At 44.8% G+C, this 144,179-nt stretch overlaps 1 protein-coding gene across 5 annotated transcripts; it reads left to right on the forward strand.

The window, feature by feature from the left end:
• The first annotated feature begins 5,997 nt into the window (after positions 1-5,997).
• Positions 5,998-61,306, forward strand: GAPVD1 (GTPase activating protein and VPS9 domains 1). 5 transcript variants are annotated; one of them, XM_066580753.1, is made up of 27 exons: positions 5,998-6,106; positions 19,930-20,141; positions 22,882-23,725; positions 26,173-26,259; positions 28,100-28,234; positions 28,801-28,987; positions 30,339-30,419; positions 34,992-35,143; positions 36,413-36,542; positions 38,328-38,453; positions 38,532-38,705; positions 42,438-42,578; positions 43,755-43,889; positions 43,978-44,097; positions 44,837-44,920; positions 45,108-45,469; positions 48,955-49,042; positions 49,131-49,208; positions 49,291-49,413; positions 51,123-51,252; positions 51,416-51,525; positions 52,846-53,005; positions 54,306-54,493; positions 56,293-56,506; positions 58,442-58,514; positions 58,867-59,064; positions 59,901-61,306. In XM_066580753.1, the coding sequence occupies exons 2-27, from the start codon at positions 19,957-19,959 to the stop codon at positions 60,039-60,041; spliced, it is 4,446 nt and encodes a 1,481-aa protein (XP_066436850.1). In that variant the 5' UTR covers positions 5,998-6,106; positions 19,930-19,956; the 3' UTR covers positions 60,042-61,306. The 5 variants fall into 5 exon arrangements, 4 of the variants coding, with proteins under 4 accessions (XP_066436850.1, XP_066436851.1, XP_066436853.1 ...); XM_066580754.1 differs by having other exon boundaries at positions 43,758-43,889; XR_010786947.1 differs by lacking the exon at positions 59,901-61,306 and having other exon boundaries at positions 56,293-56,540; positions 58,867-58,909.
• Positions 61,307-144,179: the final 82,873 nt, after the last annotated feature.

Consider the following 144,179-nt stretch of genomic DNA (forward strand, 5'->3'; position numbering starts at 1 on the left):
TGCCCACCCGTATCACATCTTGTATCCAAGCTAGAGGTGGTAAAACAGGGTACTACAGCCTCCATGCCCACCTGTATCATATCTTGTATCCAAGCTAGAGGCGGTACAACAGGGTACTAGAGCCTCCAAGCCCACCCGTTTTACATCTTGTATCCAAGCTAGAGGCGGTACAACAGAGTACTAGAGCCTCCATGCCTGCCCGTATCACAACTTGTATCCAAACTGGAGGCGCTACAAAAGGGTACTAGAGCCTCCAAGCCTGTCCGTATCACATCTTGTATCCAAGCTAGAGGCAGTACAACAGGGTACTAGAGCCTCCATGCCCACATGTATCACATCTTGTATCCAAGCCAGAGACGGTACAACAGGGTACTAGAGCCTCCCTTCAAGGGGTAATTTTTTAGCAATAAATTATCCTTTTGCTCTGATATTGTAATCACATATCAACGTTACAATCACACATGTATAAAGAATCATTTGATTCAGACAACTCCTTCTAGGTTCTTGATTTTTCTTGACAATAAGTGTATTTTCATTAAGGGCTTATGCGCACGGACGGATTTCCGCGGCGTTTTATGTGTCGGAAATATGCAGCGTTGTCCCGCAGCTATGAGGTTCTATTGAACCTAATAGCTCAAATGTTCACGCTGCGGAATTCCACATCGTGAAATAAACTACGCCATGTTCTAAATGCCGCGGTAATACACGCGGCCAACTTCTATTGTAGACAATGGAAGCTGGCCGTCACGCTATACTTCCACTGTAGCACAGCAGAAGTATTGCGTGAATACGCGTCCCCGCCCACCTTGTCATCTGACACTGCTGGCACGTCATGTGTTTACTGCGCATGCGCGCTGGCCCTCTATGCAGGACACGTACAGCGGGTCCAGAGTGGTAAGTATGGGGGTTGTGGGGGGCACCGTGGCAGATTCCGCTGCGATATTCTGCTGGCGGAGTCTGTCACGGCCGTGGGCATAAGGCCTTACACTGGGACCCTATGGGTGATTCATATCACTGTATGGTATCTGTTTAATATATACATCCTGGCGTATACGTTCAAGGGAGGCCATAAACATGATGTAAACAGGGTCTAAAAGGCCAGGTTCAGTGTTATGTTAATAAACCTTAGTACATATTCACCAACTCATTAGAATTAAAGTACCATTGAAAATATACATATATACACTCCCATTTTTACACATACACACATATTTCTACAGATTCCTAGACACACCAACCTTCTATGATAAATCTCTAGATCACTCATGCAGTCAGTCTTCTAAAGGCCTTTTTACGCAGAACAATTATCATTCAGATTTTCGCTGGATTGGGCGAATCTCCAATTGTTCAGTGTAAACGCTGCAAGCGATTGAATGAGGAACGCTAATTAGTTTGCTTATTGTTTGTAATTACGTTTGTGTAGGCAAAAAGATGAAACAACAATCTGCCTGTGTAAACAGGCAGTCATTCATGTGAGAAACTGCCTTTTAACTGTGAATGAAAGGGATCGCCCGGAAGCGATCTCCGGCTCGCTCCGCTTCCATTAGGTAAGCGATCATCGCTCCTGTGGGACAGCACTGGAGTGATAGTTGCTAGGATGCAGCCGGGCACTTAAAGGGATATTCCAGATATGTAAAGTTGCTGTCACATGAATGATGGTCAGAAGTTATTAAAGTTTGCAACGTGTGCAGCTTTTAGTTTGGATTTTGTGTCTGTATTCTCTAAAAACTATTACCTTCTCCTGACACTTCAGAAGTGTTTATTCCCAGGTTGCCCGTGGGTACCACCTGTAGGCATTCTACATTTTGAAGACGAGTCATCAATAGTATTTGTATGGAAAACACCTTTAACAGTACCGTGTTTCCCTGAAAATAAGACCTACACTGATTTTTAGGGGAATGAGGTGGCTTGAAATATACGCCCTACCCTGAAAATAACCCCTAGCTACACTACATTGAATGGCTGGGATTGGTTTATCAAGCACCGCAGTGATTGGCTGAGCCGCGATGCTCAAGAACCAATCAGAGCAATTGTTTGCTGGAGGCGGTGTTTACAAACCCCCTTACCAGCAAGCGATCTTCTGTTAGCGCTGAGAACTGCAAGGAAGCCTGTCGGAAACTGCAGAGACCAGCGAGAGGGACCTGAACGGTGCCTGTTGGTAAGTATAAGACATCCCCTGAAAATAAGACCCTGTGCTTCTTGTGGGGCAAAAATTAATATAAGACAGGGTCTTATTTTCTGGGAAACACGGTAATAACAATGTGAATCTTTAGCTGGAATAGCATAAATGGCATATAGTCATATTAATTATAACAAGGATAATATAATACTAAGGCCAAGTTCAAACAAAGGGATTGGATTCTGCATGCAGATTTCCACAGCAGAAGACCTGCGATACATTGCAGAAAGCAACTGCGAATGAAGATCACAGATATATTCGCTTTTCTGCGCGGCTGTACGCAATGCACAGCATATCGTCCACGTGGAAGAAAGATCTCTCACTCCCCTCCTGACGGCATTTCGGCTTTATTATCTATTTTCCTTTGAAGTTGTGAGCGTTTCCGCTGCTCAAATGGAATGTTAATTGCATATGGGTGACGGAACATTCGCATCCATTGACTTCAATGGGCGCCGTCCGCGCAGAATCTGCACAAAAATAGAGCATGCTGCGATCTGTATTCTGCATATCTGAGCGCAGCTGTGAAAGTTCATGCCTTTCAATGGCCACGTATTACCGTGGGTACTGATCGCGGAATACGCAAATCAAATCCGCTGTGTGAGCTCGGCCTAACAATTATAATATTAGTATGATGTTAGCAGTAATTAGACTGATATGATAATATTAATAATAATTAGACAGCTATTAATATACGTAGTCCAGAGTTCTAGAATGTGCAATTACAGTTCTCCTGTGCAATTACGCAGTGTTTCAGGCATCTCCTAGTGTAGTCCATGCATTTGCGCATCCCCATTGACTTCTATAGGAACTATTAATTTGCAAATGCACAGGAAGATTGAATATGCTGTGTCTTTTTCGTACGACCAAAATAGAAAAATATGTGCATGTGAAAAAAAACCGATTAAAATCAATGGGTTCTATGTAGAGATGAGCGAGCATACTCCCTAAGGGCAATTACTCGAGCGAGCATTGTCCTTAGCGAGTATCTCCCCACTCAGAAGAAAAGGTTCGGGTGCCGGCAGGGGTGAGCGGTGAGTTGCGGGAGTGAGCAGGGGGGAGCAAGGGAGAAATCTCCCCTCCGTTCCCCCCCACTCTCCGCCCCCTGAATCTTTTCTTCCGAGCGGGCAGGTACTCGCTAGGGACAATGCTCGCTCGAGTAATTGCCCTTAGCGAGTATGCTCGTTCATCTGTAGTTCTATGCTCTGTCAATGGCCTACACTGATAAACCCATGTGATGCCAGCCTTAGGCTAGATTCACATGGGCGTATTTGCCTAGTGCAAATGATGCCTTGCGGGCGCAAAAAGTAAAGTAAAATGTGCCAATGCATGCGCAAAAAAGCACTTAGGCGCATACAAATATACATGTGCTTGTGTGAAGGGGGCTTGCAAATGATGTTACTATAGCAGCACAGTTTTCTAGATAGTAATACCAGCTGGACTGGTGGTGTTCCCACTTGGTGGCAAGCCCAATTTCACGAAAATTTTTTATGAAGCAACAAGATTGTCCTTGTTGCACATAGTAACCAATCACAGCATGGCTTTTACTTAAAGGGGTGGTCTCGCGAAAGCAAGTGGGGTTAAGCACTTCTGTATGGCCATATTAATGCACTTTGTAATGTACATCGTGCATTAAATATGAGCCATACAGTAGTTATTCACTTACCTGCTCCGTTGCTAGCGTCCTCGTCTCCATGGTTCCGTCTAAATTCGCTGGCAGCTTGCTTTTTTAGACGCGCTTGCGCAGTCCGTTCTTCTCCTTTCAGCACGAGCCGCTTCAATCTGCTCCCCACTACAGCTCTTCTGCGCATGCGCAGACGAGCTGTCACTGCTCGGGAGCGCGCTGGAGCGGCCATTCTGTACCATCCTCTGTTAGAGGAAGGTGCAGAGCCGCCCAGCTGTCCCGAGAAGCCGCCCAGCTGTCCCGCCGTCCTGGTAAGTGATGGGCCGGGGGGGCTGCCGCTGCAACGGGGGCGGGCTGCGCCGGGGAGGGGGGCTGCCGCTGCGATGGGGGGGCTGCCGCTGCGATGGGGGGGCTGCCGCTGTGCCGGGGGAGGGGGGGGCTGCGCCGGTTACCTGCTGCCTGGCGGTGGGTCGGCCGTGTTCACTCCAGGGGTCCGGTCGGCGGCTGCGGGGCGTCTGGTTGTCAGGGAGACACAGCTGGTAGCGTCTCAGGAGCGCGCACGTCGGGCTACAGCAAGCGACGGGAAAAGAGCCGGCGGCCATCTTGGGAAAATTTTTATAAGTTGCTGAAACGCTGGAACGGTAAGTACAAACCAGCTAGAAAAGTCATTTACAGGGGGGCTTAGTAATGTATGCTTAATTAGGGGGACTGGGCAAAAAAAAAAATCCACTCCTGCCTCGAGACATCTCCTTTAGGGTGCGGGCAGACGAGCGCATAAACGGCGCGTTTTTGCGACCAAACGTATATACGTGACCATCTGAGGCAATGGTTTCGAATGTATTCGTTCACATGGGCGATTTTACGACGCGTAAAAACGGCAATTCGAAAAAAAACGGAACATATGCGACCGAAATACGCGCCAACGCATATTCGATCGCCGAAAAGACCGTTTGCAAAGTAGGAACAAACGAAAATACGCTTTCTAGCTCTGGTCGTGATCGGTGAAAAACGATCGCTCGGGCGATTATACGTTGCGCTCGTGCGAACGTAAATACGCCTACGCTCGTCTGCCCGCACCCTTAACCTCAGCAGCTTGAGAAATTAAAGCTGCGTTGTAATTGGTTGCTATGAGCAACAAGGATAGTCTTACTATTGGAGTCCAAAATGTTTAATTTGGAAAGCGATGTGTTTAGTGGTGAAGCCGCCCTCCACCGTAACGTAATGTCAGAATCTGGGAGGTGAACCCCCCTGTCTAGGTGGAGCGTATGTGTGACTCCCCTCTGAGGTGAATGTGTTTTGCGCTATACCCTGCAGGAAAGTGTCCGGCCCCTTCTCTCCCATGAGGAAACAATCCTGGGGATTTCGTACCTGGACGCTACAGATATGGCTTCTGTCGCAGCCGGAATAGGAAATCCCAGATTCCATTTTCCAACAGGACGCCCCCCCCCCCCACCTCCTTCCAGTGACTTCAATGGAAACCACCGCCTTAAAACACAGCATTCTGCGATTTTTCCTCTGCAAGCGGAAAATCGCTATTGCTTTCCGTTCGTGTGCAGTAAAAAACGGTTTCCATAGCATGCTATGGGCGGATTCCGCAATGCAAATCCGCCCTTGTGCGGGCGACCTTAGTCTACCTGCCCCCCTTACCACCCACCATTTATGAGCTGCGGCATCACAGAAGCCATTGCATCAGTCAGTCAGGATACGCTACAACAGGGGTCCCCCAACTCCAGTCCTCAGGGGCCCCAACAGGTCATGTGTTCAGGATATCCTAAGAGCACCTCTGGCAATGTCTGAGACACCTGTACAATGTGGAGGAAATCCTGAAAACATGCCGTGAGGAGTGGAGCTGGGAAACACTGCTCTAAAAAGTCAATAGAGTGCTTGAACCGGTTGTGCGTATATATATATATATATATATATAATGCATATGACATTCCCACACTGAGAATAACACCACCCTCTTCACAGCCTACAAGCCAGCACGTGACATTACTGCGCATGCGCTTACCACTGCCCAAGCGCCGATGAAACAATTACTTCCGGGTTACTACGCGTCCAATACGTTTCGATTTCCTGTTACTTGCACGCATGCGTAATCGCATAAACAAGCATCAGTAGTGCGCATGCTCGTCGGGATTACTACGTAGTTCCTGCACATGTCCACTGCTGCTCCTTCTCGCGCACGCGTCATGCGGGCTTTGCCTTTGCTTCCCGCGCATGCGCGGAGTTCTGTATCTGGGAGGTTGCGGCTGACAAGGAGTCCGGCAGCACCGGAGGGCGGAGATCGGGCCAGAGAGATCCGTGTGAGCAGGGCTGGTTGTGGGCGGCAGGGGGGCTTCTAAAGATGTGGTCGTAGTACATAACTAACTGCATGGGTGCTTTTCTGTGTGTTTGGAGGGGGCGGAGTGGTTTTGTTGCAGTGTCATTTGTGGTAGTAGTGAGGGGTCAGTGTGCGGAGGGATGTGACATGGGTGTTGTCAGGGCAGGGCACAGGAAGGGTTGTCATAGGACTGTGCCCATGCTCCATGGAAGTGCCTGGTTACACTATATATAATGTATTCGGTGACTTTGCCCTTTCTTTCACGCCCCCTCATCAGCCAAGAGGACAAATCCTTAAACTCCTGGTTCCTGCAGTACCTCCCTGTAGCCTGCAGAGGATGGGGGCGCCATATAGTGCGTGTCTCTGCTCCACCTGCACAGGTACACGGAGATCAAGTATTGTCAGCGGTCGCTGGCGACAACGCTTGTTCCTCATTGGCTGCCAGACCGTCCTCGGTGCTTAATGGCGTTATGCTTCGGGGATCTGAACGCTGCGGTTTCCTTAAGGTGGCGGTTGAGGCTCTCAGGTGAACGAAAGGTCATTAGAGGGTTTCTTTATAGCATGGATGTAATGCATAGCATCCAATGGAGACCGAATGCGCAACAAAATTGGGCGCGTTTTGTCCACTTAGACGCACGAAAATACAACCATTATTTTTAATAGGTGTATTTACGTGGGCAACCTCCCCTTTTTTTTTTCCTGCGAGCCCGAAAAATCGTGACATGTTCTATGTTTACGTGCGGTTTCCCGCGCATCGCACAAACGCATTGTCCATGTGCTATGCGATGCGAATCGCGCCTGAGAATGTCGGGTACGACTCCATATAAGTGCAGAACCATATCCGACCTGTCAATGACTGGAGTATCAGAACGATCTTCCCGTCGTATGTGAACGATGGCGCGATATTTCCGCGTACGTATGGGTCAGCGGTAAATCGTTTAATACCGGATTCTTTGTGCTTTTCCCAACTCTTAGATCCATTTAGGACGTGCGGGCGTCACTGAGATTCTATAAGAACTAATGCAACCGTCATAGATGGTCATTATTACGAGGTCCCCTATTAGTAGGCCTCATAGAGGGGGCACCGCGCCAATGTGGGGAGCCGCTCTGCTGCTTGATCATCCATTTGTATGGGCGCTAGGTCACACTATTTCTGCAGTGGTTGCCCACTTTCCTGCTGTGATACCATCCGGTGGGTTTTGGCGTTAGATCGGGGGGGGGGGGGGGGGTCAGCACGTTACAAGGTGGCTCTCTTCAGTGACAAAAAGGGGTTTTCCAGGCAAAAACTTTTGATAACTTTTCCTGAAGATGGGTCATCAATGGTTAATCGTTGGGGACCCACCGCATGAGATCCTCGCCGATTAGCTGAACGCTTGGCCCGCTGTCAGTGCAGCGAGGATGGAGACCAGTGCCGTACCTGACTTTACTCCCCCCAGCGATCTGGTGCCTTTCTTCTGGCATCACTGCACAGATGCTGGGAGCTTTGATGCCGGGAGAACGGTACCTCCGATTGGCTGCAGTGGTCAAGTGTTATTTGGTCCTAAGGAAGACCATGAGGGGGAGGGGGTTGGGGGACAGAGGATGGGTAAGCACAGTTGTTTTTTTTCCTGTTAATGCATTTGCAGCGATACTTAGAGGGGATGTCCAGTCATTGACTTCTGCTGGTGGGGTGCAGTATTAAAGTCCTGGCATCATGGCGCCCAGGGTGTAAGCGTTGAAGCCGCCAGGAGAACAAGTGGTGACGCTGCGTCCTCTGGCTGCAGCTGGTCACCTGACTTCTGCCGTCAGAGTCCAGGTGCATTGTGGGGTGCAGCGCTGGATCGGGGACATACCATGTGTTTTATTGCTTTTAAGTGATGTGGCCCTAAATTTTAAGTCCTTTTCTCTAGACGACCCCTTTATGTCTTTGAGACGTCTTATTGCTGGCTGCTGGTCCTATCAGTGCTTCTTAGAGGGGTTCAACTGACTACCAAAGCCTGCAGAAGTTTTGGTGTCATAACTTGTTCTGTGTTTGTTTGTTTTTTTTTTTTTCTCCGTTGTGGTTTTGTATCTTTTTTGCTTTGCTGCCAAACACTTTGCAACAGAATCGTTACATTGTTGCGAATCGGCTCTGATTGTTACACTTGCTGTAAACTCCAGCAGAAGCATCTGATAACTATTCTGAGAGCTGCGTTGTCTAGGAACTTTTCAGATAAGAGGAGACGGAGCGATCCTGACCCAGAAATACAAGTCTTCACAATTCCAGCTCATCTTTTATTTACTCCGCTCATGTAAAGCGCCTATACTTGTATCCAGCACTCGCCGCTTGTGTTCGCTTCACTGGAAATGCGCCTTTTTAGAAGAGCTGTATGTTCTATGGTAGTTTGGTCTTCGGACTATGATCAAGAATGAGTTGCACTGAGTATGACTTGATGACCGTGGAGTTGTGGGAACGATGTGAGCGCTTGTTCTGCACCCCCTTTCCAGGACGTGGTTGGTTCATCATGATGTGATCACTACATGGGGAATGTGCCGATGATTTTTTTTTTATGCTTGCTGAAAGTCACTCATAGGCTGATGAACTTCTTGCTTGTTCACCTGATGATCGTTGGAACTCCCATACAGCCCGATTGTCAGGCAGTGTAAGTCCTGGACTTTATGTTAAGCTGTCAGCTTCTAGAATTCCAATTATCTTCTATAGATTGTTGCAATCTTCTGTCTGCAGTAAAGGGACTGACAAAAGCAACGCAAAGCCGCAAGAGGTTAATTGTGAGAACAGTAGAGAAGAACCTGTAAGAACCTTCCAGCCGAGACAGAATAACAGGAAGTAGAGGTGCCTTTCCAGGAAGAGAAAGTCCTTCGACATTGATGATTATTATATGAGGGGATGTACAGGAAGGAGATTTCTTCTCGCTAGTCACGAACCATAGTGCAGATCTCCTCCTTCCTTGCGGAGAGCGAGTGCGGACCGAGCCCGACTGGTGCTGGTACTCTGGAAGCCCCCCCCCCCCCCCCACCGAGGTCCGCGAAGACATATTCACTTATACTGTATGTATGTGCAAGAGATGGAAGTTTGGTAGTGAATGTATTAATTGGCTGATAACCCAACAGTATTCAGGTGGGTATATAATTCACCTGTATATGCTGTCAGTGTGTGCAACTGTCTGCATATGGCTCATTATAGTAGATGGGGCTGTACAGAGTTGCTTAATTTTATTTTTTTACGTAATAAAGGTTTTTATACTCTCCTCTCCTGGGCGGCGCATGAAAATCTGACTTAGGATGCCATGTGTGTGTGTTCTCCCATAGAAGTCTATGAGAGAGCACACATATAGAAATCTGAAAAGAGACGAATTTTCATGCTGCGTGCGGACTTCCCCCTTGGAAAGCCTTACCTATTGTCCACAATGGGGCAGGAAAACAAATTGCACGACATGCGAGGCGCACGCGAGTGTGATACAAAGTTTCCCATTGAAAACAATGAGAAATGCAGCCATGCCAGAGGATTTGCCCCCTTACTGAAGTGATGGGAGGCGTATTGGACACAAACTCCTCGTATCAACAGGGACCTCGCACGTTCCCAACAACCGAGGTTCATGGCCCGGTATTGTGCTCACCTGTGTAAAACTAGCCTAACAGTACCTTTAACTTAAGGCTCTTTTACACGCAATGGTTGTTGCTCAAGAAATCGTTTAAACCAGATTAAAAAAGGGCGCGCTGGCCTATGGGTGGCATTACACGCAACAACTGCCAGCTGAATAATCACTCAATCAACAATAGTTGTTCCCTGTAAACCCAGACGCCAATTGGGTGACAAGTGAGAACTCATTCACTAGTTACTTCGCCTAAAAATAGTTGCTGGTGGATTTAATTATCGCCTGGGGTAAATAGGTAGTCGTTTGGCTTTCAACATCTAGCCAATAAACTTTGCAGGGAGGTGTGCGCTTCAATGACCGTGAAATTAAATAATAATCGCTACGTGACAAAGCTCACAAACAATTGTTTGTAGGCGCACTGCTCACTGTAGCAAATATTATGAGCGACTATTTGCACTATCGTTGTCTTGTGTGATTGCTCACAGAATGGCGCAGGAGCGTACCCGGGATCTCCTTTTGCCGTTTGCTTCTATTCATAGTAAACAGGCAGTCGTTCGTAAATGATTGACTGCCTGTTTACAAGGGCTGATTGGGGTTTAGATTTTTACGCCTGCCTAAACTGAACGATAATCTAGCGAATTATCATTCCTCGTTCAATCGCTGACTGCGTTTACACTGAACCATTATCGTTCAGTTTTGTGTGATCTAGGGATAAACTAAGCAATAATAGTTAAAGGGCCCTTAATTACTGAATGCTGGCCTATTGTGACGGTGTTTCTACTGGTCAGGGACATGAAAGACTAGTAACGACGCTAACGGCACTGCAGAAGGTGATGGTCCTGTTGATTGGAGCTCATACGAAAAATGAGCTCTTATGCTCTGCGCACATCTCCTTTCAGAGCCTCTGCCACATCGTCCCAGCACGCTGCGCTATATTGGCTGCTACAATGTCGGGCAGCATAATGGAAGCCCAACGAATCCAATTATAGTCAATTCAGTTTACTTGGCAATGCTTGTTTTCATCATGGCACAGATCTGTCCCCTGTTTGCGTGATACCCAGTGTATATATAGATTTTATTTTTTTTATTTTATTTTTTGTTACTCTAGCACAAATAATCATGTTGTGTTTTAAATCTGCATCGCTACTTTCTGAGGCCGCTTTCACACAATCCGGAAAATTGCGTTAGATTTGTGCACTGGGCCGAATTTCACAGCCCCATATTGGCTGGACCGTGTGAAACTAGCCTAAGACCCATAACTTTTTTTTTTTTTTTTTTTTTTTCCCAAGGCAGCAGAGCTCTGTGAGAGGTTGTTTTTATTTGTACCAGTTTGAGCTTCATGTGACTTTTGGATTGCTTTTTTTTTTGGGGGGGGGGGTGCAAACACAAGAAAAAAAAATAGCAGGTCCTGCATTACTTTGTCAAAGTATCTTTATGGCGTTCACCATTTGAGTTGAATTAAAAGAAAATCTAAATATTACTTATGTACTGCATCCTGCTAAGCCTATGATATCAACCTGTTAGACTCCGCCGATGGCAGGGTCTAATAGGTTGTGTTATATGGAGTGACAAAAGGAGCCCGCTTCCTCCACCATCTGCTTTAATGCTGCAGTCGCTATTGATTGTGGCATGTAAGGGGTTAGACTGCCAGGATCTGATGTTTCTCCATTCCTGACAGTTACATCAGGAGCCTGTCCGTCGGTAGTCAACCAAGCCACCGCCTTAAAAAGATGTACGAGCAGGTTTAAAGCCCATTAGTGACCGCCGTAAAAGGCACATTAGCCGTCACTAAGAGGTACAATTCACGTACTTGTCTATTTTTGATGGAAGGCTCTAGGAAGTGCGCATCCATAGAAGATGCATTAAGTACAGTAGCACAGGCACTACGCATGCTGCTCTGCGGTATCCCTTACTGTATTCTGCTCCAAGTGTAACAACGTCCAGCACATCTGTGGGCAGAGGAATGTAAACAACAACATAAACAGTGACCTGAAATAGCATTGAGAACCTATGAAAGAACAGTGCTTGGCAGAGGCCTGGAGTAGACGGGGAGGGGAAAGTCAACCACTCAACTCCATCCTCGCCAGGTGTGGAATATTACAGATGAAAGCTGTGTATATTGGCCACTAAGGTGTGAGACGGCATGTGTGCCAATTAGCATAGTATACCATACTAGACATCTGCTGCTGACCCATAGGTTAAAAAAAAAAAACCCACAAAAACCTTCTTGCACCAGCATTACGCCTGCAACTGGTTGGTGAATCTGCCCTTTCGTACGTTCAGACATAAATTGCTAATATACTTGCAGTGTGTGCTGTACTTCAGGAGGGTAACCTAGTAACAGGAGAATGTCTTCCATCTGCCAAGACAGAACACTGCGCGTTTCATAGTGACACAAGTGACTGGGACTCTTGGTTCACATCTCTTCCCTTCTTATGCTTAATGTATTGTATCTTCATTTTGATACGTTTCAACTTCTTTCTCTAACCGCTACTTTTCTGGAATAGGTTTTATACAGTCTGCAACATGTATAATGCATATATATTTTTTTCCTTCAGGTGTTTCTTCCAAGCGTTAAAGGGGTTTTCCGCTTTTATATAGTTTTGCCCCTTCCACAAAATGAGGTAAAATCTACCCGCCGTGGTTTGGCATTCCTTCGTCTGACGTCAGGAGGCCTGGTGACATCCAGTAAATTAGTTTTGCGTTTCTAGCATTTAAGCCCTGAGGCAGACTTGCGGGACGTCGCGGTTTCCCTGCTGACCTCCTATTGGGTGCAGCAGACACTTGGGTAAACAACCCACATGATCGCTGCAGCCAAAGTAAACAGAGACCAGAGCAGCAGCCAAAATTGTTGGGTGGGGGGGGCACAGCGGGAGGTGAGTAGTAGTAATACTGTTGTTCTTATTCTTTGTTGTGATCATTCTATTTGCCTCTTCCCTCCAGAGCCGCCAAGGTCTTTAAACTCAGAAAACCCCTTTTTAAGAAGTAAATGACAAAATTAAGTGTGTGGGTTTTTTTTTTTTGTTAATGTATGGCAAGGTCAGTAAGATTTAAAGGGGGTTTTCCAGCCCTAAACTACTGACCTATCAACAGTTGAATCAGCGGGGTTCGCCATTCGGGAGCTTATTGTAACAGCAGCGCTCTATTAACCCCTTGAGCGGCACGCCCGGAAAATTTCCGAGACGAGCTCCACTGCTCATAGCAACATAGCCCGGAAGATTTCCGGGCTATGTATCACTATGGGAGCTGCAGAGCACAATGCCACAAGCTATGACATTGTGCTCTGCCTGCACAGATCCACAGAGAACAAAGCAAGGCCTTTGAAAAACGAGCAGAAGATATTGCCGATATGCCGGCAATCTCCTGCTTTGTTTACAGGTTGCTATAGAGACCATCGGCTTGTCAGAAGCAAGCCGATGGTCTCTGTGGCAGGGAGAGCTGGTTGTTAGCTGTCAGAGGACAGCTAGGTACTAGCTCTTACAGCAGAGATCAGAGAAAACCTCCGATCTCTGCTGTGTTAACCCTTTACATGCTGCAGTCTGTCACTGCAGCATGTAAAGGGCTGTCACTGCAGCATGTAAAGGGCTGTCACCATCGGACCCCCGGAATGTGATCAGGGGGTCCTGAGGGGTCCCTGTGGAAGTCCCCTAAAGGGACAAAAAAAATTTAAAAAAAGGAAAAAAATTATTTAAAAAATAATAAACACTTGTCTCCCTTTACTTTGTAAAAAAATCAAAAATACAATCACACATGTGGTATCCGTGTGCGTCGTAATGACCCAGAGAAGGAAGTTAATACATTATTTAACCCCTTAATGACATGGCCCCTTTTTTCCCCATTTCTTTTTTTCCTCCTCCCTGTTTAATAAATAACAACTTGTCTCGCAAAAAACAAGCCCTCATATGGCCATGTCAATGGAAAAAGGAAAAAGTTATGGCTCTTGAGACGCAACTGCAAAATTAGTTGAAATTAGACCATTTTAAAAAACCTGCCCTGGTGGGCACGACAGGGTGGTAGGAAACCCGCCACTCAAGGGGTTAAGTGTTGCAGTCACTTCAGCCCATACCAGGCAGAGTTCCGTACATTGTATAGTGGCTGTACCTGGTATTCCAGCTCAGTCCTAGTCACTTTAATGAAATCAAGCTACTCTCAGGCCATGTGGCTGATAAACATGGAAGAGGATGCAACACTCACCCAAGTGGCCTCTTCAGTCAGGGATAATGAGCTACTGACCTCTCGTTAATCAACCATAAATAACCTATCCTGAAGATGGGTCATCCATAGTTTAGTTCCGCAAAACCCCTTAAATGATTTTATAGGCCTGCAAATCAGAAATTACATGGACAGGAGGAAGCAACCTAAAAAGTTAGGCTGGAGTTGGAAACATCTAAGCGTATTGGTGACCTTGCTTTATTGTAGGGTGTACGTTACTGCAAATCTAAAATTCAACTACCAAACCTTCAACAGGTGCCTGCTCTCCCCCACCTTCCATTACTAGCTGTTCTGGACAGTTTGGAAAAGTTTATTCTTAAGACAAATGGCAGCAAGTCTTGCCAAGCTGGCACTAGAGCTGATGGACTTGGCTCCCAACTGTCCCATTTTTCGACTGGTTCACAGATAGTGGAGTTTATACATAATGTCATAAAAGTGGGTTTGTTTTGTGGGTGTCCCCAGCGTGAATCAGGGTGGGGCTTAAGAGTCCATAAATGGAGATACGAATGTTGATGGAACATAATTTGATTGTTCTCAGCACGAGAAACCAAGTAAACTTGTAGATATACCTTTTAACCCTTTCCAATCCACTGTCTGACGTCTGAAGACATTCTGATTGAAGGCTGTACAGCTCTGATGTCGGAAGACGTCCGGCAGGGTATTCTTACTGTACATTACTGGCCGCTCTGTAGTCGGGGGAGGCCTCTCCAACATGTCACATACTGCAGTACTGGCTCTAGCCAGCAGATGGTGCCATTGTATAATGGCAGAAAGAGAAAAACCGCTAGGAAACCCTGAATCCAAAAATTGGATTGCAAAGAGTTAAAGGGGTTGTCCCGCGGCAGCAAGTGGGTCTATACACTTCTGTATGGCCATATTAATGCACTTTGTAATGTACATTGTGCATTAATTATGAGCCATACAGAAGTTATAAGAAGTTTTTCACTTACCTGCTCCGTTGCTGGCGTCCTCGTTCCCATGGAGCCAACTAATTTTCGCCGTCTAATGGCCAAATTAGCCGCGCTTGCGCAGTCCGGGTCTTCTTCTGTTCTCAATGGGGCTCCGTGTAGCTCCGCCCCGTCACGTGCCGATTCCAGCCAATCAGGAGGCTGGAATCGGCAATGGACTGCACAGAAGCCCTGCGGTCCACGGAGGGAGAAGATGCCGGCGGCCATCTTCAGCAGGTAAGTAAGAAGTCACCGGAGCACGGGGATTCAGGTAAGCGCTGTGCGGATTTTTCTTTAGGTCCCTGCATCGGGGTTGTCTCGCGCCGAACAGGGGGGGGGGGGGGGGGGGGGTTTGAAGAAAAAGAAAACCCCCTTTAATGACTAACAAAAATACACGATGATGTTATAACGAGCTTCCGAACCAACGCAGGGTTCTTCTTCACGCATAATGAAATAGATCCGAAGAGGCATGCATATATATTCATATACAGATGGCAAGGCACAGACATGATGTGATTAACTTGCACTTAAAAGCAATATCATCACAGGATGAGTAGATAAATACATGGAATGATGGGACATGGTCCCTAAACTACTGACGCTTTCTTCAGGGTGTTTGACATGCATTTGCTCCTTCCTTGAATGAGATGGCAGTGTTCCAGACTTTAAAAGAAAAAAAGCCATGATTTCTATACTGAAGTAGCAAAATCCTTTCTCTTTAGTCCATAAATTCTGAAAAGCTAAAATTGTAGTTAAAAAAAAAAGTCACTGTGCATTGTACTGCATTGCACACTGTTTTGGTTGCCTATTGGATCTCTGGGTGGTAGACAACTGTTTTTGTCTTTTGGGTCATCTCTGGTTGTTCTCCAAGCTCTACTCCTAGTGATATCTTGCCTTTTCATATATTGCACTGATGACACGCTTAATTAGATGACTTGATATAGATAAATTCAGTGCAAAGGAATTGTCTCCCCTACTGTGGCCACTTTATTAGTTGCCATCACGATTTTGGACTTGTGTGATCCTGATTTCTAAGTGAAGACAATATAAAAACTATTGCAAAGGCCTCATTCAGACGGCCGTGATGTGGAGGCATTTTAGCATCTGTATTGCTACTGGAAGACTGAGACCCTCGTGGTTTAAAGGAGGCAAACGTGGATCACTATTGGGTTCCAATCATAGAACTACTTGAGAATGAGGGCATCTTAAAGAGACTTCAATAGCGTTTAGGTCTAACTCCATGGAAAGACTACAGGCCTCCCCAGTTGCCCGATGTGCTGGAATGGGACTTTCTCCACAGAGTTCTTGCTCCATGCCATAATGCCGAGACGGCACATTTGACAGCCATGACTCGGTGACGAGACCATATTTGAGCTTCTTCTGAGTAGAAGGAGCTTTTTATAGGGCATCTGAATCTAAAGGGGAAACTGTTCCTGTAAGCTAATATGTACTTACTGGCTCCGATTCATCAGAACTGCTGGTTTCTGTGGAAATGCTGAAAATAGTTTCAGTTTTTGTAAGGTGACCAGGTTTAGGAACATAAAACGGGTCTTTGTGCAGAGTAATGTTTGCAAATGTAATGGAAAACTCTTATTATGCCCATGAATGGTGGGAGAACAGCTACGGTCTAGGGCACCCGCTTCTGATGCCCGTGCGGCACACATCTGCCTCTTTTCAGAGCCCTGTCGGCACTCGTTAAGGTGGTTTTAAATGGGTAGATGATTGCTAGTATGAAGTGTTTGCCAGGACTGTAAAGTCGATAAGCCAAACCTCCAACGCCACGGTTTTCCCAGACCTGACGCCCAACTGTCATATATGACTCATGTTTAAGTGATATATTTACTGTATTAAAATGGTAACATTCATCGCGATTATGGTAAAATCAAGCTATTTAGACAGAACATAAAATATATTTATTGGAATACAGCTCTCTATTGTTTCTACATCCTAGTTGGTCATTAACGTTCTTGATAAACGGGGACTTAGATGAATAGAACATATTTGTAGGACATTTCAAAAATGTCCTAAATTCCTATGAAAGGAGACTTGCCCCTAAATGCCCCTCGGTCTCTGTTCATGCTGGAATCCCTGGTCTGATTTATGCAGGATCCATGTTGCATTTTTGCATTTTGACCCATTTTGCAATAAGGTTCCGGCTATTTTTAAAGTGACCGGTCAGAATAGCCTAGACTCCTATGTGTCTCGGGCAGTGGCTGTATGACAGAACTAAAGCCAGGACCCTGGTGTGAACGGAGCTGTTGGAGGTTCACCTGTAATGAACCTACATGGATATTTTAGGGAATGACATAAATAGCAAATTCCTAATTTTATTATCATTGGACCAGCATCAGATGTCACAGCCGTCCAGCTGGGAGGGATTCAACTTCTATTTCTGCCGTCCCCTAGTATATTCTTGTAGGTTCACCAAAGGTAAGGGTTGCCCTCCATATCGCCACTGAACACTGTGACGGAGCTTTACAGAAGCCGGTGCCATGGAAAAACTGAAGATTAGTTAAAAACGATCTGATCTTGAGATGATACTAGCCACAAGTGGAGAATAACGGACATTGGGGGAACACCACCTGCTTTTTGGGTAACCTCCGGCATGAGGTATCTGGAGGCTTTATTGTCCTACTCTTGTGGATGGAACATAATAATTTAGTGCTTTTTATAGATTTTAATCCCTTTTTTTTTTTTTTTTTCCCCCCTCCTTTACTGGAATCTGCAGAAGAGGAACTCGAGTACAGAACTTATTTTGCTCGGCACAATGTGGTCTTTGTCAGAGGTTTGCAGGGTTTATGCTAAAACACTTCTTCTCTTGGTACAATCTTGTGGGAAGGGATCTACGTTATGGGACGGCGTAAGGAAACTTCTCTACTAAAGTCAACTTTTTTTTTTTTTTTCCCCCCCCGGCACTTTAACATTAATAACCTGCAATGCTGTTCTATAAGCTTACCAGGAAGGAGACCTATAGGTAACATCATTCTCTGTTCTGAATCCATGCTTTAGTCTTTGGGTCTTAACAGACGGCTTCCTCCTGCAAAAATTCAGGGGGTGGATGTTGTGGCAGTGTAAAAAGCCACATTGAATACAAAGCTTTTATGATGTATTCTACATAAGCTAGTGCCAAAAAGGTGTAATATAAGAAAGCCTAGTGTGAAAGAGGCCTTGGGGGCAACTTGTCATCCACCGCAGTCTTGGTTGGAGTCCAACAATGTAGGTATCTTCAGGGTTTCTCCTGATGGCTTCTTCCATATCTTGGCGCTTTCGCTGCCTGCTCGGAATAGGGTTGTAAATGGCCTGGTATAAATACCTGCTCAGACAAATCCCGATATAGCAGAGGGGAATATTAATTTGTACGGAGGACAGAGTAGATCTTCCCACGGCTCCGTGCAGGTGGTGAGATTCACCTTCCAGGGAAGCGGAAAACACCTAGATGTCTGGATTGGGAAACCTCGGGTGAGTATGAACTTGTTGGGCGCGGATTTCACCTTTTTTAAATGCTTCAGGAACATATTCCTTTTAGCATAAATGACACGTCACAAAATACAATATATATATTTGGAGGAAGTCTCAATTGACGGTAAATCGTTTCATACTGTACTCTCCAAGCTTCATTGGCACTACAATTGGCTCGTCAAATGGACTCCTTGGTTGACATCACTGGCCCTCTGATTCTGATTACTGAACACACCGGGTCCCTCCTAGTGGCTCATTCAATTTATTCTTGGGCAGGACAATAAGAGTAGCCCTCTTGACTATGCCTATGTGCTACTTGCAAGGTCTTCTTTCGCTAACTGAGTTCCATCAGAAAGGATGACTCTGAGGGTTCTCTATAATTGACAGCTGTCACACTTTTATGATACTTTGAGGAAGTCCTCAAACTCCATGCAGCCTTAACAGCTTTTGAAAGGTTGTGTTTGTTCCCCTTTGCTCCCAGCCACTCTTTATTATACTGGGCTCCTTCAGCTCTACCCTCCTCTTGCACAGCTTGGAATTGGGAATTGGGCACAACGTTTCACCCTTCCGACTGGTTGGTATGTTTTGCCTTCACATATAAATCGTCGATGGATACCAAGTCGTTTCCTGTTGGTACAGAGCGCCCTTGACATTGCATAAATGGTATCCGGCTGTACCGGAGAGTTACCTAGAGAAGTGGAAGGGGGGAAACTATGTCCTAAATATAGGGAGGTCGTCGCCTGATTGGGAGGTTTTTGACTTGGGTCCTCAGATTAACTGAGGAGATGACAGCCATTGCCCTCCCAGTTGTTGTGGGGCCAATGGCTATAAATAAATAATAAATAAAATAAATCTTGGTATTTGTATAGCGCCAACTTATTACGCAGCGCTTTCAGGTAATTATTACTTAATTACCCCCCACCAAGCTGGGTTCTCATTTTACCGACCTCGGAAGGATGGAAGGCTGAGTCAACCTTGAGCCGGCTACCTGACGCATGTGGGGATCGAACTTGCAACCTCCAGGTCGTAGGCGAGAGCTTACACTCTGCGCCACACGAGGGATCATTAGCACAATATCTTATTCAGGAGGCAAAAAAGTTCTATCACTGGAAACTGATCCTCCCACTTTGCAGGAGCGGTTCGCCAAGGTGTCCCTTCTATATAGAAGGGAAGAATTGTTGACACTGCTGAGTGCATGTCATGCTACCTCTATTGGGGGTGTATATCTATATATCTATATAGCGATCTCTTGAGTAATAATCTGCCTGGGTTATTCCTCACTGACAAATGCTACCTGCTGCTTTGCACTTTTTTGTGTGGTGTTCTCCCCTCCCTTCAACCCCTACCCCCAAACCCAAATTCTCTGTTTCCACCTGGGATTTTGGTTGTATCCCTGGAGTTTGTCTTTCACAGCTTATTGTAATTGTTGTATTTGTAATATCTTTTGAAAATAAAGTTTTGGGATATTAAAAAAAATGCAAATGTTGCAAAAATCCAATTGTTTTGGGAATGTGGATAGTTGCGTTGTTCTGTATAGTTGTTAAATTGCTTAATAAGCTCTACGGGATTCTTACTGATCATGCTGATTGATATGTTCTGTATGTTTTTTACAGGTCAAGCGGTTCTCATCGTGTCCCAAAATGGTGAAGCCGGACATCCACACCCTCGCCCGCCACCTCAAGCAGGAACGCCTTTATGTTAATTCAGAGAAACAACTCATTCAGAGACTGAATGCAGATGTCCTGAAAACTGCAGAAAAGCTGTACCGCACGTCTTGGATATCTAAGCAGCAGAGAATAAACTTGGACAGACTTATTCTCACTAGGTAGAGTATCTCAGGTAGTGGGGACTATTTTAGGTTTTTTTTTTCAGTGTTTTCTGGAACTTGATGGCACATCTTGTTTTAAACCCATTTATGAAACTAAAGCGTCAAAGAGAATTCACTGCACCTTGCTGATCAAACGGGGCATGACTTGTTGGGGAATGGCATAATTGGTGAAAAAGTGGAAGCTTAAAGGGAGCCTGTCGCCTCCAAGCAGCACCATAAACTAAGTCCTTGTGCTATGCCGGAAGGTGACGTGGAGCTGGGGATATATTTTATTAACTGGCCTGCTCTCCCGTTCTCAAGCTGTTCCCCGCTAAAGTCCATGTGGTGTGAAAATCCGACTCTTTTCAGATTGCCGTGTGTTTGCTCTCCCATAGACTTCTAGTACAGGCTCTCAAAGTTGAGACCATTTGGACGCAAGCTAAGCCAACTAATAGGTGGTATAAAGTTAGGCAAAAAACGGGTAAAGATGTGCTAATTGTATCATCCAGCATGAGCTACTGTGATACATTTAGTGCCTTTTTAGACTGTCTAAAGGTGGGTTTAGACAGAAGGACGATCGCTCAAAATCATTTTGCATAAACTTCTAATTGGTACTAATGCTTATTAGTACCAATTAGTAGCGTGTGAGCCTATTAGTACTAATTAGTAGCTTGTGAACCTTCATGAGCTGAATGTATTCAGAGGACCACCCGCTGTTCTCTGAATAAATTCCTTTTGTTCTGCCAGCAGGGCTGACAGCTCAGAACAGGTGATACAATGCAATCAGCTGTTATCAGCGCTGCATGGCAGAACACAGCATGCGGTCCGTCTTATCAGCTGTTCTGCTGAAGATGGTCGTTCGGGAGAAAACTGAAGGATGGGCGCATTTACCAGCAATGATTATTGCTCGTAAGAAGGCTTTTGAGCAAATTATGAGCAATAATCATTGTCTAAATGGGCGTTAGTTTGCATCGTGTATCTATTATGATTAGTAAATCTGCCAAATTGCATTTTTTAAATGCAGGGCAATAAACGTATTGAGCGTCATGGGAGCAAAATGCCGTAGTCAGAGCATGCTTTGTTTTGGGAAAAGCAGATGCTCCTCAGAATGTCACTCATACAATGCAACTTTCTTTGCGTGTTTCTATATTACAGTATATAAAAGTTAGATCTAGCGAAGGCAAAACTCGACAAAAACGTTGTCAAACCAGCCTGATGGTGGGGACGATGCTACATCACAGTTCTGATTTTAAAATGGTTCTGAGACCCCCGTACTGTAGGGTTTTGGAGCACAAAATGTAAATTGAGTTAAAGCAGTCCTTTGGGCCAGAGGGTGAAGCGATGGCTGTAGATTATCTTCTCGGCCGTCCCTGCGTTCTGTCAGTTATAGGTGTTGTTTTTGGGCAGCCAACGTTGCTGCCTCCATTTTCGATCACCACTATGGACTGGTCTGTGATTGGCCATCGCTGATCATGTGAGCATTGCGGGCCAATCATAGAGCAGTTATAGTGCATTGGTAGTCCTAACATTAGCAAGGCTCTTTGTGATAGTCCAAAGACGGCAATGCCCACCTTATCTGCCTGAACGGTGAGGCAGCCCAGAAGATCTACAGGTAATATACATGCTCTGGTCTCGGGACAGAATTTTCTCATTAAACCGACGGCTTGTATAATACTTTGTGGGCATCTGCTTTCTTGAGATGGGGGATATCTAGGACTTTTACTGTTGAGGACAGATCATCAATTGTTGATAGTCTAGAATTCCCATTGATCAGCTGACCTGCTGTCAGTTCGGACAGCGCTGAACGCTAATGCTGCTGTCCGTATTGCAGTGGCCTGGTTTGATACGGCAGGCAAAACTCCCATTGAATTAAATAGGTCATCAATAGTAAATTCTGGACAACCACATTCATGAATTGGACATGCCTCTGTTTCTTGGGTCACTATCCTACTGTAGTAATTTGTGCCTAATTAACTTTCCATGTGCCAGTTTTTAGCTGCAAATTAATGGTCTAACCAAGAGTTGACCTAAGTAATATCAAAGTATATAACTTCATGCATGGTGGCCCATATCCATCACAGAACATGCACCACTATGATAAATTTGGTGCATCTTGTTATTGCCTGGTCCAAGTGTTAATTCAGACGGAATCGGGATACTCGGGCCGCTGTATTTGGATGCGTTGTGAATTCTGAGCTCCTATTCCATGTAGCGATCACTATATTAGGGTGAATTCACACGAACGTATATCGGCTCGGTTTTTACGCCGAGCCAATATACGTTGTCCTCGTGTGCAGGGGGAGGAGGATGGAAGAGCCAGGAGCAGGAACTGAGCTCCCGCCCCCCTCTCTGCCTCCTCTCCGCCCCTCTGCACTATTTGCAATGAAAGGAGGTGAGGCGGGGGCGGGGCTACGTTCTGAGAATTAGCCCCACCCCTGTCCCACTTCTCCCCGTTGCAAATAGTGCAGAGGGGCGGAGAGGAGGCAGAGAGGGGGCGGGAGCTCAGTTCTTGCTCCAGGCTCTACCATCTCCCCCCCCCCCCCCCCCCCCCCCCCCCCCCCCCCCCCCCCCCCCCCCCCCCCCCCCCTCCCTGCACACGAGGACAACGTATATCGGCTCGGCGTGAAAACTGAGCTGATATACGTTCGTATGAATGCACCCTTACTCTTCATGATCTACACCTCAACCTTCTCTTCTCATCTATCAGTCCGTTCGTTTCCGGCCTTAACTATTTCACCTCTGATTTTATTTTTCCTAGTGCTGAAGCATCACCCGCAGAATGTTGTCAGCATGCCAAGGTGCTGGAGGACACCCAGTTTGTAGACGGCTACAAACAACTAGGATTCCAGGAGACCGCGTACGGCGAATTTCTAAATCGACTTCGGGAAAACCCAAGGCTAATTGCATCTTGTCTTGTAGCTGGGGAGAAGCTCAACCAGGAGAACGCGCAGAGCGTCATACACACGGTCTTCACATCGCTCTATGGTAACTGTATCATGCAGGAGGATGAAAGCTATTTGCTCCAAGTATTGCGCTATTTGATTGAGTTTGAGTTAAAGGAAAGTGACAACCCTCGCCGGCTGCTCCGGAAAGGGACTTGTGCCTTCAGCATCATCTTCAAACTTTTTTCAGAGGGACTCTTCTCGGCCAAGCTCTTCCTAACGGCGACCTTACATGAACCCATTATGCAGCTACTAGTTGAGGATGAAGATCATCTGGAGATAGATCCAAGCAAGGTGACCGAGCGCTTCTCTCCAGCGCAGCAGGAGAAGTTATTTGGGGAGAAGGGTAGTGAGCGGTTTAGACAGAAAGTCCAGGAAATGGTCGAGTCCAATGAAACCAAGCTAGTTACACTGGTCAACAAATTTATTGGTTATTTAAAGCAAAATACCTACTGCTTTCCACACAGCCTTAGGTGGATTGTATCTCAGATGTACAAGACTCTATCATGCGTGGAAGGCCTGGATGTCGGTGAAGTAAGGTCTATGTGCACCGACCTCCTACTGACGTGTTTCATCTGCCCAGCCATAGTCAATCCCGAGCAATATGGGATTATATCGGACGCTCCAATCAATGAAGTGGCTCGATTCAACTTAATGCAGGTACGTAGATTATGTTGCATCTTTTCAGCTTATTCTGTTCTATTTCGTGGGCTGCATTCACAAGAACATATATCGGCTCGGTTTTCACGCCGAGCCGATATACGTCGTCCTCATGTGCAGGGAGGGGCCGGATGGAAGAGCCAGGAGCAGGAACTCAACTCCCGCCCCCTCTCTGCCTTTTCTCTGCCCCTCTGCACTATTTGCAATGAAAGGAGGTGAGGCGGGGGCGGGGCTAAGTTCCGCAAATTACCCCCAGCCCCGTCCCGCCTCTCCCCATTGCAAATAGCGGGGCGGGAGCTCTGTTCCTGATCCTGGCTCTTCCATCTGGCCCAGCGTAAATAGCTGCTTATTTACGTTCATGTGAAGGCAGCCTTAAGTGGAGAAAATCGGATTCTACCTCATTGCTTTTTTTTTTTTTTTGTTTGTTTGCCTTCCTCTGGATCAACATTGGGGGGGGGGGGGGGTAATGGGCTGAACTGGATGAACAGATGTCTTGTTTTCAGCCTTCCATACTATGTTACTATGTTTAAAAGGGTTTTCCAGGCATATTTACTATCGATGACCTATCATCAGGATAGGTCCTCAATAGTTGATCGGCCAGGGTCTGCCGCTCAGGTCCCCGACTGATTAGCTGAGTGGGCGTATGCTGTCAGCGCCACACTAACAGAGGTTGGAGTGGAAGCCTCTGCGCCGACCTCCCATTCAGTGGCAGGTGCCTGTAAGTGCAGGCATGGCTCTCAATGAAATCAATGGGAGCCGTGCCTGCAGTTATAAGCGTCAGCCACTACACAGAGGTCGGAGCGGAAATCTCCATGCCGGCCATTACATAAGAGGTCGGTGCGGAGGCTTCCGCTCTGACCTCTGTTATTGTGGCGCTGACAGTATGCACCCGCACAGCTGATCAGTCCCTGGCTGATCGACTATTGGTGACCTAGCCTGTTGATGGCTCATCAATCATATTTATGCCTGGAAAACCCCTTCAAATATATGCTGTGAAATCTGCTTGTGGCGCTTACAGTTTTTGGCGCTGATATATAGCAGCACGTTTCTCTCCTTGCAAATTTTAATAAATATCTGTGCTGCAAGTCCTCAGTTTTCTCAACAGTTGTGCCTGATTTACATGAGGACCAAAATAGCCCATTAAAGGTGAAAACCTCCCATCACTTCTGTGAAGTAGCGATCCCCAAGAGCACCAAAGGATCAGCAAATGTGTCACATTGTTTTCAATGCGAAACCTCATATTGCTCCCGCGTGCACGGTGCGCAATCTGTTTTACTGTCTCATTGAGAACCATGGGCGATACGTTCCAACGAACACGAAGATAAGATATGACATGATTTACACACTGTGGTTGACTCCATTCATGTAAATGGGGTTCATATTCGCGGGAGTTTTGTGCATCTTGCAAAGTGTATGAAACCGGCCTTAAGGATTCTTTGCAAGGCCCAATGCTCAAGCAAGAATGTTCGCTTGCCCAGTCATCGGGCCTTGTGAAATTACTGCTGACAAACGAGCATCCTTCATGCAGCACACGACGGGAGATCCACTGATTGGGACAAAACGTTATGGCGGATGCACGATCACACATACAATTCTTTATATCGCGTACATTCTGAATTGGCCTGTATGAAGCCCGGAAAAACAAGCGCCAATTTCTTTGATCGGCACTTGTTTTATGGCTAAAATTGAACCATCTAACAGGACCCGTAGGGCGTGCTGCCTAGATTCTGCTGCAGACTTGAATCCTCATTCATTTAGACCAGATTCACACGGCGGATGCACGCGGCTGCATCGGGCGGCGGATGCACGCGGCTGCATCGGGCGGCGGATGCACGCGGCTGCATCGGGCGGCGGATGCACGCGGCTGCATCGGGCGGCGGATGCACGCGGCTGCATCGGGCGGCGGATGCACGCGGCTGCATCGGGCGGCGGATGCACGCGGCTGCATCGGGCGGCGCATGGCTGTCTAGTGTCCACGGACATGTTGCATGTCCTATTCTCATCCATGAAACTAAGCGAGAATGGGACATGCAGCGATTTAGCTTTTCACACGGATGCGTAGATCGGATCACTGCGCCAAAATTGATCACAGAATTTTGGATCTAAAAAGTCAGTGGTAAAAAAGAGCATTTTTGCTTTGTGGGGGGGAATAAAGTGGTTAAACATGGAGACACATAGAAATGATCTGTCTTTATGCAGCAACGAGGCGTGACTGCGGCCGATCGTATCTACAGATACCTTCCACGCTTCCTCCGTTGTGATCCAGCGTGACGATCCCTGCTAATAAATCTAATCCGCAGTTACTCCTTCTCTTTGATATTGTGTCAAAGAAGGCATTATACCGAAGGCTCAATGCGATTCCTGTTGGCAGCATCCCATGCAGTCGGCGAGTACAGCTGATCTGCGTGTAACAAACCAGTCATTCAGGTCCTTCTCTCTTCTTCCAGGTCGGCCGCCTCCTGCAGCAGTTGGCTCTGACGGGATTTGAGGAAGCGGATTCGCGCAGCAGGAACAATCTCAGTAAATTTGACAAAGTAAGTAATGTAGTAGATCGGCAATGACTGAAGACCTGAATCCTCAGCAGGTAGTTCCTTCTGTAGGAGAACACTTGTATCTGCATTGTGTAAAATGGGAGATCCAAGGGTAAAGCAACCGCGCCAAAAACGTCATAGAGGAACAAGGCACTGAAAAATGGCTGGTAAATGTAAACCGAAGAAAAGCGTCGCCCAAAGTTTCCGTCTGCAGGATTTCTCTACACAACCCTGAAACCGTCTTGAAGAAAAACCAAGAAATCGCTGGTATTAAATTAGTTGTTCACGGTTAAAAAAAAGTGACTCTGTTTTGTCTAAAACAGCACATATCTGTCAACGGGTTGTGTTGTAGTGCAGTTCAGCCTCATTCACTTCAGTGCATATGAGCTGCAATACCAGGCACAACCTATTGACAAGAGTGGCACTGTTTCTGGAAGAAATCAAACATGTATTTCTAAACATTGACAACCCACTTTTAATTTCTTTCTGATCCCTTTCATTTTTGCACTGGCTGAGAGGATGTGGCTTTGCAGGGTAGGTTTAATAAACCAAGCTGGGCCTCTAGTTTCTGCTGCAGATTTACATATGAAGCTGTTGCAGAGGCGCCCCATTCGGTGGAGCTAATTCACATGTGGCCGTGTCACTTTTTCCTTCTGTGACGTGGCTTTGAAATCCATTTGCAAGAAGAAAAAAAAAGGTCTCTGCCTTATAAACTGTCATTGGTCACTTTTTCAATTGCATGGGATGTAGATTTCACATTGATATGGTGCAAGATCTGCACGTATTCCATGTCAATAAAGCCTAAGAAGTTTTCTTTTGCAGCCATGAAAGTCGGGAATGTATCTGCAGACACCGTATTCCAGATGAGGTCTGACCAAGGAAGAGCAGAGGGGGATAATTACCTTGTGTGATCTAGACACCATGCTTCTCTTAATACATCCCAGAGAACTGTTTGCCTTATTTGTTGCTGCATCACACTATTGACTCATGTTCAGGCTATGATCTATTAGTATATCTAAGTCTTTTTAATATCTGCTGTTGCAAATACAAATTGATTTACTAACAGGGAACATCTATTATTTGTAATCTGTTTTGTCCTAGAAGTACCATAAACTATTAAAGTGCTCCTAGGACAGGGAATATGGAGGGGGTCCAGGGGTGTACTTTTTAAATGTGTTTGTCGCCATTCCTTTGCTGTCAGTCCTGAAGTCGGCGATCTGTCTGTAAGTCTGACTTTCTTCTTCAATCAAGTGCATATACTCCCATAGAGAACAGTAGGTCTATGTGTATTGGCTGGAGAAAACACTCACTTGGGCCGAGCACAGACTTCTAAAGGTGATGGCAAGGCAACGGGGAGCAGGTTAAATATAAGCAGCACACCTGAACTCCACGTTCCCTGTTCTAAGAGCACCATAACTTAGTTTATGCTGCTTATCAGACATGACGGGTCCCCTTTTTAAATGCTCTATCTTCTGCTAGTATCTATATTGGGCTACATTCACATGGGCGAGTGCAATATTGGGCCGAGAATCTGGGCCCGATTATCGCGCTTGCCAACATGCGTTTTTCACACCAATGCTAAGTGTTTTTCATTAGACCCCCTTGCATCGCTTCTGTGAAATTGCGATCCTCAGGCGCGTGTTTCACGTATGTCAGATGATCACAAGTGTTTCCTATTGAATGGGAAACATCACATCGTACTTACATGTAGTGCCATGCAATTTCTTTTAAGGTCCGACTGAAAACAACGGGTTCATATTCATGTGTCTCGTGACGCACAAAACTAGTGTGAGCTTCTCGCCCGTGTGACTGTAGCCTCAGTGTTATTTCTCTCTCTCCCTAGGCCTGTGTTGCTGCTTTCTTGGATGTCGTTATCGGAGGCAGAGCGGTGGAGACGCCCCCGTTATCGTCTGTAAATCTCCTGGAAGGGTTAAGTCGCACGGTGGTGTATATGACGTACAGCCAGCTTGTTACTTTGGTGAGTACCTGTTTTGTCTTCACTAATTTCTCACTTATTGCCAAGGAAAAATGACTTAAGGCGCTATCATTCAATAACAAAGCTAGTGTCATGCTAACCGGCCACCAGCTATTAACCCTTTGCAATCCAATTTTAGATTCAAAGTTTCCTAGGGGGCTTTGTCTTTCTGCCATTTATACAATGGCGCCATCTGCTGGCTAGAGCCAGTACTGCGGTATGGGACATGCTGGAGAGGCCCCGAAACAAAAGAGCGGCCAGTAATCTACAGTAAGAATACCCTGCTGGACATCTTTCGACATCTGACCTGTGTACAGCCTTCAATCAGAATGTCTTTGGACGTCAGACAGTGGATTGGAAAGGGTTAATTATTTATTTTCTTCTTGCAGCCTCTTGGTCAAATTTTCAATAACTATGGATGAAATGTTTAACCAACTACAGGCGTCCAAAGCCTACCATAGTGATTATTGGTCCCCGGGTGGGCGTCACGATTTTGGTGTGCTGTATGTGGCAGTCTGTAATCCGTGTCGGTGACTCCAGTTAAGTCTAGTCTTGCTTCTCCCTTACAGCTCGGGTTCTCGCGTAGTGTCATATCTGGTGATCAGCTGCGAGAGGAGGATAGAATGGCCCTGGAAAACCTTCTAGCTACAGTGCCGCAAACCAAGCCAGGCAGGAACCATGACAGTACTCCTTACAGCACCCCCCAGCTGTCCCCTGCCACTACACCAGCCTGTAGGAAGAACAGGCTCCCTATAGGTAAGTGTGACGTCTCAGGATTGATGACTTGTTTTTTTCCATGTGTTTTACCGGTCTGCTTTAATTAAAGCCGTACTCCCATTTTGTAAAGTGATGGTATATGACTAGGATATGCTAGCCCTTTATGATCGCTGGCCATCTGACCGCTTGGACCGTCACTGATCCTGAAAATGAAGGGGCATTTAACACTAGTGTACTGGGTGTCCCCTCCACTGGTTTTCCTATACAGTATGGCGGTCAGCAGCATCACTGTACAAGAAAAACATTGAATGGGACACAGATCTGTTTGCCAGAGGTCAGACCCCCACCAATCATAAAGTGACGGTATTCCTATATATCTTTTGCTAGGATATGCTATCCCTTTATGATCGCTGGGGTCCTATCTCTGGGAATCTACGCTTACCCTGTACATCTGGCTGTGTAGATAGGGAAAAATAGTGACGATGAAACACCTATCCTTCGACTGCCCTCTCCCTTCCCCGATAGAGTGAAAACAAAGCTGGAGAGAATACGAGGTTTCCAATTGAGTGTAGAAGTAGAAAAACTAATATAAAAACAAAGTACTAAACAAAAACTCGCACTTTGGACACTACTCCCAGGAAATGCCAAAATTTCCATAAATGTAATGGTTCTCCAGTGCCACCAGCGTCAAGCCATGATGGAAATGGGAAAATCTTGTCCAGGAGAAACCAATTGCTAAATATATTTCAGTGATAGAAGAAACACCACCCAGGGCTGCTTGGTGGACCCATTTATCAGAAATGTCCATATCGGGAGATGCATCCAAAAGTATTTATTGAAGCACATAGCGGTATACAGTGCATACGGTAAGTACTTGATGAAGACCCCAGAGAGGGTTGAAACACGTCGTACTGTGTACCACTCTATGCTTCAATAAACACATTTAGATGCATCTCCTGGCATGGGAGGTTCTGGTATATGGGTCCACTAAGACTCCATACTGCATGATCCAGTGTAAGTCTGGCCAGACGTAGAGGTGATTGTGTTTCCTCTTGGATTTGATGTCCTTGGTACTTGGGTGACGCTTCCACGACTCAGAATTGTCACAAATTGTCCCCCTCCCTTACTTGTAACCCCTTCCCACCTCCACAAGAGTTATTGAGTAGTGTTGTCGTTGTCTCATAAGACTCTGTTCACGTCCTTGTCCAGGCTCCGGTTTATAAACTAAGCCATATTGCTCTGCTGGACCCCTTCGACTTATAATGGGGTCTTCTGATTTGACAGGGAGAGTAGGGCTGCATGCAGGTGTTTTTTTTTTTTTAAGTTGGATGTTAAATTCATGATCTAATTACATTCTTTCTTTTGCAAACTTAACTGATTCACCCCCTAGGACAGCAGCTCGCGGCCATGACAGTCTGGGACACGTCTGCTTCCAATATCTCCGCTCACATAAACCTGGTGACTCCCTTTGGTGTGTAATGAGGATATCCTTCTGTAATGAAGAGCGCTTCAGCCATTTTGTCATGTGACTAAGCTTGGTGGAAAAGCATTAGTGTTAAATCTCACTCGTTTGCCCGCAACGCACGTCCATTCCACCTTCCATTCTCACTAGCAGCTCGCTTCCGTCTCATAATGCATCGAAGCAGAAAGCCGTTTTATTTTAACCCATTTCTCCTAAGTTCGGTCAGGATCCAATCTACTAATTGGTGAAATATTTATGGCTGCGTGAAAGCGGCGGAATACAATACGAATGGGGTTATACAAAACCGCATTGTCTGTAGATTTCGGCCTTTGTCATGTTGTACGTGCTTTTTATCCAGTTTTATGGCCAAATTCACAGCATAAATCTATCAAATGCAGACTTAGCCCAAGGGGTCACACAGACGAGGGGATTTCATTTTGACATTGACTCCAACAGTTAAGGGGTTTTCCCAGGGGAGAATACTATTGATGATGTATCCTCTGGATATGTCGGTCATAAATAGTTGACTGTCTGGGGTCCGACGCTCGGGATTCCGACCAATCGGCTGATTGTGCGCCTGCTGACATTACACAGGGGTCGGATTGGAAGCCTTTTCCTATAATATGATCTGGTCCGTTTTTGGTATAGAACGCACAGTTTTCCTTCTAGCTCTAAGGGAGAGGTAACCTGCTGGTGACAATTGGACTTCTGGAGATGCAGCCTGAATATTTTGACCCCATGCGTGAAATCTCCCTCTTGAGGAGAAGCATGGCATATGCCCACTGTTCTGCCTAGAGGGGTAAAGATTTCTCCTTGGGGTGAGCACCTAGTAGGTGTGAAGAGACTTAAAGGAGATGTCCCGCGCCGAAACGGGTTTTTTTTTTTTTAACCCCCCCCCCCCGTTCGGCGCGAGACAACCCCGATGCAGGGGTTAAAAAAACCACCCGCACAGCGCTTACCTGAATCCCGGCGGTCCGGTGACTTCAATACTTACCGCTGAAGATGGCCGCCGGGATCTTCTACCTTCGTGGACCGCAGCTCTTCTGTGCGGTCCACTGCCGATTCCAGCCTCCTGATTGGCTGGAATCGGCACGTGACGGGGCGGAGCTACACGGAGCCCCTCTCCGGCACGAGCGGCTCCATAGAAGAAAGCTGAAGACCCGGACTGCGCAAGCGCGGCTAATTTGGCCATCGGAGGCCAAAAATTAGTCGGCACCATGGAGACGAGGACGCCAGCAACGGAGCAGGTAAGTATAAAACTTCTTATAACTTCTGTATGGCTCATAATTAATGCACAATGTACATTACAAAGTGCATTATTATGGCCATACAGAAGTGTATAGACCCACTTGCTGCCTCGGGACATCTCCTTTAAGCCCTTTTTTACATTATTCTGCAATTCGCTCTATAGATTGAACGGTTTGCACGATAATTGTGCCGTGTGAAAGACGGATTGGCAATAAATCGCTGATCGAATCTTTCATGCAGACCATAAAATCATCATTGGTCTGCCGCTGCATCGTTCAATTTAAAGAGGCATCTATGACTGCCTGCCTGCTTACTGTGAATGGAAGTTGACTGGCTGGAACATTCGCCGGACTGCTCTGCCTCCATTCACTGAGCGTCGCTTTCCCCCTGTGTAAAAGCTTGAGAGCAATCATCACCGGGACGGCTGATGGACGCATTAGCATCTAATGGTCATCCCAGGCCATGTATGGTCCTCTATGCAAATAGAAAGCTAGAACATGGTCTCTACAGTGTTAAGGCTGATATAGGCACAATGATTCTCGCTCAAACATCGCTCAAAGCCGTCTTTAGAGCGATAATCGTTGTGTCTAACTGCACTGACATCGTGCAATTTTCGTTAAGGAATCGCTGATCATTCTCTTTCAGCGTGCTGAAACAACGATGAGCCTAATCAGGAGTTCACAGCGGGATACAGCTGATACTATTGTTTCAGCTGTATCCCGCTCCGTGAACACAGGCGGGGTATGAAGAACAGAGCTGTCCAGCTGTGTTCTGCATACCCCGCTTGGAGCGCTCAGCTGTATACCAGCTGAGCGCTCCGAGCAGAGAACAGCTGGATGCAGAAGACAAGCGGCCTCACTTGTCTTCTGTATACCCCGCTCGGAGCGCAAAGTGATCGCTCAACGTTTGAGTGATCACCATACGCTGTAAAGGCACACAATGATTATCGCTCAAAGGTCTCTCAAAAGACATCTTTTGAGCAATAACCGTTGTGTCTAAACCAGGATTAAGGCCTGTTTAAAGATCAGACATTGATTTGCAGGAATGCTGCCTTCCAACAGGTGGCGCTGTGGAGGCATTGTTCCATCTTTCCATTTGCTTACATTGCCTAAAGCAAATGCATTATAAGTCTCCTCACACCTACTAAGTGCTCCCCCTAAGAAAACACTTAACCCCTTCTGACCCACATCATAAGCCTCTCACCCAGCCACTCTGATGAGGGGCAAAAACTTTGAAACAGTCTCTTATCTTTTACTTCTGGAGAAGACTTTTGGATTTGGCTCATATTTCCTGTAATTGTTACAAGGCCGGTTAAAAGATCTAACATTGACTTGCAGGAATGCTGCCGTCTAATCGATGGTGCTGTAGAGGCATCGTTCCATCTTCCCATTTGCACTGTTCTGCCTGGCATGCTCCTTGGCACTATTGAATTGACCTGACTTGGCAGCCATTCATTCCTCTTGTGAAGTTATGGCTGCCAAGCTTGGTTTACATCTGGCTTCTCTCTTCTAAAGCTCATCACCCCGCAGCAGGCGCCTGAGTTATCCATCACGTGCATGTGTCCATGATGTGCCATTTATGTATACAGGACTGCAGCACTGCCAGTACTTGGACACCTCTACTGTATATCTGTGTGCCCGCTTCAGTACGTCTGCATCAGTCTCTGTGTTTTATTGCATTGCTGTGTAGATGGATTCTTCTTTTTTTCATGTATTTTGTAGATCTCGCTGACACTTAGATGACAATCCTTTCTGTTGCACCAGACTAATCGGAAGTATGGAGACGGACAAACGTTAATATGATCACACTATTACTGCTATTGTTGGCCGGCTTCACTGCTCCCCGTTCACATAGGAGGGATGTGTAGTCGACCAACGGACATTTTTATGCTTGCTAAAAAGACATGATCGGCCCACGAATGAGCATTTGCTCGTTCGTCTGCTGGTTGGTGGCCCTTTTTACACAGCCCAACAATCAGACAACTTTTGCGCAAACATTCTTACCTTTTTTATGCCTTTTTTGGGGCTTATTTATTTTTTTTTACAGGCCAGCAATGTTGTAATGAGCACCGATCAATAAAACGTTTTGATGGGCACTCGTTCACTGCCAAACGTACATGGCAGAGGATCCCCTGTGTGCGGATCGATGATCGTGTGTCTCCATAGGGCTTTCACAGGTCGGCTGCACATCTCACGGTTAACACACGGACAAATGCAGCCGACTAGCAAGCATTTTTATGCTTGCTAAAAAGTCTTGATCAGCTGATTGTAGAAGGGTTTGCTTGTTCGTTGGCTGATCGTTTGCATATTAACGGTCCAGTTAGTGGGTAATCGAACATTCATGCCCATGTAAAAGGGCCTTTTGGTTATACCTCTTTTTGAATGACTGCCAATCATTCCTGCTAAAGGCCCATTTACATATACAGATATCTTTCAAAAGATTGAAAGATCAGCGATTGTTTTGAATAAAGTACTAATGGGCACTAATTGCTGTTAGTACTTTATTAGCTTTATTTGCATGCAAATGAGCTTCTGGGCGCTGTTACGGAACTCAGCAGGAGGTCTGAGCTCTGTAATTAGCTCCATTGTTAAGCCACAGGCTCCCCGTGGAGAATTCAGCACCATGGACAGCAGACACAGCATGCCGTTCTGCTGCATGACTGTTTTCAAGCAGAATTGTGGTTTTCAAGCAGAATCGTTCCGCCGGACAGTGAAAGCAGGGCACATCTAGACACAACTATTATAGCTCAACAGACTTGTCTAAGTGGGCCTTAATCCTGGTCAGTTGGTTTTCTCAGACCCCTCGGTGGCAAACCTGCATAGCAATTTGCTATTTAGGGGTCTGATAAGACTTTTGGTGAAGACCCCTCACTTGCAATCTGTTCCATCAACTTTCAGTTACTCTTTTGATGGTCCGACTAACGTGTACTGCGCTGTTCTATCTCGTAGCAAAGATATAAAGGAAAATCTGACCCATTGTTGTACTTTGATGAAAGTGAATGGTCCTGATGAAGCTTAACAGATCCATTTCATTCTTCATGGTTCCTGTAAATATGGAAACCTAGACGCCGGGGTGTAGAACTTCACACAGTCTGAGAGGGAAAAATGAAAATGCATCAGTTCAGTTTTCGTTGTTCTTTAACCACTTCCCAATCGACCATGAATGGTTCCTCTAAGTTCTTTACGGCTTCATCTTGAGCCTTACTTGGTCATTTTTCTCAATTTGTACTGAAAAAAGAAGAAATGGCTTTTCTATGCGTTTTACTTCTCACCATTCTTACCTTTTCTGCTACGGATGAGGAATTAATGCCAACTTATTTATTTTCGCCATTAGTTACCCGCAGCAGGAGCAAAACGAGCCTATTGGAGGCAGAACACGAGGGGTCACCCCAAGATACCGTGCCCCAAGATCAGCCTGAGGAGGTGCTTGTAATTTCACTAGGGACGGGACCACAGCTTACGCCTGGCATGATGTCAGAGAATGAGGTATCCGCACCTGTTTATATCATTGCACTAAGTTTAGCTCATGAGTGAAGTAAGTTTTGGATATGGGGAAGTGTTTATAATGTAGATTGTAATCGATGTTAACATGGAGTAGGCTGCCGAGCTTGCGCGACGCTGCGGCTTCTTCAGCCTAACGAGTCAGGGGGTCCTGGTCCTCCCTCTGGCCCTTTTTATTAAAAAAGAAAAAAAAAGGCTATATAATCCCTTTAAGGGGAACTGGTCACTGGGTTCATGCTGCTGTAACCACGGGCAGCAAGAACCCGGGGCAGATCTGCACGTTGCCCTCATGTAAGATTTTTTTATTTAGTTTTTGTTCTGAAATGCTGTGGAGTTTCCGAATCAACACAAGTTTGCCTCAGGAACAGAGCGCTTGAGTCAAAGAAGTGGGCAGAACTCCCACCCCCCTCATGTTGATTATCGACTCCTCTTCCTGCTTGTGTATAGGGAGAGGGCTGTAAGTCAAGACGCTGCGGGTGGGGAGAGCCTGGATCGGCGCGCCTCTAACTTGAGCGCACCATTCCCGAGTCAAACGGACAAACTTTAAAAGTGCATATTTTGAAACCCTGTAGCATTTTCAAATGGCACTTACATGGGGGCTGAGATCAAGGAAAAAACACCCAGCGCTTCCGAGGATGGACCATAGGATTCTTTTATCATATATGGTGTAAACTTCTTTTATTGGATATGCAACGCGTTTCGGCCCATTCTCTTAGAACCTTTATCAAGCATAATATAAGGGAACGGGCCGAAACGCATTGCATATCCAATAAAAGAAGTTTACAGCATATATGATAGAAGAATCCTATGGTCCATCCTCGGAAGCGCTGGGTGTTTTTTCCTTGATTTATCTCAGCTATTTTCTATTGGGTCCCCTGTTTTTTTGGGGGACACAAGCACACAAAGCAGCTCTCCTGATTCAAGGATTGGGGGAAAGGATCGTGGAGGAACATCTACCCATTACAATTCTGCCGGGGCATGGAGGTACTAGTGGGGTGTCCTCACACGTCACCCCACTAAGTACCGGGTAAGTCCCGCCAACTTTACTTATTTTACATAAGTTACTTTGTGGAGCGCTAATCTGACCCTTTGCTTTATTCACTTACATGGGGGTGAAGTGCATCTCTGTCCCGGGTTCTTGCTTCCTGTGGTTTGGGCAGCAGAACCCAGTGACAGTTTCCCTTTAAACACTGTGGCAAATTGCTCTGTGTTTTTATCATAGCTCATGTCCGGTTTGGTTTTATGTGTTTTTAGGTTCTGAATATGCAGCTGGTGGATGGAGGACAAGCTGATGTCCCTGTGGATGACACAAAGCTTCACGGGAAGCCTGACAAGACCTTGCGCTTTTCTCTATGTAGCGATAACTTAGAAGGCATTTCAGAAGGTGAGGACTAAGTTAATCAATGCTTTTTTTTTTTTTTTTTTTCTTCCCATGTGCGATTTTTCTCTGTTCTGCTAAATAGGATTTTCCAGGTATTTATAGCCTATCCTTAGGACAAGCCATGAATGTGTTATTGTGGCGTTCAACTCTCTAGACCATCGGGAATGGCAGAATGAATTGGCTGCGGCACAGCACCCAACACAGTGGTGTCTGCACTGCTCAGTCAACTGATGGGTGGCACACAATGCCAGGTGCTGCTGCTGCTCACTGGGGTCTTGAGGTTGGACCCCCTCAGAAATACATTAATGGTGTGTCCTAAGATTTGTCCAGCAAATGAAATCTATAATTTGTTATGGGTGAAGCCACAAATGGAAATTCTAAAGTATCCAGGAGCACATCAGTTAGATGGCATCCAAAGATGAACTGCTGAGAGTGCCTCAGGCTGCAGCAGACGTGGAAGGAAGGGCAAATTGAAAGACTGTGGCAAGAAAAGCCCCAGTATGGGATGTACCATTGGGAGAAAGTTGAAATTGCTGATGACATCAGGAAATCCTACCAGTGGCTGGAGAAGGCTGGACAGTGCCTGTTCTTGTGCTGCTATGATCAGCGCTAAGTACCAGATCCATGGGATCTACTACACAAGACCGGATCCAAGGGGCAGATTGTGCAGCGAGGCCTCAAACAGTCCAACACTTATTGACAAAGTTGTGGAGAATAACAGGGCTAAGATCCTGTGGGACTTCCACATACGGACGGACAAATGGGTACTGGCCAACCAACTGGTCTTTGTGGTAATTGATGAGGACCAGAAGACAGCGGTGGTGGTAATTATAGCTGTACCAAGTGACAGCAACGTCAGGAAGGATTAAGAGAAGTAGAAGTACCAGGGCCTGAGAGTGGCCAGTACCAGTGGTGGTAGGATACCTTGGGGCTGTGGCTCCTAAACTGGTAGAATGGCTCCAACAAGTCCTAGGAACAACATACGAGCATACTGTTCACATTTCACGAACGAGCTAATTTTTCCACTTTAACCTTTTTCCCAACATGCACCGTAATGTATGGCACACGTGGGGTGTCGTTGTATAGCCTGGGCTTAGGAACCAAGTCCTTTCCATACACTGCTTGTGTCGTCAAAGACAGCAGACACCCACCTACAACAGTCGCTACCAGAGACTATTCTGATCACCGCTGTTAACCATTTAAATGTTACTGTAAATCTTGACAGCAGCATTTAACTATTCCATGTCCTGCATGGCCCCATCCGAGGCCTTTTGAAGACCCCGAAGGTTGCCATCAATATTTGCCTATTAAGATGTGCCTATGGCTCCTCTTAATAGAGTGCCGGTTAGAATACAGTATAATACAATATGCTGCAATACTAGAGCACTGCATAAGTGATGAAACGATCACAAGTTTAAGTCCCTTATGGGGGCTAAAAATGTAAAAATAAGAAAAAAAGTCAATATTGCAAACAGTAAAAAAAATCAAAAAAACCTTTTCCCAGTCGTTGCATCGAAAAATAGATTAAAAACTGGTATCCCTGCGTCCTTAGAAGTCCAGTTTATTAAAATATCACATGACTAATGCTGTATGGGGAACGACATCAGAAAAAATACACTCTGCCAGAATTTCACATTTATTATTTTTTTTTTCCCCTGGTCACCCAGTTTCCAAGAAAGTGGGTGGATGTGAGCAAAAATGGCACATCCATACGGATGTGTTTCTGTATTTGTAGGTTGTGATTTGAGAACGATGTTAACGCTTACTATGCTGTGGCTTCTACCCCAGGTCCCTCAAACCGTTCCAACTCCGTCTCATCCCTGGATCTGGAAGGCGAGTCTGTGTCAGAGCTGGGTGCCGGGCCGTCGGGCAGCAACGGGGTGGAGGCGCTGCAGCTGCTGGAGCATGAACAAGGTCAGAGTTTGCCTCTTGCTGATACAATTGGGATTGGTTTGAACATAGGGCTGAGCGTTCTTTTCTTCCCCCATGCAGCTACCACACAGGACAATCTTGATGACAAGTTGCGCAAGTTTGAAATCCGGGATATGATGGGACTGACCGAAGACAGAGATATCTCTGAGACCGTTAGTGAGACGTGGAGCACAGACGTTCTCGGCAGCGATTTTGACCCCAATATTGATGAAGACCGTCTGCAAGAGATTGCTGGTAAGTGAGAAAGGGAGGTATGTGTAGTTATCAAGGCTTAACCCCCTAGGCGGGCTTCACACAGAGGCGATAAAATAGTGCAATTTTTCGCCCGATGCGAGAGCGCATGCAAACGCAGAATTAGGAAACTCATGCTTTTCAATAGTTTCCTTCACGTTTGCGATGTTTTCACTCATGCAATGTTGCGTGAATAAGAAAAAAAAAATCGCAGCATGTCCTATCGTTCTGCGGTTTTGCCCTTGTTTTTTTTTTCTCCCTCTATCACCCATGCTTCCCTATGGAGCCTTCATTTTATCAGATTGCACAAATTAGCGATTTTCGTGCAATGTGTATTTAACATTAGAAAATCCTCACGAGAAAACATGCAGGGCAGCGATGCTTTTGCAGGAAAAGGCATCGCTGCCGCTCAGGCCTCATGTCCACTTGCACGCACGGACTTCACTGCTAAATCCCGCAGTGAAATCCGTGCGTGCCCGCGGCCACGGAAAGGGTAAAATACATTGTACTTACCTCCGTGCACACTTTTTTTTTTTTTTAATCTCCTGCTCTCCCGCGTATCTGCAGCACAGCACAAAAACAGCTGCAGGTGTGCCGCGGATAATGACAGCTTCCAGTGGCTTCAATGGGAGCCATTCGTGTGGCAGACCCGCAAGAAAATGGGGCATGCTGCGACTTCTTCCCGTATGTGCGACCCGCACGCCGGGAAGAAATAACATCCGCGGGCTTTTAGCTGCCCTACGGATGCTACTGCATCCCTATGGGCAGCAGGACGCACGGATCTCCCTGCGGGGGCCATGCGCGGATATTATAAACAAAATCCACACGTGGACATTGGGTCTCAGACCTCTCATGAACAAAATTGTTATATTCCCGCGATATCTCGATCGCCCGTGTTAAACCGGCATTAGGGACGGTCTATTTTGTATCTTAACCCTTTGCAATCCAATTTTGGATTCAGGGTTTCCAAGGGGTTTTTCTTTCTGCCGTTATACAATGTCGCCATCTGCTGGCTAGAGCCAGTACTACGATATGGGACATGCTGGAGAGCTCCCCTGACAACAGAGCAGACAGTAATATACAGTAAGAATACCCTGCCGGACATCTTCCAATATCAGAGCTGTGCAGCCTTCATTCAGAATGTCTTTAGACATCAGGCAGTGGATTGGAGAGGGTTAATGACTAAGTTTATTTTTTTTCGTTGTTTTATAGAAACAGCCATCACGTTTATTTTTTATCCATGTAGCCACATGAGGTCTTGTTTTTATGGGACCACTTGTATTTTTTTTATTTATTTTTTATTTCAATGGGCACCACTTCAGGGTAAACACACTTTATATGGTGTGTGTGTGTTAGTTAAATAAATGTAATTCAACTGTTTTTTTTTTTGTTTTGGGGGGGGGGGGGGGGTTCGTGGTCATCTTTTCGGTAAAACAGTATGGTGATTACGGTGATGCTAAGGTTATATAGCGTTTGTTTGGGGGGGGGGGGTTCACTTTCTTTTGTTACTATTTTGCACACTACAAAACACTTGGAAAAAAAAGCCAAAACATTTTGTTTCTTGGCCTTCGCATCGGTTTTTATCTTTTCAATTGACAGGTGTGTGAATATATAAAGTGTTTTTGGTTTTTTTTTGTTTTTTTTTCTTTTTGCAATACAACTTGTTTTTTATTGGCACCATTCTGGGCTATGGATGACTCTATAAATGGCCTTCACTGGGCAGTATAAACGACCTTTTACCTTCTTTCTCCAGGTCAATACAATTTATAGTGATACCAAATTCATAGTTTAATTTTTCAATTACTTTTACACAAATAATAAACTTCTTTTAAAGAGTAAGTATATTTGCATCGCCGTGTTCCAAGACCGATGGCTTTACTTTTCCACCACGGCGCAGATAATTAAAGCATGATTGCTGGATGTCCAACTGCACACGGAGTTCCCCAAGTGAAGTGGAGCCACAGTCTACATTTGTGACCACCATTCCATTCACTGTCAATGGCGTTGGAGTTGTTTGGCTATCTCCCTCAGTCCCACAGAAGTGAATGGAGTGGTGGTGTCGCACCTTTCACTATGTGGACTTGGGGGTCCTAGCGCGCAGACCCAAGCGATCATATGTTGATCACTTGTACTTCGGAGATGTGATCAGCATTTTTTTGTGGGATAGTGGGCTCCCACACCCGGACCACCACATCCGAGAATAGCAGCCTGTTACTGCAGATTAGCCGCATTTTATTGGCACATGAATGTCACTGATTGCTGGGGGTCCCAGTGGTTGGCCCTCCATGAATCGCCTAGCTGCAGCCTAAGGATAGTCCTTTAATCTTAAAATCCGTGAAAACCGCTTGAGTTCCTTTTATCTGGATTATTTTCTCCCAGCAGTAAATCTTGATAAACTTGTTACAATAGTTTTTTATTCAGTTTATGGATTATTGCTGTTTCCTTGTTTATGTTGGTCTTGGCAGCTACCTTAGATGGAGCGTGATGACTTACTGATGTCACAAAGGGTTTCTCAGCTGGTGTTATGCAAGATCACAGGCATTTTGTACAGAATGTTAGGTATTTAGGGAAGTACTGAAGACCTAATTACTTGTACTACTCTTTAATTGCACACAGTACTGGTGCCTGGTAGCTCCCTCTAGTGGTCATTTGCATGAACTCTCTGAATGGCTCATTTAAAACTAATGTAGCAATTTTTCAATTCTGTAATCTTGCAGGCACTACAGATAGGGTAACAAAGGGACCCTCCTCGATTTCTTTGCATCTTTTGTATGACTATGGTATTTAAAAGGGTCTGTCCTGGGGATAGGAACTAAGGGAGGGCTTTCTCTATATTAAGTAGACCATTGCTATATAGAAAACTGGGAGTCCAGAATATCCTTATCATTGTGGGAGTAGTTTTGCCTTCGGTTCATGCTGATTGCACCAAATTGCGCCCTTCCCATCAGCATGGTGCAACTAAAATCTGGATTCATGTGACCAAACATAGTTTTTCACTGCTCATTGATCGAATTTTTACACCTTGTCCCACTGGAGTCTCGCCTTACTGTTTCTCTTCAGCAGCAATGACTCTTGAGCCGGTCGTCCGAACACCCCACTCATCGTTCCATAGCGCATATACACTATAATGGCTAGCACATTAGTTGGAGCACCAGCTTTATATTCTGATGCAATTTCCTTGCCTGTTCAGCGGAACAATTCTTGACCTCCTCCTCTGACTCTCTGCAATGAGATCTTTACATCCACAGGATCCCCTTTCACTGGATCCTTTTCCTCAGTCACACGGTTATCATATTCTCAACACTGTTACTTGAGAATCTCACGCGGTTGGCAGTGACATCCAATCCCTGGGTAGTTTAGCACCGATGACCCGGCCTGTCGGAAGTAGTTCAGATCGCTCAACATTCCCATTCTATTGTGGAGTCACGCTGAAACTGATTCACAGAAAACTTGTCATTTGATTCTATTCTGCTTTTGGTTGTGATGGGTCTAATTTCCATACAGGGATGCTTCAGTCATGATGGGGTCGGTGTCTCTTAATAAAGTGACCCTTCAGGGTCTATGCGGGTATTCTATATTGTAAAAAATGGGAGATCCACAACAGCCCATGTGGGCATAATTGGCGGATATCGCAGCGTTCAGACCTTCTGCAGCCACTCATGTTGTAATTGTGGAAATTCTTTTTGGTATTTGACGGTGTTTTTAAAACCACTATAAATTTCTATCTTATTCCAGGGGCAGCTGCAGAAAATATGCTGGGTAGTTTGCTTTGCTTACCCGGGTCGGGCTCCATACTGCTTGACCCCTGTACTGGATCCACCATATCGGAGACCACCAGTGAAGCCTGGAGTGTAGAGGTGCTCCCCAGTGATTCGGGTGAGTCTTGTTACTAGGTATAAGTTTAGCCCGCGTATACTTGTGTGTCTGCGGTAAAAGTGCTCATTTGTGATCCATGAAAAATGTATCAGTTTCCTCTGACTTTTATGAACAACTTGCATATAAACTGATCCTGTTGCCGTCAATGGGGATTTATTTTAAAACACAAGTGCACAAAGACCTAAGTGACTTATATTCTATAACCTGCACTTATATTTAGTAGTTCTACTTCTGCGACAGATTCTCTTTAATCGTAGAAATGGTGCCACACCTGTCCAGTGGTCGTCTCTGGCATTGCAACTCATCTCTATGGAAGTGAATGGAGCAGCGCTGCAATACTAGATACAACCTGTGACTCTGTTCTTGGAAGAAAGCACTCACAATATTCTAATCTTAATGCAATTCCTTAAAGAACAGAACTTTTTGTGGCATCTGTACAAATTACTTCTTCATTACAAAGGTGTCCAAAAAAAACCTTCTGGAAATGGGTGTGGTTTTTTGTTTGTTTTTTTGTTTTTTTCTTCCTTCTTGTAGATATTTGTCTCATAGAAATATAGAAATATATATATATATATATATATATATATGATGCAGAACACTGCCCTGTTGCAAAGGACTGACAATAACAATTATGTGCAGGTGCTTATTTTTGAAAGGGCCTATATATATATTTTTTTTATGATGTAGCCATCACCCCAATATGTGTGCTAGTGTTACTTTCTATCTGAAACTCCTGGCCACCACCTTTTTTTCCCTTTCTCAGATGGTCATGTAATCTTACTTCTGACCAGTTTTGGGCTACTTGGGTTTATGATGTCTGAAACTAGTCAATTTCAGTGTCAGTGATGCTCTTGCATAATTCCTACCACAGCAACTGCCTGGAGTGGGACATGGGTACTCCTATCAGTTGTCGATGATTATCACGCTGCTCCTGTCACAGTTAAAATAGAGGAGATCACTGCTCATCATCCTGAATGAAGACCTGGCTAACTTTTTCACAGTGGGAGTTTGAAGTATTTGATAGCAGAATTTACCACCTGGATGTTAATGACATCAGGGGGTTAATTTTATATACGCATCTGTAGTCGGCTGCTACATTTTTTTTCATATTTTGGTATCTTGACATATCAAAGTTCGAACTACACAGCTTGATGACGCAGCATCCTTTTTTCCCAGAAGCACCAGACTTGAAGCAGGAAGAGCGGCTGCAGGAGCTGGAGAGCTGTTCGGGGTTGGGAAGTACATCGGATGACACTGAGGTACGAGAGGTCAGCTCCAGACCCAGCACTCCAGGCCTGAGTGTAGTGTCAGGTAAGATCCAGTCTTTACCTTCAGGCCTAAGGTTTACATATTACCCTGAGAGTTTGTGGGTCCTAATTTATTAGACCTCTTCTTCAAGGCATCAGTGCAACTTCTGAGGACATCCCTAACAAGATAGAAGACCTTCGCTCTGAATGCAGCTCTGACTTTGGAGGAAAAGATTCGGTAACGAGTCCTGAAGTGGAAGACTGTGTTCACAGTAAGTGGAATCGTTCAAAACCTTTCTCCTATGAGGTTTTATAATGAAAGCTATTAAAAGCAATGGATGCAATAGTCTGTATGTGACTTGCCACAGATATTTGCAGCATGCTCCATTGATTTGGATAGGTGTAGAAAGTGTGTGTATGTATGTATGTATGTATGTATGTATATGTGTGTGTATATATATATATATATGTATATGTATATGTGTATGTATATATATATATATATATATATATATATGTATGTATATGTGTGTGTGTGTGTGTGTGTGTATATATATATATATGTATGTATGTGTAAAATATTATAACATTTTATTTTTTGTATTATTACGTATAAATACTGCAATGACTCCCTGCCTACATACAGTGATTGACAGCTCTCCCTATATATCAACGTATAGAAGAATAGCTGTCAATCACTTAATGGGTGGGGAATGCCGGACTTGCAGGCTTCTCTCTCTAACAGCAATTTAAACTGATTTCTACATGAAAATACTAAAGAAACTTTACATCTCCAATTTCAGTGGCTCCTACTTGGTTGGATGCAAGACCCAGATGCACTTTAATACTTTGCTTTTCTATTAGCAGGGGCTGCGGGTCAATGATAAGATTTCAGTTTGTGTTGCTGTTCCCTTATTTGCTGCTCTTATTCAATGTCTTCATAGGGACAAACCGTGGACTCCATGAAAAAAATAAAAAATAAAAATTAATATATGCCTTGTTTATCTCCAGGCGTTCATCATACCACGTCTCCTCCGTCGCAGACAGAGTCCTTGTTAGCCATGTTTGATCCCTTAGCACCAGCATGTAATGAAGGTAATTTAACAGTAGTGTTTGCTGTCAGTGAAAGGGCTGAAATTCTATGTGGGGGTCAAGACTTCACATACGGTAGTAGTAAATGGAATTTCCCTAGATATACTGTGATGTGTTATTTTTTTCTTTTATCCTCAGATTGCATAATGCTTCCATACTTATGAATTTAACTTTTTTATAACTTTTTCAGTGGTACGGCCTAAAGTACACTATGCAAGACCCTCTCACCCACCTCCTGATCCACCCATACTGGAAGGAGCTATAGGAGGCAATGAAGCTCGATTGCCCACTTTTGGCTCACATGTGTTTATTCCCACGGACTCTGATGCCTATAGACAAAGGCACTCTTGCCCGGAGAGACTTGTGCGCAGCCGCAGCTCAGACATAGCCACATCCATGCGGCGGCCAATGAGTGATCCTGGCTGGGCAAGAAGAGCAGGAAATGAAGACCGAGAGTTGACACCCGGTGGAATGGCATTGGGTGCATCTGCAGGGATCAATGCCTCGCAGTCATCATCCTCCTCACCTAGCAAGGATTCTTCAAGAGGGGAGGTATGTTTATGGCCAAGTTTTTTTATTTATTTTTTTGTTTAATGTGTGGTGCATACCGTAAAGTCTGGGTTGGTGAAACTCTCCAAAAGAGTAATGATTCACCTGACGTACACTACATAGACTAAGTATTGGGACAAACATAGGTGAAGACGTTCTACTTGATTCACATTTTTCAGTCTGGTGTTGGGCCACCTTTGGCCACAATGACTGCAGTAACCTTCCTAGGCCACTTTTCATCAAATTCTCATAGATGTGTGTAGGGATTTGCCACCATTCCTCGAAGAGAGCTTCCAAAAGTGAGGCGGGGAATCTTTGGGTGTATTGGGTGTGCACGGATTCGGCGTTCTAATTTGTCCCAAAGATGCTCGATGGGATTGAGATCCAGACTTTGGATCAGCTGTTGAAGTTTGCAGACGGTCTGCTCCTCAAACTAAGTCTCCAACACTGCGTGCCATATGCCATGGTGCTCGGTCATGTTGGTGGAGACTCAAAGCTGAACTATTACCGCTGGGTAGGTAATGCCCCATTGTCCAGAATGTCTATGTACCCATTGGGGTTGAGGGTGGGCTTCCCTATAACCAATGGCCTTTGTCCTTGCCCAACTCCATAACAGAAACTCCAAAGTTTACTGTTAAGAGAATGAAATTGTGCAGAAACTGCTTTCCAGGCAGTATCTATACATAATTCCTTCACAGCTCATACAAGGCTTCGTTGTGTCAGTTTACAATATCTCTGTTTGTGGCTGTACTGCAAGCACAAATTGAACTTGCACTTATTTCACAAACCCTATATATGGAAGTGATAAAATGCTATTTAACAATACCCCCCCATATGCCCAATGATGGGGCATACAGATGTCCTGCGGTGTTGTCACCTTTTTAGAATCTGTCTGCAAGAGTTAAGAAAGAGTGAAGACTATGTATTACATGGGTAATATCACAACTACCTTGCTTAAAGTGCCGAAGAATAGTTCCTGTTGTCAGGTGCTAAACAAGCCAAATCGGTGATTAACAGATTTCGATCTGGTACTTTTTTTTTTTCACTGTGACAGCACTGTTATTTCTAGTGTAGGCACAGCTGCTCATATACAACACTTGATTAATGAATGCTTGCTTTTTATTGTATTCAAATAAATGAGTTACATTATTATGGTCACCTCCTTCTGTAGTGGCCCAGCGGGTCCTACAGAACACTCACAGCACACTTGTCTTGTCTCACCTGTCTGTATGCCATCCCTGGATACAGAAGGTGCCGTCTATGGGGGAGAGACCTTGTGTCTCCCCTTTTGCTCTAAGCCTAGAGCTCAACCCTGATGCCAGCTGGTCTCTCATTGGCTGACAGTCAGGTTTAATTTCACCGGTGCAGAGCCCCAAGGGCGGGAAACAAGCATACATGTCCCTATGCAAGAGTGGGAGGAGTTCAGAAGTGTGGGAAGGAAACAGAGGTTATAAAAGAGAGTGACAGTGAGCAGTTGGGCAGACTCGGCCATGTGTGAGAAAGGAGAGGTTGCAGTCCAGTCATCGGAGAGGAGGAGTCAGTTTCAACACGTTTGTCACCAGAGGTAGAGTGAGGTGAAAGACCCACTCCCTTGGCATCCTACAACAGAGAACAAGAAGAACCTTCCTGAGGTCCATCTTCAACAAACAGTGAGTTATAGCTACCCGGTGTAATCAAAGCCAGGATTAGCATACAGCCACTTGTCCCTCTGCTTCATCAACCCTCCATTCAAATCCATTATTCATCTAAATTCACTAGTGGGGAAAATTGTCTAGTTAAACCACAGGAAAGTAAGGGAGAGAGCTTTGAAGTGAGCGTATCATCAATGCGATACTGCTAAACCTTCATGTTTTTGTCAAATTGCCTGTTTGTTGCTGCATTTTGGTGTACTTGCTGCCAATACATTTAACAGAACTGTGTACTCTATTTTATTTCTGCAATTTTCAAAGTTGGTAAATCTGCACACTTAGATTACTAAACGACCACTGGACTTGTCTCCGTTATTTCTGTGGCATATCATACGGAGTGTCCAGTTAGAGTGTTGGCATCACGTGACAAGGACTAGGCCTCCGGCCATATGGACAGGAAGTTCATTGGGGATTTACACTTCTTTCAATGTTGGCAGCATGTAGCCCATGAAGGAAGTGTCGTGGGCTGGCTTGGTGGGTATATAAGGTGTTGCAATGTGCTACCTGCTCATTTATCACTTGTTGTCATTGCTAAAATGGGCTGTTTATCAAAGTTACATTAAAGATGATGATTGGCTTTCGTGCTAAGGGTGGCGATATTTCTCATACGGTGCACTTTGTGAACTGTTAGTGTGCTGCTGTGGTGCAAGTGTATCATGAGTGGACAAATGGTACTATGGAGAATGGCCAGTGTGGAAACTGCGGAGCGCCACGTGCCATTAATGTGAGAGGTGAACATCTGCTACGAAATGCACAAGGGCCAGCCAATACGCTATAGTGAAGCAGCTCACCATGAAAATGAACCAGGGGACTACCAAATGTGTGTCTGCAAAAGTTCAGCGAATTCTACTCCGAAGCAGACGGATGGTCACTGCACCGATGATAACAAAGATGCATCGGAAGAAGAGGCTTCAACTTGTACAGCAGTATCTGTATTGGACCACCGCTGATCTAGCCAAGTCTTGCCTCCTCCAATAAGTTACATTTTCTGCTTCATTGAACGGATGGACGTTGAGGTGTCAGGCGAGAAATATCTGATCACAAACACCCTACAACCATTGCAACAACTTAGAATCCTGTCTCCTCTGCCATGTTTCCCTGGGTGCTATAAAGAGATTAAGCAGACCTGTGCTACAAAATGCTTCTCTTCTGTACGTTGCGCCTGCTGGGGATGATGCAACGTGACCGTGTCTCAGTGCATCGGGTTTAATACTCAAAACTTAAGGCACTGAGACACTGTCACGTTGCCTCACATCCAGCAAGGAGCGGGCATGGTGTGCGGAGGAGAAGTCTGCTGCTGTACAGGATGGCTTCTTCTGTTCACAGCCCCGGGGTAGGCATGGCGGAGGAGTCAGCAGGATCGTGGCACTTAGTCACCTATATGCATATTTACCTAATGATTAAGATATAAAAACAATTGTATGTGAGCTGCTGTGCCTGCACTAGAGATGACAGTGCAGCCACAGTGAGGAGTGGGCCGCCATATTCAGCTATGCAGCTAGCTGAAGCCCTTTTTTCCCCCCCCTTTTAAAGTAATTAAAGCAAGACAAACCGACAAACATATTGCAAAAATACTTCTCATATTCTATAAATTAAAAAAAATTCTATAAATTAAAAAAAAATTCTAAACACCAACTTGGAGAAAGCAGGTATGTGATAGACTTCTGCTTCTCTTGTCAGAGTTCTGCAAGAGCTCTCAGTAGACCCTCCAGGCTGTCTGCTTTGTGGTCTTATTTTTACTCCAGATCATTAATATCCTTTTATTTGCCAACTATTGAGTGAAAATATATTTTCTTGTAGCCGGAAGAGAAGAAAGACAGCGACGATGAGCGATCAGACCGTAATAAACCTTGGTGGAGGAAGCGCTTTGTGTCGGCAATGCCAAAAGGTAAATTTGTTTTTCTGCTAGATGCTTTACTTTTTCCCTTTTGGATGGCTTGTGGCACTTTATCTAAGTGACTTTTTTTTCCCCTCAGCTCCCATTCCTTTTCGGAAGAAGGAAAAGCAGGATAAGGAGAAGGAAGACCTGGGGCCGGACAGATTCTCCATGCCAGGTTCAGTGTCTGATTTCTGTACAGTAATCTTTATCTGAGGCGTCGCAGAGCCGTTGACTGGATGATGGTTTTTAACTTTTAGATGATGCAACGTCTAGACTTGGTACTCATTCTCAGGCGGCAGAAGACATTCTTGATAAGTATAGGAATGCCATCAAGAGGACCAGCCCAAGTGATGGAGCAACAGGCTCATATGAGGGAGCAGGTAAAACCATTATTCCATAGAACCCTACAGTTACCAAGTGGTGTTAATGCTCCATGTGAAAGCACACACAGGACGGGATAACTTGCCCATCGGTGGGGGTCCAACTGCTGGGACCTCAATCAATGCAGAGATATTGCCCCTCACTTCAATTGCCACTCACTTCAAAGGGCAACTGCCGGAGATGGCAGAGGTCAAGTGCTCGGTAATCTGATAATCCTATTGAAGTGAAAGGTGGCCCACACGCACGATCGCTGCTGCCAAAATTTTGGGACCCAACGGGGTTAATTTCTGTGTGTCCCAGCGGTCAAACCTCCACATGTGGTTAGAGGATAACTCACAGAGATGGGAATACACCTTTTAAAGTGACTTTCCAGAAGAAAAAAAGATGGCCGAACCGGTGACCTGACTAGCCTACCAATGCATATTGTGCTTCTGGTAAAGCCCCATTTACACACAAAGATGATCGTTCAAAAGATAAGGAGAATGACAGTTTTGAGTGATCATTTTGCCTAAAGTACTAATGGGCATTGATTCCCATTGGTACTTTATTAGCTTCATTTGTGTGCAAATGAGCCTCCAGGAGCTATTGCAGAACTCAGCAGGATGTCTGAGCTAGCTTTGTAATTAGTCCCATTGTTCAGCCATGGGCTGCTAACAGAAAACAATGTAATCTCTAGCTCCCATGGACATAACAGCCTGTGGGCTGCACAGAGAATACAATGTTATCTCCTGTTCACTGCCTGTGGTCTGAACCATGGTTTTTATGCTGAACTAAAAATCATTGTTCAAACGAAAAGTGCACAATGGTAGCATTTACACACAACGATTATCGCTCAAAAGACATCGTTTCAACGAATTTTGAGTGATAATCCTTGCGTGTAAAAGGGTCTTGAGGCACTGCTCATGTGCATAGCACTGGTCAGTCAAAGCGGGTGTAGTGTCTTTGACTAATGACGCATAGTGCTGCAGAGTGTGCATCAGACAGTTAGACACACTGGCGTGGCCGACTTTGTTTCTTCATGCGCGAACAGTCTCTTTTAATACTCCTAATGAATTGTAGTGCCGCAAACATTATCCTTATACTAAACTCTGCTGCTGCAGAACCTCCCTTTTTATTAGAAAGCTTCCCCCCCCCCCCCCCCCCCCATTGATTTCTATGGGGACCTTTGATTTGCAGAAAGTGCATGTTCAATCTTTTCTTTTTTTTGCGCTCACAATAATGTGCGTGTGAACAAATTCATTAAAACCAATTGGTTCTATTCACTGTGAATTGTGTGTGTTTGAAGGAGCCCTAAGAGGGTTATTTTTCGTCCCTCTACTTGAAGGACAACAAGCTGTGAGAGGCACTTATTCGGGACCCCTTTCAACGCTGAGACTCGAATGTTGACTGTTATCTGGGTTCCAGAAATGGTCCGAATTTTGGCCACAAATAGGATTTTGTAAAAAATTGATCAGATCAATCTATCAAATTCACATGTCTCATGTGAAGTTGTATGTCTGCAGTTATGGGTGACAATCTCATGTGTGTCCGTTGTCCTGCTTCCAGAAAATAGATATAATTCAGGTTCTTTTTGACTTTTGTCAAAGGTTCTCTGGACACTTGTCTACATTGACCTTTTCACATATGACACAGGTCTCGGTCACCCTGAAGCCCGTGTCTATCTGTCATTGCCATGCTGTTGCCTTATCTCTGCTGTGATGTGTTGCAGATGTGGTTGGTGATGGAGAAAGCCTTCATGATTCCCCCAGAGACGAAGCCTTGCAGAATATGGCGGCTGATGATCTTCCGGATTCTGCTAGCCAAACGGCTCCTCCACCAGACTCCTCCTTCTCTTATAGGTAGGTGTCTATAGAGGGAGGGTAATTCTGCGTCATGTAAAGAGCCATTCCTCCCCATTACTGATTATCTGGATGATCAGTTAACTCTGTATAAACCATTTTTCGGTAAAAGTTAGCGTATACTCACAGGTACACTTGTCTTTGTTATATTCTGTTAATGCAGGGATGCAAAAAAGAAGTTGCGGTTAGCGTTATGCTCTGCAGATTCCGTTGCGTTCCCGATGCTTTCCCACTCTACGCGGAATGGTCTGCCTGATCATACCGATCCTGAAGGTAAGCGTTTACGTTTTCTAAGTTCTTGACGTCTTTGACCACCACTATTCAGCATTTAATATGTCAATGTAATATTGTATCGGTGTTCAAACCCCTAATATCAGTGTGGGCAGAGCAACCCAAATCAAAAGATATGTTCTCTCCATAATTTAATTGGACTCTGTCAACATCTTTTTTTTCAGTCCTTGCTGATATGTCTGCTGTATAGATCTGTGCAGTAGTTTTGGAGAAACTTGCATTTAATTAGTAGTAGATGCACAGAACTAGTCCTGCATATTCATAAGCTGCAGGCTACACCTACCCCGCCCTCCACTCAATGATTGGCAGCTCTATCTCTATGTATAGTAAGCGGAGAGCTGTCAGTCAATATCTGGAGGGCGGGGTGGGTGTAGCCTCCAACTCATGAATATCCAGGACTATCGATTTGGCAATGTGCGCAGAGGCCGGGGTAAGGTCTGCGGATAAATCCGGGAGCCTTGGGTACGCAATTTCTTCTCCGCTCACGGATATTATCCATGAGGGGAGATGAAACAAGTGTGTTTTTTGTTTTTTTTTTTTGTATTTTTTTTCTGTTTTGGTTTTACTTGTACATGATCGCTGTTATCCATTGTACCGCCTACAGCGGCACCCGGTGACAGCTCTATGCTCTCGGCTACTCCTCCTAGCCGGGTGCAGGGAGTTTTTAAATTTCCCAGGCTTCTGCGCACGTGCGTGACGTAATGACGTTTTTTTTTTGTTTTGTTTTTTTAAAAACAGCAGTAAATGGTGCAAAATAAAGGAAAAGGACACTCTCCTACTCCAGCATCTCGAATCTAGCGCTGAAGCCTCAGTTGTAACTGATTTGGAAGCCAGTTGTAGTCACGTTGTCCATTTGACTGCTCCGTGGCTGAAGCCTGTCATAGGGTGAGCGGTCATGTGCACAATGGATGACCTGTTGCCATAGGCAGCCTCTTCTGGGTTCTGATTGATGGGGACTGAGCCTTCAGTGCTGGACTGAGCCTTCAGTGCTGGGCTGAGCCTTCAGTGCTGGGCTGAGCGTTGCTGGAGTAGGCAAGTATGTCCTTGTTCTTTTATTTTGTATCATTCTACTGCTGTGAGGAACAAAAAATTCCCAGGAACCCCCTTTTTATGGTTGCTATTAAAGTCCAGAGTTCAATCCTAAAAGGAGTAAACCTAATTCATCACTTTTCCAACTGAAACTTTTTAATTTTATTTTACCCGGTTCTTGTTTATTTTATTTTTTTGTAGTTTCTGAAAACTACATTTAAACTTTTTTTAAATATATTATATATAATTTTATATATATTTTTTTTCTTTTAGACAATGAGATTGTTTGCTTTCTGAAAGTGCAGTTGGCCGAAGCCATTAATCTACAGGACAAGAACCTCATGGCCCAGATTCAGGAGACGATGCGCTGCGTGAGCAGATTTGACAGCCGGACTTGCAGCAAGATCCTTGCATCCATAGCAGAGGATTACAGGTATGTAGAAAATAGTGGAGGTGGGGGGGTGAGTGGTTGGGGAGGGGTAACTTGGCCCATTAGACCCCACCTTCAGCAGAGTCTAATAGGCTGCTATCATGGGCTTAGTAGAAAGTACACTGCATTACTTATGTAGTGCAGTCTAGGTGATCACATCTTCAAGCCTTCTTCAGGGACTAAATAGTGTAAAAAAATAAATAAAATGCACACTTTATCCCCCCCCCCCCCCCCCCACACACACACAATCCATTTTAAATGGATAATAAAACTTTAAAAAAAGCAACACATAGGTATTACCACGTTCGTAACGATCCAAACAATGCATTGAATAGCTGTGATTGGTTCATCGAGCGCTGCACTGATTGGCTAAGCCGCAGTGCTCAAGAACCAATCATAGCCAGCACTTCCTAGAGACGGGGTTTATGACAGCCCAAGACCAGGAAGCGCTGGCTGAAGAATGCAAACAAGTGTGCCAGAGCTTTGGGAGGAGAAGTGCAGCGGAGCGGACAGCGCCTGTTAGATAATGTATTTGTGTTCTGTTCTGTTTTTGTGTTTATGCAGCCAAGGCTTATTTTAGGGGAAACAGTAGGACTTCCTATGCTGGGTTCCCACAGGACTTTCACCGCAGAAATCTTGCGGTTTTGCCACAGCAAAAAACTGATTTCCATGGGATAAGCGCAGCTTCAAAACCCACAACACTTAGCCATTACCATTGGAGCAGCTTCACGGCTTGCTTTTCCGTTGCGGCCGGCTCTCCCATAGAGGACCAAGGCCACCATGGAAAGAAAAAAAGAATTGACATGCTGTGTCCCGGGAATCTGCGGCACAGCGCCGGCTTTGCCGCGACTGATTGTCCGCCCTGTGTGGATGAGATTTTTGACAAATCTCGTCCACATAGCTAGCTAATCCTGGGATTAGCTGCTGCAGGCAGATTTGCAGCAGCGAAGTTCTGCAGGGAAATTCTGTGGCAAATCCGCCCCGTGTGAACCCAGTCTTAATATTTAAGGAAGGTTTTCGTGCGATGCAACTTTGTGTTGCATCGCGGCTCCATAAGGAAATGTCGGCTTTAAAACACTGCGAACTGTGGCAATATTCAGTATGCCGCGATTTAATTTTTTTTCTCGCAATGTAGCAGCCTGGATAACCTAGCTAATGTGAAGGAACCCATTACAAAGCATGAGCTTCACATACATGTGACTTTGGTTGCTGGAGTGAAAGCAGCCTTAAAGTGTGACTCGTGTAGATTCTTAGTTTCTACTTGCTTTGTGCTAATTTACTATTTTTCTGCTGGTTATTCTAGGAAAAGAGCCTCCTACATTGCATATCTCACACGATGCCGCCAGGGGTTACAGAGCACGCAGGCTCACCTTGAGCGCCTGCTGCAGCGGGTTCTGCGCGATAAGGAGGTGTCGACCCGTTATTTCACCACTGTTTGTGTCCGCCTCCTGTTAGAGAGTAAGGAGAAGAAGATCCAGGAGTTTATTCAAGGTAAGTCTTTCTCTTTGCCTAGAAAGATGCTGATCTCCACATTTGTGTTCTGGACAGGAAGGTAAAAATAGAGGTTTACAGTAAAACGAAGCCTTGTGAGGAAGGTTTTCATGTATTACATAGACTTCTAAAGGTCCATCTGCTTCTACTTTAATTTGTACAAACTACTGTGTATCACTTCCTCGGTCTATTGCGGTAATTTAGCCACAGGTATAATAATGAATGGCCGCCTGATTAAAGACACCCATCTAGCAGTGCGTTTGACCTCCTATGACCTTCAGAGCAGAAGTAATTCATTGTAGCGTCCACCCAGAGGTATTGGAGAACCCAGGGTGTGCCAGGAAAACGTTCCCCATGCCATTACTCCACTAACCTGAATTGTTGACACCTAAAAGGAAGGGTTCATTGATTCATGCTGCTTGTGCCAATTTCCAACCCTTCCAGCAGCACAGTGCAACAGAAATCAGGATTCATATGACCAGGCAATGCTTTTTTCACTGCTCAGTGATCCAATTTTTCCTCCTTGGCCACTGGCGTTCTGACTTTTCATAGAACTAGTTGTCTGCTGCTAATAACCCATTTGTGCTAAGGAACACTGAATCGTGTGTTCGGACTTATTGGAGCTCCTGCGTTGTATTTCGCTGCAATTTGCTTGACACGGCACGACCTGTTCATCAGAATAATTCTTGACCTCCTCCTCTGACCCCTTTGATCAATGAGTTGTTTCCATCCACAGAATCCCCTATTGCTGGATGTTTTTTCTCAATCGCACTATTCTCAGTATACTCTCTGCACTGCTACATGAGAAAACTCCATGCGGTTGGCAGTGAAATCCTGGTCCCCACTAGTCTAGTACCAATGACCAGGCCCGTTAGACGTCGCTCAGATCACTGGATTTTCCCCTTACCATGTGGATTCACACTGAAACTGATGCATGAAAAACTTGTCGCTTGTTTTTATGTTGCACTCCGGGTTCATGGGGAGAATTTCCATACAGGGAAGCTCCAATCACCAAAGGGTCAGGGTCTCATTATACATGTCCATGTTGTGTTTTTGTGGATTTTATTGCATTTCTTTGGTTATTTATGAATTAGTTTTCAAGGAATTATGTTTATTTCTACAAATCTACGCAGTCTGCATAAATACATATGCGATTCTATTAGAATTGTACAATGTTTCGTTTTAAATGGACATCATGTCGTATTACATTTACTCTGGCTCTTTGTAGGACAGAGTCCGGCAGAGCAGGGGAAATTCTTTGCAGCGCCTCTCGGTGGTGGACCTGAGCAGGACTGGATTACATGCCCTCCTGCATTACTAATAGGTGGTGCTCAGAATTCATGCTGCAGTAGGTGTAGCGGATGTAATTCTAGAACATGCGTAGTTTGTGTTTACAAGAAATGGCGCAGTTGCACATAGGATGAAGCGTGATAGATCGCCATCTAGTGCTTATATGTGAGACAAGGGTAGAAACATAGAAGATTACCACCATATGGTCCATCTAGTTAGCACTTACAGTATTTCATTTTTATTTCTCTTAAGGCCTCATGCACATGGGCGTATTTTCTGTGTGTTGTTTTTTTTGGGGGGGGGGGGTTGCACGTGAAATGCAGAAAAAGGCGCATGCTCATAAACACATGCAGTGAAAATATATTGTATTTTTTTTTTTCTTCCCCCTTCTATCTGACCAAACTTGCGTACACCCGTGTGCATGAGGCCTAAGGATATATGCTTGACTTTAACTTGCCTGTGCCTTACTTTAGGTTTTACTTTTCTCCTTTTTTTTTTTTTTTCAATAGACTTCCAGAAACTAACGGCCGCCGACGATAAAACGGCACAAGTGGAGGAGTTCTTGCAGTCTCTGTACGGAGCGATGGCCCAAGATGTGATTTGGCAAAACGCCAGCGAGGAGCAGCTGCAGGACGCACAGATTGCAATTGAGAGAAGTGTGATGAACCGTATTTTCAAGCTGGCCTTCTACCCCAACCAGGATGCCGATGTCCTACGTGATCAGTGAGTTGGAGGGAAAAGGAGGCAGATAGGAGAAGTGAGTGGCAGATGGAAGGGCAGAAGACTCTTGGGCCCAGATTGGTTGAGATTAGCCTTATTAAACAGTACCGGCGTTGGGACAAAGGGGTCGGTTAGAAGTCTATGACCGTAGAATTTCTGTTACTCGGCTGAGTAATTTTAAGGGTCAGAAGCAGAGATCAGTGGGGTCTGGGTGCTGAGACCAAAGCTCAGACGTTACTGTGAGGAGCCAGAGGTTTTCTGAAACAATAGGTACTCTTTTACGTACTTCTGGAAATCGGTGGTGGTTCATGTTTCACCAATGTGGTTTTCTGCACCCTACCCCAAAATATCCTTTTTGATTTGGATTTTCTCGGTGAATGTAGCATTGTAGTCAGTTCTGTGCCATCCTGTCTCCCGTTTTCATGCCATAATCTGTAGATTACTCATGGTGGCTTATGTAATGTCATGAACTCATCCTCTATTCCAAAAATCTGCAATTCCAGCTTCTTTCATCCTCAGCAACCCGATAGATCCCTGAAGGAAGCCGCAACTGGCTGTATTTCTTTCCTACAGTGGCTTTTGTGGAAATGTAGAATTCTATGCCCCCCATTCAAATGTATGGACAGGACATGTCCAGTGTCCTCCATAGCAGGATAAATCAATGCTTATCACTCTTTCCTTTTTTTTATTAAAGGGAACCAGTCATCACATTTTCCTATCCAATCCATGATAAATGTTTAACCCGGGTAGTAATGAGAATCCTTTTATCACTATTTAGTTTTCTAATACATGCCCCAATACCTAGGGTAGGTGCTATGCATTCCTACTCCATTCTTACTTCCCGCTCGGTCACCTGTGGCATTCGGTGTTTGGTGCCCCGGACTCCCTTCTGCATGCATGTGCACAGCTTGCACAGTTGACTCCGATGCGCTGACTTCCACGGGTGACAGCGAGGGAAAGGAGAGCAGAGTAAGTCTGCAAAGGACATCCCTGGACTCCTCGGGAGTTTCCCATGAGCGTAATAACTTAGTTTATGATGATCCTAGGTGATGACAGATGCATTTGAAGTGCGGCGGTACATCCAATTATTAGGAAAAGAAGCAGCATTAGGAGGGGCTTGTTTAGTTATCCCCCACCCCCCTCTCGCCACGTGAAGTTGGTTTTAGGAGTGAGGTTGTGGTGATGGGTTCCCTATAAAGCAGTAAATTGGGCTATTTTAATCGGAACATAAAATCTCACCTCCAAGACTGATGGTGTGGAGGCTGATGGGAAGATGAAATCCTGAAGTGTCTGGATGACTTTTGTAAGAAGTCTGAGGAGTCAAGCAGCGGTATTGTGTGGCTTTTTTAAATTTTTTTTTTAATTGGGTCCCATTTGAGTACAATTTTCAGGGGGGGGGGGTGGGGGGTGCTATTGAGTTGGATACTCAAGTTTTAGGGGTTGGGGCCTTTTTAAAGGTATGTTCCCACCTAATGGATTTTGGTGCAGATCCTCCATCGGCAGCATATTTTGGAATGTAGGTTTTTGGTCTGGATTTTGAGCTTTTTGGGTTATTTTTTTTTTTTTGGGGGGGGGGGGGGGGGTTTATACACATCCACATACTGATTTCACCCTTGTATTAAATCGGTGAAGACTGCTGCGGTGTCAGAATCTGTACCGATGGGGGTGCGGATTTTCCAATTCTACATGTGAACGTATCCAAAAGAATGATTGCGTTTGAATTAAAACTGAAAATACTCTTATCAGAAAATGAGTAGACGAGGCCAAAGAAACCCAAATACAGAATTTGCCCATAGCAACCATTCAGATATATATCTGACGCACTGTGATTCTAGATTAAAAACTCCTTCAAAATGTGAGCTAGGTGAAGATGCAGCTTGTCTGATTTGCTTTATTCTACAGAGTTCATTCATTGCCTTTTTCTTTTCCCCCAAACAGGGTTTTATACGAACACATCCAAAGACTATCCAAAGTGGTGACGGCCAATCACAGAGCTTTACAGATCCCCGAGGTCAGTGCACAAGACTCCAGTATAGTCCTGTTAGATGAACAGTTGGGCTTCTGCTGCCCATACCTAGTTCTATAAATCCTGATGGGTCCCAATGATAAACACGTTGGACTTCTGCTAATAGAGAAGGGGCTGCAGGGAAGTTCTTTGTTGCTTCCCTACTGAATGAAGATGTATGCTTGGCTTCGTGTGAAAGTATATGTGCAGGTTACAGGAAATGGGGGTCAGTTCAATAGTTTTTCGTGGTTACAGTGATCTTGAGAGGTTAATAAAACCCTTGTTTGGCTGCTAACCTGGATGCATCCGGCCATTATAATGTAATGACTGACAATCCTCTTATCTTGGTTTCCATTAGGTTTACTTAAGGGAAGCTCCATGGCCTTCTGCACAGGCTGAAATCCGTACCATCAGTGCATACAAAACCCCCAGGGACAAGGTGCAGTGTATCCTGCGCATGTGCTCCACCATTATGAACCTTCTCAGTCTAGCCAACGAGTACTCCGTCCCAGGAGCCGATGACTTTGTCCCCGTTCTGGTGTTTGTCCTTATTAAGGTGAGAATCTGGAAAAAGCTTATAGCTGAGACTACGGTTTTCCCTTTAAATTATTTCAAGCTGCCTTGGCTTTTATCACTTTCCTTAAGGTTACGTTCACACATTGTGGATTTTCCGTAGCGGCTTTCAGTGCGGATCCACATCAAAACTCGCATGTATCGCATGGATTTTGATGCAGGTTTCATTCGCTCATTCAGCGAGTTGAAAGCTGTGCTGAAAATCCACAGGATATATATTGACATGCAGGGAATTTAAAGTCCGCCCTTCACAACAATATCCACAGCTTGTGGGTGAAATTTACCTTCCAAACTTTAAGGGGTTTTCTAGGATATTTCATTAATGGCTTCTCCTGAGACCCTTCACTCCAGTACTTGGCACAGTGCCATCCATTTAAAAGGGGATGACCTCAGGATAGGTCATCAGCAGCCGATCAACAGGGGTCTTCTGCTTGGCAACCCATCCAGTCAGCTGATCGCCAGCCTGTACTCAATTGTATTCAATTGGAGATGTGCCTGTAGTACCAACCTTGGCCACTGCAATATTGACAGCACTGACAGCAAGCTGGGGGGTCCGCCTATCAGCAGGGATCCTGGGGGGCCCTTCCCAATCAACTATTGATGACCTATCCTGAGGATAAGTCATCAAAAGTCCCAGACAACCCCTTTAAGTGAAAGGCTGAGCTATATTGGGCACAGTCAAACCCCTATGGACATTGCTGTGCCAGGTACTGCATTTGACTGTGCAGTTGTCTATGTAAATACACATAATATTGGGGTGTCTGGCACATGCATGCAAAGCCTGAGTTTTAACATGATGTTTACTGTACCCTTTCACAGGCTAACCCACCCTGCCTCCTGTCCACTGTACAATACATCAACAATTTCTACGCTAACCGCCTGACTGGAGAGGAGTCCTACTGGTGGATGCAGTTCACGGCCGCAGTGGAGTTCATTAAAACCATTGACGATCGCAAGTAAAGTTGGCCCACTGCTTTAAGAGAAGACAAGGAAGTGACATCTGTCTGCCAGCAGAGGGCAGCAGAGACCTGCTTCTTGTATCATAAACTGTACAGAGAGGAGTCGGTATAAGAAGCCTGCGGTGCATTGTATTTCCTTTAAGCCCCCTTCCTCACTTACAATAATGCATCCTTTTAAACGTAATACTAAACAAAAATTTCATTTATTTAGCTTTTGGATTTTTATTTATTTCATTTGGTTTAGAAATTCAAAAAAAAAAGGGACCACATTTTCAACCGTTCTAGATTTGTTACGCTCGACACATCTCATTTCAGGGTTGTCACCGCTGCAGAAGTAAATTAGCTATAGGGACTAGTGGCAATAATATAGAAAATATATATATAAGAATCTCACTTGGCTGCCTGTTGGGAGTGAAGTGCTTCACTACTTTAATCATGGACGCTTGGTTTTAAAGGGATGCGGTTTACCGCCACTTCCCCCCCCCCCCCCCCCCCCTCCCTATTTGCCAAAAGTAAAGTAGAATGTGAATGGGAATTTTTTAAATTTCCTCCATAGTCCTGGAAATATAAGACAGCGGGATTTCGGTTTCGTTCCATTTGACACGGTGGGGGCAGCCCTCTTGTAATGCAATCCAGTGAGAATCCAGTTTGTCATTAATTATCCATATCCCCAAGGCACAATCTATGTATAAAGGTTACTACGACTAACTAAATGCCTACTGGGAGGTTTTATTCAGAGCACCTCTATCATGGAAGAACTACTACTAGTGTCTGCGTTATTGTATATGACAAGGGCCGCTACATTTTAAATGGTCAACTCGGTTGTTCCTATCCAAAACTTTGTAAATCTTGTAACATAGGTGGATGTATGGATATGTATACATGGGGTTAAATTCATTTGATCTGACATGATTAGACATCCTAAGGATCCTCCAGGAAGATAGAAATCCAAAAGTCCAACACAAAATTAGCGGATCAGTTGTCAAACTCTAGTATTCTGCATTATTGGGTGCATCTGCGCCAGACTATTGGGATTGTCATATTACTGAGTGTCTGATGAAATCAGTTTTGCCATAGAGCTATGTATTTATATCCATACACATAAATTGCACAGAACGTGTAACTTTTTTCTATATTACAGAATTTAACATGTATGATATATAGGTAAGCTTGAAGTAGCTAAGAACAGATGGTTGTCTTCTGTAAGATTTCCTAAGAAGCTAATAGTGTCTCTGCTTCTATAATAAACTTTCTGTAGGAAACCTGTTACGTTGCCCATCATTCTTTTTTTTCTTAGTTTGGACAGAATTCTTGAGTCGTCTGCATTTTAAGGAACTTTCCAGCTCTGCTGGCCTGTAAAAGTTCAGGTTTATATACACTAGATCTGTATGGTAAAGGGGTTATCCAGGGTTGAAGGGATTGTCTAAATGATGTAAATTGTTGTTCTTCACCACAAGGGACCTCTTTACAGGCAAAGAGGCTCATACACTCCCTGCTAATCGCTGATGTAATGTTTATAGTCTGAGGTGTCTTGTTAACCTGCTGCTGCAGCCAATGACAATACTTGGCAATCATCGCTGAGCGCTGTCATTGGCTGCAGCAGCAGGTTTACAGCTCATCACGGGCTGACTGCAGCCTGTAAATAACACGGCACAGAACACCCGGAGCCACTGGGGATGGAAGCAATGGAGGAGAGGAGAGTATGGGCTGGTTTGTCATTTTTCCCCTTGGAAAAGTTTACATAACTTAGACAACCTCTTAAGATGCTCCTTCACACAGACAAATGCACGATTTTGCTCACACTTCAGCGCAACATATTTGTGCAGTGAACTAGGCTCTTTTTTGCACATGTATCAGTGCATTTTAGGCTGCCTGCACATCACCGGGTTGGATCCCGCAGTAGAATCCGACACTGTGCCCAGCCGGTGACCCTGCGTACCTATCCGGATTCTTCTGTACTGCGGATGTGCCAGCCAGCGCACATGCGCAGTACAGATTACGCCATGCCTTCTCTAGGCGATGATGCAGATCCTGCGACCTTTCCGTAATGATGGAAGGTCCACAGGTCAGACTGCTTCCATTGACTTTAAAAATTGCCTCAAAACAGAGCATGCTGCGTTTTGGGTCCCCCACAACCCCGTGAGCAGAAAAATCGCAATTGACTTCCGCTCGTGGGCAGGAAAAAACGCTTTTCCATAGCAAGCTATGGGCAGTAATCTGAGGCCAACGCCCGCTCTGGATTCTGAAATGTAGATCCAGCCTTCTGCAGGCGCCCTTACTGTACTTCTTGCACATGCAGGGCATGTTCACATAGGCGCAGGCCCGCTCCGTTTTAAACCAATCTCATCCACATGCTGTGGATTATTTTTCCGCATGGAAATTGACGTCCGGGGTGAATTTTTAAATCCACAGGGTCTCTATTGTGTACTTGTACCGCAGATGTCAATGAAGAGGGGTCAAATCTGCTCTTAAATCTACCATCTGATTTGCAGCAGAATACACAGCGCTGCACCTACTGTTACAGAGAATGTGGAAAGCAGCTAAAATACCGCAGAAGAACAGACTGTGTGATTGAGAATGTTGGGGCGCCAGTCGTCCCAACGATTATTGCTTCTGTGCTTTCTTACAGGAGCAGGGATTGCTCTGAATGGAGGTGGAGCGCATCAGAGATCATTCTGGCCATCTGCCTCCATTCACAGTAACCAGAAATGTTTACATACATCCTAGTAACAAATATGTAACATTTAACAAAAACTGAAGATCGTCTGGTGTTACCCCTTGGGTGATTTATCTGAGAATGACCCCATGGTGAGTATATGTACACAATATAATAACTGTGTGTAGTGCTGGGGGAATAAGAAACACATGTCCATATAGTTCAGCCTATTACCCCTATTTCCCCCTATTGTTGATCCAGAGGAAGGCAAAAAAAATCCAATGAGGAAGAAGTCAATTTTCCTCATTTTAGGGGAAAGCAAATGTATAGATGCCTGTAGAATACTAATGTGTTTATCTTCAGTTGTCCAGAGGAGCCGACAGGCAGTGAAGACAGCCAAAGGGGTATAACACTTAAATAAGCACTATAGCTCCTTGATTTGAGCGATCAGCAACTGGAACCCTACTGATCAAAACGTTTGACACATCGCTCTGAGTTGTCAGTTGGGGTTTTTTTGTTTGTCTTTTTTTTTTTTTAAACCCACAGTTGCGCTTTCAGACCAGTTTCACACGGCTGAGAAAATTGCACGAGATTTGTGTGTTGTGGGATGCAAGAATATGAACATGAGCGATGTTTTCCAGCATGTTCTATCTGTTCACATTCCTCGGAAAACACATCGCACGTTGTTTTCAAGGGGACAGTAAATGCAAGGTTTCCCATTGAAAACAATGGAAAACACTTGCCAATCCTCTGGCAGTGTGTGAGTGGTGTAACTGTTAAACAGCCATGTTTTTCGAATTCTGCATGACCCCACTACTACTATGATTGGTACTAGTCAAGTGCTTCCACCCTCCGTAGCCAATCGGTTAATTTTGATTAATTGCAATAGAGGTCTTGGGGTATGTTTAGATGTAACTATTAATGCTCAAACAAGAGAAGGCGAATGATAATTGTTCGTTTTAAACACGCGCCAACGACTAAAGAGAATAGTTCGCTTTTCGTTCCTTTTATGTCTGTCTAAGTCATTGTTGGCCCGTTCAGTTTAAACAGCAATTATTCAGTTCCTCTAAATTCACTTTATCAAGAATCATTCAGTCCATGTATAACGAGCAAATGATGCCTCTGCCTGTTTTAAAAAGGCTGCATGAGTGCGAAAGTTTGCGGTGACGTCACTCACTCGAGAATTTTCTGGTCTTAAAGGACAGCCAGAGGGTTTTATTTTAATTCAGCCTTTTTTTATCCCAGAAAAAAGGTGTTCAGCTTTTGCGCTATCCTCCGGATTGGTCATGAATAGTTGATCAGACCTCGGTGTACGCGGGGCTACCGGCAGTGTATGGAGCTGGAGGCGGACGGCCTGGTACACTTTGCAGTGATGCTGTTCATACTGCAGGCGCAGTTCCCACTGAATACTATGACACACTGAACGTGAAAGAAATTTGGGTTTTATTGGCTTTTACCACCCTGTAATATAGAATAGATCTTTTTTGCTATTCTACTTTCCTTGAAGCGTCAGGGTTGTATTTGGATCCGCCTTCATACATTTCACTGTGGGCTTTGAAAGTTTTTCAGCCTTCACTAAAAACAGATCTTCCATTGTCACCTTTACCACCTTTAAAGAAAACAAAGTAGACAATGTTGTTAAACGGTAGTTGTGGTTATATACAAAGTTTTCACATGTGGTCACTCTTCATCTAACTCTATATGTAATGAGGCACGTGTATTTGAAGAGGTTACCCCAAAATCTAAAGTCCGCAGGAGAGGGGATCATTGGGATCTCGGCAGTCAGATCCCTAGAACAGGGTCGCTTCTCCAACCCACAGTGACGTCCTACTAAATGGCATGCTGGCGACGCATGTGAGCTGAGCGCTGTGACAATCACGGGCAGCGCTCAGCTGTCATTCAATGACGCTGCCTCTGGTCACAGCACTCAGCCATTCGAAGGCAGCGCTTTCTGGGGGCGGGGATTTTTCAATCCCCAGCCTCCAGAAAACTACTGCTGGGGCCAGAGAGAAGAGCTGGACGGCTCTTCTAGGTGAGTCATTTATTTAGTTTTTTTACTTTTTACAGCTAGGGCTGATTTTCAGGGAAGGCCTGATATTTTAAGCCCTTCCCTGAAAATCATCACTGCGCTGGTGGCCTTCGTGCCATTGCTTTCAATGGGGCTGCAGCAGCGCCGGCCCCATTGAAAGCAATGGGATAGCATCGCAGACCTCTGCTGCAGCTTTGACAGGACATTTGTTCTTCCCCCGCAGGGATGAAGGAATCCCCTGCCATAGCTATGACAGCTGTTTTAGGGGAGCCTGATGTACTTTCTGTTTTCAATGGGGCTGGCGCTGCTGCCGCCAGCCCCATTAAAAACAATGGGCGATATTGCAGATTTTTCTTAGCCCTGCGAGGCTTGATGAAAACATCGCAAATGAGAATGAAACCATTGAAAATCATTGGTTTCATTATCATGCGTCTACAATCAGTCTCACATCGCAGAAAAATCTATCACCAGTGGGTAAGAGCGCTTAATGGGAAACCACTGGCATGGAAAAGGACTTGGGGGTTTTAGTTAACTGTAAGCTTAAGTGGAGCAACCAGTGTCAGGCAGCAGCAATCAGGTTGGGAAGAAATAAACAGCCGATTTTGATTATTCTTCCCCTCCTCTATACTGATCCCCGACATGAGAACATGACGGGCCAAGTACCACCCATGACTGGCTGACCTTAAATAGCAGCCGAGTAGAAAATGCGTCAGGCACCTTCTGTCTCTGATGCAGCCAGTTGGCATAGAGGGGCTCTAATAGAGTGGCAGTTGCAGAAACTTTTAAGTGGGAAGGTAATCTATTTTATTTTTCTCCAAGGACATCCATTTCCCGTTTGGGGCCATACAGGAGGTAGTGGCATCGTTGTCTTTGTCAGGTGCTGTGGGGGAAAGTGATAACGAGGCATGGACAACATGGCTACTGCTGATTAACAGGTTGTAAAGAATGGCTCATTCACATCTGTGTTAGGGCTCCGTTAAGTGTTTCCATCCCTCTGTTCCATTTTTGAAGCAGAAAATGGAATTAAAACTGACTTAAACATTTCCTTTTATTTTCTCCATTGATGTCAATAGTTTTTCAAAAAAACCGAAAGCTTCCAGTTTGCTTCTGTTCCTTTTTAGTTTTCAGTTTATTTTTCTAATGGAACAAGTAGAACAGTCTGCTGCGATATTTGTAATTTAAAAAAAAAAAGAGCCCTAACAGAACAAATAGCGCTGCCGACAGTTTTTTTTTTTTAAAACCCATTGACATCAATGGAGAAAATAAAAAGAAATGTTTTAATTCTGTTTCCCAGGACGTCTCCATGACAGCACCACCTGAGATTGCCTCCTCCTGATAGGACAGGAACACACCGAGAGGTTAAAATCCCCCCCCCCCGGTGCTTGAGGAGTCCTCAGAGGAAGAGGAATACAAAAAGTACCTCTTCCATAGAGAAGACCTAACGGAACTTATCAAATCCGTTAGAGCCACACTAAAGATGGAAGAACCCAGGGAACCCCGCACCATGCAGGACGAGGTCTTTGGGGGGATTAGGAGAGAGGCGGAAGCATACCTTCCCGGTCCACAACAACATATCTAAGTTAATACACAAGGAGTGGAAAAAAAACGGACACGGGATCCTTCTCCTCTAGGGGGGTTAAGAGGCGCTATCCGTTTGAGGAGGAGGCATGCGCGAATTGGGAGGAAGTACCCAAGGTGGACGTCCCAGTGGCTAAGAGGACAACCTTGCCCTTTGAAGACGCCACACAGCTTAGAGACCCAATGGATCGGAAGGCGGAGGGCCTATTAAGAAGATCCTGGGAGGCAGCTGCCAGTACTCTCAGACCAGGTGTTGCAGCCACGTGTGTCGCTAGAACCCTGGGAGTGTGGCTAGAGCAACTAGAACTGCATATCTCGAACAAAACACAGAGGGAACAAATTATAGATTCCCTCCCTATGCTAAAAATGGCCACCAATTTCCTGGCGGACGCAGCGGCGGAGTCTGTGAAACTGTCAGCAAAAACAACGGCCCTAACCAACTCGGCCAGAAGAGTCCTGTGGCTGAAGTCCTGGTCGAGTGACCTGACATCAAAAAATAAATTATGCTCGCTTCCCTTTCATGGCCAGTTCCTCTTTGGTCCGGATCTGAACAAGATCCTAGAAAAAGCGTCAGACAAGAAGAAAGGATTCCCAGAAGAAAAACAGCGTAAAGGGAGGACCTTCTTCCGGGCCCCAGCACAACAGCCGGAACCGTACAGAAGCAAAGGCAAGACGGGCCGCTGGAGTTACCCCAAGGGGGGCAGATGGAGGAACTTCCTCTTCAACCCGCACCAGGGGGATCCAGCTAAGCAGAAGCCCTGAAGCCATCCCAGTGGGGGCGAGGCTGCAGAACTTCGCGGATTGATGGGCCTCAATTTGCAGGAGCCCGTGGATCCGGAGATCTTGCAGCAGGGATACCGAATCGAGCTGGTATCCCTCCCCAGGAAAAGATACATTACCACCCGAGGTCCAGCGCAACAACTGCACCCGCTCCAGCAGGCGGTACAGGACCTACAACGTCTAAAAGCAGTGTCCTTCGTGCCAAAGAGAGAGGAGACCTGGGGGCACTACTCCAGACTCTTCCTAATAAAAAAACCTGGCGGAGGCTCACGCCTGATAATAAATCTAAAACCCCTGAACGTTTTCGTCAAATATCGGAAGTTCAGGATGGAATCAATCACTTCAGCAGTAAGGTTGATCCCCAAGGGTTGCCTACATGGCATCGATCGACCTGAAAGACGCCTATTTTCACGTACCAATCCACAGGGACTCAAGGAAGTACCTAAGGTTCGCGCTAGAGATGGGCAAGAGGACAAGACATCTCCAATTTAGATGCCTGCCCTTTGGAATCTCCTCAGCAGCCCGCATCTTCACGAAAATCATGGCGGAGGTTGCAGCCTACCTAAGGCAGAGGTCGATTCTGATAGTCCCCTACCTGGACGACATCCTAATTATAGCCGAGTCCAGGGAACGCCTAGCAGAAAACCTGGCAACGGTGCTCAACCTATTACAGTTCCTAGGTTGGATAATAAATTGGGAGAAGTCCAGCCTAAACCCCAGCACGGAGAAGGTGTTTTTAGGCATAATACTCGACTCAGAAGCTCAGTGCTCCTTCCTCCCCGAGTCAAAAGTGCAGAAAATCCGACAGATGGTGGAATCCTTCATTCGGAGGCGGTCATGCTCAATTCGGGAGGCTATGTCCCTCCTGGGAAGTCTAACGTCATGCATCCCGGGGGTAGCATGGGCACAGGCGCATACCAGACCTCTGCAAGCAGCAGTTCTCTCAGCATGGGACGGCAGGCAATCCTCGCTAGAAAGGAGAATGCAGATCAAGAATTCGGTGAAAATATCCTTGCCCTGGTGGACGTCCCCGGGAAACCTATGAAGGGGGGTCCACTGGATATTGAACCCGGTGGTGCAGGTCACGACAGACGCAAGCTCCTGGGGGTGGGGGGGGCGCACGTCGGAGACCAGCTCCTACAGGGCCCATGGCCGCTGGGGATGAAACACCAGTCCTCGAATTACAGAGAACTACAGGCGATCTGGAAGGCCCTACAGCACCTGGGGGACACTGTAAAAAAACCAGCACATAAGAGTGCTATCGGACAATACCACGGCAGTGGCCCATATTCGGCACCAGGGGGGGCACGAGGTCGCCAGCTCTCCAGAGTATCACACAAAGAATATTTAGCTGGGGGGAGGGCCGCATCCTCTCATTATCAGCAGTACACTTGAAGGGATCCCTGAATCAAAGGGCAGACTTTCTCAGCCGAAGGCGTTTAGACCCAGGGGAATGGTCTCTATCCCAGGAGGCATTCCGGATTGTGACAGACAAATGGGGTCTCCCACAACTGGACCTGTTTGCGTCAAGACAAAACGCCAAGGTGGAGAACTTCTTCTCCCTCAGACGGGAGGACCGACCAACAGCGGTGGACGCCCTGAGCCAAAATTGGGGAGGAGAACTGGCGTACGCCTTTACCCCAATTGCATTAATCCCAAGAGTACTGCAGCACTTCAGGTCACAGACGTGCACCCTGATCCTGGTGGCTCCCTTTTGGCCAAGAAGGAGCTGGTTCAGCCCCCTAAGGAACCTGAGCATCCAGGAGCCAGTCACCCTTCCGGCTCAAGCGATTCTCCTAACGCAGGGGCCCCTGAACTACCCCGACATAAGTAGACTCCATTTAACAGCTTGGTTACTGAAGAATCCATACTGAGGGGCAGGGGATTCTCGGACAAGGTAGTCAGGATGCTAATGGCAAGTAGAAAAGAGACAACCAACCGCATATACCAGAAAATCTGGAAGAGGTTTATCTCTTGGAAACAGGAGAGAGACTCCTCGAGCAGCGGCGCGGACATCCCTTTGATCCTGGACTTTCTGCAGGAGGGCCTGGATATAGGCCTCGCCCCAAGCACCCTAAGGGTCCAAACGGCAGCCCTTAGCGCCCTATTTGACACTAAGCTAGCTGGGGACAGGTGGATCAGTAGATTCCTGACTGCGGCAGATAGGCTACGACCCAGATCCACCAACATATGCCCAGACTGGAATCTAAATTTAGTCTTGAGGGCCATGTCAGGGGAACCCTTCGAACCAATTGAGGGGCTCTCAATAAAAATGCTCACAGTTAAAACAATCTTCCTAGTGGCCATTTCCTCAGCCAGACAGGCCAGCGAGCTACAAGCCCTATCCATCCGCCACCCGCTCCTCAAAATTACAGACACCAAATTAGTCTTCAAAACGAACCCGACCTTCTTGCCTAAAGTAGTATCCCCATTCCATAGGGCCCAGAACATAGTGATCCCCTCGTTCTATAATCACCCAAAAGACGAGAGAGAGAGAGCCCTGAATTGCTTAGACGTCAGAAGAGTGGTCCTGACATACATCGAGGCTACAAGCCCATGGAGGCAGGACGACAAACTGTTTGTCCAGTTCTCAGGCCCTAACAAGGGAAAGAAAGCAGCTAAAAACCCTATAGCCAGGTGGATCCGCCTGGCCATTAGCGAGTCATATAAGACATTGGGGAAGGAGGCCCCCTTGGCTCTTAAAGCCCATTCCACGTGGGCAATAGCGACCTCATGGGCCGAGCATAGCTCGGCATCAGTAGAGCAGATATGCAAGGCAGCAGTATGGAAAAAGCCCCATACTTTCGTCAAACATTACAGGGTAAAGGTGCAGCTTGATGAGGACATGTCCTTCGGTCGTAAGGTCCTCTCAGCGGCAATCCCACCCTAGAATAACTTTAGTTGATACGTCTCAGGTGGTGCTGTCGTGGAGACGACCTGGGAAAAGAGTGACTATACCTACCCGATAATCGGGTTTCCAGGAGTCTCCACGACAGCACCCGTACATTCCCTCCCTAAAAAAAAAAATATATATATATATATATATATATACCAGATAGGTAAAAAGTTTTAGTTAGTTCCTACCCCGGCAGTTTCGTTATAATACACTGAGGAGGGGGGGGGGGGATTTTAACCTCTCGGTGTGTTCCTGTCCTATCAGGAGGAGGCGATCTCAGGTGGTGCTGTCGTGGAGACTCCTGGAAACCTGATTATCGGGTAGGTATAATCACTCTTTTCTCTGCTCCTAAGGCCTCATGTCCACTAGCTAAATGGAATTGCGGATTCCCGCCGCGGAATCCGCAGCGGATTTTGCCCATAAGGAATCATTGGCCCTCCGCGGGTCCATTAAATTGATTTTTGCACCCGAGGATGGCATTTTAAAAGAATTGTGTTTTTCACTCGCGGGAGAAAAAACCCAGCATGCTCCATTCTGCAGCGGATCGGCAATATTGCTATCACATTGATAGCAATGTGTGTGGATATCTGCATGCAAAAAAAATACAATTTAAATAAATCCACGCGGAATCCGCCACGGAAATCTGCGGCAGATTCTGCGCGGATTGTATTTTTCTAGTGGACATGAGGCCTAAAACAGAACAAGGGGATGGAAAAGCCCTCATGCAGATCTGAAGGAGCCCTTACTTTTTAGGTATAATTTGTGAAAAAAAACTTTTGGTAGGGTACCCGGATGCTGAAGAGTTGGCAACCACTGTTTAAATCTTTACCTTTTCATGATCTGGATCAGGGTAGTTGCAGATATCCCCTGGGAAAAGGGATCTGATCAAGGCTTTGAGTGTTACCGGGTACACATAAGTTGGGAATGGAGCGCATTCAAGTCCTATTCCAGCATCCCACTAGGAAGAGAAAAATAATTCATGGTTTTATAGTATAAAAAAACAGAGTAGTCATAAATATCAATCACCAACAGGACTCTATAACTGTAGGGCATCAAAGAAGTTGGTCAATGCACCTTGGATTGGATTTGAAGCAGGTCTGTCTATCGGTAGGGGCGACATATGAGCCCTCTCACTACTTTCAACGGTCCACTGGTCTGACATTCTCATTTCGTTACACCCGAGAATTTTTTTGGACACTAGAGGCTGAGGGGTTCATCATCAAATCAGCAAATTGTTGGGATTCTAATAAGATATGTACTGTACAAAAACTTTATATACAGCAATAAGATTAAAGCCGACCATTCATGGGAACCTGCTACTGGTGAGATGTGTTTTTGAACGCAGAGGTCTAGACACTGTGTGGTCCCAGCCTTCCCTTTTTGCCTGGTTGACTTACAAACACTGATTTTGTAGTGGCCCGGGGGTCCTCTAGGGTAGCCGCACAATCATCAGTCCTGTAATACATAGCTATGTGCTCCTAGGAGACATAGAAGGTGCCGTACATTCCCCTTTCTTCACAAGCTTAAGTGCACTACTTGGCAACAGCTAGCTGCTCATTGGCTGCTCGTCATGCTATCACTGATTGGTAGAGGGGAATGGTGTGAGAGCCAATAGCGAGAAAATAGCATAATGAGGCAGGATGCAAAGCAATACTTCTGCCATTACTGCAAGTTTGTAATTGTTGATCTGAACTCCACTAAAGCTGAAGTAAACTGCGTACCTCCAGTTTGCAAATCAAAGCTATCGGGATTCATGTCAGCTATTTCGTCATTAACTCTAGGAGTTTCTGAAGAGGTACTGGCGTCACGTGACAAACCACCATTCGTAAATATAGACTGTGATACCCTTTTTGCCACTGTGAAAATGTACAAAGTGGAGATTAAAAAAAAATCCTTCATTCCTCCAAAGAACAACGTTTGACTCTAATCGAGTCTTTTTATATAGCTCTAATTCTGAGGAAAGTCAACAGACCCTTTATCAAATCCTATATCGCCCATTTACCCCTCTAAATTAACACATGGCTGATCTTAAAACCGGTTTTAAGTTATTTTATATTATCTTATCAGACGCCGTTCTCCTGTAACATACCAACTGTCTCCGCAGCATTCTGTATGCCTTCCTCCTTCGTTGTTTGTCATCCTTCATCTTAGCGGCCACCTCCAGAATAGAGCTCACCCACTGCGGCATCCTAATGATATTAAGAAGAGAAATCAGCCTTGAGTGGCATCTTACACACACGTGTGGTCGGGCACCTGGCATCTGTATGGGAAGATGCTGTTTTTTTTTTAAAATAATGGGGCGTTCTAAAAAGTAGTGCAAGGAAAACTAGAGTAGATGTTCGTAACTTTTACTCTTTTAAGGCAGATCGGAAAGTAAAATGTGATGGGCGAGCGGATTCAGTTTTCAGTCTCCATGCTGGGATGTGTCTTTGAGATTTTTGTAATAAAATATCCGCAGCACAGATCACCATCATCACAATCTGTTGTGTTGCGAGGTGCGTTCTACTGCAAGATGTGTCATCCCTGCTATACTACCGTAAATAGCCCCCAAATGCTGCGCCTGCTGCAGGCAGAATGCCCGATGGTCGTGGCTTGCCCTCGCAATATGATCTGCCATAGCAGTAAGACCAGGGGCGACTAGTAATTGGCTCACATTTTAGCATCGTTAGTCTGGGGCTGCACGGCGACTCTGGCGGCGGCACAGAAATATGAGGCCTTTAAAAAGAGGATTCCATGTGGAAGTTACGTCAACTCTTGACAGATCAATGACTGATATGGATTAAATTCCATAAAATGCTAACATAGTCCTGATTTCACTGAAGATTTAGGTTGGGAATCCGTGCTCCACGCCGAAATTACGCCTCATGAATGGGGCCTTAAGTTCCCTTCAGATGGTCTTTTTTTTTTCTGCCGTTTTTTTAGCAGTTTTGACTGTTCTCTGCATTTTTTTTGTGGCTTTTAACCACTTCAGGGCGCGCTCATTTGTGTTTTTTTTTTTAATTTTTGTTTTCTCCTCCCCATATTCAGCTAAAAACAATAACTTTATTGTTACATGGATGTATGAGGGCTTGTTTTTTGCGTAACGAATTTCATTTTGCACTGGTACTATTTAATGTATCATATAATACGCTTTTAAAAATGTGTAAAGTGGCGTGAAATGGAATAAAAATGCAATGCTGCCATCTTTGCGGGTTTCTTCTTTTCACGGCGTACACACTGCACTACGATTGCGCCAATTTCCATTTTTATGTAGTTTTCTTTGTTGTATTACTTTAAAAAAATTAGATATTTAAAAAAAAAAAAACTTGCCCCAGAACGTATATATATACATCCTGGGTGGGAAGGAGTTCCCGTGAAATGACTTATGCTTACATCATATAGAAGGCACGAGCCTGCACCATCCGCAGCAGGAGCTGGCTGTAACCAACAGTGGGCCTCCAGCTGCATCGGCAAGAACACCAATCCTTGCCATTAACCCTTACATGCCAAAATGTTGATCACAGCACGTATAATGTTAACCCCTTAGTGACCTCCCTTTCATGTTTTTATGTCCTGCCATTGGTGCTATCTCCCTCCATACATCGCAGGTGGCAACTATTACAGCTGACACCTGTGGGCAACAGCCCTGTTCGGCCACGTGGCCGATCGGGACTGTTAAACCTTTAAATGCCACTGTCAAATCTGACAGTGACATTTAAATCCCCCGAACGTCCTGTACGGTTCCCCCTGTGGTGAGATTGGGAGAGCCGTGCGGGTGTCATGGCAGCCAGGGTCCTTCTGAAAGGCCCCAGGGCTGTCATGGCAGAATGCCTATCAAGCCATCCCCGTGGGGTGGCTTGATAGGATGCCTGTCAGAATGCAGTATGATATAATGCTATGGCATTACATCATACTGCATAAGCGATCTAAGCATCTCAAGTTGTGCTCCCCCAGGAGGACTAAAAGAAAAAGTAAAAATAAGAACAATAACGTTTTATTAATTATTTTTTAAAAAGTTATAAAAGTTTGAAAAATCCCCCTTTTGCCATATTTACAATAAAAAATCTAATAAAACAAAAAAACATATTTGGTATCGCTGCATCTGTAAAAGTCTGATCTATCAAAGTAATGCATTATTTACCGTGCACGATGAACGCTGTCCGAAAAAAAAAACCTAAAAAAACGCCAGAAATGCGCTTTTTTTGGTCACTCTGTTGACTAATAAAAAGCGATCAAAAAGTCCTATGTATTCCAAAATGATACCAACAGAAACTACAGGACGTGCCACACAAAATGAGCCCTCACTCAACTATATCGACAGAAAAATAAAATTATTGTGCGCAGAAGATGGAGGCAGAAAATAATTTTTAAAAATTAAATCTCTTTTAAAAAATATATAAGTAGTACAGCGAAAAAAAACCTATACAAGTTTGGTATCGTAGCAATCGCACTGACCCATAGAATAAAGCTATAGTGTCATTTTTGTTGCAGTTTGTGTGCCGTAGAAACAAGACGCACTGAAAGATGGCGGAATGTGGTTTTTTCCATTTCTCTCCACTTAGAATTTTTTTAAAGTTTTTCAGTACATCATATGGTACATTAAATAGCACCTTTGACAAATACAACTCGTTTCGCAAAAAAACAAGCCCTCATACAGCGACGTTGATGGATAAATAAAGGAGTTACGATTTTTTAAAAGGGGGGAGGAAAAAACGAAAATGGAAAAAAAAGGAAAAAAGTGTGGTCACCAAGGGGTTAAGAGAGAGGAAGACTGATGGGTTACCATTGCAAACAGAGGCCTAACAGTGGCCTCCCAGTCTGCCATGGCTTCTAATTTAAATGAATAGCGATAATGCATTATCTGATCAATAATAGGATTGCAGGTTTAAACCCCATAAAGGGACATTAAAAAAAAGGTGAAAACATAGAATTAGCAAAAAATAGATAAATAAAATTCCACGTGTGACCGTACAGCAATGGGGAGCTGGGCAAAAATAAAAACTACATACTGACACCCGTCATGTATAACGCTGGCTCAGCTGCTGCTCTGTACAAACCTCACATACATATATAGTGGACGTCACCAAGGGGTTAAAAAAATGCCATGGACCTCAGAAAAAATCCGAATTTAGAATCTTCTGTAACATGTTGTGTTACTTTTTAAGTTGCAAATAAGGGGAAAAAAGCCACTGGGGGTAAAAAAAAAAGTGCTCTAAGTACAGTACAACCAATAAAGACTGATGCATGCTGGGACAGATTTATTACAAAAGGGGTCATACATTTACAGTGACCAATGAGATTGGATTGGCCGAACTCTAACTTTGAGTAAAATGGCGCAACTTTTCCTAAGTGCGAGTTACAATCTTACCGTACGGCGAGTATAAAGCGATGAACACAAATCTATGGATAGAGGCGAACAGACTGAAAGATGTCAGGCCGAGCAGCACTACTATATATCGCTATATACACGTACGTGCGCTGGCGGCTTTATGCTGATCTACGAGGGCGCACACAAAAGATACAGGGATCGTTTTCTGGCATTTGGGACGTTACTAGTACAGGCTTCTGTGACTACATGAATGGCTGCGGACCCCTTCTGAGGTGGTATGTCAGCTGACGTGGGGAAGGCTGCATTAGACTGCGGGGATTGTTTTCCCCAACAAGTCGTCTGGGTTGTTTTTTTTTGGCCGATGTTGTGATGGCTGATCCTTAGGAACTACGTGCAGTTGAGAACATTTTCCTTTTCCACTGCTCAAAGCGTTCGTAGAAAAAAGTCGCCCAGAGCAAGATCTGCTGAATGGGGGGGGAGCGGGGGGGGGAGGCAAGGGGATCATGCTGGTTTTTCACTGTGTGGGAAACCAGGCGACTGGTTCTTCCATCATGGGAGCGGACCTGCCCCACAATGCTGAGTGTTAAGCAATTGGTGATGTAAACAGGCATGACCCCCTTTTTTTAATGAGTGCTTTGAGCAGAGGAAAAGGAAACCAAATTTCCCAGCTGCGCGGTGTCCGCATGGAGCGGCTGTGAAAAAGTAGGAAGAAAACGGAACTAATAATTATATACATATGGCTGGAGCCGAACACTGCCTTCCCCACCAAGGTCGGATTCCACCACAAAAGGGGCCCGTAGACATTTACCTGGCAACAGAAGCTGTTTTAGTAACACCGCAGAAGAGCACTTCTTGAATTTTGCCTTACACCTCATGCCCATGGCTGTCATGGACTCCGCCAGCGGAATATCGCAGCGGAGTCCGCCGCGGCGCCCCCCCAAACCCCGTAGAACGCGGCAGAAATCCGGCTGTAGGCATTAGCCTTTAATATTTCACCTTAGTTGTTTCTATTGTGTGAATGGAAGAAGAAAAGGTACAGACACACGTGTACCACGTATACTGTCATACCATGATGTTGGACGTCCGACAACGTCCTTGCAGCGTGGGGAATGATTTATTGCTGGGATGGAGGGTTGGAGTTAGTTTTGTGTAAGGCTTACATTATTTGCTGTAACTACTTCCATATTACTGTGACCCCCCCGCCGCTCTCACATCCAACGATTTACAGGTAATAATGTAAGCCTAACACTGAAACTAACCCTCCATCCCAGCCATAACTACATCCCCACGCTGCTAGGAGCTTGCAGCTGCCAGCCAATCAGGACCTTTGGGGGCATTACCTAGCCCTTAGCTGTCACTGAAGGTCTCTACCCATTATTCTGGTGGAGACATAATACAATAGTACCCATTACCTGTACATCCCCTACACATGCCTATACATGTACATCCCCTACACATGCCTATAACTGTACATCCCCTCCACATACCATTACCTGTACATCACCTCCACATGCCTGTACCTGTGCATCCCCTCCACATGCCATTACCTGTACATCCCCTCCACATGCCTATACCTGTACATCCCCTATACATGACATTACCTGCATATCACCTCCACATGACATAACCTGTACATCCCCTCCACATGCCTATACATGTACATCCCCTATACATGACATTACCTGTGCATCCCCTCCACATGACATTACCTGTACATCCCCTATATATTACCTGTACATCCCCTATATATGCCTATACCTGTATATCCCCTACACACACCTATACCTGTACATCCCATATACATGTCATTACCTGTGCATCCTCTATACATGACATTACCTGTACATCCCCTCCACATGACATTATCTGTACGTCCCCTATACATGCTATTACCTGTACATCCATCCCCTACACATTACCTGTACACCCCCTATACATTACATGTACAGTACATACATGACTCGGCGCTCACACATCATTTTACACATTTTCTTCTGCACCAAACTGACCCAGCTATAACTACATCCCCACGCTGCTAGGAGCTTGCAGCTGCCAGCCAATCAGGACCTTTTAGGGCGTTACCTAGCCCTTAGCTGTCACTGAAGGTCTCCACCCATTATTCTGGTGGAGACATAATATAATAGTACCCATTACCTGTACATCCCCTCCACATACCATTACCTGTCCATCCTCTATACATGCATATACATCCCCTCCACATGTCTATACCTGTACATCCCCTCCACATATAATTACCTGTACATCCTCTATATATGCATATACATGTACATCCACTTTACATGCCTATACCTGTACATCACCTCCACATGCCATTACCTGTACATCTCCTATACATGCCATTACCTGTATATCCCCTCCACATGCATATACCTGTACATCCCCTCCACATGACATTACCTGTACATCTCCTATACATGACATTGCCTGTACATCCCCTATACATGCCATTACCTGTACATCTCCTATACATGACATTGCCTGTACATCCCCTCCACATGTCTCTACATGTACATCCCCTACACATGACATTACCTGTACATCTCCTATACATGACATGACATCCCATATATATGCCTATACCTGTACACCCCCCATATATGTCATCATTACCTGTACATCCCCTATACATGTCTTTACCCGTACATCCCCTCCACATGACATTGACTGTATATCCATCCCCTACACATTACCTGTACATCCCCTATACATGCCTGTACCTGTACATCCCCTCCACATGACATTACTTGTACATCCCCTCCACATGCCTATACCTGTACATCCCCTACACATTACCTGTACGTCCCCTACACATTACCTGTACATCCCCTATACATTACCTGTACATCCCCTATAGAGTACATACATGACTCGGCGCTCACACATCATTTTACACATTTTCTTCTGCACCAAACTGACCCAAAATCCCGACATCTCCGTATAATTGTGTCCTCCATGCTGCCTGCTGCAGGACTGTACATGACGGCGCCCCCTGCTGCCCTCTGCATGAACCCTCACCTTACTGCCAGTATGTTACTATGTTGCTATATTCTCCCTGCAGGTTAACCCTGTCACTGCCAGAGCCGGCCGTCTGGTGGCCCTCAGGTCTCTGCGGCTGGATACACACAGCCAAGGATGTCAGTGGCATAAAGGGGGCTGACAGAGACGCTGCTGCTGTGGGGTCCGAGAAGACCCTCCAACCAGAGAAGACCCCCCTGACCAAAAGAAACCGCGCCGTCCGGGCATATAGCGATTAGCGAAACGGTAAAATGATTTCTTCTTTCCTGTAGCTGCCACTAGGGGGAGCGCCCCACACAGCACTGGAGGCTGTAGAAAACTACATGCAGCGAGCCAGAAGTTTATCATTTTATTCGAAGGGCTTCATAGACAACCGTATGAAATATATGGCGCAGTGCGCAGAGAATATATCCCATAAAGTCTGTGGGTTCGTTCTCATCAATGTTTTTTACACTCTCATTCCCTACGTGTGCAAAAAATTAGGACCTCCTCTATCTTTTTGCATATTGCGCAGCAAAGGCCCCCGTAGAAGTCTGCGGGAGGTGCGCAATTGTGTGAAAAACAGAAAACATCTGGAGGACTTTAAATCGGGCCCTGTGGGTGCAAAAAGTACCGTACGATGTGCAAATGCATTGCAATGAAGTGTGCGCAATTGCGCATACAGACATCTGAAGCCGCGTAGGGGTAATTTCACATAGACATATGCGTATTTGGTCCGTTAATACGCAACCTATTTACGGGCCAAAAATGTGCTAATTCCTTGCATTTTTTTGGCCCGTCGGCAGCCTCTTTGGAAGTTAAAAAAATGACAAAAAAACCCAAATCCCATCAATTTTGTACATAAATAAGTAGCAAATATGCAGGTTTCTTGCGTATTTATGCACGTCCATTGATTTCAATGGGATATTACAGCATGTAATACGCACTAAGATAGGGCTTTTTTTTCACGCAACCAAAAAGTCGGATGAAGAATGTGCAGCGGTTAATGAACCCATTGAAATCAATGTGCTCCATTCACTGCGTATTACGTGAAAAATATGCGCGGAATACACTGCATATTTACACTCGTGCGAATGAGCCCTGAGGGCCTCTTCACATGGCTGTATCTGCGCACATAAAATATACGTGCGCTCCACACAGAGAGTAGAACCCATTGATTTCAATAGGTTGGTTCTCATGAGCATATTTTGCGCACGTATTTTAACCTCACACCTGCCCTATTTTCCTGCATTTTGCAACGCAAAGGCCCCCATAGAAGTATATGGGAGGTGCGCAAATATGCAAGGGGAAGCGTGAAACATTGCGCAGATGTACCTCCACGCACTTCATTTCTGCACATATATATCGTGCTATGGCGAGCGCATTTGGGCATACGGTCATCTGAATAAGCCCTAAGCCTGTGTGATGGGTAACTGCATGTGGCCCAACCACTTTGCAATCTACGTTCACGCAGGGGTAGTGCAGGATCCCCGAACAACGATTGGGGCAATTAAATGCCGCTGTCATAACTTACAGGGTTAGAAAAAGTCATCCTGCACATGATCGTGTGCGCAGTGCGCTGGCAGCCATACCCTGCCGGCTCTATGAAGTTCAGAAAGTCGGTAAAACGCTGAGCAGAGACCCACAGAATTTTACGTATACGCCCATGGACAGATGCCCTTAAAAATTCCGCCAATGCTTTTTCAGATTCCTACGGCGTTCCGCATGCAGAATAAATAATGTGATAACTTTATTCTTTAGGTCAGCAGGATTCCGCTGATATCAAGTTCTGGCCGGCTGCACACGGCACAGCTGGATTCCGCATGCAGGAGCCCGCTGCGGAATCCGGCCCTGACCGCAGCTGGCGTCTGCGCGTACCTGTCCTGTCTGTTCTTCATCTGTGCTTCGGATGGACCCAGCCGCTCACCGTCAGAAATGGACAGTTCTGTTTTTTCCCCCCTTGTGGTCGCCAGGGAATGACGCGGAATCTGCGAGCTGTCCGCAATGTCAACTGCGGATGGGCCGCGGGTCGGATGGCTTTCATTGACTTTAATGGAAGCCGTCCACACGGAAACCGCGAAAAATAGAGAGTGCTGCGATTTTTCCTTCGCTTGCAGAAACCGCAATTGGTTTACGCAAATGTGGAGAAAGAATCGCTTTCCCATAACATGCTATGGGCGCTATTTGCTGCGGATCCGCGGTTTAGTTCTAACAGTGTTCACTGGGGGTATAAATAATATGTTAAATTAATTCTGGGGGTCCCTACTGTTATGTCACGACCAAATCTATACACAACTTTTTATGACTTGTAAAAAAAGATGTTGCATTCACAGACCCCTAACATTTTTTTTTTCTTGCAGCAGTACCGTGCGAGGGCTTTGTGGGACAAGTTATACTTTTTAATGGGACAATTTGGTGATCTATGTGATTTTTTTTTATTGCTTTCAATCCGTTTTTTGTGGGGGGAGATATATAAAATTATTTTTATATTATTTTTGCTACTTTTATTTTTTTTATTTTTTCGGTGGGCTGCCACTCACAGACATGTGATATTGGATCATTTGACTTCATAAATAAATGAGCAAGTCTAATATTTCTCGACTCATTGCTGATGTAGGTTAGGTTAAATGTAAGCAGAAATACGGAAAATTCTGAAGGGTTCACAAATTTTCAAGCGCTACTGTGTGACTCATACATATTTACGCACGCACGCACGCACGCACGCACGCACGCACGCACGCACGCACACACACACACACACACACACACACACACACACACACACACTCTATCTGTGGGGATTCGTGAAATCTCATGCACCCTGTAGTAGATCTATGCTGCCCTCTGCTGGCAGCAGCCAGTGAGACCACTAATGTCACAAAACTACAACTTAGCTGATTTCTCATCTGGCTGCCTGTCCACGGGCGATTTTTTTCTGCGTTTCCTGCGGCGATAATCCGGCCGCGGGAAATGCAGTGGACGCTTTCCATAGACTACTATGGAAAGTGCAGCCCCGCTGTCCACGAGTGGAGGATCATAGCAATTCTCCACTCGTGTAATTTAAATCGCAGATTGCCGCGATTCTCCGCAGTGAACCTATCAGCTCTCCTCTGCTCCCTGGCGGCTCCCGTGGCGGAGATCTGCTGTGGGATATCGCTACGCCCGTGGACAGGAGGCCTTAGGATATGTTCAAGCACATCAAATTTGTTGCAGATTCGTATTGAGGAAGGTGCGGTACGAGGCGTGCAAACAAGGATTTTGTAGTGCAAAAACTTCGTCCCAACGTTGTTATGGCTGAGAAATGTAATTACTGGAGTTTTCCAAACATATTTGTAATCAGCCACAAATCAATCAGGTAGGTGTTGCAGAAAGTGTCAGGGGTCTCGATTAATATAGTGGGCATGAGCCATATTCTTCTCAATGCATTTCCACAAGAGAACTCCTAGAATTCCATTTCTGAACGTGCCGCAGATAGTTTTGCGCAGACTTGATTTAAAGTGAATGGGACGCGCCTGTAGTGCTCAGAGCGGCCGCTATAAATCATGCAGAAGTCGAATACAAGCAGGTTTTTGCTTATATGTGAACATTGAAGAGTCTGCGCTGCTCGCATGACTCCTGCAGCCCCTTCAATTAGCTGATCGCGGTGGTCCCAAATGCTGGACCCCCGCAATCAGACATTCATGGCCTATCCTGAGAAAAGGCCATAAATTTTTACAGGCTGGATAAACCCTTGGAACAGTAAGGGCTCACACTGATAGCGTTTTTGCAAGATCACAAAAACGCTATCGCAATTGAGTGTGAGCCCACACAGAAATGTGTGGAGAATTGTTATTAAAGTGTAACCATCATCTCAGTTTTTTAATGCACAGAACTGGAGATTCTTAACATTTTTGCATTGTTTCCCAATTAAAGGTCACCAATAGTTTTTGCCCGCAAAACCCCTTTAATGCAGTTCTGTGGCTTACAAATTAGCATAAAACACAATGCCTTATTACTAATGTCATATGTTGGCCAAATAACACTGCCAACAGTGTCACTACCAATATACACTGACTATAAGATAAATGATATGTAGGAGGGGAGGGGGGAGTAACTCTTAAAGGGGTTGTCCCGCGCCGAAACGGGTTTTGTTTTTTTTCAATAGCCCCCCCGTTCGGCGCGAGACAAACCCGATGCAGGGGTTTAAAAAAACCAAAACGGATAGTACTTACCCGAATCCCCGCGCTCCGGTGACTTCTTACTTACCTTGTGAAGATGGCCGCCGGGATCTTCACCCACGGTGGACCGCAGGTCTTCTCCCATGGTGCACCGTGGGCTCTGTGCGTTCCATTGCCGATTCCAGCCTCCTGATTGGCTGGAATCGGCACACGTGACGGGGCGGAGCTACGAGGAGCAGCTCTCCGGCACGAGCGGCCCCATTCAGAAGGGAGAAGACCGGACTGCGCAAGCGCGTCTAATCGGGAGATTAGACGCTGAAATTAGACGGCACCATGGAGACGAGGACACCAGCAACGGAGCAGGTAAGTGAATAACTTCTGTATGGCTCATAATTAATGCACAATGTACATTACAAAGTGCATTAATATGGCCATACAGAAGTGTATACCCCCACTTGCTTTCGCGGGACAACCCCTTTAAGTTTCCCTCTTACAATAAAATTGTGCTTGTTCCTCTTTGAAAGTTTATGACGCCCCATTAGGCCGCCTTTACATCTGCGCTCGGGGGTTCCATTCTCCTGCTCCAATCGGGGAACAGGAGAGGGGAATTCCCTGGCTGAACGGATCAGTCTTATGATGAAACTGAACAGCTCCGAGTGGACCCCATTGACTATAATGGGGTCCGTACAGTTTCCGTTGAGCTGCCCAGCCATTTACCAGGAAAAAAAGCGCAGCAATATGCCAATCAGGTTATTGGAAGACATGTTCAGCTATCAGTGAGTTATCCTTCCTCAAATAATAAGTAGCAGTACAGATGTTGTGTAAGGGGGTGGTCGTGAAGGAGCGTGCCACATTTGTTATTATCTTGTTTTCTTATTTTCAGATATACTACTTGTATGTTTATATTTGTGTTAAATTGTGGCTGAAGGCTGACCTCTAGTGGTTATTCAGTGTTACTGCTTTTAGTTTCTTTTTCAATGTAAATGTATACTATTGTGTGATAGGCTGTCTGGAAATCACATGCCTGAAAAGGTCTCAAAGGTTCTTTCTGGGCCATAGATAAAGTAATTTTACGCAGCGTCAGAGCAGAGTACGCCAGCGGAGATGTGAGAAGGGGGAAGCGGCACCAGTGGGGATGTCACACCAGGGCCCCTGGGATGGCCTTGCATGCTGAAGAGCGGAATGCCTGCCAGCTGGGTTCTATACCAGGCCCTCTGGCATGGCCTACATAAAATTGCTGGTATCCGGCCTGTGAGCTCTGCGGAAGGGGTTGTTGCCTAGTAGGAAGGCTCTGAACAGATGAAGTCTGTATTGTACAACACCTTTAAGGATAGCTCACTTTATCACATAACAGCAATATAACAGTAACTTTAGCACAGGTTATGTATGTTTCTCTGTGATTTGCTGAACAGAACACAATGCGACTGAAAGGGAGTCCCTAATGGAGGTTTGGCCCTCGGGCAGATTTGGAGCTGGGGAACTGGTGACTACAGAAGACCCTGGGTTCAAACCCGCGGGTACTGCTAGTAATGGGCCAGCAGCTCTCCAGAATTTCAAGCTATCCCCTAACTTGTTTATTAGTGGGAGTCTCACCACTGAAATCCTCACTAATCTCGAGATCGGGGTTCCCGTGTCTCCCACCCCTCTCACTGCAGGGTTATCCACACCCTGCAGCGAGGAGGAGACTGAATAAAGCGCTGGTTGCGGAAGTGCAACAGCGTTCTATTCACCTTCACTGGTTCTGCCAAGATTCCCAAGTGGTAACTGCTTGGGTATTTCAGTCACTCCCCTTGAAGTGAATGGAGCACTGACTGCACATGCTTGGCCAGTGTTCCATTCAGAGTGACCCCACAGTGACAGTAGAGTGGAACATGGAAGTCCCATTCTCCAGATTGGCGGGAGCCTCAGCAGTGAGACCCCCACTGATGAGCAAGTTATTCCCTATCCTGTGGACAAGGAATAACTTGTTATTCTGGTACAACTCATTTAAAGTGCAGGTACCCCTTACTAAAAAGAACTTGGACTGAGTTAGCTGCAGTATGGCCTTGGGACACGCTCTTCTATACGTCAGAGTGTTATGTGATATACACACCACACAATCACAACCATGGGAAGTCAGGCATCCACAAAAAGCAGTGGTGTAGTGGCCATGAGGATCAGTAAGTGGTGCAACCCCGTAAATGGTATGAAGACGGAGCAGGCTGTGGTAGGTAGTAGTCTCTCAGTGACCCCGAGCAGCACAGTCGGGCAGGATAGAAACCTGCAATCACTTTGGCGCAGTACGACCCTCAAGCTGACCCATTGGCTCTCGTATTGTCAGGACTCAAACCGGGAACCTCCTGTACTCCAAGCAGTAGCCCTTCTTATTGAGCAATCAACGTTCCCAGATCCTGCTCACCCAGCCCATGTCCTAGCTCCGCACGGCTCTTGATTAGACTTCTTATATAAGCCTGGCCCTGCCACTGCACTAGCGCATGATTAATCTGCTTCACAGCACAGTTTAATCCAGCTCCACGTTGCCTACTTCTCCGCTATTTTAGCATGATCTCCTGATATTGACTTCTGGCTTTCTCTCTGACTACGTTATCCAGCTCATCCCTTTGTACTGCGAACCAAGACCTCCCGTTGATGACTTCTGCGTTCCTCTCTGACTACGTTAACTGCCTCATCCTTCTGTACTGCATACCGAGACCACCCAATGCCGACTCCGGGCTCATCCCAGATTCCTTCTTCGGACCTGCATGGCTACTAGACTCACGGCTCCTATCCAGAGCCGGTAAGACATTACAGGTATAAGGAACTTGTAGAATTGGTTGTGCCATTGTTGTTAAAATAATACTTAATTGTGCAACCTCAGTGGTCTACATCATTCAGAGGGAAGCCTAACTAACTACTCTACAGTGCTCGAATAATAGCAAAATAGATCACAACTCCCTAATCTCAACGTAAACATTCTTTAGTTTTACCATTACAGCTGAAGGGTGCAAAGAGCAGAATATGAGCTGTTTGCTCGTCAATTACAGAGTATCCCATTTATCATAAAGCGATTCCTTTATGTCTCTCCAACAGTTTAGTTATCTCGCTTGGTCTGTAGCGTCCATCTAGAATGACCACAACCGAGAGCATTGTTCCATTCAGTGTTGATGTTGGAGGAGGTACCGTGCCTATCTGTTGCACCCACGAGCGCCATAGACCACCAGGGGGCCTTCACCATCCAGCAGGGGGTCGTCTCTCGATTTTCCTAACAATTACTGTGGTTAGAGCACCATGGGACGGGACAGCTTCTGACAAGCGTGCAACATGACCAAAAAGTGTGAGTCGTCTCCTTTGTTTCTATGATTGACTCAAGCCCTCTCCAACAGTTCACCAGTAATTGTGAGCTAATAAAATGTATTAGCCCAGTCCCTTACATTCAGTCTAATAAGCAGTAGTATGGTGCTTATTTTCCTTAAAAGCGATTTTGAGAATTAAGAGTACCTAGATGAGCGAACGTACTCGGTAAGGGCGATTTTGCAATCGAGCACCGCGATTTTCGAGTACTTCACTACTCGGGTGAAAAGTACTTGGGTGCGCTGTGGGCCTAATCAGTGCTCCAGTTCTTGCTCCTTCTACCTAGCTCCTGAATTGGCTCCACCCTGCCCTGATTAGAGACACCATATAAATCTGGTCTTGTTCCTTCCTTCATAACATGTGTATTGTGCCTTTAACCAAGCTACCTTCCTGCATACCTGTCTCTCTACAATTAGATCGTCCTCCTGTATTACCAGACCTTGGCTATCTCCTTCCTACTCTACTGCTCAAACCCTCTGTGCTGCACCACCATCTTAAGTACCAGACCTCAGCTATTGCTTGATAATGCTACCCTCCATTAGCGGCTACAACAAGAGACTCCAGTCCTGCGCGAGAGCCATGACAACTAGCTACATAGCAGAGGAGAGGTTTTGTAAAAAAAATGTACAGAATAGGCTAATAAAACCTATTACAAAAATGCTTACAATTGCCTATTCTGTACATTAAAAGAAAGAAAAGTGTAGGTAATCAACCAATAAGTCATCAACAGTTGATCGCGTCCATGCCAATCATCTGTTTAGCAGCCCCACTGTCATTGAGGATGCAACTGGATGCAGACAGCTCTGTTCATGTTGCAGTGGCCTTGGTTGGTAATGCAGGCAAAGCTCCCATTAAATTCAACGTACTACCAACCTGGGCACAGCAATGTGGACAGATAGTTCTGCTTCCAACTCTGTCCCCAGTGACAGCAGACCTGGCAAGCATCTGATCATTGGAAATCCTGACCAACAGACCCTTGCCAATCAATTATTGATAACCTATCCTTAGAATAGATCCCCAATAGTTAAGTCCTGGAAACCCCTTTTAAGAGTGCCGCCTTACCTTCTTTGCCCCTCTGCAAGTACACAGTTTGCACATATGCTATATCCACCGCTGATTGGACATTGATGTAGATACCCTACGGTACCAGAGCAAGAAGTGTTATAATGAGTATAAAGAAACAGAGCGTAAAACTGATAAATAAGCTATTAAAACTGTATATGGCTGTATTAGAGTAAAAATGATATTTTTGCCAGAGCTATCTCTTATGTATGATTACTTTAGTATTTGCATAGTTATATGGTAGTGTATGATGTGTTACACCTTCAAGGCTTCTGGTTGGGAGGCCAAGGAGCATCAAGCAATGCCTCGGGTGCTTTTGATGAACTGTATCTATTTTTTTTCTTTCAGTATGCTCCTGATACAATGTAATTACTTTTTCGATACCATGCGCATAACAGCATGTATAGTTTTTCATTACAAATTATTATTCTCTACCCCTATAAGGCAAACAGTGAACTTTGTCCATCTTCCAAATTTCCTCCAGATGCTCCTTTCTGCTTATCTGAAACATACACGGAATTTCTGTTCCATAACAATGCAAAATGTTGCTTTTAGAGTAGGCTTTATCAGGAAGAATTCTTCTCTTTGGCAATAAAATGGGATAATAGTTTTATTATACTGACATCTAGTGGGCATCTAATGGACAAATGTACACTATAAAAGAAATGTTCATTGCAAAATGTGACATGCAGGATATAAATCACCGGAGTTCATTTATTTCACAGGCAAGAGCAGGATAGTTATTGGGGCCTGGAATTTCCCCTCTAAGCTAAGCTAAGATTATGATTCAAAGCTCATACAGTGCATTATACTGTAGTCTTTATCGTACCATACGCATTTCTTGGAGAACATTTAAATATTTTATCTTATAGTCATGTACATTTTATTTCATGACGTGATTAGGGCTTGTTCACACAAATGCATTTGCGCTGTGTATTACGCGTGCAGAATTTGCATGTGTAATACGCAGTGAATGGAACCCGTTGATTTCAATGGGTTCACTCACATGACTGTATTTGCACATGCATTTAGTTCGCGCCAAAAAATATGCAGCCTGTTTTATTTTTGGACGTACTACACAAAATAGCACATAAACTAATTAAACTTAATTGTCCATTGAAATCAATGCATATGCATGGCCTGCATATTTGCACTCTCCTCCCTGTGCAAATATGATGGAACTCATTAGCTATTCTCTAGCACGAATGAGATACCATAGAGTTTAAGGCCGGGTTCACACAGTGCGGATTTGCCGCGGTTTTGCCGCGGATTGCCGTTGCATATCCGCACTGCGGCAAAACCGCTGCGTTTGCAGTGCAATGCAGCACAAATGAGTTTTGCCAAAAAGCTGTTCTCACAGTGCGGATTTTTTCCGCACAGCCGCAGTGCGGAAATGCAACTGCGGCGCGGTTTTGAAAGATGCAGCATGTCCATTCTATGGTCTTTTCCGCAGCGCTTTTTTGTCCATAGACCTCTATGGACGCAGCCAAATCCACACCAAAGTACACGGCAAAAAGTAAAAAAGTGCTGTGGAAAAAACCGCTTGTGGATTTTTCTGCATGAAAATCCGTAGAAAAATCTGCAAGCCCAAATTAACCTTTGAAGTGGTTTTGCCGCAGAAGCAGTTCTTCTGCGGCAAAACTGCAACGGAAAAACCGCGGCAAATGCGCCCTGTGTGAACCCAGTCTAAAGGGTTGTCAGATTTAGAAAACCCATATTTAAATACTTTAATAGGCAAATCTTAGTTAAAATAACCCTCCAATTTCAGGAGAAAATGCTGTTTTGGGATTGGAGGAGCAAGGGATATACTGTATTACCTGCAGTTGTTTTCTGCTAGGTCTCTGATCTACCGGTTCCAGGTCCTGTTTTCAGACGGCCAAGATGGCTGATGTAATCTTCAGACCACTTAATCCACACAGTTTATTAGTAGTGTTAGACTAACAATGCGCTATCAAATAATATGTAGGTTATATTTTATCTTGTAAAAAGCAACACAGTGGGGAGCAGAGGATAAAAAAGGAACTCTTACATGTTTCTAGCCACATAATCCTGGCTTTGAGTCAAAGCCAGAATTATATAGCTTGAAACTTGTAAGAGTTCCTTTTTAAATCTTCTGCTCCCCACTGTGTTGCCTTTTAAAAGATATAATAAAAGCCATGTTTTATTTATGAAAGTGCTGGAAGACCTGCTTTTTCCTGTGACTTGTTGGTTTGCTGCTGAAGTGAGTGTTTTTCTTCCTTGCATCTCCTTTTTCACATGAGAACTGATACAATCGTGCAGTGGTGAGCTGTTTTTTTTCTATCTATTTGTACTAACGCACCATACCTGCCTTTTGATTGGCTAGGGCTGCTTACGTGATCAGTACTGGCCAATAAGAGAGCAGTGCATAGTGTATATTAGGTAGTCAGAAATTGTGATCATCTTGGACACATGAAACCGTGACCCGGAGCTAGTGGATCAGAAGGAGGACAAAGAGGAACAATTGCAGGTAAGAGAGAGGGAGCTGTCCCAAGCTATTTTATATGTCATGTACCAAAGGCAAGAAGTACCTATTGTGCCTGCTCAGTCTTTCTAGCTACCCATATGCAAACGAAGAGAGAAAAGAAAAGGTCCTCAGCGCTCAGAAAGTGGGTACAAATTAACAGAAGGAATGGTGATAATATAATGGACTTACTTCACGGAGGCGTCCTTATACAGACGCCCCCGGTCCCAGCAAGCGTAGCAAATTACCGTCGGCAGCAGCAGTGGTGGTTCCAATATTTATTAGGTAGTATTGGAAGGTGGAAGATGTATTAGGACTAATATTGTTCAGATTGGATTGGGTATCCTGAGGTGAAGGGACCTCTCTCTGTATATTGTCGGTTTTGCCCATAGTGGAAATCAGTTGTGAAGAAGATTCATGGGTTTTCCCATTTGATGTATGTGTAGAGACAGTTCTATTCTTTATGACCCTCCCCTGATTCGGGTAATGTGTTTTGTACAGATCTCGATTATTAGGCCGATCTCTTGGGTTATGGATATAATTCCCTCTATAAGTTCTAGAGTACTGTCTATGTGGTAAATGTTCCCAAGGGGGCAGCTGTTCCCACTTGTAAGGCATTAGTGGGGGTGGTCGGTCGTATTGTCTATACGGAGGTGGGTGAAAGGTTTGATAGTTATTTCTAACATTTCTCCTAAAGTTTCGTCCATTTTCCCAAGTGGTACCATGGTAATGATTATTGTTAGGTTGGTACCTATACGGATGAAAGTCATGGTTATATTGGGATATAGTTTTAGACGATCTATGTTGTACCATCCTACTTAAAGGTGGTGGGTAATATTTCTTACCCTCTCTAATATGATCTGGAGGGTGTTGATTCGTAGTGAGGGGGATCACTGGCAGTGGTCTCCCTATTTTTACCTTTATATTCCCAAACAAAATATTTTTTCTCTTTTTTGTCTTTCAAATCTCTATATAGTTTCTTAATTTTATGGCCAGAGATGGTTTTTAATGTGGATTCAATGAATTTAATAGTCGATTCGATAAGATCATTGTTACCCTTGGATCCTAAATATAAAACCTTCTGTAGGGTTATATCACTCAGACTCTGGCGTTTATCTATGAGTTTGCCCAGAAAAAGATCTGAAAAAGTGCCCAGCATAATATTCCATTCGCCCGTATATTTAGGGTCGTCCGGAAATGCTGATTTAATCGGGATGCGTAATCCTCTGGGGGCAATGTTATTGATTCTATAGATAGAAAGCATAAGCCAATCTAGGGCATGTCGCCAAAGTTTCTCAATGTGAATCTTTAAACTATTTCTGGTTTTATTCTGATCCACGATAACATCATTCAGATCATCAAATACCAATTTGGTGATAACATCTCTGTCCCAATTTTTCTCTACTACCTAATCAATATTGGAACCACCACTGCTGCTGCCGACGGTAATTTGCTACGCTTGCTGGGACCGGGGGCGTCTGTACAAAGACGCCTCCGTGAAGTAAGTCCATTATATTATCACCATTCCTTCTGTTAATTTGTACCCACTTTCTGAGCGCTGAGGACCTTTTCTTTTCTCTCTTTGTTTGCATTTACTCCACCATATCCATGATTGGAGCTCCCTGAAGCTGCTCTGCAGTGCACTAGTTGCCTGTATTAATTTGGGCACAACCACCATCCGCCAGAACAAGAAGTATATTTCCATCATTTCATCGTAAGCCTTAATGACGTCTTTGGATATCTGAATAAGTCAGCACCACCTATCAAATACTCAGCTTAGCTACCCATATGGATATAGATAACGAAGTTTATCCTTGTGAAAAGCTCTTGCTCTGAAGTACGCTTTGTAAGGAAATTACAGCCACTTGGACATGCAGCCAGAAAGCAACGCATTAAGCACTACCCGGGACTTACTTGGAGCCAGTGGAAGTGAGAGGCGCTTATCATAGAATGGTAGAGTTGGAAGCGACCTCCAGGGTCATCGGGTCCAACCCCCTGCTCAGTGCAGGATTCACTAAATCATCCCAGACAGATATTTGTCCAGCCTTTGTTTGAACACTTCCATTGAAGGAGAACTTACCACCTCCCATGGCAACCTGTTCCACTCATTGATTACCCTCACCGTCAGAAAGCTTTTTCTAATATCTAGTTAGTGTCTCCTCCCTTTCAGTTTCATCCCATTGCTTCTAGTCTTTCCTTGTGCAAATGAGAATAGGGCTGATCCCTCTGCACTGTGACAGCCCTTCAGATATTTGCAGACAGCTATTAAGTCTCCTCTCAGCCTTCTTTTTTGCTAAACATTCCCAGATCCTTTAACCATTCCTCATAGGACACGATTTGCAGACCGCCGCTCACCATCTTAGTGATTCTTCTCTGAACTTGCTTCAGTTTGTCTATGTCTTTTTTAAAGTGGGGTGCCCGGAACTGGACACAGTATTCCAGATGAGGTCCCTCTAAGGAAGAATAGAGGGGGATAATTACCTCACGTGATCTAGACTCTATGCTTCTCTTAATACATCCCAGAATTGTGTTTGCCTTTTTGGCTGCTGCATCACATTGTTGACTCATGTTCAGTCTATGATCTATTAGTATACTCAAGTCTTTTTCACATGTGCTGCTTAGCCCAATTCCTCCCATTCTATATGTGCTTTTTTCATTTTTCTTGCCCAGATGTAGGACTTTGCATTTCTCCTTGTTAAATACCATTCTGTTACTCGCCACCCACTGTTCAAGCTTTTCTAGATCTTTTTGAATCCTCTCTCTCTATTCCCTAGTGTTATCTGTCCCTCCTAGGTTTGTGTTGTCAGCAAATTTGATCAGTTTCCCATCAATTCCCTCCTCCAGATCATTTATAAAAATGTTGAACAACACTGGGCCCAGGACAGAGCCTTGTGGTACCCCACTTGATACATTCTTCCACTTGGATGTGCAGCCATTAATGACCACTCTTTGAGTATGATCGCTCAGCCAGTTGTGAATCCACCTAACAGTTGCCTTGTCAATCCCATATTTGGTCATCTTTTCAATAAATATGGTATGAGATTCTTTGTCAAATGATTTACTTAGTTCAAGATATACTATATCCACCGCATTTCCCTGATCAACCCAGTCGGTGATTCTGTCATAGAAGGAAATTAGATTTGTCTGCCATGACTTGTTTGTTATTTACGCTGGCTCTGGTTAATTACTCCATTTTTATCCAAGTACTTGCATACATGCTGTTTAATAATTTGTTCAAAGATCTTTCCCGGTATAGAAGTCAGGCTCACGGCCCTGTAGTTCCCTGGATCCACCTTCTTCCCTTTTTTGAAGATAGGGACAACATTTGCCGTTTTCCATTCTTCTTGGATTTTTCCTGTTGTCCAGGAATTTTCTAAGATTATGGCGAGTGGTTCAGCAATTACCTCCTTCCTTTAGTATCCTAGGATGTAATTCATCTGGACCTGAAGACTTGAATTCATTTAAGTTAGCTAACTGTTCCCTCACCATCTCTCTGCTTATAGATAGCCTGTATTTATTTATTCCCCCAATAGCACAGGGAAGATCAGTTGATGTTCCATCTACTTTGTGAGAGAAAAGAGATACAAAATAGGATTTTATTATCTGATAGGTTAGGAGTAGAGATGAGCGAACGTACTCGTTTTGAGTAATTACTCAATCGAGCACCGCGATTTTCGAGTACTTCAGTACTCGGGTGAAAAGATTCAGGGGGCGGCGGGGGGAGGCGTGGCGGCACAGGGGGTAGCAGCGGGGAACAGGGGGGAGCCCTCTCTCTCTCCCACTCCCCGCTGCAACCCCCCACTCACCCACGGCGCCCCCGAATCTTTTCGCCCGAGTACGGAAGTACTCGAAAATCGCGGTACTCGGGCGAAAAGGGGGCGTGGCCGAGTAGGCTCGCTCATCTCTAGTTAGGAGCAACACATCCAGAGATCGACGCTGTAAACTACAATTTGTTTAATATATACATTGGTTTTCTATCAGCCCTAAAAAGTCTCTGTATGAAACTAAAGGCATATGGAGGTACAGCATAGAGCACCAGTGCAAGCCTTAGGCTAGATGGCCATTTATGACTACTCTTTGAGTATGATCACTCAGCCAATTGTGAATCCACCTAACAGTTGCCTTGTCAATCTCATATTTGGTCATTTTTGTCAAAAAGTATAGTATGAGATACTTTGTCAAATGCTTTACTTAGGTCAAGATCTACTATATACACCGCATTTCCCTGATCAACCCAGTCATTGATTCTGTCAGAGAAGGAAATTAGATTCATCTGGCATGACTTATTTGTTACAAACCCATGCTGGCTCTGGTTAATTACCCCATTTTTATCCAAGTACTTGCATACATGCTGTGTAATAATTTGTTAAAAGATCTTTACCCAGTTTAGAAGTCAGGCTCACAGGCTGCTTGTCAGCGCCAGGCAGAGAGGCCCCTTTGTCAGACAGTGCCATGGCCGGGGAAGGGAGAAGAGAGTGTAGAGGTTCTCCGGGCATTGGATGGAGGTCCCACTCCCTACAGAATGTCAACAGATTAGCCACCTTACAAAATTTGATGGACATAATCTAATGTTGACCGACTTGGTAGCTAAGTTATGGAGTGCTATTAGCTTGTACAATGTGACCCCTAAATTACAGACAGACCTAGCCCCGAATGCCTCAGAAGGCAATGCCAGTAAAACCATGCTACTGCAACCTCTTTTCTCTTCTCTGTGTTACTTTTCTGGGAGTCTTAGACTCCCCAGATTTTTTCCTTGCATGCTCTCTCTTTGATGTCCATATTGGACAAGGTTTCTCTCACCAACTACTCATTTTGCATCCGCACCTTTCGGTCCCTGTGGAACAAAATCACTATAGGTTTTCTCCTCTAATCATCTGGATACGATCAACAGAGGCGCTGTCCTGACCACTCATTGACCAGCAACCTGAATCAGAGTGCTCTTTCTCTGGCCTTGGAACAAAATTTTGTCTCAAAACCAGATTGTCAATTTAATAGAGAGGTTCCCCTTTCAGGAGCCTAATTTTTTAGCCAGAGATGAGAAAGGCTAAAAAGAGTGTTTTACGCGTTACTTGACCTGTTCATGCATTGCCTGGAAAGCCCATTGATACTACATTTAACCTCTGGTGGCACTGTAGGAGAGCTGAACACTTGCTGATAGGTTCTGCTACAAATTATAGCTGATCAATGAGGCTTCTAGCTGTGGCAGAACCAGTATTCACCTAATAATTGAGTGACTTTTATAAGGGGAAAAAAAAGATTGTCAAAAATGGACAAACCCTTTAATAAGTTCTCAAGTGTCTCCATTGTAGTACTCAAGGTTCAATTGTACATATATATATTATGAAAATTAAAGTTTTACATAATAGTAGTATCCAGATCATGATGTGGCACACATCACCTGGAAGTCATACCTACGAAAACCATATACAGGTGCTCTGGTGAAATTGCAAGCTGCTAAAACTGCCTGGAATAATGCCTCCGTGACCTTGCCAACCACACCTGGAGAATGTTTTCTGTTTAGCACTGGCAAACAGATCAGGGTTACTTCACATTGCATATACATTGTAGTCTAGAAGAGAACAGCCAGCACTCAGATTCTATTAAAGGAGTTATCTGGGGACATTTGTTTCTCCAAAACCTGCGCAGCCTTCTGCACCAATATAAAAGACGATACACTCACCTTTTCTGATACCCTGCTACTCCCCTTCCACCACGGCCCCCCTTCACCGCTGGTCTTCATTTCCAACTGTAGAGCGATAATGTCCCGACTACACGTAATCATTGACTGAAGTGAGCAAGGGTTGCAGCAGTCACATGGCCCTAGTGTTGGTAACGTCATCACTGGCTCCTTGTACCTGGAAGTGAAGTCTAGCGGGGGACTAGGGCCCAAAGGAAAATGTGCCCCAACCCCATTAAACTGAGTGTCTAGGAGTTATTTGGCCCCACGTTTAAATGAGTTCCAAAATGGTAAGGCTAGGGCTGTTAATGCTCTTACTTAGCGTCCGTACCCGCGGAACAGCCACAGTTGTTTTTGTGCTGATCTACGGATACGCAGGAGAGCAGGAGATTTAAAATAAAAAGATAGCACTGTGCATGCGCCGGGCTGAAGAAAGAAGATCCAGCCAGGACAGAGGAGACCTACACTGGACCCGGAGAGGTAAGAAATAGTTTTTTTCCTCTCTATGTCCACAGGCACACACGGATACCACTGTGGGATTTAGTAGTGGTATCTGTGCATGCAAGTGGACATGAGGCCTAAGGGAGTTTTCTGGGATATTTATAAAAAATATTTTTATAAAAGGTTAAAATGAAGCGTAATTATGCCCCATTCTCACTGACAGAACTTTCTGAAGCCCTCCAAGAGATATCCAGTGGTAAAGCCCCCGGCCCGGATGGTTTATCAATAGAGATATACTCTAAATACCAAGAAATGCCCCTGCCCACATTATTAGCAACCTACAATGCGGCGTATGATAAAGGATCACTCTCTCCATCCTTCTACGAGGCCACGATTGTACTTATCCTAAAGCCAGGAAAGGATGCTTTAGATTGCGGTTCCTACAGACCCATTTCCCTGCTCAATTCAGATTACAAGCTCCTCACTAAAATACCGTTATCCTAGACCTTATCCACCCGGATCAAACCGGATTCATGCCGGGAAAGTCCACGCGAGAAAACCTACGACGGGTACAGGTTGTAACACAGATGGGTTCAGAAGGGGAGAGGAATTGGGCCCTGGCCTCGTTAGATGCCACTAAAGCCTTCAACTCCATCGAGTGGCCTTTCCTACTCCAGGTGCTAAATAGATTTGGGTTTGGAGAAAAATTCATACACTGGATCTCGCTAATCTACAAAACACCCTTGGCCGCAATATCAGTAAATGGCACCTGTTCCTCATACTTCCCCCTATATAGAGGCACGAGACAGGGATGCCCTTTATTCCTGCTCCTTTTTGCCCTAGCAGTGGAACCACTGGCCATTTTACTTCGGACATGCCCGATTTATTGTGGAATCGTGATAGGAGATAGGGAGGATCGTGTGGCGCTATACGCCGACGACCTTATGCTCTTTATGTCTGATCCAATGACCTCCCTAGCCTGCGCTATGGATATTATTAACAAATTCAGGACATTCTCGGGGCTACATATTAATTGGACAAAATCTGCCCTAATGCCAGTCTCCACACAGAGCCCTCTACGGCTGTTGGATTCATTTTGCGGCCTGCAAATATCTAATAATTTCAAATACTTGGGCATCCAGATCACCAACACAACAAACCGGGTTCTTGATCTGAATGTACTTCCCTTGATAGACCTCTATAGATCCAAATTTAAGACCTGGGGATCTCTCCTTCTGGCAGGCCGCATTAATCTAATTAAAATGATAGTCCTGCCCAAGTGCCTCTACACTCTACAACATATTCCTGTGCCTGTCCCAAGGAAATTTTTCCGGACCATGAATTCTCTCATGACCACCTTTATATGGGGAAGCTCCCGACCAAAACTTAAACTTTCCACCCTTCAAAGACCCAAGAGTGCGGCTGAGTCGGCACTCCCAGATCTGTTTCTATACTACCTGGCGGGTCAGCTGGTACATCTGAAATCCTGGCTAGGAGATCATCCGTTACCTAACTCAGAAGCACACCTAGCCCTAACCCTGAATATACCTAACCTTTGGCCGGTGCTGCAATTTCCCACCACAGTGACGGGAGGAATGCTACCAATTCACAAACTGGCGACACAAGTTTGGCGCCAGGCTAGGGAAGTGAACAGATTCGTCGACATAATAGCGGACATGCCACTATGGAAAAACCCCAGGCTACGGGAGCTAACACTGCTACCCAATCTTCAAACTTTGAAACCGTACGGCATAACCAACCTGGGCGACCTTTACAACTCAAACGTCTTGCTATCCTTCGAGCAACTGCAAAACCAATATCAAATACCCCGAAATCACTTCTATAAATACCTGCAGATTAGACACGTACTCCAGGCGCAATTCCCGCCGGCAAGTAGCAATTTATCTCATTATCCGTTAATAGGCATATTAAGATCACATGGCTCCAGGGGTCTCATCTCAACACTATACTCTCACCTAACAACCTCAAAAGCCGCTCGGGAGATCCCTCCAGCCCTCTCCAAATGGAAGTCCCTAATCCCAACACTGACGGAAGAAACCTTTCAAGAAGTCCTAGAATCCCCTTTATTGGTCTCAACCTCAGCAAATAACAAAATGACCCAACTCTATATAGTTCACCAATGATACCTCACCCCGGCAAGGCTACACAAGATGGGCAGAAACCCAACCCCACACTGTACCAGATGTAACTGCACATACGCGGACTTTTGGCACATGATTTGGGACTGCCCACAGATCCGGTCTTACTGGAACGAAGTCACAAACTTGCTATCCACAATCCTGGATGTCCCAGTTCCCATCACTCCAGAAATCTGCCTCTTTGGCGTCCTCGACGTAGAACATTGGCACCACTATGATAGAATCTTCTTGCGGGAAGTATTATTCCTAGCCAGAAAGGTTATTGCGATACGCTGGATGGACCCAAAAGGTCCGACTCTGACAATGTGGAGAAAGATTGCCAACTCAACCATACCGTACAACAACCTGATATACAAAGCACGCAAATGCCAGGACAAATTCCAAAAGGTATGGTGCCAGTGGTGCGACTCGCCGCTAACCCTCTTTCTCCAGCAACCTCTCACCCTAGCCATATCAACGCTACAAAGGCGGCAACGTTAACCTGAAGATACAGACTGATCGACCCCTATATTGGTTTACATACCCAAAACACCTCACCTCTACCCCCCTTCTATGAACCCACTATTGGAGGCTTCCCCATTACTCTTCTACTCCCCCAATCCTCTCTTCCTCTCCTATCCACCGATGACAGTATTGTATGTAACAATTACTATATAACTTATAGATGCCTGATCTCTAAACTTTATGAATGTGAGGGTAGAGTTAGCACTTGTCATGTTGGCTCATACCAGACTCCTTACCGGAGGGACGCAAATAAACTTGGTCCAAGTACCGCTAGGCTTCTTCCAGACAAACCTGAGACATTGATTGCCTCTCCCTACCTTTGAAGATTATGAAGACCTACTACCACACCCCATCACTCATATTTATAGTGTCTAGCAGTCCACGTGACAGGACATTAATTGATACTTTTCCAGACATATCCAAGCCACATTCAGACATTAACCTCTCATATGCTGCAGCTGTGCAATACACATAACAAGAGACTAGACAGTTTGCACAGTTCATCCACATAGAAGACATGACATTTATGAAGGGGCCAGAAATATACATTTCGGGCCACTACATTACTATGACGGTGGGGTTAGTACGGTGCAGTACTGCAGATGACATCAGTAATTTAGGATTCTGCTGTTCCATACAGATTTCAACTGATAGACTCAAGCCTAAAAAAACAATCTAATTCATATTAAAGTACAGAATGTGATTTGTACCAAGCGTTCTTCTAATCATTCACATAAATGGAGAAACTGTCTCCGGTTCTCACAGCTTCTCTGATGCCGGTAACATATTTACCTTTGTAAAGTGAACAGATGAATGGCTGACAGGTGAGGATTATGACGGCACCGCAGGGTCTCCTCTCAGCGGAGGGGTAAAGACTGCTATTGAGTTAAAGATAAATGAAAGCTAAAACTGAAAAGCTAGAGTTTTTGGGAGTTCCTGTGGTCTCATCACAGCTCCATCTGTGGAAATACCAACATCATCATCATCATCATCATTCCCGCCAGCAGCTGCCCTTAAGGCAAGCGAGCTCCATCGAGCAGGTCTATTAAACCTGACTGCTTATAATTAAAACCTCTACCTCTCATGTACAGCTAACAAGGTCATAGCTGATGAGTGAAGTTTTAGGGTATGTCCACTCTGGTCATATTCTCCGCAACGGAACATCTGCATGCACTGGCGTAACTATAGGGGATGCAGTTGCAACCGGGCCCAAGAACCTTAGGGGGCCCATTAGACCTCTCTTCTCCATATAGGGAGCCCAGTACTATGAATAAAGCATTATAATTGTGAGCCCTGCTACATGTTTTGCATTGGGGCCCAGGAACATCAGGTTACGCCTCTGCGTTAAGGGGTTAAGAGACGTTGGGGGCCCCAAGATACACTTTTGCACCCAGGCCCATGAGCCTTTAGCTACGCCCCTGTGACTGCATGTGTTGCATGCGGACTTTGCTATGGATTCGTAGCTCATCTGAAGGGGTGAAAAAATGCAGCATAAATTGACACATTTTTTTCTACAAGGTGTGGATGACATGAGATTTCCTGTAAGGGCTTGTACCTGAATTAAACTTTTAGCAACCATCCATAGAATAGGTAATAAAAGTCTGATTGGTGGGGGTCTCTCTGCTGAGACCTCCACCGGGCTCAAGAATGTGGGTCCTATTTTCCCTCATCCTCCTCACTGCAGACCTGCTGCAACCCCCATAGTGAGCAGGAGACTGGACTGGAGCTATGGGGGGGGGGGTATGCATGGCCACTGCTCTACTATGACTGGTCAATACTAAAATATAAAATTGAGATTAGTAGCGCTCCAATGGGAGAGAGAATGGCAAAGTATACTGAAATTGTTACTGACTTAAAAAGGTCCTAATCTTTAGTATCTGTGTGCTGAACACGAATGTGACCATAACATTTTTTTATTGGCTCTCGTTTTGAAGATATGAACCATAGGCCTATTACTATTGGCATGCATTTCGTGATGTAAACAATTATTGCCGATTACAAAAACAAAGAATAGAGCCAATTTAGCATTTTGACTGCCATATTCGTGTTGAGCAATGACTAATGTATTATTTCAATAACATGACTTTTGTAAAAATTGGTTGACTAGTGTATTCATGTCAATGGGGCTGACATAGATAGCCAAGCGCTTTGTACTCACTATTTCCATCAGCCCCATTGAAATGAATGGAGTGGCCGCTGTGCATATGCTGCGAGCGCTCCATTCAATTTGACATCTCTGCAGGTGGGTGTAGTGAAACCTCCACTTATGAGAAGAGGGGTACCCAGGACCCCAATTCTCCATCGGTAGAGGTCTCAGCGGCGAAACCCCTCACCAATCAGACTTATTACCTATCCTATGTTTCTACACTGCATATCGTCCACAAACAAATCTGTGGCAGAAAATACGTATATGCTACATGTACATATATCATAGGGCCACCTTCGTAAGTGCTGCAAGCGCTCCGCAGTGGAAAACCTGCAGCAGATCCGCTACAAAGCCGCACCTAAATGGTCATATTTTGCCATGGACTTGTTACGAGTTTTAACTCTGGCAATTCAAGGGTTAAAATCTGCAACTAAAATCTGCAGCATAATTAGACATGCTGTGGATATAGAATCCACCGAGTACTTCAGAAATTCCGTGCGGAAATTTTTTATTCCATGTGTAGATTTTTCAGAATCTCCTCCACATAGCCCATACTGTAAATGCTGTGGAATTTTCATAGAAAAATCCACTATGGAAATTGTAGGTTTCTGTCTTGGCTAGTGAGAGGCCTATGACGTGGATCGGGAAGCATATCATCTCCCAATTTACATCATAGGCCTCTGACTAGCCAAGCCAGGATCCTACTGCACACTGATGAGAGGCAAACACCCCGAAACAGCTGTCTGTGTATGGAATCTGGCTTGGTTTTCAATTCCCAATCATTGTTTAAAGACTTGTTTAAAGGGTCTGAGATTGATTTGCAGGAATGCTGCCATCCAATAGGTGGCGCTGCAGAGGTATTGTTCCATCTTTTTTATTTACATATATTTCCCAGAGGAGCTTGCATGACCTTAGAAGCATCCTCACTCCTAGGTGTCTTCACACACCTTATAGGTGTTTTTTTCCCACACGCGTGTAATATGCACATGTGATAAATGCAGGTCCCAATGTAAATCAATGGGTTTTTGCATGGCGTATTACATGCGTGTTCTCTGCGGCAAATGCGCTCGTGTGTTGTGGATGTGCTGCGGATTTTGGTGTCGATTTAGCCCTGTCCATTGAAATCTATGGCAAGAATCCCCAAATTTTCTGCACCAAATTCACGCTAAAATTGACATACAGTGATCCCTCGCTATATCGCGGTTCAATGATTGCAGCCTTAGCTTTAGATAGACCATATATAATTCTGTTTTCGTGGAGTTTTTCACTGTATCGCGGAATTTTGCGGTACATACAGGAAATACAGTACGCCACTAGCGCCTGCCAACGCGAGATTGTACACGGCACATTATTGACTGATGAAATGTGTCCTGTATCCTGGGCTCTGATTGGCTCACTGATCGTAGCATGCTGTTCGGTGCGTGCAAACTGTCGTCGCTAAAGACCGCATGATTCGTTCACTTTTGCGATTGTTTGGTAGTTCACCAAGCAGATTGATTTGTGTAAATATAACGCCGTTACTTTGCGGATTTTCACGGAACGGTACCCCCACGATAGACGAGGGATCGCTGCATTATGGATTTAAATTTCGCATCACACGTGAATACCGGCAATGATTTTAGGCAGATTTTTTTCCACAGCATTTGGGTGACATTTTAAAAATCTCATCCACGCTGCTGTTACAGTAAATTCTGCATCCTCTCCATGTGAACCTAACCTAAGGGCGTGTTTAGACATCACTGATTTGCTGCGCATTTTCCACAGCTGAGGACCCGGTGCATATACGCTGAGGCCGCAATACTGTGAAGCCTAAAGAGACATTCCCTCCCCCTCATATCTGGCTCACCTCCTTTTTCCTCCCCTTCGTCCGTTTGCAATGGGAGGGGGTGGAGCTAAGCTCCCACCCCTCCCCGCAGCCAGCAATGGGAGGGGGTGGAGCTTAGCTCCTCCCCATCCTTCCCATTGCAAACAGCAGCATGGGGCGGAGAGAAGAAGAGAAGGGGGAGGGAGTTTAGCAGTCATGCTTCTCCGGCAGCTAGCACAGGCTCCCATAGGAATCCATGCAGCTGCCGCTGCTGGCGTGAGTGCGCACCGTCGGGTGCTTTTACACCGCAGAAATACGCCCCTGTGCACTGATGCATTGCAAGCCAATACATCAGAGGGGCAGCATATATATCGGCCGGGCGTGTGATAAAAATAGGGCGTATGCAATCATTTTCACTCGTATATCTTTCAACGTGATACGCAGCAAGCTCCCATAGACTTCTATGGCAACTGGAAAAAAAGGGAGGGAGTTACCCTGCGTACAACGCTGGGAAAAGAAGACAACTCTCCCTAATTAGGCATTTTATTGCCATTCCAAGCATTTCTTCTGATCGTTGCTTGCCATCGCTTCAGCATATTTTTTACCATTCACGCAGCAGCGGCCCATGTAATTGGCTTTAAATACGCTAAAAGAGTCATTCATGTGTACATACGCTGTGTACATAAAAAATCGTGTGAAGGGGCCTTAAAGTGTGTTTCCAGAGGCACCTTTGTCATCAGTGAGGTATTACCCATGTACGACTGCACAGGGCACAAACCCCTAAAAGGTTCTTTCACACGAGCATATTTGCGTGCGTAAACTTTACGCATGCAATACGCAAAAAATAAAACCTATTGATTTTAATGGGTTTGTTCACATTTCCGTATTTTTTACGAAAAAAATTAAAGCGCAGCATGCTCTACTTTTCTGTGCATTTGCGCACCCACAGTCCCCGTAGAAGTCAATGGGAAGTGCACAAATGCACACGCAATACATAAGGAGATGCGGGATACACTGCGTAACTCCGCTGGAAGAAGAACACACATGGAACTCATTAACCCTTTCAAGCATCTTGTTTATGGCGTGAAGTTGAAAAAGTACAGTTCAATGCGCCAAAACACATGCAAAAAAAAATAATTGTTCTATCTGCAAAAACACAGCTCTCCGTGCGTGTTTAACTGTATTTCTGCATGCACGAAAAAAAACATGCAAGCATGCTCCTACTCATTGAAATAGGCAATTAAGTTAATTACTGCAGTATGTGCTATTTTCATACGCAAATGCATGTACAAAACGCGAGCACAAAATTAGCTTATGAGAACGAACCCATTGAAATCAATGGGTTCTATTCACTGCCATTGCGTGCACAAATCATAAGGCTTAGAAACATACATTCATGTCCCAAGCAATAAGAATTAACAATACGAGTCGTCACTCCTCTCCCGCAGATTGTGCCGCCGTACAATTACATTCCGTATATTATCATATAGAGCGTTCGACTGCTGCACTCAAATTCGGGTTCCTTCATATAACTTGTCCTGCAGGAATACAGATGTTTGCATCTGGTAGACAAGGGCCTCTGGGTTGCAGGGGTCATCTGGAACTACAGAGGGGTCAGAGGTCCTCAGGTCTACAGCTTGTAGATCTTGAAGGAATTCTATAAAAAAGTGTCTAGACCTTGATGAAGGCAATGAGCCATTGAACAAATTCCCAGATTCAGTCCATTAAATAAATAGATGATTGATGCACCTAAAGTCACAGACAAAAGTCTTGGTTCATTAATTAGTATCAAAAAGCAACTGAGCTGTGAGCTTCATTTTGTACTGTGAATCTATATTTGCAGCTATTGATATGCTTAATGAAGAGGAAACGCAACATAAATTACCGTTTTGTTCGCTTTTCAAGCAAATATAGAACAAATAACTAATACCCGTTCCAAACAACGCTAGTTGGCTGTATAGATACATCCAGCTGACACCCACCTAATCTTCAAAAAATTACAAAAATAGACACATCCAATACATTTAAAGGGGTATTCTAGGCATTTACTATTGATGGTCTATCGTCAGGATCAATGGCAGATTAGAATAAGGGGGATTGGGGCAACTGCCCCAGGCGTAAGGCTCCGGGTAGGCCCATGGCTATCCAAACTGACCTATTACAATCCATTCTAATAGCTGTCGGTCCCATCATCCTTCTGCAGCCAATGTTCCTGCTAAACTACATGGGCGAGCAGACAAAAAACTTCTAATGATAGCCCGCTTAGTAATGTGAAAGTCCACGCAGGCAATTCCCCCTCCTCTCTGAATTTGGATCCATCACAGCAGCAAGATAGGGAGGAGGGGGTGGCATGGAGTGGTACAGCAGAGCGCCAGCAGGGACTGACTAGAGTGGGCAAGTGATGCGCCTGGCCATGTTTCTTCTCTGTCCTCTCTCCTTCATGTGGTTGGATGACGGGAGGAGGACGCAGCAGATTATGGCTACTGGGTCCAGGATACTGCCCCCTTGAAGAAAGGGTCCAAGAGGAGGGAGAGCGGCAGCAGCCACTGTCCACCAATGATTTATTCCACATTAAAAATGTATTTAATCAGAATGATTGATAAATATATATTTACATACTGAACTGTTAAGTTATCAATAGTAACTGCCCGGAATACTCCTGTGGGTTGTACCTGCAACATTAGTATCAGTCTCCTGTTACACTTAAAGGAGATGTCTGCATTGGACAATTCCCTTTTCTTAGAAGAGCTGCCATCGATGAGCTGATAAAAAGATGTCCCGTTGCTGGCAGTTTTGTCAGAAATCACAGAAAAAAGGAAATGCAAAAAATTCAAAAACAGTCACAGAAAGCTGCCATATGCTAACCAATGTTGTTGTTAGCGGTTTAGTCGTTCATGACCCTCGGCGACCCTAAAGGCGAGCTCCCTCCATGTTTTTCATAGGGAGTTCCAAGTTTTGTCAGTTTGTAACCGAGTAAATTCAGAAAGAACTCATTAAAGCAATGAGACTATTCACATGAGGGATATTTTCATGGACTTGTGGACCGTGTAAAAATATTGCAGCATGACTTATTCTGGTCCATTTCACGAATGAGAGTAAGACATGCAATGTCCACTGTGCCATACATCGAACAGCACACAGACAGGGTGTCAGTGTGCTGTCCAATGCATGTTGCACCCAAGAATCTTGTGTACAACTCGCACATGGCCATCTGAATGCTGCCTCAATCAGATGATCTGTGGAGAAACCTGGTCGTCCGTGTTCAAGTTACCTGCAGTGCCACCACAGGGAAACTGTAGTATTACACATTTCTGATTATAGGTGTTGCCCCATGAAACAAAATTGTCTCTTAACCACATCTGAGGAGATAGTTATCTGATGGTTGGGGGCCTGACTATTGGGACCTGCCCAGATGACTAGAACGGGGTCCTGAAGTCCGCTGAGTGAATGGAGCAGTGGTCATGCTCAGTACTCATTTCAATGGGACTGTCAGATATAGCCGAATTTAAGTACCCCATTTTCTTTGGCAGTTCCACTGAAATGAATAGAGTGACTGTCTGTATAGATGAGCCCAGCTCTATTCATTCATAGACCTTTGGCACCCCCATTCTCACAACTGGTAGGGTCCCAGCGGTTGGACTCCAACCAATCAGCTAGTTATTTCCTCTTCTCTAGATAGGGGATAACTTTGTTTTGTGGAATGCTGTGCCCTCTAGAGTATGGGATGCTCTTTGTAATGGCTGTCCACCATATCCTTGATCGGAGACCCCCTTTTAGGGCATTTGAAAATGACTATGTAAACCAAGCAACCACCAGAAAATCCTACTTCCCCATTAATTTGGAGACTTTTCACCCAAACGGGAAGTCTCTATAGCGTTAGGAAGCCATCCAATAAGGTTTGCCTGGACATGATAGATGGGCTCACATGTTTTGATCAAAATGTGTGCTAAGACCCTTGCATTTGTTATGTGGTTAGTATAAACAACTGTTGGGCAACTTTATTTAGATGCTAAGTGTGTATGAGTGCCGAAGCATGTGTTTCTGTTACTGTAATTGTTGCAGCCGTAGCTTACGTCACCTGCACATTTAATTAATTTTTTAGAAGGACTGACTTTGTTATTTGTTGCATATGCACACAATTACATTATAATCTTTGCTGTTACCATTGTACACACAAAGTCTAATAGGTTATTTTATATGGAAACCATAAGAAATAGTGGTGATTGGCCCTAATGTCGTCTCCAAATGGGGTTGACTTCTGCTGGACCTTTTTAATGTGTCAAAGTCCGGGCCCTAATGGAAGATCCTCTGGTGATCTTGGTAAGTTAGCCCGACCCAGATCTAATCATGATAGAATTGATGAAAACTGACGTAAATTGAATGTCACAAAAATGAATAGGGTCCATCATTATCAGTTATGTGTAATGTATGAATGCATTCTTGATTGATTAAAATGTACAAATACGTAAAGTACCAGAGGAATGGTCCACTTGACTTTCAGCGGTGAACACTACAACGAGTGTGCCTTATGGTTGCTTTGCCTGATGTTGCAAGTAACTATATGCTACCTTCAAATTAAGGAGTATTTGAGATGTCTTCTCTCTTTTTCATCAGACATATTCCCTTCTCTCCAAAACCTTCTCTTTGCACGGTCCCTGCTGAGCCCATGACCTTGATTCTATCTCATTTACATGGCGCATTTTTCATCCAGTGGAAATATCTCGTTTCGGGACCTTTCCATCATTAACTGAATTTACAGCAATTTCCTCATGTGTTTTCTCCAAGGGATTCTGCTTTGAGATGCACATTAAATCTCCATTAATACCTCATTATCCCGCTGATACGATTACCACGATAATGAGGCAGAAATTCTAATTGTCCCTGGATCTTATTGTACAGTTCATATACCTGGCAAAGCTGAAGAAAAAAATAAATAAATGTCAACTATGTCTTATAATATCAGGTTAAATGAAAAAAGAGACTCTGCTTTATAAGACCCTTGTAAGAAATGCTCCCATATCATTATTAGACATGCTGCCACCTTACAACTTCTTGCAAAGGTGAGACCTGTCCACGTCTTGTACATTAGTCACTGAATTCCTTTAGCTCGTTAAGACTGAATGAATAGGATTCCTTAACCATTTCTTTACTAGTTCCAGCAACAAATTGTCATGAGACCTAAACTGGATATAAGCAAAGCTATAGGGGTCAGATATATAACCCAGGCCCTAAGTCAGGGGGGCCCAATGGCCCCCCTTGCCACTGTATGCAGACCCCAAAGCATGCAGACACCCGCACTGCAACTCCAGGCTGTTATCTGCATTAAGGTTATCACATCTTCCAGTTCCAGGCCTCACCATCTCCTGCTGTTGATAAGCGCCAAACTCCTCCTCCATCAGCAGAGTGCAGATTACATCCTGGAGTTGCAGTGTGCGTGGAGTGATATGGACCATCTCCCCGTATATAGTGATATGGAGCATGCTGGTATAACCTGAGTATCTCCTGTATATATTTATATATGTACAGATAGTATATACATCCTGTATATAGTGATATGGAACACACTGGTGTAACCTGGGTATCTCCCGTATATAATTATATATGTACAGCTGGAATACTTTATACATCTCCTGCATGTAGTGATATGGACCATGCTGGCATAACCTGGGTATCTCCTGTATATAATTATACACTATATGGACAAACGTTTTTGGACACTGCAGAAAATCAGCAAATATGCAAATACTGAGTTTATCCGAATGGCATGCTGGGAAGGGCTTGGGTAAAAAAAAAAGCTGCTCATTTTGTAATAACTATTCATTCATCCAATTGAGCACTTGTGGGACGAACTGGAGTGACGGGTACGATGCCACCACCAACGCCCATCTTCACAACAATCTCTTCGCACAGCCTTGCACCATGAATGGTGAGCTGTTCCTGCCCGACTTCCAGAGAACTTGTGGAAAATATGCCTCAAAGTGTTGGTGCTGTGATTCAAGCAAAACGAGGGCTGACACCTTATTAAGGCATCATGTCCACTAGGAAATTCGGGCCCACGCGGATTCTCCATGCAGAATCCCACAGCGGGTCCCTCCTTCCTCGCAGACATGAGGCCTGAAAATAAGATTTTACTTACCTATCCGGACGCTGCGGATCTGCCCTCCATCCTGCCTGGATCTTCTTTCTTCGGCCTGGCGGATGTGCTTGGCATGCCAGCAGCATGCCGCAGAAATTCAGCTGCGGGTGTGCCGCGGGTCCGGACAGCTTCCATAGGCTTCAATGGAAGCCTTCAGGAGCAGTCCGTGCGGGAAACCAGCAGAAAATGAAACATGCTACAGGTGATTTCCCGCACGTGCGATCCACGCGGCAGGAAAAAATGACATCCGCAGGTATTTACTTACCTGCGGGTGTCCAATGCATCCCTATGGGTGCGGATCACGCGTGCAGGACACCCAAGCGGATTTTGTAAATAGAATTAGCCAGTGGACATGAGGTCTTAATAGAATAATAAAGCACTTTTTCTGAAAAACATTCAATGTCCAATTACTGTTGTCCATATAGTGTATGTGTACGGCTGGTATAAGTTATATGTGTTCTGTATATAGTGATATGGATGAGACCTTAGTGTCTGTAAGGTGTAATGGTAGTTCCCATGCTGCATTGGACCAGACCCTTTTTGTTGTCATCGTTGGAGGGATTGGTTTAGGCACAATGATGGGTTGGACTTCCTTGGGACTCAGGGCCAGTGAGAGATCTCGATAGCTGTATGATGATGAGTAGTACTCTCTAAGGACTTGGTATCAGAAAGGCTGTGACTCCTTCGCTCATGGAGGTTTAGTTGCCCCATAATCAGCTATATACCTTGCATGAAACCATCGGTTGCAGGTGTTAGGGCGGTAAATATTTTTTAAACATCTTTTTTATCTGGTATGTTTCTGCCTCTGTCATATTATTGTCATTTTCCTTTAACAAGAATTTTGCAGATACGTCAAACAGAATGTCCAGACTGGTAGTCTCGTGTCAGCACAACTTGTTCTGTGGAAAGAAGCTATATCTTATTGTTTATGCATCTTTGTACATTTTGTTTTGAAAAATCTATTACTTATAGTTCCAATCCACTTGAGAGAAGTTGGCCTGACAACTAAGATATTAATACTCTTGTTTAGTTTTACAAACCAATAATAATAAATGAATTATAATAAATTATAGTTATTACAAGTGAGGCGTGTTCTAGCCTCATAGCAAATGTTTTTGTATATATACTACTGCTTGTTAGTGCAATAGATCAGATGACTTCCTATCACATCAACAGCGTGTGTGGTCTACAAGTTACTTCGAGCTCGAATATAAACAATTAATTTGAAAACCTAAAAACATACCTTTTAGCAGTCTTTATTGCTACACTAACACAGGGTTGCCGCAAGATCATTGGTTATGCTGGTACAGGCTATCACTGATACCACATTGTGGTTTGCAAACAAACTTTATTTGAATCAAAATAAGATTTTTACAGTCTTCCACTTTTGGCGGCAGAAGATTACTCTAGGGTGGGTACTTTACTGTAGCATTCACACCCGTCACCCAATCCCGCTTCTCCTCGTAAGGGTGTTTCTATCCTTCTGTAGCTGACTCATAGACCCTTTGTGGAATCCTTGTCAGTATACATCGACCTGGCCACGGAATGTCTCTCACCTCTTTCTCTGGTCGCGGGAGCACTTTTTTCCTCTCTCCGCTTATACTCGGTCTTTCTCTCTCATGGAGTTCTTTTTGGTCCTCCATTTAGTAACAGCCTTCTTGTTATCTCAGTCATGCATGGGAGTGTCCTTTTTCAATTGCTCTCCACAACTGACAACTCAATGCTACCTACACCCGTGCCCACACAGCAATGGTTTTTCTGTCTCTTTCTCTCCCTGCACACATACACATCACTCTCATACCTTACTGCACATGGAGGCATGATGAAGCACATTCAACATTTTTAAAGAATCAGAATATATGCATATAAGAAGCAGCAAATCCCCCTTACACAGGGACTGGATGCTAACAGTAGTCACCACCAAAAGTCTGTGAAAGATATCTCCCCGTATTACTGTCTATCATAGTAACATAGTATGTTAGGCTGAAAAAAGACATATATCCATCCATTTTAGCCTATATGTCCCCCTAATGTTGATCCAGAGGAAAACACAAAAAAATCAAACACAATAAGGTACAAGCCAATTTTCCTAATTTAGGGGAAAAAAATCCTTCCCAACTTCAATCTGTCAATCAGAATAATCCCCGGAACACCCACCCGTCTGAAGTAATCAGTGACTATAACATATAATACTGTAATGGTCAGTATGTCCAGGCCCCTCTTGAACTCTACTAGTGAGTTCCCCATCACCACATCCTCAGGCAAAGAGTTCCATAGTCTCACTGCTCTTACAGTAAAGAACCCCCTTCTATGTTGGTGATGAAACCTTCTTTCCTCTAGACGTAGAGGGCGCCCTCTTGTTACTGTCACAGTCCTGGGTATAAACAGATCATGGGAGAGATCTCTGTATTGTCCCCATATATATTTATATAGGTCGCCCCTCAGCTGTCTGTTTTTTAAAAGTGACTAACTCCAATTTTGATAACCATTTGCTGTATTTCATTAATTAAAGAATAGGTCCATTACATTTATTGGATTGTATTATTTTATTATGTTCCACAATGTATTGTAAAAGCAAATGCCTCATTAATGTATCTGGATGCATTGTTAATTACATTTTTAATAACATTTGTTAATTCTACCAAATTCGCGGGCTCCAGTGTCGGTGCTGTTTCTTCTGCATGTTGATAAAGCTGCATTCTCATAATTAGCAAACGTAGCCGGCTCCCTAGTGGAAATTCAACAGGTACCATTTAAGCAACATCAGATTGTTTTAAATTGCTCAAAATTAATTTAAAACCACTTAATGTCGCTGCAACAAATTAAAGTTCTCTCATTTTGAAAGTAATCAATTAACTCTCAACGGTGCTTACTCACTGGAGAATATTCATCCGTGTTGTAACTATTGTTGGTAGTCTAACTATAAGGGGTGCTGAGGTAGCAGTTGCATCCAGACCCTGGTGCCTATGGAGGCCCACAAGTTTCTTGTGCTGTCACGCAGGAAATGGTATTAATTCAGGATACGATACAGCAGAAGGAGTTATAAATAAAGACAATTTTTATTAACTCCTTAACGCCACATAACATATTTTTATGTCGCAGAGGCCGTAGGGTTTGGATGAAGCTGATCCCACTCCGAACACAGCAGTTGCTTGCCCCTCCAATGAGATCGCGAGGTGCCGTTTGATTTCTATGGCAGTCTGGTATCTACTGAAGGCCCCCAGGGCTGCTATGGCTGACTGCCTTCCAGAATGCAATATAATGCAATACTATGGTATTGCATTATACTCTCTAAGCGTTCAAACAATTGCAAGTTCAAGTCTCTCAATGGGGACCAAAAAAACCCGTAAAATTAAATTTTAATAGTTTTATTCACTATAAGGGCGCCTACCCACTTGCGATTTTTTTTTTCCTTTGCGTTTTTTCTGAAGAGCAATTAGGATAGAATGTGTTCTTATCCACTTGCGTTTTTTTTCTCGGTCCGTTGCAATTTTTAACATAGGAACTGTCAGTTGCATATGTGTCCTTATTTTTCTCTTAATGCACCCATGAATGTCAATGGAAATTAACAGAAAAGGCGCAAAAAAGCCGCGAAAAACGCGCGGAAAATGCTGCGTTTTTCACGCACGAAAATCGCAAACGCCAGTGGGTAGGCGCCCTAAGAAGAAATAAAGGGCAGTGAAAATGTAACCCCCTCCCCCAGTTTTTTCCCCATATTTCTAACTAGCTGATATACCCAGATTCACCCAAGTTAATTTGGTACAGGTATTTATGTGTTGCTTGCGAAAATCGCTTAGGCCTGTATATTTGCGTTTGCAAAAAATAAACGCACGAGGGCCCATTGAAATGATGCGCAAATATGCAGTGAATACATAGGTTTCCTGCGCATTCACCACGTATTTGCGTGGCCCATGCACACGGGCGGAAATTCCGCGGTGGGATTTCCCGCAGAATTTCCGCCTGTGGAAGCTGCCATACGATTGCGTTAGAAAACGCAATCCTATGCAGACGGACGCGATTTGTCCACACCAAATTTCGCGCAGAAAACAAATCGCGGCATGCTCTATTTCTGTGCGGGGCTCATACTGCCCGGCCGCTGGCTCTGCTCTGCCCGGCAGCCGGCACATCACAGAGCTGGAGCCGCGGGAGCAGGTAAGTACCGCGCTGGTTCCTGTAGGGCCGCAAGTTGGGTCCCACTGCGAGAATTCTCACAGCGGGATCTGACCCGGCCGTCTGCAGGCGGCCTTACAATCGGCCCTTTGAAGGTCACCATAAGACTGATACGGCCCTCGGTGAAAATGAGTTTGACACCCCTGACCTAAAGAATGGTCATGCCAAGTTTCAAGTTTGATAAATGGCAAGTCAATCTGTGAGGGCTTTCGCCTATATAGATATAGACAGAAATCAAAACAAAAAACTATAAGGACATTTAGTATCGCTGTATCTGTAAAAGTCCGATCAATCAAAGTAATGCATTAATTATCCTTCACAGTGAACGTTGTCAGAAAAAAAAATACACAATGCAGTGCCTTTTTGGTCACCCGGACTTCAAGAAAAAATTGAATAAAACGTGATCAAAATTTTGTATGGACTTCAAAATGGTACCAATAGAAACTACAGGACGTCCCGAAAAAAATAAGCCCTCACACAACTATGTCGAAGGAAAAAACAATTTATGGCGCTCAAAACATGGCAGCAGAAAATAATTACATTTTTTTTTACCAAAGATACTTTAAAAGTAGTACAGCAAAAAAGTTGAAGTTTGGTAGTGTTGTAATCGTACTGACCCACAGAATAAAGTTATGTCATTTTTGCTGCAGTGTATATGCCATAAAAACAAGACCCCCCCTTAAAGATGGCAGTGTAGAAAAGTAGGAGAAAAAAAGATGGAGCAACCCCAGTGAAGCAATGAAAAATGGGAGCTAAGAGCTTGGGTATAAGAGAACACCCTATATAACATTACACTTCATGGGTAAACGTGATGGGTGAATGTAGCACAACCTTAAAGGGGTTGTCCCGCGAAAGCAAGTGGGGTTAAGCACTTCTGTATGGCCATATTAATGCACTTTGTAATATACATCGTGCATTAAATATTGGCCATACAGAAGTTATACACTTACCCCCTCCGGTGTTGGCGTCCCCGTCTCCATGGCGCCGACCGAAGCCTTCTTCTGCCTGGATTAGACACGCTTGCGCTGAAGGGGCCGCTCCGGTGTGCTCGCGCCGCACAGGTCTTCTGCGCATGTGCAGACTGCGCAAGCGCGTCTAATCCAGGCAAAAGAAGGCTTTGGTCGGCGCCATGGAGACGGGGACGCCAACACCGGAGGGGGTAAGTGTATAACTTCTGTATGGCCAATATTTAATGCACGATGTATATTACAAAGTGCATTAATATGGCCATACAGAAGTGCTTAACCCCACTTGCTTTCGCGGGACAACCTCTTTAATACATAAATTACCAAACTTGCATAATTGCCAAAAGGATCTCAATATAATAATAAAACCAGCATGCAAACTCATTTAGAGGTAAATGGACCTCTTCCTCAGCTGACAGTGTATTTTACCGAGAATTCTTTCCGCATAGAAAGAATTCTGGGTAAAATACACTGTTAGCTATCCAGATGTGTGTCCGCAGCAAGTACTGAGGAAGAGGTCTATATACCTCGAAACGTGTTTACATGCTGGTTTTATTAATAAACTGAGATCATTTTGGTTATTATCCAAGTTCGGTAATTTATGTCTGAGGGTTGCGCCACATTCACCCCTCTTAAAGAAAGCTGTTTTTTTTCTTTTACTTGTCCCCTAAAGATGGCGGAATTACATTTTTTACCATTTCACTCTACTTAGAAATGTTAAAAGATTTTCATGCGCATTTCCTGGTACATTTAATAGTACCACTGAAAAATACAACTCCCCCCACAAATAAACAAGAACTGAAGGCAGCCATGGCAACAGAAAAATTAAATATTTTTACAATTTTTTTTGGAAAGTGGGGCGGAGAAACCGAAAATCTAAAAAGAAAAAAGAGCTGCATCCTTAAGAGGATTAAGAAACACCAAAATGTAAGTGAATAACAGTGTAGACAATTAAACCTTTACTGTATGGTTACTCAATGCTACCATAGCTATAGCTAAGTAAGCCCTAGAATGACGGTTCTCTGAGATGCCATATGAATTAACAGAGATATCAGTAAAACAACATTAGCAGTACTCTCCCTTGAGATGGCATATAGGCGATCCAGTTTACGAACTCCAGAATAACATTTCTAGAATATAAGCTCACACTCCTGTGTACTTTTCTCAGTCTGAACTTGAAAGTGGTACACTTTACACTTTTTAGTTTTGTTATGTAACTGCCCCAATCACTTATATGACACCCAACTATCTAACAGACCTATGAATTTAGTATCCTCATGTCTGGTGGTGTGAGCACCCAATATTAGGCTTGAGGCTGGCCTCACTTACAGTGTGTTGCTGTCCAGCCGTGTTCTCCAGATAACCCCCAGCTAATCAGTCTAGCAGCGGCAGGGTCTTTTGTAACAGCACTTGTAGGTTTTGTCTTGTTGCAGAACATCGTGCCTTTACTTCCAGTGCATCCACAGTAGACTCAATTCAGCTTAAGCTGCCTCACTTCTCAGGTGCTGTGCTTTCCGCACACTTAGCGCTGCATACCACTCTGTGTGCTATTCACTGCAGCGGTTTATCTGCAGGAAATTGTGCCTTCTAAGATGTCTATCCAGCAGTACTTACTACCTGCAACACCCTATACTCTCTTCTTTGGTGCAACAAACAATTCTTTTGATAGTCGAGACAGCAGCCGATGTATGAGCGTCTTTCTGGGCATGCCTGGTTCAAATTATCGCACATTTTGTTGCACGGATGAATTGTGTCAAAATTTGTCACATGTCAGCCCATTACCATGATAAAACCAGTTGACCCTCTAGAGGAAGCCCCTTACAGTCCCACATACAGTAGTAAGAATAACAGTACTACCAATAGCACATGTTAAGTGGGGGCACTGTTACAGATTTTGCATTGGTGTTCAGGACCTTCAAGTTACGACTGTGTTTACCCAAATAATTGTTTTACAACATGTCTGTATAGAGCATGCCATGTAAAGATTAAGGGTGCATTCATATGGGCGATAGCAGGTAGTGCCTAACATTCTCAGGCGCAACCCGCATAGCACAGCACACACACACTCTGTCCATGTTCTATCCCACTCTTGGCAGGGTTGCCAGGGAAAGCCACAGCCACCTTGACATTTCCTGAAATGTAGTGTTACAGAACAGCCGTTCACATGAATGGATGTCTTGAAATAACAGCTCTCTGCTCTTGGACATAGAGGGGAATCCGGAGCATGGGACCCTGCTCTGTGATGTTCATATGACCTAAAAGCGCATATATCTAGGGGAAGTCATTTTGGAACAACCCCTTTGACATGATACAGGAGGAAAAGACCCGATAGATCCCGCCTCTATCACCAATTTATCACAGATCGACTATTCCGAGTGCTCTCATCGCTGTGAACATTTGTTATGGCAGAGCCTCATTCAGTCCCTCTATCATGATTGCAAGTGCAGAGTTGTTAGAATACAGGCAGATTTGTACCCAGCTTTCCCAGTGTTATGTCTTCCAAACGACCAAACGCAGGAATTCAGACAGAACTCAGACTGCATTTCAGAACTCAGGAGAACTCAGACAGAATACGGACACTGAGAAACAGACTTCACATTCGCCAAACAGCGAACTCAGGAAAACTCAGACAGAAGCAAAAGACAGAGAGACAGACTACATACTCGCGGACAGCCGTAAACCAAAGACTGCCAAGCACACAAAACACTCACTAGCATACCTGCACACATAGCCAGATGGAATAACTATAGCATGTATGAGGTATTTGTTCGTATTTTGGCCAAGATACTTAAGCCCACAAGCCCACTTCAAGGGTGCTCGTTGTCTTGCAGGTCCGTACACTAGTGAGACAACTAACCCCAGGAAAACCTGCCTGCATGTGGGATGATCATCCTGACAGAGATGACCCCGCTCTAGAACCTAGGGACCTATCTATTCCTAGATGATAAAAGATCACCAGCAAGACACAGTTTACACTACACGTACAAAAAACCTGCACATACATGCAGGAACATGACACTTATCACATTAAAACACACACTGAACATGCCCGCTCACACCTCATGTCTGGCCACATACACAGACACACAGGAACATGACACTGTTCAAACTGAACATACTGAAAGCTGCACAGACACACAGAAACATAACACTGTTCACACTGGACATTCTGAATAAACAGAGAAAAGACCAGCAGCCACAGCAGAGGAGCTGGTAAATATGAGCAGCAGACCTGGGGGATTGGCTGGCTGGGAAAATCCACACCCAGCCAGTTCAATCAATCCCATCTGCGGAGCTAAGATGCTGGGAAACCATGTATAATAACAGATCCCAGCAGTAGCTCCCCCTTAAAGAGGGGGCATCTGGAGACACAGGTACCTAACACATAGGGTCTGGTGCAAAAGGACAGGACTACGACTAACACCAGGAGGCTAGACCAAAGAACAACTTCTTGTTTACACAGACATATCACAGGACGGAAAACAGACATAAATCAGACTAACAAAAAAAATATAGGACTTATCAATACGGTCCTAGCACCGCACAGGAGTACACCTCCCAAAGATCACAGAACTGTACAGGAGCACACAACACAGGAGCACACAGCACGGGAGCACACAAAACAAAGATCATAGAGCATACAGGTGCACACAGTGAACACGAATAACAGATAAGGCACAACCCATACATAGGGGAGCAGAACAAACACTATGCATACCTCCAACCTGAAGTGTGCATACTCTGCTATGTCCAGTTCACACCAGAACTCAGGGACTCAGGAACTCAGACTCTGTTACATACAGATCACACAGAACTCAGACAGAACACTGAAATGGCAAACTGGACTCCTAGACAGACACATCACACACACACAGAGGAGGAGCCCAAACTAAAACGAATGACTGTCACCTGAAACGTACACACTTCATAATACTCATGAAAGTACAATTATATTCCGTTGACACACATAGCTCCCACCTAAATCGTGTTCGCTCTGTTATGTTTTCCAAACATCCAAACTCCAGAATTCAGACAGAACTTGGACAGAATACGGACACTGAGAAACAGACTTCACACTCGCCAAATGGCGAACTCAGGAAAACTCAGACAGAACCGAAGGACAGAGAGACAGACTACATACTCACGGACAGGCATGAACAAAAGACTGCCAAGCACACAAAACACTCACCAGTATACCTGCACACATAGCCAGATGAAATAATTATAGCATGTACGAGGTATTCATTTGTATTTTGACCAAGATACTTCGAGGGTCCTTGTTGTCTTGCGGGTTTCTACACTAACAAAACAACTAACACCAGGAAAATCTGCCTGCATGCGGGGCAATTGTCCTGACAGGGATGAGCCCGCACTGGAACCTAGGGACGTACCTAATCCTAGATGATAAATGATCACCAGCAAGACACAGTTCACACTACATGTATGGAAAGCTGCAGAAACATGCAGGAACATGACACTTATCACATCAAAACACACACTGAACATGCCTGCTCACACCTCATGTCTGGCCACATATACAGACACGCAGGAATGAACATACTGAAAGCTGCACAGACACACAGGAACATGACAGTGCTCACACTGAACATACTGAAAGCTGCACATACACACAGGAACATGATATTACTCTAACTGAACGTGCTGAAAAAACAAAGGAAAGACCAGCAGCAACCACAGAGGGGCTGGTATATATGAGCAGCAGACCTGGGGGATTGGCTTGCTGGGAAAATCCACACTCAGCCAGTTCAATCAACCCCCACCTGTGGTGCTAAGCTGCTGAGAACCATGTAGAACAATAGATCCCAGCAGAATGCTTTAATACTCAGGCTTCTGCACGCATACAGAACGAAAACTCAAACCACCCCTTGATCTGATCTAACAGCTGCCACACTCTACAATACCCACACACACTTGATGCCACCACCGGCTTTTATCACAGGTAAACTGGAACCTAGACTATGAATTATGAACACCATTTTTGGAGTTATGATTCGTTTGAAAATGGACAAGGTTCAACTAATAAATTGCAGATTTATTTTAGAAAAAAGACTAGCAGTGCTATATATATATATATATATATATATATATATATATATATACACACACAGAAAAAAAGGTACAGTGGGGATGAGGTTTACAGGTATACACAACAAATAGTACTTAAAATAAAGTAAGGTATATTTTTGTTCATGATTTTATCTACTTAGCAATATCAAGCATGACAAGTAAATTATTACCAGGTACGTGTATATGCCATTTGGGGGTGTCCTAGGTATTTTGTTTAGCTGGCCCGCCCGATTCTAAAAATATAATTCATATCGGGCTAAGACCTCCACACAACCAATAATCCTTATTAAAAGATTTTTCCCTAATTTGAATATTGGAGGCAAGCACGTCTGTGAGAATCCAATTTCTTTTCTTTACACACGCGGCTCTCCATGTCTGTGGATTATATGCATAGTTGAAAGGAATCTAAAGGACTCCTTTGTATGGTTTTGTCATTTTTTCATTTTTTTAAGCGCTGTCCTAATCTGGTTCTGTGTTTCCATTGGCTGATTGCATCTTTTTAGCAAGCATAAAATTCCCACTGGTCAGCTGAGATGGCGAACAATGATAAGTGTACGGGGATAAACAATCGTATTGACGATTGATTTGGAGATCCTTTGTGTCTGTTTGAACGAGTACCAATCGACAAGCTTTGTTGATCGGTGTTCAGGCTCTTCCCATCTAAAAGGGCATTTACTTGACTCCCCTTGTGTGACTAAATTAACCCCTTAAAGGGGTTATCCCACAACACTACTTACCACCTATCCACGGGATAAGCGTCTAATCTGATTTCAATGTTTTTTTCCCTCTAGTTCTCTGAACTACTTTTGCTTTAAATTTAACATTTAAAAAGGCCACTCCTGCAAAAACATATTTTTTTCATCCCTGCCTCCTCACCCGATTGCCTGTCACACTTTGCAAGTCTCCTCTGTGTATTGCAGCCACCTCCATGCCATGCAGCCCCCTGTCTGCTGCTTATCAGCCACCATCTTAAAGGGGCTCTGTCAGTAAAATAAAAAATGTATACTCACCCAGAGGCGTAACTGAAGCTCCTTGGCCCCGATGCAAAACCTGTAGCAAGACCCCAAACTATAATGCTTTAATCATAGTACTGGGTTCCCTAAATGGAGAACTGAGGCCTTATGGGCCCCCTAAGGCTCCTGGGACCGGGTGCAACTGCATCCCCTGCATCCTCTATAATTACACCCCTGAACTCACCTGCATCCTGTCCTGCATCCCTGTAGGGTGGAACCTGTAAAAAAAAGGGTGAAAAAAACAAAGCTAACTCACCTAATCCCGTTGTTGTTCATCCCTCCGCTGTTTACCTGGTGTGTGAGAGGGGTCAGCTCCAGCAGCTTCTGTATGCGCATACACACTTTTGTCGACCTGGCCGTGTCTAGCCTCTAGTCCACGGTGAGAGTGCAAGCGCGCTGGGAAAGGGGACGCATGCGCACTCGCCGTCAACTCTTCAAGGACGGAGGAGATTAGATGCGGCCAAGCCAATCAGTGGGCGACGCATCACTTGTGACGCATCGACCAATGACCCGGGTGGCAGGAATTACCACCCGGTATGGTCGGAGCAGCAGCGGAAGCTGGAACTTTGCCAGCTTCTGCCCTGCGATCAGATAGCTGCCGGAGGGAAAGAAGAAGAGCAGCAGCCTCTCAGTGACCGGCCCTGTAAGACACAGGTGAAAATGAATATATATATATTTTTTCTTCTGGCAGAACCCCTTTAAGGTTGAATTTTTTTACTTTCAGTTTCACATCTATCAATGATTCATCAGCACATCATTAGCTAGAGGCTATACCATTTATGCCTGCTGGGGGGACAGTTAGAAGGATGAGCTGTGGTCTCCTCTATTATAACTGTGCGACAGTAACTGTGATAGGAGCATCTGTGTCCCCCTCTAGGCATTTTCTGTGGTAGGGTCATGTAACAGCATCTTAAAGACGTAGAATTTGGCTAGAAACTGAACACATAACCCCAAGTAAATCTGAGCTGGTCAGAACTGAGATCACATCTCAGGAAAAAGAGTCTGGGAGTTTCAGATAGGAATAATTATTAAGGTAGCACTTTATATACATACTAGGGAATAGCTACAAAATGAATTTTAAAAAATCACCAGAATGGACCTTTAATGTGGCACAATGTGAAGGCAACATGACTGGATATTATTCTTCTGCTTCAATTTCCTGAGGAGCAGGAAAAATTATGGTGCCCCTATAGAAGAGGTGCTGTAACCTCAAAAGTGTTAATGGGGTAATATTTAACCCCTTATTAAAGGGGTGTTCCCATCTTAAACATTTACTTATGACATATCTACACAATCTATATATATATAAAGCTGAAAGCCCTCACTCACTGACTGACTCACTGACTCGCCAAAAGTTCTCCAACTTCCCAATGTCGTAGAAACATGAAATTTGGCGCAAGCATAGATTATCTCCAAAATAGGAAAAGAAATTGGGTCCCAACTCGATTATTCAATTCTATGCGCAAAAAAATTGGCGTCAAAATGTTACGTACATAATCTAAATCTCTCACTTCCCAATGTCATAGAAATGTGAAATTTGGCACGAGCATTGATTATGTCATAAATAAGAAAAGCGAATGGGTCCCAACTCGATTATTCAATTCTAGCGCAAAAGAATTGGCGTCGAAATTTTACGTGCGGAATGTAATTTTCTCACTTTCCGGTGTCATAGAAACGGGAAATTTGGCACGAGCATTGATTATGTCATAAATAGGAAAAGTTAATAGGTCCCAACTTGATTATTCAATTCTAGCGCAAAAGAATTGGCGTCGAAATTTTACGTGCGGAATGTAATTTCTTCACTTTCCAGTGTCATAGAAACAGGAAATTTGGCACGAGCATTGATTATGTCATAAATAGTAAAAGCTGATGGGTCCCAACTCCATTATTCAATTCTATGCGCAAAAGAATTAGCATCCAAATTTTACGTACGGAATCTAATTTTCTCACATTCCGGTGTCATAGAAACGGGAAATTTGGCACGAGCATTGATTATGTCATAAATAGGAAAAGCTAATGGGTCCCAACTCGATTATTCAATTCTATGCGCAAAAGATTTAGCATCCAAATTTTACGTGCGGAATGTAATTTTCCCGCTTTCCGGTGTCATAGAAACGGGAAATTTGGCACGAGCATTGATTATGTCATAAATAGGAAAAGCAAATGGGTCCCAACTCGATTATTCAATTCTATGCGCAAAAGAATTAGCGTCCAAATTTTACGTGCGGAATGTAATTTTCTCACTTTCCGGTGTCATAGGAACGGGAAATTTGGCACGAGCATTGATTATGTCATAAATAGGAAAAGTTATAAGGTCCCAACTCCATTATTCAATTCTAGCGCAAAAGAATTGGCGTCGAAATTTTACGTGCGGAATGTAATTTTTTCACTTTCCGGTGTCATAGAAACAGGAAATTTGGCACGAGCATTGATTATGTCATAAATAGTAAAAGCTAATGGGTCCCAACTCCATTATTCAATTCTATGCGCAAAAGAATTAGCGTCCAAATTTTACGTGCGGAATGTAATTTTCTCACTTTCCGGTGTCATAGAAACGGGAAATTTGGCACGAGCATTGATTATGTCATAAATAGGAAAAGCTAATGGGTTCCAATTCGATTATTCAATTCTATGCGCAAAAGAATTAGCGTCCAAATTTTACGTGCGGAATGTAATTTTCTCACTTTCCGGTGTCATAGAAACGGGAAATTTGGCACGAGCATTGATTATGTCATAAATAGAGAAAGCTAATGGGTCCCAACTCCATTATTCAATTCTATGCGCAAAAGAATTAGCATCCAAATTTTACGTACATAATCTAAATCACTAACTTCCCAATGTCATAGAAACATGAAATTTGGCACAAGCATTGATTGTGTCATAAATATGAAAAGTTAATGGGTCCCAACTGGATTATTCAATTCTAAGCGCAAAAGAATTAGTGTCCAAAGTTTATGTACGTAATCTAATTCTCTCACTTCCTGATGTCATTTTATATGAAGAAAACGTCGCATGGTTACCTCCACGTGGTGTTTCCTGGGTAACGCAGAGAACTATGCAAAATGGTGAACATATGTTTTTTCTCAGTATCTCTAAAGTAACCACGACTTCATAAGATTTTCCGTGTGAACACCAGTTAAACACCAGTACCAAATTAACTCGGGCGAAGCCGGGTATATCAGCTAGTATGCCATAAATGTGTTATAGATGCAGGTAGCAACTTTGGGACTTACACCCATCTCCACAACAGAGATCTCTGCTGAATGGAGATGTGCTCACCCATTCAATTCTGTGGAAGTTCCGAAAAACATGATACCCATAAAAGTGAATAGAGAGAGCTGTGTAAGTGCAGCCACCTATCTATTCACAGCACAGCCACCTTTCATGGGCGGTCTGTAGACGTCTATTAGTCCAAGCTCTCTCCCCTTGGCCTTTCAAAATCCCATCCAGGGGCGTAACTATAGAGGGTGCAGGGGATGCGGTTGCACCCAGGCCCAGGAGCCTTAGGGGGCCCATAAGGCCTCTCTTCTCCATATAGGGGGGCCAGTACTATGAATAAACCATTATAGTTGGGGGCCTTGTTACAGGTTTTGCATTGGGGCCTAGAAGCTTCAAGTTATGCCTCTGTGCAGCATGGTTTAGGTATGGGTATGGGTACAGATACAGATAGAGGGGGGCCCCAGCTCACCTTTTGCATCCAGGCCCCTGAGCCTTTAGTTACGCCCATGATCTCATCCCATACTGAATGACTCACATCTGGAGTTTCTGCTTGTGTCGCACATCCAGGACAAGGTGTATGCTCAATAACTTGCCTTGCTGGTGGCATCAGTCTTTCTGCTGTCACTTCACATGTGACTAGACCTAGGTGTGTAGCGCAAACAGAAGATGGAGATGTCAGTCATTTAGTAAAGGGTTGGGTTTTGGAGGACCAATGGAAAGAGCTCAGAATACTATAAGCCAGCAAACTATGTATCAGATGTTTTGAAGCTAATATCATGTATCGCAGGTGCTCGTATTGCAACACGGAATCAGGATACGATGCAGCAGAAGGCGTTACAAGAATATACAATATTTATTAATAAACAAAGGAATGCAAGTAAGTAATGTTATAATAGCAAGTAAGCTGATTAATGTTTCGGTAAATTAACTAAACACTAAGTGCGTCTAAGGACCAATGTCCACGTGTGGATTTTAATTATAAAATCCGCATGGGAGAGCCGCAGCTCCAGGCGCTCATAGGGATCCACTAACATCCGCAGGGTAAATAAATGCACGCGGATGTGATCTTTCTCACGGCGTGTGGGTTGCACACGCGGGAAGAAATCACAGCATACTCCACTTTCCTACGGATCTCCCACACAGACGGCTCCCGTGGCTTCCATTGAAGTCAATGGAGCCTGTCTGGACCCGCGGCACACCCGCAGCTGTCATTGTGCTTTGCCTCAGATCTGCGGGAGAGCAGTAGATTAAAAAAAAATATGCACAGAGCATGCACGCCGCACGCTGCCGGCATGCCAGGCACATCCACCATGCTGAAGAAAGAAGATCCAGCTGCGACGGAGGGGAGACGCTCAGCGTCTGGACAGGTGAGTATGCTGTCATTTTTTGCCTCATGGCTGTGAGCACGGGTAGAAACCGCTGCGGGATTCCACCGTGTGTGCCCGTGGACATAAGGCCTCACTAAATCCCAGTATTAGTAATACTTTGTGCACACTAAGAAAGAAAACAGGTAAAGCAGTATCAATAATGCAGTTCCAAGATCAATTCTATAGACCAGAACAACAAATTACGCAGCGCCACATCTAGTTTGTCTACAGAGGGTTAACCCTTTCAGGTTTGCACAAATATATATTAGAGGCTGGCCTCACTTACAGTTCTGTTGTGCAGGAATTGATGCTTCCCCCGACTCAGGCTTTCTTAGGTCAACTCCACTGCATTATTCCTCTCAGATCCTTTACGCAGTCCAGCTGCTCCTCAAGGTCGGATCGTCTTCCATCACCACCAGCGACCTCTGGTTTGTCTCTGCAGGTCTCAAGGTGCTCTCACTACCGCACCGCTCACATCGAACGATCCAGGCTTCTGCTGCCTTTTTAGTCTCTCTCCAGCAGCAGCTGCCCTGCAGACTGTTGCACCTCTCCTGACAGTACTTCCAGCAGAACTTTTACTCACTATAACAGTCCCTGCCCTTTCCTTATGGTGCAGCAAGAAATTCCCCTTTTATAGCATGCCAGCAGAAAGTTTGGGCTCGTTCTCTAGGTGGGCAACGCTTGACTCCATCAGCGCTGTAACTTTCTGGTGCTTCCTGCACCTGAATCTTCAGCCATGCGCTTAAATCTTGCGCATCCCTCTCTCTCTTCTCTCCGATTACCTCTGCCCTATCTGAAAGAGGCTGCAAAGAATATAAGAAAACCATTCTATGCAGCATAAAATGCTCATTGGTCAGCCAGGTGAAGTCCCCAGAAGAGAATAATGGGTGTAAACGAAATATTGGCACCTAAAAGGGTTGTGCAGCAGCACAATGGCTATTAGGTAGCAGCAGCCTCCCCACTACGGAACAACAAAAGTTTCCGTTAGATAATGAATTGTCAAAAACAGCTGGGGAATCACAGCGCGCTTGGAACAGGACCAGCTGATCATATTCCAAGTGCACTGTGATCTCTGGTTGTTTTCTACAATTCTTCACTGACAGGTGGGGTGGAGCTAATAGTGGCTGCCATAACTAGTAAGCTGGGAGTAGGTTAGCGAACTTCCCTCATATATGCACCAAGGAATAATGGTGATTTTGAGCGCACAGTAGCATTTAGACCATAAAAGGTGTTACGTTTATACTGGCCCTCATAATTCCAACCAATACTTGGGATGGTTTATGGCATAAAAACCTGATGACAGACTTCCTTTAAAGTGAATGTCCAGTCATAAATACAAAATGATATGTAAGTCATTGCCTAGTGCCTAGTGCTGAAGGTATTTATCATTCTCGATAAAAATTATCTTTGTTTGGATGCCTTTTAGCTGAACTTCATTAGAGCACAGCTATGATCTTTGATAACACCTTACAGGGAGCCTGAGGTAGTCTGAGACACAACCTCTATATCCTCATTGGTTCAGGTTGTGTGTTCCCCCCTCCCCTTCCTGCAGCTCTGTTTCCTCTGATTGGCTGTATAAGCAGAAGTCTATCACAGCCTCACCAGGAAGTTAGTGCATAGAGAACTCATATCTATTACAGTAAGGAAAGAGTGATTATACAGTACTAGAAAGGAAAAGAAGATTAGATAATTGCTCAATATATACTTAGGCAATTGAATATTAGTGAGGAAGAGCTTGGAGAGTCACTTTAACTTACCTATTATTATTTATTTTAAAGCTTCGTTAATTCCAGGGCACTAAACAGAGGTTTAAATACATATATGGAAAACAACAGCAACAATAAACATAGACTAAATGATACAAACTGATACAGAGGGAGAGAGGACCCTGCCCGCAAAACACTATCTTCTCACTTACGCCCCACTCCTCCTAATCTTGTCCCCATCACAATGCCTGTCTGTCTATTGTTCTTCCTAAGACAACCACATGGTGCTCTGACTGGTCAGTGCTGCTCATGTGAGTACTAGTGGCCAATCAAAGCAGGTGCAGTGTCTTAGACTAATGATGCATACTAATGTAAAGAGTGCATTGGGTAGTCAGAGAAGCGGTGCGGCCATCTTTGTTTCTCCAGAATGTGAGGGTCACTTTACAGTTCAGTATTTCCAGCATGATTCGAGTACTGTGAACTAGGAGTCTGCCATACTCAAGAACTATGGGCTCCTCCTGCCCTCCCACCATTTATTGACAGCTTTCTTCCTGTGCATAGTCATCAACGTCAACATGAACATCGACAAAATGTTTAGTGGTTCCAATAACCAGCAGCAGAATTCTGAATGCAGCTCTGGGCTATAACACAATCTGTATAAGTCTTCTAAAATATAACCTGCATATTTGCTGTGCATATAGGCCCAAAATCAATGTTTTTGTGTGTATTTTTATGTGTGCAAAGACATGGTACATTTGCACACACCAAAACACTTCGGAGCGGTCGAAAAACGCGGATATAAGTCATTTTCGGTCGTTCAATCATGCAGCGTATTTACGTGACCGAAATGTGCTTACGCCCATGTGAACAAACCCTAAGTTCTGATTTTCAGGTGGTATTCTCTATTTTTTAGTTGCCTGGCTATTTGCAATCCACTTTCATGCAGGGGCCATGTGGCAAATCTAGCATTCTGGTAGTAGTTCACTGTCCTGCATTTCCTGGCCATGACTTCCCATGCTGCATTGCACAGTCTGTGGTCCAATCAGCAGGGAAAGCAGTATCTAAATGCCTGCTCTGGCCTTCTCCCAGGAAATGACCCTGTGCCCTTGCTACTACAGAAGCTCTGTACCTAATGACAGACAGTGCATTTTTGAGAGGTGGGAGATCTCTAGTGGTTGCCACTTCAAATGTGATTTATAGTGGTAAAGCAACAACATTTGTAATGCAAGTATATTACAGAAATTGTGAGGCTTACATAAGCTGGTAGAAGAGCAGACGTTATCTTAAAAGTTAGTGCCCCTTTCAGTATTAGCAAAATTAATTGTCTGTATACAAACAGTAAAACTGTCTTCAAAACTGAAGAAGATAACAAAGGAGTAGAAGAAGGCTAAGTAGGTACGGTTTGCTTACCGGCATAATGAATATTAAAATGGGCCTCTCTCAATTTAACCCCCCTTAGGTGCACAGTTTATATGGAGCCCTGCGTCAAAAGGGTTGTCCATTTGTAAACTAATGATGACCTACCCTTATTATAGGTCGCAGATAATAAAATGCATAGAAAGCAGCACAACCAGTATTCCATCCAGTATGGCACAGGAGCAGGTGCACGATCCAAGGTAGATCCAAACTCAAGGATCCATTTGTATAACTGCGTAGGTTCTCAATAAGGGGATCGGCACACAGGGGGTTCTTCACAATATATATATATACCTTTTGACCCACCTTGGGTCTTTTTCAAGCATGCAGCAAATAATGACATACATACATATATACAAAATACATATACCACTAAAACCATGTATGTATGTATGTCATTATTTGCTGCGTGCTTGAAAAAGACCCAAGGTGGGTCAAAACGGTGCAGCTTCATGTCTTGCTGAGGAATAGAGATGAGTGAACGTACTCGGATAAGCACTACTCGTCCGAGTAATGTGCCTTATCCGAGTACCGCTGTACTCGTGCTGAAAGATTCGGGGCGCTCCGCTGCTGACAGGTGAGTCGCAGCGGGGAGCGGGGCAGAGCGGGCGGGAGAGAAGGAGAGAAAGATCTCCCCTCCGTTCCTCCTCGCTCTCCCCTGCAGCTCCCCGCTCCGCAACACGTCCCGAATCTTTCAGCACGAGTACAGCGGTACTCGGATAAGGCACATTACTCGGACGAGTAGTGCTTATCCGAGTACGTTCGCTCATCTCTACTGAGGAATAAAGGTATATATATCGTGAAGAACCTCCTGTGTGCTGATCCCCTTATTGAGAACCTACCCTCATTATAGGTCATCACTAGTACACCATTGGGGGTCTGCTACATATGAAACCTACCGATCAACTGTTCTCTAGCTGATTTATGAAGGAAGCAGACAGTTCCATTCTGACTGCAGTGGCCAGGCTTGGTATTACATTTGCTTCACTCGGAACTTTGTCTGTTATGCCAACCCTGGCCACTGCAGTGGAACAGAGGTGTCTGCTTTCTGCAGAAATCAGCTCAGTGCACTGACCCAGTGAACAACTGATCAGTGGGGATCCAGGGAGGCAGACCCTCACTAATCTGTCCTGTCCTAAGGAAAGGCAATAAATAGTTTACAACCGTGCAACCCCTATAACTACCACTATTTGCAATAAAAGGAGAGCAACACCCTGAACTGGGGTCTTCTGCTAAGAGCCCCAATCATTTCTTGTAGTGTATGTGAACTCTTCAATAGAAGAATATGTTACTTTTCTATTATTTAGTTGATTTATCCTTCCACAGTGGGCTATGCATATACTCATTGACAAAAAACAATAAAGTACCCAGAAGGAGTTGTTGGAATCAAATTAAACTTTCGTATGTGTGATTGTGATGCTGATATAAGTAAGTGACTACAAAATCAGAGCAAAAGGATAATTTTTTGTAGACACTTGAAGGGAGTCTCTAGTACCCTGTTGGGCCGCCTCTAGATTATACAAGATGTGATACAGGCGGGCATGGAAGCATACAAGTTCCATACGGTACCCTGTGGCGCATCATTCCACATTTGCTGTAACTGAACCTCTTGATCATTCAGGCTCGTAGGCTGTCGAAGTTGGTGTCCCAGTAAATAGAATAACTGGCAGCAATCCAAGATGTGGAAAAATACAAAATCCGTTTATTTACCCCATAACAAAGAAAAGCGACGTTTCGGTCCAATAGACCTTCCTCAAGCTCATACCAAAGTATGTAAGTGCACACTATATAAAGACAAATGTGACATACACAAACCAATAAGATCAAACTACACACAGGTGTACCTCATCCAACGCTGATCGCCCCATCCTCCACGTCCTGGCCGTTGTCCGGCGCACTGTGTATGACGTCATATCTCAATCGACCAAATTCCTCCGGGCCCGATCACGTGGGTCCCACAGAGCGGTCTCCACTGCGCATGCGCGGGATGACCGTCAGCGCAAGATCCGATACTGGGCTCTATTGTTATACACAGACACCCAGCCTGCTATCAGCACAAGTGCAATATGCAAACAGCATGTGCACAGCTCGGCCGGTATTAACTAATGGCATCCCTCTGCATTCACATGGGACAGCGGTCACTATATTAGCATTATCAAATGACCCATTTAATTCAGGCAGAAAACATTCTTTCTTTCAATCAAATTGTATATATTTTTTTGTATATATTTTTTGTAGGTCTCTATCTCATCCAACACATATATATACATATACTGGACAAGATATATATATACATATAGTGGATGGCAGTTATATATCAAAAAAATGAACAGACACCAATTAGGTGGATATAATATGCTGTCATATACATAATGACCACAGCCACGTCCAAAGAATAAGGATTGGATAGAATTATAATGGACAAAAAGTAGAAAAACTGCACGACCAACTGGTCCTGTCCCTGTATTTTCCATACAATTACCTAAATTATGTCCCATATTGATGTTCAACCCAAAGCAATTTAGAGATAGAGGATGATTGAAAGCAAAGATAGTGTTTAATGTGCCAATGGGAAGTTGGTGTCCCAGATGATCCCATACATATTCTATTGGCAATGAATCCAGCGACTAGGCAGGACACGAAAATGTGGCAATGTTGTGGGGACATTCCTGTGACCCCCTTGTGTGTGCGGCCAAGCATTATCCTGCTGGAAGCCTCTTAGAAGATGCCATAAGAGGAACACATGTGGCTGCAGGACGTCCTGAACATATCGCTGAGCTATTATTGTCCCTTGTACCACTAATAGGGGAGGACCGACAGTTGTATGCTACGTTCCCCCCAGATCATCACACTAGCAAGGGGCAGTGTGCCGCTGCATAGCAAAGGCAGGATTAAGGTGCTCATCCCTAGGTCTCCAGACCAGAATATGGCCGTCATCAGTGCCCACTGGTGGTGGTGGGTGGGTGTCAAGGGTAGTATATGTAATAGGCACCCTGAGACCAAATTTCCTTCAGCCAAGCATCTGAAAATAGCTCAGACAGACACAAGAGCCTGTAACGATGGTGCACCCTGTCTCTGGATGACAGACAACAAAACAGTTGGAGCTGCTCGCACTTGTCAGACCATCACACGATCCTCTCTGCTGGTGGTCAATCAAAGGCGTCCTGAGTCCATTCGTCTTGTGTGCATGCCACCATGCATCCACTGGTCCCAACACCTCCTAAAAGCCTGGCCAGAACGGCCCAGGTGGCAGTCAATTCGCCGATACGACTATCCAACTTCTCGCATTCCAATAATGCGTCCTCTCTCAAACTCTGTTAATTGGGTGTCATCTCTTCGACTGCGTAATAGAGGCAGGTCTATTGGTCAACAAGCTCTACGCAAGTGGAGACAGAGGTCCACCTCATACAAGTAGCCTCTGAAAGCCTTTTTATTGGCTAAGGCTGGAACCACTTTTGGGGCCTCATGTGGCAAGACCATTCATCTAATCACCACAACTCATTTGTATATCCGCCTTAGATGAAACTGCATGCCGAGTTTTGCCGCAAAACCACAACTTCTTCTAGGGGCTTGATGTCTTTTTTGACGACGTATATTTTATTCTCACCGAAGTGGGAAAAGCATCTGTACTTTGTGTGGTTCTCGACATTTCACCTTACTTACATGAATCCAGCTCAACCCTAGAATAGGTAATTGCTTCAGGAAATGAATGTGTTACAATTTGGTGTAAGTGTTCAGCAGCTAAATTGCTTTGGCTGTTGCAGTTTTATGGGATAAACTGATGCAGGTCACAGTAGCCAAATCTCCTTTTTACAAGTTCCTGGCTAGAAAATTGTTTGTTGGCATAAACAGATGGGGATTATAAAATTCTCGCTGATTGCTCTGAGAACCGAACATGTTCTCATCGTGTTTTGGCAGCCTGGAAAAAGTCTGTAGTTCTGTTAAATGTTCTGCTACTGGCAAATTTTAAACCCTAACAGAGGAATCTGAGGTTGTTTTATAGCTGGAGGAAAGCATGAAGTGTTTGGAAATGTGCAATAAACAGGCAGATTTGCTTGCAGGCAAATAGGTATTATTACATTTACTACTGAACTAATACCTGGCAACCTGCTGCCTTCGACAATGAGCAATGGCCAACACTGAATTAAAGGAATGAATTATATGGAGTAGTTACCAATGTGATGGTATAACAAGGAAAGTTATAGGCGGTGGTGAAACAGTCAGGAATTAGGATTCTGCAAAACTTTAAATGCAGAGACAAAGCTTCTGTGTGCACCTACTGAACGTTACATAAGTGTTGTCTAATACACAGAGTATATAGCTATATCCATTAGTATATATCAATCTAGTGTATATAAATTTACAGTCACTCCCCTGTATAGGATCGAAATGCCCCTACAACAGCCTGCATGTCCTCTCAATGCAAACCTCTTAGTTGACATAACCACAACCTCAACCTCCAGACCCTAGTCCTCATTCACGTGGTAAGCAGGTGGCAGATCCACATCAGCAGCTTAATCTACGTCAGAACTTCAAGTCTGAGCCGTGAAGTTCTGTAAAAGATAGGGAATAACTTGCCAATTGGTTGAGGTTTCACTGCTGAGACCCCCGCCGATCTGGAGAAGCGATTTCCGCAGTGACGTAACTCCCAATGGAGCGCTGGCTGAGCATGCATGGTCAGTCCTCCATTCATGTCAATGGGAGTGACCAAAATACCCTAGTGGGTGTTCTTATTGGGTACTCGGAAGCCGCATTGAAAGTGAAGAGAACATTGGTGGGCTTGCACGACCAGCACTTCATTAAGTGTCCTCCTCATTAAAGGGGGTGCAGTAACCTCACAGTGAGGAGGACGGGGGACCAGGACCCTCGTTCTTGAGATCAGTAAAGGTCTCAGTGGTGAGACCCCCACCGATCAGGAAATTATTCCCTGTGGATAGGGGATAACTTGTAACCTTGGTACAACCTCTTTAGCAAGACTGGTCGCTTTACAAAATTATTAACCCTTTCCAATCCACTGTCTGACCTCTGAAGACATTATGATTTAAGGCTTTACACCTCCGATGCTGGAAGACGTCCATTGGGGTTCTCTTACTGTATATTGCCAAGCTCTCTGTTGTCAGAGCCTATCCAGTGTGTCACCTCATGCAGTACTGGCTTTAGCCTGCAGATAGCGCCGTTGTATAATGGCAGAAAAAGAGTAAGCCCCCTAGGAAAACCAGGATACAAATTGGATTGGAAAGGGTTAATACTGTTTTCCACATTACTGTTATGTCATATTGTGCGTAGAGTATTATTGATCTTAAGATTTAGTTAGCCGTAGTTAGCGTCAAGTAAATCTATGGTTAACGATAACTGCTTGCTTGTTATTACATTATTTGTTTTCATTCCTTTGTTCATACATAAATATTGCATATATTTGTAACTCCGTCTGCTGCATCATATCCTGAATATGCGTTGCAATTAGAGATGAGCGAGCATACTTGCTAAGGCAAACTACTCGAGCGAGTACCTGCCCGCTCGTCTCCAAAGATTCAACTGCTGGCGCGGGTGAGAGGTGAGTTGTGGCGGTGAGCATGGGGGTGCGGGGGATGAGAGAGGAAGAGAGAGATCTCCCCTCCGTTCCTCCCCGCTTTCCCCCGCCGCTCTCCGCCCCCCGCCAGCAGCCGAATCTTCAGAGACGAGCGGGCAGGTACTCGACTAAGGCACTACTCGCTCGAGTAGTTTGCCTTAGCGAGTATGCTCGCTCATCTCTAGTTGCAATTCCTCCACCCACGCCAAAAAACATTTTTTTATGCATGAAGTAGAGCTGTAGAAGGTGTAGATATTACATATACATTGCCTGGGCAGCCAAACTTACTAAGGAAAGTTGCAAATGGTGGCAGTTTAACTAGTGCATTATGGCTGTCAGGCTTCAACCAACCCCGGACCAAACGTAGATCACCATAGAAGCCTGTATTGATGTTTGATTAAGTAGAACCATGGAGGTGGATCTAGGTCTTGTAGTCATAAGATGCATGTTATACTGTCGATATCTAAATTCGATGTTAGGCTAGCTTCACAAGTTTTGCGCGTGCAATATGTAGAGAATTGAACCCATTTATGTCAATGAGTTTGTTCACATTTCCATATTTTGGCACGCACATTTGGGTTGCGCAAGAAAAAAAAAAAAAAATAGAACATGTTCTATTTTTTGGAGTATTTGTGCACCAAAGGTCCAATGAGAGGGTGCACAAGTATGCATGCAATACACAAGGAGAAGCGTGAAACACTGCGTAATTCCTCTGGAGAACGAACACTTCTGGAACCCTTTAGACAAATTAGCCATTTCAATAAGTGTATGTTAGTGTCCCGCTTGCAAGAAAAAAAAACAATCCCTGTGGACAGAAAAAGTACAGGAAAATATACCGACAGGCATATTTAAAAAAAGCCTCCTTCATAGAGCAAAAGAATTGGATTTAAGCATGCACAATTGCTCATACATTGAAGCCGGCCTTAAAGACGCTCTCATTACTGCAGATAGTTCTTGTGTGTAGAATATTTGTATTTTTTTTAATTGGTATATATTCTCCTGATAGGAGATATTTTATGGATATTTTATGTTTCCGATAGATATTTTATGGATCAGTAGGTTGGTAGTTTCCGGTCTGCTTCATTCTATAAGCTGGGGAGGTCCAGATGGAGATTGGTACCGTGCCCAGACTCTCCGGTACTTTTTGGTGACTCATGTAACTTCTGTATGACCACCGGTCGGAGTTGTGCCTGGGACACTGGCGTAACTATAGGGGATGCAGAGGATGCGGTTGCACCCGGGCCCAGGAGTTTTAGGGGGCCCATAAGGCCTCTCTTCTCCATATAGGGAGCCCAGTACTATAAATAAAGCATTATAGTGGGGGGTCCTGTTACAGGTTTTGCATTGGGGCCCAGGAGCTTTAAGTTACACCTCTGGCCTGGGACTAGATCGGCGCGAGGTGATAACAGAAGGATTGCGCATCCATGAGCTTGCTTACCAATGGGAACTTTACTTACTAATACCTCATTGGGCTAATGATATGTCTCACCAAACTGGATGGGATGAGGTGTGACTCACGGACGATAACGCTCTTCCACATACAGTGTAGTCCGGGATTGCAAAACTGCTTTGGGGGCCCATTTATCTCTCCGCTCACAGCATACAAGACTTGTGCAGCTTTCTCCGGTACTACTGTGCGCGCCAAACACATGAACACTTGCCATCTATATATCAGCCCCCTCTGACCTCTTGCGAAACCTGTAGCCATGACACGTTACCCTACAGTTTTGCTGCATTATTAAGGAAACATACGCATTCAACATAAATAGTTAAGGGTGGTCTACATCTGCATTGGGGGTTCCACTTTGCTGTTCTGTGCGGAGAGCAAGAAAGGGGAATCCCTGTGGCCGAACGGCTCCGTTTTAGGATTATTGACTATAATGGGTTCTGTTCGCTTACCGCTCAGCTGCCCGGCATTTTGTGCCAGATCTGTGATGGAACATCCGATCGGAGGTTCTAGCGCAGATGTGAAACCACTCTAACGCAACCAATCATTCATTCACATGTGGGTAATTGCTATTTATTTTTCCTTCGTTCCGCTCCCCCCTCTTACAGAGACATAACCGCTCATGTGTGGTCCTACTCCCTTAAAGCCCATATATAATGACCCACTATTTAACATGCAATAACTGGTTAACTAATAACTATACTTATTGCAACATTCATTCAAATTCCAGCTCAAACAGCTGTAAAAGGTACTGTACTGTTTTCACGTGCAAGTAAACAAAGTGTGTCAAGGCACCCCATGTGAAAGTGTCCGAAAAGAGGTTGTCGCTGCCTGTGTTCAGTAACATGTTTCCGAAATTTGTCGGCAAATATTGAAACAATTTGGACCCCCTCCACTACAGAGGAAGACAAGTTAATAAAAATGTAGTGTCACCTATGAGAAATCGCCAGGCAGAAAAGGAACCGTTGCAACAGTTGATAACAAATCGCTGAGTTGGAGTCATCTTCTGCACAATCGAAGTCAACCCAAAGACTATCAGCCAAATTGGACATATGAAGAACAACATTGCAGCATATCCTGGCATTGAAAATGAATGGAGCGGCACCATGCCTTCATGACCGCCGCTCCATTCAATCACCTTCAAACTGCAGGGTGTGCAGTAAATTTGGCAGGAGGAGATTTAGAGGGGACAAAGGATAGTGAGTGAGAGCCGCTGATTAGACACTTAGCACCTATCCTATGGATAAAAGTTGATTTTGGTACAACCACTTTAATACTATTACAAAGTCCTAGATCTTGACTTAGCCTGTGCTGTCCCTTTAACCCTTTCCAATCCACTGTCTGACCTCTGAAGACATTATGATTTAAGGCTGTACAGCTCCGATGTTGGAAGACGTCCGTCGGGGTTCTCTTACTGTATATTGCCAGCCTCTCTGCTGTCGGAGCCTATCCAACGTGTCACCTCATGCAGTACTGGCTTTAGCCAGCAGATAGTGCTGTTGTATAACAGCAGAAAAAGAGTGAGCCCCCTAGGAAAACCAGGATACAAATTGGATTAGAACGAGTTAAAGGGGTTGTCTCGCGAAATCAAGTGGGGTTATACACTTCTGTATGGCCATATTAATGCACTTTGTAATATACATCGTGCATTAAATATGAGCCATACAGAAGTTATTCACTTACCTGCTCCGTTGCTAGCGTCCTCGTCTCCATGGTTCCGTCTAAATTCGCTGGCAGCTTGCTTTTTTAGACGCGCTTGCGCAGTCCGGTCTTCTGCTCTCAGCACGAGCCGCTTCAGCCTGCTAGCCGCTACAGCTCTTCTGCGCATGCGCAGACGAGCTGTCACTTCTCGGGAGCGCGCTGGAGCGGCCATTCTGTACCATCCTCTCTTAGAGGAAGGTGCAGAAACTTGAGCCGCCCAGCTGTCCTGAGAAGCCGCCCAGCTGTCCCGAGAAGCCGCCCAGCTGTCCCGCCGACCTGCCGTCCCGCCGTCCTGCCGCCCAGGTAAGTGATGGCCCTGGGGGGCTGCCGCTGGGCCGGGGGGGTCTGCTGCTGGGCCGGGGGTGCTGCCGCTGGGCCGGGGGGTCTGCCGCTGGGCCGGGGGGTCTGCCTCTGGGCCAGGGGGGCTGCCGCTGGGCCGGGGGGGGGGCTGCCGCTGGGCTGGGGGGCTGCCGCTGGGCCGGGGGGGCTGCCGCTGGGCCGGGGGGGCCTTCGTCTGTTGTCAGGGGTCTAGCGCCGGTTACCTGCTGCCTGGTGGTGGGTGACTGTGTGCCGTGGTCGGCCGCGTTCAATCCAGGGGTCCGGCCGGCGGCTGCGGGGCGTCTGGTTGTCAGGGAGACACAGCTGGTAGCGTCTTGGGAGCGCGCACGTCGGGCTACAGCAAGCGACGGGAAAAAAGCCGACGGCCATCTTGGGAAAATTTTTAAAGGTTGCTGAAACGCTGGAACTGTAAGTACAAACCAGCTAGAAAAGTCATTTACAGGGGGGCTTAGTAATGTATGCTTAATAAGGGGGACTGGGCAAAAAAAAAATTCACTGCTTCCTCGAGACAACCCCTTTAAGGGTTATTCCAGCAATGGGATGTATTTTTCGGTGTTCACCCATGTACTGGATTGGTGAAAGCTGATAGATGGAGGTCCAACTGCTGGGATCCCCAACGATCCCTTGTTTCCTCCTTATTTCACAGTTCAAGTTACAGCCTCCCATTTCTGTAGTGTAGTGCGGAATGGTGCCGCTGCTCCGTTCCTCTCAATGGCACAGGCAGATAGCCAAGCACTATGCTCGGCTATCTGTCTGCCCTATTAAAATGAATGAGGCAGACAGGAATAGCCGAGTGGTCGGACTTCCACCAATTTATCAATGGATGGGTTAAGACTTAAAAAAACGTCCCATCGGCGTAATACCCCATTAAAGTGGTTACCCAGCATTAGTAAAACATGGCTTCTTTCTTCCAGAAACAGCACCAGACTTGTCCATGGATTGTGTCTTGTACTGCAACTCAAGTCCACTGGTGTGAATGTCACTGACCTGCAATACCACGCACGACCTGTGAACAGATGTGGTGCTGTTTCTATAAGGCCTTATTCACACGATCGTTTTTATGCAGCTATTTAGCCGTGTAAATGCACCAGACGAAAATTGAGACCACATGGAAAAATTAAATTCCAATGCATTCATTCACACGAGCGATTTTTGGGCATGTGAAAAAATTGCGCAGTCAAAATGAGAAATCGTAGATTTTTTCTTGCTGCATGAAAATATAGCTCTTGACCTATCTTTTGTCGAAAAACGCTGGAAGCTCCCTAAGACTTCTATGGGAGCTGAAAAAAAAGGGACGGGGAGGGAGTTTACCTGCATCCAACGCTCGCAAAAGAAGACAGCTGCCGCTATTTAAGCTATTGTGAGGACTTATTTTGAGGATCTCTACCCATCGAAGAATTTCCACGCAGCTGCATATTTTTTTTTCCGGCAATATGCCTGTGTGAATGGACGAGAAAATGCTAATTAAGCTCAGGACTCGATCGCGACTATTCCTCATCGATGCGATTTTCAGCCACAATGCAGCCAGCGTGAAAACGCATACGCTCGTGTGAATGACGCCTGAGAGTGACACATGAATTAAATTGTGGTCCAATATTATTTGACCAGCCTTGGTTTGATAAAAGAGGAGAGATAAAATGCGGATATGATGAATCTACTGATTGTTCTTTTATGCCTATGTGATGCGAGGGAAGCATTTGCGCAGGACTCTCTAGCTGCCAAGGGGTTAATAGCCCACAAGCTCAAATCCGTATAATCAACATTCACTCCCGTTTCCAAGTTTAAATTGAGCAATTGTTTAATTATGCGTAAGCGGCAATACATCCAGCACGTTATCTAAATCACCGCTTTAATTCCTGGACTCCCCAATCCAAATTGTTTTTTTTTCCTCTTTTTTTTCCCCTCTTTCTCGTTCCATCCCTCCGCATCATTAACGCCGGAGAGTTAATGAATATAAAAAGGGAAGAGGCTAATTATGCTTTAATTTACAATGATGGTGCCATCCTGGGACCCAGCAAAATCTGTTTTCAAAACAATTATAAAAAGCATTAGGCTCTGGTAAATAGAATCATTCCCTCCCTGGATGTATGTACGTATATGCAGAAGGACGTGTATTTATATACTGAGAGTGGACTATGCAGGTAGGCAAACTTCTATGGGTATTTCTAATAGGCGGGAACTGGCACACCTAAGCATATAATAGTGTGCATATATGATCGATTATCATTAACCTGCAAGGAACATTTGCATATGCATGAGGCTAATACAGAAAATGACTGCAAGGGACCGTTCCAAGGGGCTGTCAATACAAAGCTTATGGTCAACAGTGATCACAGGAGCTCAGGTTTATGGCTTCGCGCTTCCTAATTGTACACGTCTTGAGATCTAACGCGGAAAATGCTAATTTTAAGAGGTTTGCAAAATAGAGCACAAACAAATCTCCATTCTAGGTTTATAGCGGTAAGATCTTGCAAGACCTCATGACAAAGTTTGGAGTGGAGCCTCTAAACTTTACTCATAGTTGACAGTGGCTTGAACTGGATTCATGCTGAAAGTTGGGGTAGTCAAAAAGACGGATCCAGCGCTATATCTCAGTACTGGTGTCCTACATTGACATAACAATAGTGTACTTGAATGTGGCTATGGCTCATAGACCCCTGGGGAACATAGATTTCAATTTTGTGTTGTGGCCCCTGGAAGAGAGTAAAACCCAACTGCAAAGTTTAAGAGTAGCACGTGAGAAGCAGAACTCTGCTTTCTGCATCTATGTAAGTCCTGTGGGACCGCTGCTATGGCTGAAGTAAGGAAAGTGTACGGGAAGTGGCCTCCTTCTCATATGATACATGCATGGAGCTGTCATTGGACCTGTGCCCATTCCAAGGACTTGCAATGTGGATTGGACACCAATATTGAGAGATAGCTGTGGATCTGTCTTTCTGACTATACCCTGTATTAGCAGAATTAAATTTCAGTTGCAAGTAATTGGAACAAAGAGAGGGTTCTCATTGGAGCAGAACCATAGATGACTATGGCTAAGGCCTTAGGTCCATGGGCGGTTCAGATTCGGCATGCGGGAGCCCGCAGCGGAGTCTGATCCTACTCATGGGAGAGGACTAGAGATGAGCGAACGTACTTGGTTTGGGGTGTTTTTGGACCCGAGCACCACTTTTTCCGTGTAACTGACTACTCGGATGAAAAGATTCGGCGGGCGCCGGCGGTGCGCGGGGGGTTGCAGAGGGGAGTGGGGGGGGGGGAGAGAGAGAGAGCTCCCCCCTGTTCCCCACTGCTACCCCCCGCTCCACCACGCTGCCCCCCGCCGTCCCCCGAATCTTTTCGTCCGAGTAGTCAGTTACTCGGAAAAAGCGGTGCTCGGGTCCAAAAACACCCGAACCAAGTACGTTCGCTCATCTCCAGAGAGGACACTGCGGGTCTTCTGCTCACCTGTCCGGGTTTTACATCTTCCCCACTGTGAAAGTGTGTCGGAGAGTTGGCGGCGCGCCACTACACGTGCGCAGTGGAGTTTTTTGGCTTTTTTTAAAACTCCTGCTTTCCCGCGGAATCCGCAATTCAACTGCAGACGGCCTGCGGATCAGACGGCTTCCATTGACTTCAATGGAAGCCGTCTCTGCAGGATCTGCAGTGAAATGGACCATGCTGCGTATTTATTTTTTTTGGACCAAAAGGTCCACAAATCAAATCTAATTCAGATGTGCACGCCCATGTATCACTATTGGCAATTTGATTTGCGGATCTTCTGCATGGATTCCGCAAATCAAATCTTCCCATGGGCATTGGGCTTAACCTGTGCAAACTACAGGTACAATGTTACAAAGTATGTGTGAAGTTTGCACAGTGAGATGCCTTTCCTGGCACAGTAATTGTGCCTAGATTGATGTTTCTGTAGATGTTTCACTGAAGTCAATGGGAGTTACAGAAACAGCGCAGCACATCAAGTCGAGAGCCGCATAAAGAGCGTAGTTTGCTGTGCTTTGGCATTTCCGTAACTCCCATTGACTTCTTTGGGAATTATGGAAACAACGTAGTTCTGCTTGCCCAGCTGTTTCCATAAATCCTGTCCATCCCGGCCGCCACAATCAGCCAGGCCGTGGTTTGTGGTGGACCCAAACTCAAGATAGGTATGGATCCTAGAGGTGAGATTCACCTCTGGAATCTTTATGGCATATGATGTGGATATCCCATAAATGTCCCAGATAGGAATCTCTCCTTAAAGGTCTTTTCCAGAAGTAAACTACTGATGACCTATCCCCAGGATAGGTCATCAACAGTTGATCAGCGGAGGTTCGCCGTTGGGGATTCCGGTTGATTAGCTAATTAAAGTGACTTCAATCTATACATTGCATAGCATAGTACATTGTATAGCAGCGGTGGCCAGTATTGCAGCTCAATCTCATTCACTTGAATGTGACGTCACAAGTCAGAAAAGAGGCTGCAGCACTCACCCAAGCGCCATGGCCTTTTAAATCAGCTAATCGGCAGGGGTCATGAGCAGCAAACTCAGACTGATGAAACCGGCGAGTAATCGCCGTTTTACACAAGACGATTCTTGTTTGAACCAGCGAGTGACGTCACCGTTAACTAGTTCGCACTCGTGCCGCCTGTTTAGACAGACAGACCATCGTTGAGAACTGTTCACTGTTCCACATTCCTATGTACAACACTAAAGGCCCTTTTACAAACAAAGATGATCACTCAAAAGATGGCTCTTGAGTGATCATTTTGCATAAACTACTAATTGGTACTAGAGATGAGCGAGTAGTGCCGTAGCCGAGTATTCGGGGGCCGGCGCCGGTGACAGGTGAGTTGCGGCGGGGAGCAGGGGGGAGCGGGGGGGAGAGAGAGATCTCCCCTCCATTCCTCCCGGCTCTCCCCCGCCGCTCACGAATCTTTAGAGACGAGCGGGGAGATACTCGGCTAAGGCACTACTCGCTCGGGTATTGTGCCTTAGTGAGTATACTCACTCATCTCTAGTTGGTACTAATACCAATTAGTAGCTTATTAATGCGTGTGAGCCGCTGGGAGCTATATTCAGAGAACAGCAGGTGGTCTGTTCTCTGAATACATTTCCTTTGTTCTCTGTGGGGAGCGCTGATCACATTGTCTGCTGACAGCTGAGACAATGTGATCAGCGCTCCCACAGAGAAGACAGCGTGAAGTCCGTGCTATCAGCTCTTCTGCCGAACTATGGATTTTATGCCGAACATTAAATCATCGTTCAGTAGAAAAGTGAAAGATTACACGCACCGATTATCGCTCAAAAGATGGCTTTTGAGGGAATTTTAAAGCAATAAACGTTGTGTGTAAAAGGGCCTTAAGCAAGGAGTGTTTAAATGCAACGAGAAGCGTACGATCCAATGATGATTTTTAGTCCTGCTGAAACTGAATGACAAACGAAAAGTGAACAATTCTCGTTCAGTCATTGGCTCGCGCCTAAACCGAATGATTATCGTTCATTTTAACCATTTTTTTAACGATAAACGTCACATCCAAATGCACCTTAAGCTTTTCATTGTTCCGCATTAAGGTAGGAGATGGGAAATCAAATGTCTAATGTGGGAAAACCTCTTTAGTCAATGGTCAAGGATATACAGCCTGAGCTGTTGTGTATGCTTGCTGCTTTATATTATGTAGTTCGAGTGCAATATACCCAGATCCTTAATACATGCCGGCAACCTTGTGCTTAGAGTAGACTACCAACAATTTAATATTATAGGCTATTAAGTGTATCTTGACAATCCAATATGCTTTAGTCTATGGCAATTACTTTGTTTTATATATGTTCCTTATCGTAGTTTTATATTGTACCTATGATACCATCCATTTCTTTTCACTGCAATATAGTATATTTTTATTTGTTTTCTATGAAATTTTATTATTTTTAAGTATAATTTTTAATGATGCCGCATCGTTTTATGTATTCTTTATTTTGTTGCATTCAATTTAGGGAATTTTCATTTCCATGTAGTGTATTACAGATATATTTTAAATTCATGTGACTAAAATCAGAGCATCTTCTAAACATACTATATTAACAAGCAAGATATGAATTGAATTTAATGGGAGCTGTGTGTGCATTACCAAACTAGGCTAATGCAATATGGACAAAACTGTCTGCTCCTGGCTCTGTCCACAATGGGCCCGATGAACAGCTGATTGGTGGAGATCCTGAGTGGTGGACCTACACTGATCATCTACTGATGATCTATACTAATGATAGGTCATCAATAGTAAAGTCCTGCAAAGCATCTTTAGGGCTTCTGCACACGGGCGCTGTGATTTTCGACCACCGGCTTGCGGTCACATCGTGGCTGAAAGTCGCGGCTACATTTCCTGTTTTAACACCTATTCAGGTGGCCAGGTGCGGTGAGAGAGTTTAGCTCTGCTAAACTTCCTTCCTCTTCCCTTCCCCTGTCCGCCCCTTGCCGGCTGACGGAAAAGGAGGGGGGCGGGAGGTAGTGTGTTAGACTCCTGCCCCCTCTCTGCCCCTTGCTGGCTGCTGGCAAGAGGAGGGGGCAGGACGGGAGCGTAGCAGAGCTAGTGTGCTAATCTCCCGCCCCGTCCCACCCCCTTCCTTTGCCGGCAGCCAATGCTTCAGATGGTCGCGATTTTCGGCCAGCATTCTATTGCAGAAAAATAGCCACGATAAAATACTTGTGTGAAGAAGCCCTTAAAGCGATCCTCCAGGCCTGGGCACCCAAAGATGGCTATACCACTCCTCTGACTACCTGATGCATGCAGTGTATTAGTATACATTGGTAGTCTAAGGCACTACAGGCTGCACTTGTCAATCAAAGCAGGTGTAGTGTCTTAGATTAATAATGCAGAATAGTACACAGTGTGTATCAAGTAGTCAGAAAAGCAATGTGACCATCTTTGTTGGCCTAGGCCTGGAGGCTTGCTTTAAGGTTGGCTATGATAGAAAAGTGTCAGATCACACAGAGCATCACAGTTTGCTGAATATGAGGCTGCACAGTTACAGACTGGTCGGGATACCCATGCTGACCCTTGTTTACTGCCGAAAACACCTTAAATCAGCACCTGAGCATCAGAACTGATGGCAGATTAGAGTCAGGAAAGAAAGGAAAGCATCCAGGTTTTCAGGGAAGGCAGATTACACAGGCTATAGATAGAGAGGACAGCACACCAAATAGTCAGCAGGAGAGAGGGTGAATCACATAGGCCGTGTAATTGTTCAGAGAGTACGCTTGACAGAATGTGCAGGGAAGGAAGTGGGAATCACACACTCCTTAGCATCAGTGTCTGTCAGAACTAGGAAGAGAAACCTCACGGGTTGCAAAAGGATTATTCAGTGCAGGAATGAAGTTGAGCAGATAGATGGAAGCTAGTGAAGGCAGCAGCAGGTGGCACCATCATTACAGTCACCTGTGTCTGTCAGATCTATTTCCAGGCGCTTGGCTGATTGATGTTTGGTCTCACAGCCCCCACTATGTGTACTGCCCTTGATACCCACCCACCGTTGCCTCCGTTTGGAATGCTAAGGAGTGGAACTGGGTTGTCTTCAGCAACGAATCCAGGTTTATTTTGGGCACTGAAAACGGCTGTGTTCATGTCTGGAGACCTCGGGATGAACGCCTCAATCCTGCTTTTGTATGGAGTAGCATATTGCTCCCACTGCTGGTGTGATGGTCTACGGGGCCATCACATACAACAGTCAGTCATCCACAGTAGCGGTACGAGGGACAATGACAGTTCAGTGATATGCTCAGGACATCTTGCAGCCACATGTGTTCATCTCATGGTGGCTTTCAAGAGGCAGCAGGATAATGCTCGGCTGCACACAGCCAGGACGTCACAAGAATGTCTCCACAACATTGCCACATTTCAGTGGCCTACCCGGTCGCCTGATTTATCACCAATAGATCATGTATGGGACCATCTGGGATGCCAACTTCAACAGCCGATGAGTTTTCTCAATCTAGAGGCTCATTTATAGCAAATGT

Source organism: Eleutherodactylus coqui, chromosome 10 (assembly GCF_035609145.1).
Source record: "Eleutherodactylus coqui strain aEleCoq1 chromosome 10, aEleCoq1.hap1, whole genome shotgun sequence".
Taxonomy (NCBI): Eukaryota; Metazoa; Chordata; class Amphibia; order Anura; family Eleutherodactylidae; genus Eleutherodactylus; species Eleutherodactylus coqui.

Coding starts and splice junctions, on each gene's coding strand:
- GAPVD1 (XM_066580753.1), top strand. CDS start 19,957: ATGGTGAAGCCGGACATCCACACCCTCGCCCGCCACCTCAAGCAGGAA. Junction 53,006..54,305: donor TCCATAGCAGAGGATTACAG/GTATGTAGAAAA, acceptor TGGTTATTCTAG/GAAAAGAGCCTCCTACATTG. Junction 59,065..59,900: donor TGGTGTTTGTCCTTATTAAG/GTGAGAATCTGG, acceptor ACCCTTTCACAG/GCTAACCCACCCTGCCTCCT.